This window comes from Dasypus novemcinctus, chromosome 1, assembly GCF_030445035.2.
Source record: "Dasypus novemcinctus isolate mDasNov1 chromosome 1, mDasNov1.1.hap2, whole genome shotgun sequence".
In the NCBI taxonomy this organism is placed as follows: Eukaryota; Metazoa; Chordata; class Mammalia; order Cingulata; family Dasypodidae; genus Dasypus; species Dasypus novemcinctus.
The window spans coordinates 103,111,344-103,255,522 of record NC_080673.1 but is presented as its reverse complement, the minus strand read 5'-3'; the positions used below and the strand labels follow the sequence as shown (position 1 = coordinate 103,255,522).

Sequence of the window (144,179 nt, the reverse complement as noted above, 5' to 3'; positions counted from 1 at the left end):
GCCCATGCCAAAAGTTGGCCATTCTAACTCACAAAGCATCCTAAGCTTTCCTGGCTGAAACCTTATGCCGTACATCTCTCCCTGGAATGCACGGGGGAAGTTTTCTAGCATACATCCTAACGGGGTTTTACTGTGTGTGTTTCCCATTTCCACCCTGTGCTGGCGGTGTACAACAGTCACTCAAGCCTTTCGCTTCGTCCATCTCCGGCCGCGTCCCTCGCGGGAACTTTCAGGCGCCTCTTAACTTTAGCGGATCGGTATAAGCCCCCGATATGGAAGAGGGTCCCTTTGCAGGGACCCCCCAGACCGCCCTTGATCGTATGAGGTCGCCACGGAACCGCGGATCGGGACTCCGCACTCGCGCCGCAGAAGCAATTTTCCGCGTCTCACTCAGTCGCCACAAGCACACGCACACAACCACCCCCCTTTCCTTTCCTTTCCTCGGACCTGGAGAGGAGACGGCTTCCTCCTGTATTCTCAGGAGTACTAGGGCCTCCTCTATGAGAGTTGATCAGACTCCCTCCTAATTTCAGAATTAGGCCTTCCCTGCACTATGCCCCCGGGGGTCTTACCAATCCGACGTGTGGAGCTCCTTGCTTCGTTCTCAGGGTCTCTCAAACCTCCCGGTGTCCCCGGCTCCTCCGGAAGGGCTCCAGCGAAAACCACAACCTCTTTCTGGACTCAAATGGGGTGTCCAGAGGCGCCCAGGGCTGGGCTTTGCCCGGGCCCTCCCGGCCTCCCCGGAGACGTCCGGTAGGGGCAAACAACTGTTGCCGCCTCTGACCTTCTCAGTGCCCTCCTGGCTGGCTCGCCAGAAATGTAGTGGAGAAATTCGGATAGGCGCAGTTTCGAAGGACAGGACACGAGAGTACCGAGAAGGAAGTTGGTTTATTTCGACCGGCCGGGCTCGGCCGACTCTTGTCCTAATAAAAACCGAGCCCCGAACAGCCTTTTACAGACCCTTTAATACAGAGGATATAGGATTAGGAAGACTAACAGTGATGGTAAACAGACCTTTGGTTAGGTTCTTCAGATCTTAGTATCAGATAGGTTATTTCCTCCCGGTGAGTTACATATTCTCCACATCCAAGCCAGTTTGGATTAGCATATCTTCCACATCGTCTGGAGGCAGCCCTGAATACACATTCAGTCTCACATCCCTTCTGAACATTCAAAGACTGTAGGGCCTAAATTACTTATTTGACCATCTTGGAGACTAGGTACTCTTGGAAATAATTTTGTTTTAATGCACAGGCTATATCACTATAATCAGATTTTTATATGACCTTTTCATTGTGCTTAGTTTAATTTGGGCTCCAAGAATATTTATTCACATATATAACTGCATATTTAATTTTTAGCAATTTGAATAGAGCTCTTTTAGGAATTTTCACTTGTTAATTTGATATTATCATTCTGATGTATGAAGACATACACTGAGCAAATGGGCAGACACAAAGAGTTAGACACAGAAACACAACTCATTGATGTTACTTGTAATTTGTATTATTTTATATACTGTTTAGTTTAATTTGGGGTCCAGAAATATATATTACTTATATGACTGCAGATTTAACCTCAACAATTTGAGCAAATAGGCAGATATGAATAGTTTGACACAAAAACATAACTTTAGTTACTTAAAACTTCCATTTTTTACAAAATGAGCATGACTGCAAAACATTTCAAAGACTCCTGAAACTTTTCTTAATTTGCACTATGACTGTGCAGTTTTACACTATGACCGTGCAGTTTTACACAAGAATTTTTATTTCTTAACTAATGGCTTGTAACCAAAATGTTCCCAATGTTTTAACACAATTTTCTTTTGTTTCAGAACTTTATATTTTACCTTGAATTTAGCAGAATTCTGATAAGCAACAAGATTAATTTTATGTATATTTACTGAGGCTATTGGAAGCCTCAGGGAGACAAACTGGTTTCTCTCATGAATTGCCACTCTTAGGAACACTGACAGTCAAGGCAGGAGACTCCTTTTATTCCCCCCAGTCCTTGGAGATAATGAAACTCCAGTGGTCATTTAAACCCAAGGGCTAAGAATTCCAACAGGCAGCAATTTAGTTTACACATGGATTCATGAGAGAAAGCAGGGTTAGTAAAACTAGTAGGACAGGAGCTGTTATGAAATAACCATAGGCAAAGGCAAGGGGTGAGGCTAGGTTTGAAGTAACCATAAATGAAGGTAAGGTTAGTTTAGAATTTACACTTAAATAGTAGTTTCAGGCTAAATTCACCCAGCTATAATTTCAGTTATTATCTTTCCACTGTTTTATAATATAAATGCATTTATAAATTATCTTAACTCAGTTACAGTTTTTATTGATTTTTTAAACCTTAAGGTGAATTGGATACCTTTACTAATTAAGCTACAAGAATTTTATTAATAACAATTCTTTGAAGTCCTGCTTTTTCTTAATAATGGAACAAATTCTCATCTGCAAGTTATGCATTTAATTGACCAGCAAGAGAGTATTGGCACTTAAAGATTCATTTTAAACTACCTTTTTACCTTTTTACTGTGAATTCTTAGGCATTAGCAACTGACAGAAGCCAAACATAGATTTTAAAGTGACATTTCTTTCCTTTTTTATCTTTTCCCTTTGTAGTTTCACAACTCTGAAGTTCCCAGCCAGACCATTGAAAAGGCTATCAAGTGATTAGCGGTCTATTGTTTCAAGTCATAGCCTCCTTTCTTCAGATGATTTTACAGTTCTAAAACATTCCAAAGTATTTCTACAGTCTTACAGAGAGAGAGAGAGAGATTTAGAACAGTAAAGAACCTGGGCAGAATGCAAATTGACACCCCAGGGAGGGAACTTTACTGTATTTATTTTGATCCTGCTTTTCATCCCCTTTACCTTTCCCCTTCCAGGCAGTCGAGTGCATAACAATCAAACAGGAATGAGGCTTATGAATAGAAGGTGTGGACTCACTGGAAAGGGGCAAGCCGCTCCTCCCTTTCCAGTTTTCTGCCAAAATGGGCAGACAGAACCTACTTAAATTAGGCACCCCTCCCGGGGACTCAGCCACCCTGACTGGGGCAGCCCCAACAAACTTGGGTACGTGGCGCGGACACAGATGGCCTCCAAGCCCCGGCAAAGGGCCAGACCAGAGACAAGACAGCAGAGCATGCACAAACATCTAGACTCCGCAAACATCCAGACTCTTCAGTTTTGCCCCATTATCATTTCACCCCCTTGCCAATGGCAAGGGAGGTTTCCAGCTCAACTGAATTCTACTTTACTTAACTATACAACTCTAACACTAGCATTGAACTGACACAGACAGAAGCACAAAGGTCACTAATCTGACCCACAAGTTCTATATATATATTTTTTTAGCATGGCTGCCCCCACAGCCATCACAAAACTTAGAACACTTAACATTTGGTATAAAGTGAATTCATTTACAATTCAGCACCATAACAAAAGATTCCAGCTAGACATTTTTCACTGTTTAACTTTATACCCAGACCAAGCTTCACTAAAAAATCTGATCCATTTTCCTGTAACCAACTTTTTTAAAAAAAATCCAGACCAATTTCAAGGACGTTAGGACTTGAATTTATAAACAGCCCTTCCTATTAAAATCAAGCCTCCACTCCTTCAGCGGATATAAGACTAGTACCAGATTCCAACATGCAGTTAGACAAACCAAAAACACCAGGCTTTTTCCTGTTTTTTTCGCTTTTCCAGACCTAGAGAGAACGGCTTCCCCCCCATTTTCTGGGGCTACTAGGGTTCTCTTGGGAGGTGATCAGCTTCCCCCTCCTAGCAATTAAAGCTAGGGCTTTCCAGACTGTGCTCACCTGGGGAGTCTTATCTGCTTCCATGTTCGGAGTTCTTTTTCGTTCCCAGAATCTTTCTCTTCAGACCTTCCACTGCCCTCGACTTTTGTTGGGAAGATTCTGGTGGAGCCCACATCTTTTCTGGATTAAATTTAATCCAGGGGCACCCAGATTTGGGGTTCACCTGAGTCCTCCTGGCTTTTTCAGGGATTTGGAAGCGGCAGCAAAATGCAACCGTCTCTGGCCTTCATTTGCAATCCCGGGAGAGCCCCCAAAAATGTTGTAGAATTTGAGAGAGGTTCAATTATTTGCGTATAGAAAGGCTAGGACTCAGAATGATTTTGAGAAGGAAAAATGGTTTATTGATGGCCGGCCAGACTCGGGAACTTTCTGTTTCAATCCCGAGCCCCGAACAAGACTACTGAGTCTCTTTTATACAGAGAAGAAAGGCCAAATAGTTCTTTTGTCTCAGTTCTCAATAGGCTTGAATTAGCATATATCTTCCACATCCTAGGTAAGTCCCCAGCATGGACTTCACACATTCCAGATAAGCCTCTAGCCCATTTGGTCTGCATTTTCCCTGAATATTTGAAGTTTATAGATTTTCATTGTTAAACCATTTCCTGGGACTGGAGTCGCTGCCATGGTCACCAAGGGCAAGACTGCAGCCTCTTATCGTCTCACACCCACAAGTCACAGACAGCTTAGGTTATCCACAAAGATCTGAAGAGCCCCCTACCCATAGCCCACATCAGCAATACTAAATACTTGTAATTTTCTAAACACAGTCTGCACTTTCTTTAGGAGCCCTCTGTTTGGATGACTTCCACCAATTTACCTTTTGTCAGATTGATCCTTAACCTATAAATTTAGGTGTAAATATCTGTCTTTAGGTAGCAATCAGCGTAATCACAGAATTCCAAGTAAAATATTTCTGATATCTCCTTTAGTTGTTACTTTGCATATAATTGTTAATTCCTTCTTGTACTTCCTCATTCCCTTTATTTTCCTCAAGCTATTGCAGAGCTGGAAACTCAGCTCAGGGAGCTACAAATCATTTTCAAGCTCACAAGTAAACATTTGTTTGAAAAATAAGGAGTCAAAGACTACTCTAAATGCTTTCTGTTACTCATTATTGTTTGAACATTTTGGAAAGGTAAAACCAAAAGCCTTGATATTTCCTTCAATGAGGGAATTTACTTCATTCCAGCTTTCTTTTGATAGGTGTTTCCCTAGAACGTGAATTCAGAAATACTTAGTACTGGTGTAATTTCCCTACTTCTCCTTCCCATTCACCCTGCAATATGGTGTCACCTAGGGCATATACAGATACTTTAACTTGGAATAAAATAAATTTATTTTGTTTTGAAACTGTAATTATATCCCTTAAGAAATTGGATACTTTCCAAAAAACTGTAAGTTACTGCTTCCTGGTGAGTGCAGTCTTCATACATAATAATTAAGAATTATTTGGTGATCTTCTGACATGTTTTCATTTATAATACATCTAGTGAGTTATTTTTTGACTTGCTACATACCTCAAAGAGCAAGCCTCTTAAGACGCTAGATATGTCTCTCTCTAGTTTTCTTTGTATGTGATTCAGTAAGCAACCTCTGGGTGTTCCTGATGTTTGCCACAGTGCTGTGCAAATGGTTTTCTGCACCTTGAGTCTGGAGTGAATGAATTGAGCAAGCCAAGTTCATATATATAATTATTAATCTTTTTTTTAAAAGATTTATTTTTTATTTATTTCTCTCCCCTACCCTTCCTCCCCCCATTGTCTTCTCTCTGTGTCCATTCGCTGTGTGTTCTTCTGTGTCTGCTTTCTTGTCAGGGGCACTGGGAATCTGTGTCTATTTTTGTTGCATCATCTTGCTGCATCAGCTATCTGTGTGTGTGGTGCCACTCCTGGGCAGGCTGCACTTTTTTCACATCAGGCAGCTCTCCTTACGGGGTGCACTCCTTGTGCGTGGGGCTCCCCTATACATGGGGGGACACCCCTGCGTGACATGGCACTCCTTGCGTACATTAGCACTGTGCGTGGGCCAGCTCATCACACAGGTCAGGAGGCCCTGGGTTTGAACCCTGGACCTCCTATGTGGTAGGCAGATGCTCTATCTATTGAGCCAAATCCATTTCCCAATTATTAATCTTAAGCAATAAGATTGGCCTTAGCTATAGAACTCTAATTATATTTCCATTTTATTTTTGTCCAACCAAATTTAGTTTCTCTTTTTATGCAAAGGCCCACTCCTAAATATTGTAAGGCATTTGATAAAAAAATAAAATTGAACATATTAAAAAAACTGTTATTTAAAAATTTTCAAAGGATACTCAGTAGAGATTATTTGTGAAATAATCATTTGTTAATGAACAAATGTTGGGTGTTTTGGTATGTACTTACCAAATATAGATTTTCCCTCACTTTCGTTCAATTTTTGAGTAATTTTTTTAAGTGATTCTTTCAAATTGACTATATTTATCATTTTAAAGCAGTTTATGATTTGTAAAGTAGTAAAAGGTAATCCAAAATTATTCTGTATTTTTGTTTTTAGTTTCTGCACTATTATTGGAGGTGTTAAGTCAGTGTGTCAGAGCAGTCAGTTAAGCTATAAACATGAGATTCTTTATTTTCAAACTGTGAAAATGTTCTTCCCTCTGGCTAAACTTTTTAAAGGCAGTTAAAAATGACTGTAAGCTGTATATACATTCCCAGAGTTACATATTTTTGGATAGACCAGTAAATATAAAATGTTTTGATTCTAGAATAAAATACAATTCTAAAATAAAAATAAAATTTCCATGAGTCACTAGGACACCCTGATTGTATAAAGCATTACAGGCCCATGTGGATATGAGCCAATCTAAGGTTCCTCTTTTACTTTGACTTTAACCAGCTTCCTTCCCCAACAATGCTAATGACAACAGAAAGCCCTGTTTAGGTACAGAAGGCCCACATGGACCCACCCTCCACACCTCATGGAAGCCATTGCAGTGTGTGAACACTGACAGTGCCCTTCTCATCCTCACTCTCCTATCACCTCCACAGTCTGGGAGGGAAGAAAGTTGGAGGCCAATGCAGGCCTCTGTGCAATCAGTGGTTTTTTATGCATACTCTCCTGCCATGTGCACTTAGAAAAACTGTTTTGTTTGGATCCCACGTCATCACCACCAATTTAAAAATCATGGAGAACACAACAACAGGCAGTGTACCACTATTTACTGCAGAGACATTCTGAAGGCTGCCTTGACCCTAAATGTCTCCTCATAATTACCAAATTTACATGGAGCTTCAGTTTCTACAACCCTTCCAGTGGCATCCTCTCTGTATTCTTCATAAATATGTAATTGATTGGCAGAGTAATTTTTTAAACCAATCAATTTTATTGATTCATATCAATAAACCATACAATTCATCCAAAGTGTATAATCAATGGTCTTTGGTATAATCACATGGTTGTGAATTCATCACTTCAATCATTATTAGAGCATTTTCATTATTTTAATAATAATAATAAACAAAAACCAGACAAACAAGAAAATTCCTCACCTCTCAATCTCTCTGCTTCCCCCACTGGTAGCTGGTGTTTCTAGCTATTTAATCCAAAGTGCATAATCAATGACTTTGAGTATAATCACAATGTTGTACATTCATATCTCAAAATTTTAGAATTTCATTACTCTAAAAAGAAAGACTCCACACCCCTTACTATTCTTTCCTCAGATCTACATAACTGCTAATCTCATTTCATCTTTATAAATTGATTTATATTTACATTTTATACAAATGGAATCATACAATAGGTAGTATTCTGTCTGGTGTCTTTCACCTAGTATACTGTTTTTTTTTTTTTTTGGTCTGATATTAACATTGTGTAGCATTAACTTACATTTGTTCAGCTTCAAAGAAAAATGGTCTTATATGTGCATTTCTACCCATCTTCATATTTCATGTAATATATTTATATTTCACATAATATATTTAGCTCATAATAGGACAATCATGCAGTATTTGTCCTTTTGTGTCTGTCTGCTTCACTCAGCATAATGTCCTCCAGGTTCATCCATGTTGTCATATGTTTCATGACTTCATTTCTTCTTATCGCTGTATAATATTCCATCATGTGTATACTTCACAATTTGCTTATCCATTCATCAGATGATAGACATCTGGGCTGTTTCCAACTTTTGGTTATCATGAATAATGCTGCCATGAACATCAGTATGCAGATATCTATTTGTATCACTGCTCTCAGTTCTTCTGGGTATTTACCTAGCAGTGGTATTGCTGGGTCCCAGGGCAAGTCTATATTCAACTTCCTTAGGAACTGCCAACTGTCCTCCACAGTGGCTGTACCATGCTACATTCCCACCAACAGTGAAAAAGTTTTCCTGTCTCTCAACATTCTCGGTGGAGTAATTTTAAAAAAAAAACAGGATAAAGGAGGCTCAGAATGGTTGAGTGACTTACTGATGGTCACACAGTAAGTAGTAGATAATTTTCTCTGAGTCTGAAATCCTCTCCACAATATCAAATAGGTAATAAATATAGCAACAAATAACACATTTGGAAATAAATGTATATTTATAAACTGTTCATGATACCCTAAAGATAAAGCTAACAGTGTGTATCTTCCCCTGAGAGGAAAAAAGCAATGTCAAATAAGCACCATAGGTTTTATATATTCACATTATTCCACTAATTCCAGGGTTATAGAATGATTTAAGGATGGTAGTTAATAGATTGAAAATCATCTTGTAAAAATGTATATATGTCTGTATGAAGTTATATGTTTGTTTTTTAAGTTCACAACTATTATACATTTATTGTTTATGTATGAGTGATATATTTCAATAAAAAGTTAAACAAATGTGTATCTGTATTTGTGTCTACATCTACAGGCTTTGGGTGTTTGTGCCATTTCTTAGAGATCCATTTTATGTGGTGAGTTCCCAATGGGTCCATTACTATCCCTGTACTTCAAGCATAACTTACTCTTTAATTCCCTTATACCTCAATTCTTAGTTGATTCTAATCAGGAAGACTATTTAGCAAATAAAGCACTTTAAGGAGTAAAAATTATAGATGCTTTGGATATGCTTATAAGAATAGTTCAGTTTTTCCATTAATATAAAAACTCATTTATCACATGTGGCAGGAAACCTGCTTTTATTTAAAAGGAAAGTTCTGTGTTCACTGCAAACAGTATAAACAATTAAAAACTTTCCTCTTACTTTATGAAAATGTCTGCAATTTCCCTTCAGTTAGCAAGAAATTCCCTGGATTTAGAAGATCTGAAACCTCCCAACTTTTTATAAATCTGAGTTTATACTGTCTCATGCTGAAGTTTTTACCCCAGGTCTCTGGAACATTTCATAGGAAGGGAAATAGAGATAGTGGAAACAGAAATAGAAGTCGAGGGCTTCAAGGATAATAGACCATCGTGCATGTCTTGAGGGCACAAAGAATGAGAGTTCCCTACACTTGGCTTCAAGGACTAAGGGAAGCAAAGGTACAATAAGGGCATGAAATCACAAGAAATTCCCTTGCCCACTGGGAAGTATAATATATATGGAATGATCAAGAAGAGAAGTTTACTGGTTTCAAGTTCCCACCTGATGTCCAACATTTTGTCTCTCTCTCTCCCACTTAGATTTCAAACATTTGCTTGAGAAGTGATTTCTGGAAGCACAGCACATTTTTTTTTTTTTTGGGCAGTGAAACTATTCTGTATGATTCTGTAATGATGAGTAGGTTAAATTATGCATTCATAAAAACTTACAGAATTGAAACACAAAGAGTGTTAATCCATAGTCTTTAGTTAATAGTAATATTATGTTTCAGCAATGGGTAATGAACTTTTGCAAATGCATCACAATAATGCAAGATATTATTAACAGGAGAAATTGTCTATAGGAATGAGGTGTGGATGAATGGAAACTACTTGTGCAATTTTTCTGTAAACCTGAAACGGTTCTAAGGAATAAATTTCTGTTTTGTTTGGAATGTTACCATTGTATTTATTGATAGCATCTCTGAAGAGAGAGCCCATGCTGGTTTTTGGCTGGTGTTCTAGGTGATGGGGGCCTGGAGCAGTCAGAATATGAGTTTGAGTGAAGGCGACTTCGCGGTCTCAAAATGTCAAGACAGTACAGATACTGAAATAGAAAATAAATGCATTAATTTTTAAAAAGATTTATTTTATTTATTTATTTCTCTCCCCTCCCTCATTGTTTCATTCACTGTCTGCTCCCTGTGTCTGTTTTTTGTGCGCTCATCTTCTTTTTAGGAGGTACTGGGAACTGAACCTGGCACTACCTGTGTGGGAAGGAGACATCCAAAGGCTTGAGCCACCTCCACTCCTGCTTGTTATGTCTATCTTGGTGTTTCCTCATTGTGTCTCTTTGTTGTGTCATCTTGTTACATCATGTTGTTGCATCAGCTTGCTGTGCAAGCTTGTCATGTCAGTTTGTTGTCTTGCTCATCTTCTTTAAGAGGAACCAGGGGCAGCGGACTTGGCCCAGTGGTTAGGGAGTCCGTCTACCACATGGGAGGTCCGCGGTTCAGACCCCGGGCTTCCTTGACCCGTGTGGAGCTAGCCCATATGCAGTGCTGATGCATGCAAGGAGTGCCGTGCCACGCAGGGGTGTCCCCCGTGTAAGGGAGCCCCACGCGCAAGGACTACGCCTGATAAGGAGAGCCGCCCAGTGCAAAAGAAAGTGCAGCCTGCCCAAGAATGGCCCCGCACAGATTCCTGTGCCGCTGACAACAGAAGCAGACAAAGAAGATGCAGCAAATAGGCACAGAGAACAACTGGGGTTGGGGGGGGAGGGGAGAGGAGAGAAATAAATAAATCTTAAAAAAAAAAAAAAGCGGCACCAGGAACCGAATCCCGGACCTCCCATGTGTTAGCCGGGTGGCCAACTGCTTGAGCCACATCTGCTTCCCTGTGTTAATTTTTAACAATGGATATTTGATACTCTTCCTTGCGAGAGTCCAAAGAGGATTTTAAAAAATATGTTCTTGTATTGAAATGTATCATTCATACACGAACATACATAAACAATAAGTGTATAGTAAAAGTTGTGAACTTACAAAGTAAACAGGCATAATCACCCTTCCATCAACACCTTGCATTGTTGTGAAACATTTGTAACAAACTATGCAAGAGCATCATCAAAATCTTACTACTAACTATAGTCCATATCTTACATTTGGTGTATTTCCCCCCAACCCACTCTATTAGTTTTATTTTTATTTATTTATTTTTAATTTTTCTCCCCTCCCCACCCCCCAGTTGTCTGTTCTCTGTGTCCATTTGCTGCGTGTTCTTCTTTGTCTGCTTCTGTTGTTGTTAGCAGCATGGGAATCTGTGTTTCTCTTTGTTGTGTCATCTTTTCGTTGTGTCAGCTCTCCGTGTGTGCGACACTGTTCCTAGGCAGGCTGAACTTTCTTTCCCACTGGGCGACTCTCCTTACAGGACACACTTCTTGTGGAGTGGGGCTCCCCTATGCAGAGACACCCCTGCATGGCAGGGTACTCCTTGCGCGCATCAGCACTGCACATGGGCCAGCTCCACATGGGTCAAGGAGGCCTGGGGTTTGAACCGCGGACCTCCCATGTGGTAGACGGATGCCCTATCCACTGGGCCAAGTCTGCTTCCCTATTAGTTTTAAATATATTTTTATTACAGAGGTTGTGAACTTACAAAACAATAATACACATGTATAGAATTCCCGTACAACACCCCTTCACCAACACACCACACTGTGGTGGAATATTTGTTACAGATTATCAGATAATATCAGATTATTACCACCAACCATGGTCCATAGTGTATATTTGGCACACTTTTTCCATACCCCCATTGTTAACACAATATATCTTTGGCATTGAGGTAAGAATATTACAATATTGCTGTTAACCACAGTCCACTGGTCACACCATTGTATTTTTTTCCCCATGATATGATGTGCCTCAGTGAATCCTGACTGTTTCCAGCCATTCCACTCCTATTCCATACATTCTAGTGCAAATGAGTGAAAGCAAAATTCATCTTTCATTGGTTCTCTCTCATGCTCTCTTCAGACTTAAGCTTACGCATCCTATCATATTATGACACCCCTGTAGACTTCATTCTACCTTAGTCTCTTCAAAAAATCATATTTTGAAATTCTGAATGCCTGGCATATTAATAAATATAAAACAACAATGGCTAATAACATGTAATAAATTCTTGCTATCTGTCATGCAGTTTATAGATGCATTATTTCATTTAAACCTCAACCTAAATAAAGATGCCAAAAGACAATGACTAAGATTTATAACTACTGTTTTCCACATTATTTATAAATATACATTTGTATGTTTGTATGAATTTATGAGTTCTTGTGAGTAGTGCAGTATAAGAGAAAATTAATTGACTTTGTTAAGAAATAGGTCTAACTTTGAATTCTGGCCCTCCTGCTTTCTTTCTTTCTTTTTTTAAAGACTTATTTTATTTATTTATTTATTTATTTATTTATTTATTTATTTCTCTCCCCTTACTCCCCCTTCCCCAGTTGTCTATTCTCTGTGTCTATTTGCTGCGTCTTCTTCTTTGTCTGCTTCTGTTGTTGTCAGCGGCACAGGAATCTGTGTTTCTTTTTGTTGTGTCATCTTGCTGTGTCAGCTCTCCATGTGTGTGGTGCCTTTCTTGGGCAGGCTGCACTTTCTTTTGTGCTGGTGGCTCTCCTCATGGGGTGCACTCCTTGTGCATGGGGCTCCTCTATGCGGGGACACCCCTGCGTGGCACGGCACTTCTTGCACGCATCAGCGCTGAGCATGGGCCAGCTCCACACAGATCAAGGAGGCCTGGGGTTTGAACTGCAGACCTCCCATGTGGTGGGCAGACACCTTAACCTCGGGCCAAGTCCGCTTCCCCCTTCTGCTTTTTAACTGTATGTCTCCCTCAGTCTCAGTTTTCTCCACACAAAAATAGTGAATTGGAGACCTGCATGTTGGTATTTGTTGGGAGTCACATACAGTAATGAAGATAAGATAATTAATAGAGTAGCTGGTGCTCTGTGGATGCAGTTTCTTAGCTTTCTCAAGAATATGCATAGGAATAGATTTTGTCAGATGCAGTGTCTAGTATAATATTATATGTGTGTAGCTGCCTAAGAAATACTATTTAGTTTGAAAACCATGAAAAGAAGAGTGAGTTTGCAGAAAAATCATGGACTGTAGAGCTAGATGGTGGAGGTTGAATAAAACTGCCTCTTACTAGTTTTGTCTCCTATAAGTGCAGGCAACAATATTTATTTTATTAGGTTGTTGTAGAAGTTGAGAGAGGTTCATTTATTTGCCTATAGAAAGGCCAGGACTCAGGAATGATTTTGAGAAGGAAAAATGATATTTGTTGATTGAAGCTAAGGTGTGGAAAGATAGCACTGGAGTGGGTAGGCAGAACTTACCTTTCTCAAAGAAAGAATAAAGGGAGGCCAAAAAGCTGTCTGAGGGAGATGCTTTGGGGATCTTCAGAAGAAAACAATGATGTGCAACCGCCAGGAGGGTCAGAGGCAGAGATACAAAGAAGCTGAAATGAAAACCATGATTACTAGCTGCTGTGGCTGGGAATGGTCTCCATCCCTCACCCTCAAGGTGAACAACCTGGATAAAATCTGTGGCTCACTGCAGCCAACTGAGAGGGGAACAGACATCTTTCCTGGGAAGAGGGAAGTGTGGCAGAGAGAAGAGTAGTTTTTATTCAATGCATTGGACCAGCACAACCTGCTTTCAAGCTCAGCTTTTGCTAGACCAGACTTGCAGGCAAGTGGAGGTTGAAAGAGACACCTCCATGGAAAGATTTTTCAACTAGAACCATCTGCTAGCAGTTTGAGAAAATGCAAAGAGAAAAAAAAAAAAACTCTTTTTGCAATCTCATATTCCAGACCTCTTAAAGCAGATCTGTACCCCATCAATGAACCCCTGCACCTATTTTGATAACTTAAGGTGGGAAATTTTAAAGACTTAGAATAAGTTGAACTCCAAATCAAAGAAGAGCCATGAAACAAACCACTGGACAAGAGTAAATCCACCAACATATTCAGATAACTAGACATCAGCAAAAAATTACAAGTCATAGTAAAAAAGAAGCAAGATATGGCCCAGTCAAAGGAAAAAAACCCAAATCCTGATGAGACAAAATATTTAAGACAACAAATCAATGATAAGAAAACAAAGCTCTTTAATCAATTCAAGGAGTTGAAGGAAAATATGATGAAAGAGATTACGAATATTAAGAAGACACTGGGTGAGTATAAAGAACAATTTGAAAACCTGCAAGGAAAAGTAACAGAAGTGTGGGAGTGAAAGACTCAAGGAATGAGATTAAAAATATGTTAGAGGCATATAACAGAAGATTTGAATTGGTGGAGGACAGAATTAGTGATTTGGAGGAGTAAGCATATTAACATGAAAAGACAGGAGATCAGAAAGAAAAGAATGGAAAACATGAAACAGGGTCTTGGGGATTGAATGAGAATATAAAAATGCACAAACATATCTGTCATAGGTGTTCTGGAAGAAGAGAATAGAAATGGGGCAGAAAAAATGTTTGAGGAAATTTCTCAGCCCTTATGAAATGCATAAATATCAATATCCAAGAAGGAAATCACATCTCAAACAGAATAAATCTGAATAGACCCACTCCAAAACACCTAATATTCAAAATGAAAAGTCAAGAGATAAAGAGAGGATTCTGAAAGCAGTAAGAGAAAAGCAATGCATCAAACACAAGGGAACCTCAATAAGACTAAGTGCATATCTCTCATCAGAAATCATGGAAGAGAGAAGAAAGTAGTATGATGGCTTTAAGGTATTGAAAGAGAAACAACAGAAATTATGATATGAAAGGCACAATAGTAGAAATTAAAAATACACAAAAGTCATACAAAAGCAGATTTGAACAGGCAGAAGAAAGAATCAGGAAAGAAGACAGGAAAATAGAACTCAAACAGAACAGAGAAGAGATTATAAAAATTTGATCAGTATCTCAAAGATTTGAGTGATAGCATGAAGCACACAAATATATAGGTCATGGGTTTTGCACAAGAAGAGAAGGGAAAGGGGGCCAGAAAGAATATTTGAGGAAATAATGGCTGAAAATATCCCAACTCTTATGAAAGACATAAATACATATGTCCAAGAACAGAAATGCACATCAAACAGAATAAATCCTAATAGCTTTTCTACAAGACATACAGTAATCAGCATGTCAAATCCACAACCTGAATAATCTCAGAGGTAAACTAATTTGTTTTTAAATTGTGAAGATTTGTTGTTAGCAAAAAACCTCGGAAACTCTTTAGAATCCCAATTTGAGGGAATTGGATAAAATAGCCACATGTGGAGCCCATATTCTCAATCTAATCACTCTCCATTTTCCCAGTAGATGGTGGCCACAGGGATCTGTCACTCAGATGACCATGTGGTTAGTGGACCCTTGTCACACCACTTCCCGTGATTGCAGCCTTGAGGGAGCTAGCAACATGGAAAGCCTTGGCGAGGGGGTGACCTCAGTCAAACCAGGTACAGGATTCACATTCAGAGCATGTGCCTCCATTCAGTACCCCAAGATCATCCAACCTGGATAAGGAAACTGAGGCAGAGAGAGATGAAAGACCTGACCGAGGTCACAGCAGGAGCAAATGACAGAACTGGGACCAGACAGGGACATCCTTGTTACCTCTCCCTGCCTGACATCCATGCTGTGTCCAGGCATGTCCACAGGCCATACCTCCTGATTCTCTTCTTCAACAGTGGCCTGTGGAGTTCCCACTAGATGTCAGGCTCCAGGTTAGATCCTGGGAACACTGGAGCAAAGGAGACAGAGTAACGGCCTCCTGGGGTTCACACTCTATCAACTGCCATTTTAGTATTCCTGAGTGCTTAATTAATATATAATGACCTTCTTCATCCCTTATAACAGTTTTGCATTTAAAATCTATTTTATCTGATATTAGCATCACTGTTGCAGATCTTTTTTGGTTATTATTTGTGTGGAATATTTTTTTCCAAACTTTCACTTTCAACCTGGTTGTGTTCTTATATCTGAGGTGAATCTCTTGTAGACAGCTTATCAGTGCCTCATGTTTTTTTCATCCGTTCTATGTCTTTTGATTGGGAGTTCAATATATTAATGTTCAACATTATAATGAAGAAGGTCATTGTATATTAATAAATTGGGCAATTCATCAAGAAGACAAAACTATATTACTTATATACCTAACCCGGATGCCACAAAATACATGAGACCCACACTGGCAAAACTGAAGGGAGAAATAGATGTCTTTAAGTAATAGTTGGCGATCTCAACACTGGATAGAATATTTGGGAAGAGGATAAAAAAGGATACAAAGAAGATGAATAATATGAAGAGTGAACTAGACCTAACAGGCATTGATAAAGCACTAAACCCCCAAACAAAAGGATAAATATTCTTCTCAAGTTCTCATGGATCCTTTTGGCTTTGTTGATTCTATTGTTTTTCAATAGACCAGGTTAGACCATATGTTGGGTTACAAGACAAGTCTCAGTAAATTAAAAATGATGGAAATTGTACAAAGCACTTTCTTTAATGATAATGGAATGAAACTGAAATCAATAACAGGCAAAAAAAGGAAAATTCATAAATACATGTAAATTAACTTGAATTATCAGTGGCTCAAAGAGGAAATTGCAAGAGAGATAGCAAATATATGATGAATGAAAACAAGAACACAACATATCAAATGTAAGATATTGGCTATAGTTAGTAGTACTGTTCTGATGATGCTTTTTGATAGTTTGTAACAAATGTTTCACAACAGTGCAAGGTGTTAGTGGTGGGGTAATGTATGGAAGTACCGGATGATGATATGCATGATTGTTCTGTAAGTCCACAACTTATAATATACACTTACTGTTTATGGATGTTCATGTATGAATGATAAACTTAAAAAATATTAAAAATTAAAAAAATAAAAGATTATCGAAACAAATATTTGAATAAATAAGATATCTGACTGAGCAGTAAATGATGGCTCAATGCAAAGTTCAAGATAAAATTTTGGTGGAATTAAAAAAACCAATGTGTTTCTATTGAAATAAAATTTTACTGAACTAGAATAAACCAAAAACCTACAGGATACAGCAACAGCAATGCTGAAATGGAAATTTGTAACCCTGTATGCTTATATTAAAAAAGAAGAAAGAACTAAAATCAAAGACTCAACTGCACAACTGGAGGAACTAGGAAAAAAAATAGCAAACAAATCCCAATCCAAGCTGAAAGAAAGAAATAGTAAAAATTAGAGCAGAAATAAATGAAATTGAGAACAACAACAACAAAAAACAATAGAATCGACAAAACCAAAAGTTGGTTCTTTGAGAAGATCAACAAAATTGACAAACCCTTAGTTAGACTGACAAAGAAAAAAAGAGAAAAGATACAAGTAAATAAAATCAGAAATGGGGGGGAGGGGGACACATTACTACAGACCTCACAGAAATAAAAAAAAGATCATTAAGAAGATACTATGAACAACTGTACATCAACAAACTAGACAACCTGGATGAAATGGGCACTTTCCTAGAAACACACAAACAACCTACACTGAAAAAAGTTAGAGGACTCACAGTACTGAACATTCAAGCATATTACAAAGCTACAATGGTCAAGAGAGCATGAAACTGACTTAAAGTTAGTTATACTGATCAATGGAATCAATTTGAGAGTTCAAAAATAAACCCTCATATCTATGGTCAATTGATTTTTGACAAGGCTACCAAAGCCATTCAACTTGGAAAGACAGTCTCTTCAACAAATGGTGCTGGGAGAACTGGATATCCATATTCAAGAGAATGAAAGAGGATTCCTCTATCACATCTAATACAAAAATCAACTCAAAATAGATGTAAAATGTAGATGTGTTCTTTAACCTCCATATATTTATGAATGTGCCAGTTCTCCACCTGTTCTTGATTTCCAGCTTTATTCCATTATGATAAAGTGCTATTTTCTAAACACAATCTGTCCCTTTTGAGGATCCCTACCCAATTTTCCTTCTGTCAGACTTATTCTTAATCTGTTAATTTAGGCATAAATATGTCTCTCTAGGTAGTAATAAACACAATCACAGAGTTCCAGTTTCTGATTTCTCCTTCAGTTGTTAAATTTGGATATAATTGTTATTTCATCTCCTGCTTTCTCATTCCCTTCTTTTTCCTCAGAATATTGGAATCATGCAGACTAAAATAGCTCAGTGTGCCAGAAATCACTCTCAACCTCACAAGTCAACTTTGATTTTAATGTCTACTCTCTTGGAATATTTCCAAAGGATGGGAATGGAATGAATGAAAAGAAAAGGTCAAAGACTACTCTAAACTCTTACTGCTACTCTTTACTGTTTGAAGATAGTGGAAAGAAAAAATAGGCTTCATTTCCTTTTATTAATAAAGGAATTTTCTTCCAGATTTACCTTGATATCCAGTTTCCTGGAACTTGTATTCAGAAATACTTAGGGCTTCAAGTTCTTACCCATCTCTCTCTCTTACTTACTCTGCAATGTACTGTTACCTAGGAGATAATATTATTTTATTTTTGAATAATCTATAATTTTTTGTTTTAAAATTGTAATTAGATCCCTTGAGAAAATTGGATACTTCCAAAACCATTGTACATTACAGCTTTCTTTCTGAATGCTAGTCTTCAAATGTCATCATAAGAAAAAAATTACTTGGTGATCTTCTGTCCTGTCTCTTTAAAAATATGTCTACTAAGTTTTTTGTTTACTGGATACCCACTTCAAAGAACAAGCCTGGAGAAGAATACTAGATATTTTCTCTTTCCAGGTATCTGTGTGTGAAAGTTAGTAAGCCTCTGGGTGTTTTTTTTTTTTTTAAAGATTTATTTATTTATTTCTCTCCCTTCCCCCCTTCCCCCCACCCCGGTTGTCTGTTCTCTGTGTCTATTTCCTGCGTCATCTTTGTCTGCTTCTGTTGTTGTCAGTGGCAGGGGAATCTGTGTTTCTTTTGGTTGTGTCATCCTGCTGTGTCAGCTCTCCGTGTGTACGACACCATTCCTGGGCAGGTTGCACTTTCTTTTGCACTGGGTGGCTCTCCTTACAGGGCTCACTCCCTGCGCGTGGGACTCCCCTACGCAGAGGACACCCTGCGTGGCAGGGCAGCCCTTGTGAGCATCAGCACTGTGCATAGGCCAGCTCCACACGGGTCAAGGAGGCCTCGGGTTTGAACCGAGGACCTCCCATGTAGTAGATGGACGCCCTAACCACTGGGCCAAGTCCGCCACCTGGGTGTTCTTAATGTTTGTGATATAGCTTTGCTGATGGTTTTCTGCACTCTAAACCCCTAGTGAATAAATTGAGCAAACCAGGTAGCTATATATGACCATTAATCTCAACAAAAGAGTATGTGGTGCCAGCTATAGAGCTCCCATTCTATTTCCATTTTATTTTGTCCCACTAATTTTAGTTTCTCTCCATATGCAATGGCCTACGTATAAGTATTGTGCAGTAATTGAGGAACAAATAGATTTAAGTACATTCAATAAAATTGTGACTTTAAAGTTTTCAGAGGATACTGAACAGAAGTCATTTGTACAATAATCATTTGCTAATGAACTAAATGCCAGATGATTTGGCATGTAATCATCAAATATAGATTTGTTCTCCTACTTTAATTCTGAGTAAATTTTTGCTCTTTCTCCAAAATTGACTTACTTTTTCATTGTAGAGCAGTTTGCATGATTTGTAAAGCAGCAAAGGATAGTTCAGAGTTCCTTTGTATTTGCACTATTCATTTATGTACTATTGTTGGAGGGATTTAGTCAGTGTATCAGAGCTGTTAGTTAAACCATCAACCTAAAATCTGTTGTCTTCAAACTTTGAACATTTTCTTCCTTCTGGTTAAGCATTCCAAATGTGACTAAGAGTGCAAGCTGATGTATATTTACAGGGTTACAGATGGCACATATGCCCCTCCCTCCACACACCACAGAAGCGTTTTCATTTCTGTGAGAACACCGACAGTGCCCTTCTACTTTTGTTGTGGAATTTAAGAGAAGTTCAATTATTTGAGAATAGAGAGGCCAGGACTCAGGAATGATTTTGAGAAGGAAAAATGGTTTATTGACGGCCGGCCGGACTCGGGAGCTTTCTGTTTGAATCCCGAGCCCGGAACAAGATTTTCAAACGTCTTTTATACAGAGAGGAAAGGCCAAATGGTCCCTTTGTTTCAGTTCTCAATAGGCTTCAATTAGCATATATCTCTTTCACATCTTAGGTAAGCTTTTAGCAAGGACTCCAGACATTTTAGATAAGCCTTGGTTTTTGCATTTCCCCTAAATACTTAAAGTTTATAGCCCTTGCTTTGTTAAACATTTCCTGGGACTGGAGCCTGCTGGTCCCTAAGAGCAGGACTGCAGCCTCTTACCGTTTCACACCCACAAGTCAAACAACTTAGTTATCTCTGAAGAGACAAAGAGCCTTCCACCCATAGCCCACATCATTCCCCCCCTTTGTCAAAGTTTACTTGCTAAGCTTTGGCATAATTATTGTTGTAGCTATGAGGTGGATGACTGTTTGTTGTTTTGATTGATTATTTATCAGTCTTTAGTACAGCATCAGGACTGTTTTTAGAAGTTTAGAGCTTTTCATTCTGGACAGCAGAATCTTGGGCAGGGGCCTCCTGCAGTTATTCTGCTGCCACTGGCACTCACGTGGATTTCCAGTCAGGTTCCAGATCCATCTATTACTTTTCTTTTACTCTTAAAGAGTTTACACCTTTAATTTAAAAGGGGTGCTGAAGGGAGACGATCTCTTTTCTGTAACTGCTTCCTGCTGGCCATGGGCTGTAGTCATTGCCTAATAAGGTGTAAAAACTCTTTAATTTATTCTAACTGGAGGAAGATGGATCTGGCATTCTGTACGAAGTTGGATGAAGTTTTCATATGGTTAATAAGATGTTCACTCTGAAAGAAACAAACTTAATTAAAAATTTGGAATACCCGTTTTTAAAAGAGGACACATTGGATTACAGAGATAGACAAGATTAGATGCCTATAAAGATGGCATTCCCCAAAAGCTGGTGGGAACAGCATATACGCTCTTTTTTAAGTTATCCATCTTTAGAGAGAAATTGCAACAGACACTTAGCTTTGTCTGAAGACACATTCCAAGCTGTTCAATGATCGACACTCATTTGCTTTGTCAGATGCTCCTGGTGAACTGGCACTCCTTGGGCAACTGGCTTCACTCAGGATTAGAACACTAATTTGGAAATACTCTTAGTTTTCACCTGTGGGAGTGATCAGAACTACAGAATAAAGATTTTTACACCTTGGTTTTCATTGTACAATTTCTAGCAATTTTGACTTGTTCAATAGGTGACTCACCATCAGCAAGCAAGCCTCACTTTTGCTAACTTGAGACTGGCTGAGACTGCCACCTTATTCTATAGACATGTTATTAACTGTTTAGAAAATGATTTTACCAGGAATTTAACATGTCTAATATACTTCTGCACTTGATCCAAAATAGAAAAGATAACATTACAATTATTAGGCATATATTTAGTACAGGATAAAAGTACAGCACTTAATATTAACTAATGTATTACTTAATGCATAAGGATTCAGAGTTGCCATTATTAGTTTTGAGTTTCAGGTTTGTAATACTTTACATGTTATCTCTCCACGAGAGCAGGCCATAATGCCAATTGTGCTCAAGTTTTACTTACAGTCTCCTGGTATCATGGCTCCACTTAGCATGTTCTTCAACGCAGTGAGCAAGTTGCAGCATCCTTCCAGTATTCCAGAGATTTTCCAGTATTCTACTAGCCTGGTGCATAGTGCTCTCTGGCACCATGGAACAGTGCCAGTCTGGAGGCGATATCCATTGTACACTTGGCTGTACCGAGTCATTATTGCTTGCAGGAGCTTGAAACTGCAATATAGTTTCCATCGACTTCAGGAGCAGAACCAGAGACTGATATATTTTTAATTGAGGGGTCAGTGACCAGCCTAGCCAATAACTCACATGGAGAGGCCACCTGTAATGTATACAAGGCCTGGTTCGAATGCACAAGAGTTTGACAATGTTAAAGTTTATTCCTTGTTTTATATATATTTTAAACAACTTAACGCAATACATATATCAAATGACTATTTACTTACACAATTTTACTATGAAGATAACAGTAGGTGCTTTACTTTAGTAATAGAGGAAAAATATTATTTTTCATTGTTAGAATGAAAACAATTTTTCCAATAGAATCAAGACAACTTTTTATTACCATTTACTTAAATGTGTATTTTGCAGTGGCCTTCAGACAGGTTTATTATCATGAAGTTATTTCTGCTACCAATACCAATCTAAGTTTCTTTAGTTAACAATAACTTCTACAACTAGAACTATTTAAACATTTTCAGTTTGGAAGATGTTTTACAAACTCTTTATAATTGACTATAACCACATTGACTAGCCACCTCATGTTTAAATAAACTTACTAAATTACAATTACCAATGAAAGAAATTTACTCTCTATTTAAGAGAGCATATCTACAATCTTTTCCCTTTAGCCTAATTTCACCAATGTGAACTTACAATTTTCACTTACAATTTTCATTACCGTAAAGATTTGTACATATGTTAATTTAGTTTATAAATTAACTATGGGAGATTACACTCAAGTTAAATAAAATTGAAACCATAATAGTTTATGCAAGGAATGTTCTCTTTTTCCCTTACAGGAAGCTAAAAACTTCTTTTCTTTAAGTTATGAAAATTATTAATTTAAAAGCATAACTGACTACCAGGTTTTAAAACACATGCATACTGACTTCCAGGTTTCAAAACACATTACACAATTACTTAATTTTTTAAAATCATAACCCAGGAAAGATCTCTCCATAGTTTTTATGGACTTTCCTTTTCTTACTGAAATTTGTTAATAGAGCCACTAATTACCTTATTTTGTTGGAAAGAAATCTTCTGGAAGAAAATAAGGCTCACCAGATTGTGGAGAAGAAAATACTTTATTCTCAATCTTGCAAGAAGGGGCGCAGAGCCAGATATGGCTGGTGCCCCGAACAAAGAAAAATGACACAATTTATACCCCTAAGCCTAGCATGCAAGCTCTTCCTGTTTTTCCATAGATTGGATACTTCAGAAGTTACAGCTTATCTGAGATTTAACTTTCCCACGCAAAAGTTTGATTTAACTGCTTCTTCTATCACATTCCAACCATTTTAGTTTTTACCTGCTCCCCCCCTTTGTCAAATAAGGAATAGAATTTAGTGCTGAAATGGCACCGACTTAGTTAGCTCCTTCTTGGGCATCCTTCCACTGCCCATAGGATTGGCCTAAACTGGTCTCCTCCACTGCTGTCCAACCCGGGAGTGGGAGACTGAGGCAGCAGGCCGCCGGGTTACATCAACATTTTTCTTCTGTGAAAATTAACCTAATCTTTGTTTTGTTTTTTTTTTTTTTTTTCAATTTATGGCTGACAAAGGTTTAAACTGGGAAATTACCAGGCAAACTGATTCTTAATTCCCTAGCCTAGTAGATAGGTTTAATCTGCCACACCTAGTCTTGCCTTAAAAGCTCTTGCAAAGAGGAGGCCCTTTCCCAATTGTTTCCATAATCAGATTTCTATGACTTTTTCATCCTGCTTAGTTCAATTTGGGCTTTAAGAATATTTATAAATATAACTGCATATTTTTTAACAATTTGAGCAAATAGGCAGACATGAATAGTTTGACACAACATGACTTTAGTTACTTTAAACTTTTCAAAGACTTTTGAAACTCTTCTTAATTTGCACTATGACCATGCAGTTTACCACAAGAATTTTCTTTCTTACTTAATGGATTGTAATAACCAAAATGTTCTCAATGCCTTAGCACCATTGTTTTAGAACTTTATATTTTACCTTGAAATTAGCAGAATTTTGGATAAGCAACAAGATTAGTTTTATATATATTTACTGAGGCTATTTGAAGCCTCAGGGAGACAGACTGCTTTCTCTCATGAATTGCCACTCTTAGGAACACTGACCGTCAAGGCAGGAGACTTCTCCCCCTCCACCCCCCTTTGTCTTTGGAGATAATAAAACTCCAGTGGCCATTTAACCTTATTCTATCAGGCAGCAATTTATTTAGTTTACACTTGAATTCATGAGAGAAAGGGTTACTAATACCAGGAGAGGAGACAGTGATGTCCCAGCTCTTCTCAATTATGAAATAACCATAGGCAAAGGCAAAGGGTGAGGTTAGGCTTTAAGTAACCATAAACAAAGGAAAGGTTAGTGTAGAATTTACACTTAAATAATAGTTTCAGGCTAAATTCACCCAGCTATAATCTCAGTTATTGTCTTTCCACTGTTTTACAATATAAATGCATTTATAAATGATTTTAACTCTTAGTTACAGTTTTTATTAATTTTTTAAAACCTATTAATTTTGTAACACCTTTAAATACCTTTCATTCAACTTATAACATATTAAATGAACTTAACCATTACTTTAATTTTTCCTTTAAAGTGAAAGAATAAATCTCTTGCAGTTAGTTTGAAATAAAAGGCTACTTTTCAGGATTTGATTTCTAGAACATAAAATGTTCTTTTAAAAGAGGTAAGACTCTTCATCAAACACTGAGGATATGATGAGGTTAAAGCACAAGAAGCTATTGATAAATGATTTTCTTTATATATTGATCTTACTCAATTTAATCATAAAAATTTCTCTTTCACAAACCTTCTACACTTTCAGTATTCATTCAGGTTCTGTCCCACACTCTACTCTTTCCAATAATCAATCATTTTATCTTAGGACAAAATCATCTTCTGTTTCCTTAACAATAAAAACACACTCCATATATCCCACATACTAAATTACCAGGCAAACGTCTTGCAACATATAATTGCCATTAATAATAACCAAGTTTGTTAAAATAATGAACTTTTCTTCACTTTATTTTTTTTTTTTTTAATTTTTTTATTTTTTATTGACTTTGTAATAATATTACATTAAAAATATATATGTGAGGTCCCATTCAACCCCACCCCCCCACCCCCCCTCTCCCCCCCCCCAACAACACTCATTCCCATCATCATGACACATCCATTGGATTTGGTAAGTACATCTTTGGGCACCTCTGCACCTCATATACATTGGTTCACATCATGGCCCATACTCTCCTCTATTCCATCATGTAGGCCCTGTGAGGATTTACAATGTCCGGTGATTACCTCTGAAGCACCATCCAGGGCAGCTCCATGTCCCGAAGATGCCTCCACCTCTCATCTCTTCCTGCCTTTCCCCATACCCTTTGTCCATTATGTCCACTTTTCCCAATCCAATGCCACCTCTTCTATGTGGACACTGGATTGGTTGTGTCCATTGCACCTTTATGTCAAGAGGAGGCTCAGATTCCACCTGGATGCTGGATGCAATCCTCCCATTTTCAGTTGTAATCACTCTAGGCTCCATGGTGTGGTGGTTGTCCTTCTTCACCTCCATCTTAGCTGAGTGTGGTAAGTCCAATAAATCAGATTGTAGGTGCTGGAGTCTGTTGAAGCTCAGGATCTGGCTATCACATTGTCAGTCCAGAGATTCAAATCCCCTAAATATATCTTAAACCCCAACATTAACTGCACCTCCAGCACATTAGCATGAAAGTCTTATGAAGGGAGATCCCATCTGAGTCCAGATTCATCACACATAAACACCATTTCCAAAGAGGGGCCATCTGCCCTGGTAGTTAACCCCATCAGCCATGACCATAACTCCCATGGGTCTCTTTAGCCCTCAAAGGAACCAATATCTGGGGGTTGTATCTGCTTTATCTGTCTCTCTGACTCTGCTCAGTTGTGCATGAGGGCAAACCTTCTGCCAGCCTCCAGACTCTTTTTTAGAAACTCGTAGCCATATAAACTCATTTCTCCTTTCCATTTCCCCCTTACTTTAGGTCAAACAGCATTTTAAAGTCATGGTATTTTATGTAGACATGGATATTCTGCTGATCCGCATTGAACCTTCCGTATAAGGTCATTTTCCAGTTGCATCATCAGTTGGTAGTTGATAGTGGTCCCTCGTTGCCAGGGAGGCTCATCCCCGGGTGTCATGTCCCACGCTGGGGGGAAGGCATTGCATTTACATGCTGAGTTTGGCTTCGAGACTGGCCACATTTGAGTAACATGAAGGCTGACAGAAGGAAATTCCCAGGCACAAAGTTGCTCTAGGCCTTGTTATTATTTTGGGTTTATCAGCTCACAAGCATAGTCATTAGTATCAGGGGCTCACTGTTGAACCCTCACTCCCTCCCGGTCCCCACCACTGTACCTGGGAGACTGTCGCTGCTCCCCTAGGGACCACGACAGAGCACCACTGGCCGGGAACCCAGTACCCCCCCTACTGTGGTTTTTAATTGTTGCCACTATGAGTATATCCAAACATTACCATGCACCCTGGACATATGTTCTGTACAGCTCCCTGTCAGTCATATATCATCTGTCATTGGTATCCCATACCAGTATCCCTCCATTGCCATTGTTGAAACACTCTGTGATCCAGAACTCCCCGAAATTTGAAGCCCAATATAATGTCATGGTCCCTTACTAGGGAATGGCATATAGCGATGAGTTTAAAGGATAGATAAAGAACTTGGATAAAGTTAGATAAAGAACTTAGATAAAGAATGTTGACTTGAAAAAATTCCACATCCTATTTTTTTCTTTTTTTTTTTTTTTTTTTTTTCCCCCCCCCCCTAATTATTCAGCTTTTCTTCACAGGAGTCCTAGACCACAGCAATGTATATATATAATATACAGCACTCCCACACATCCACCAGAAAACCTTTTCCCTTCCACAGTGATACTCTTACGCCCTATTCATATCATATTTACTTAAAGTGATGTACAGAGTCTGAGACATTAGCTTTCTAACAAGGTGACATCTGTATTTACATTATGGTGCATACTTTAGGATACACAGTTCTTTACATTTTTAGTTATCCTATGTTTTACATTATGGTTTACATTATCAGTCTGTCATCTCCTATATGTTATGGTGTAATATTACATGTTTTATATCCATCCTTGTGTACTCTCAAGAAACTCCTCTCTTACCCCCCATTTACTTTGGTTCCACACATTTAACGTCCATTTTCCCTTCCACCTTAGTGCCCTCAGTGATAGCCAACCTCCGTTTCCTGAGGAGCCACTTCCAGAGATAGATGGAATAGTGTTCAGGGCCTAACTTGCTCAACTGCCCCAATGCCCTGGGAGCCACCCTTTCTCTCAAGGGATACAGTTCCCTCTATTGGATGGCATTAGTCCTCCCCAGGATGTGGGTCCACCCCCACTCTCACTACTTGGGTTTCTACCCCATGGTGTCACCCACTCTGGCAGAATGAGCATTTAGACATTCCCCAGGAGCCCGTCCTGCATCAGACCCTCCCCTCCGAGCATTCTAAACAGGTAACCCTCTTTATTATATTTTGATATGATTTTCTCGGCATTTTACTCTCCACCAACACCTGACCCTCTCCTGGTTCGTATGCTACCCCTCCCTCCCCCCACTTTTGGGCAACGTTACCCACCCGTCCCTCCCCAGCCACCCTCAAGCCCGCAAAGCCCCAAGCAAAGGCAACCCCTTGCCCCCCTTTTATCTCTTCTTTGTGTTCATACTTACCACCATCTCGTCTTAAATTCCACCCCTGCAGACATCGGCTCATATCCTTCCTCCACCCTCCGATTTCCTGCCAGCCTATCGTTCAGTCTCTTGCTATCTAGGGCAGCTTGTTTATTTCATATCATTGAGGTCATGTAGTATTTGTCCTTCAATGTCTGGGTTGCTTCACTCAACATAAGGTTCTCAAGATTCATCCATGTTATCACATGTGTTTGTAGTGTGTTTGTTCTTACAGCCGAGTAGTATTCCATTGTGTGTATATACCACATTTTATTGATCCACTCGTCTGTTGATGGGCATTTGGGTTGATTCCAACTTTTGGCAATAGTGAACAATGCTGCTATGAACATTGGTGTACATATATTGGTTTGTGTTCTTGTTTTCAGTTCTGCTGGGTATATTCCCAGCAGTGGTATTGCTGGGTCATATGGCAAATCTATGGCTAGTTTTTTGAGAAACCGCCATACTGTTCTCCAGAATGGTTGGATCCTTCTGCATTCCCACCAGCAGTGGATGAGTGTTCCCCTTCCTTCACATCCTCTCCAGCACTTGTATTCTTCTGTTTTTTTCATAGCTGCCAATCTTATGGGTGTAAGATGGTATCTCATTGTGGTTTTGATTTGCATTTCCCTGATAGCTAGAGATTTGGAACATTTTTTCATGTGCTTTCTTGCCATTTGTATTTCTTCTTCGGAGAAGTGTCTGTTTAAGTCTTTTTCCCATTTTTTAAATGGATTGTTTATCTTTTTATTTTCAAGATGTAGGAGTTCTTTATATATGCAAGTTATAAGTTTCTTATCAGATATATGATTGCCAAATATTTTCTCCCACTGTGTGGGCTCCCTTTTTACTTTCTTGACAAACTCCTTTGAGGTGCAGAAGGCTTTAATTTTGAGGAAGTCCCATTTATCTATTAGTTCTTTTGCTGCTCGTGCTTTTGGTGAGATATTCATAAATCCATTACCTATTACAAGGTCCTGTAGATGTTTCCCTACACTGCTTTCTAAGGTTTTTATGGTCTTGGCTCTTATATTTAGGTCTTTGATCCATCTTGAGTTGATCTTTGTATAAGGTGTGAGATGGTAATCCTCTTTCATTCTTCTACATATGGCTATCCAGTTCTCCAGACACCATTTGTTGAATAGGCCACTCTCTCCCAGTTGAGAGGGTTTGGTGGCTTTATCGAATATTATGTGGTTGTATATGTGAGGTTCTATATCAGAGCTTTCAATTCGATTCCATTGGTCTATATGTCTCTCCTTATGCCAATACCATGCTGTTTTCACCACCGTAGCTTTATAGTATGTTTTGAAGTCAGGTAGTGTGATTCCTCCAATTTCGTTTTTCTTTTTCAGTATGTCTTTGGCTATTCGGGGTCTCTTTCCTTTCCAAATAAATTTCATAGTTAGTTTTTCTAGTTCCTTAAAGAAGGCTGCATTGATTTTTATTGGGATTGCATTGAATGTGTAGATCAATTTTGGTAGGATAGACATCTTAATAATGTTCAGTCTTCCTATCCATGAACAAGGAATAGTCTTCCATTTATTTAGGTCTTCTTTGATTTCCTTGAACAATCTTGTATAGTTCTCAGTGTATAAGTTCTTTACCTCTTTAGTTAAATTTATTCCTAAGTATTTGATTTTTTTATTTACTATTGTGAATGGTATTTGTTTCTTGATTTCCTCCTGATCTTGCTCATTATTGGTGTACAGAAATGCTACTGATTTTTGCGCATTGATCTTATAACCTGCGACTTTACTAAACTCATTTATGAGTTCTAGAATCTTCGTTGTAGATCTCTCAGGGTTTTCTATGTATAGGATCATGTCATCTGCAAATAATGAAATTTTGACTTCTTCCTTTCCAATTTGAATGCCTTTTATTTCTGGTTCTTGCCTCAGTGCTCGAGCAAGTACTTCTAAGACAATGTTAAATAGGAGCGGCGACAGTGGGCATCCTTGTCTTGTTCCTGAGTTTAGAGGGAAGGAGTCTAGGATTTCTCCATTGTAAACAATATTGGCTTTAGGTTTTTCATATATACTCTTTATCATGTTCAAAAAATTTCCTTGTATTCCAATCATTTGGAGTGTTTTTATCAAGAAAGGGTGCTGTATTTTGTCAAATGCTTTTTCTGCATCAATAGATATAATCATGTGATTTTTTTCCTTCAATCTGTTTATATGGTGTATTACGTTGATTGATTTTCTTATGTTGAACCATCCTTGCATACCTGGGATGAATCCCACTTGGTCGTGGTGTATAATTCGTTTAATGTGTTGTTGAATACGATTAGCAAGTATTTTGTTAAGTATTTTTGCGTCTAGGTTCATTAGAGAAATTGGTCTGTAATTTTCCTTTCTTGTGATGTCTTTGTTTGGCTTTGGTACTAGGGTAATGTTGGCATCATAGAAGGAGTTGGGTAATGTTCTTTCTGTTTCGATGGTTTGGAATAGTTTCAGCAGGATTGGTGTCAGTTCTTTCCGGAATGTTTTATAGAATTCACCTGTGAAGCCATCTGGCCCTGGGCTCTTCTTAGTTGGGAGATTTTTAATAACTGATTCTATCTCTCTGCTTGTGATTGGTTTGTTAAGATCATCAATTTCTTCTTTTGTCAATATGGGCTGTTTATGTGTTTCTAGGAATTTGTCCATTTCCTCTAGATTGTCATTTTTGTTGGAATATAGTTTTTCAAAATATCCTCTTATGATAGTCTTTATTTCTGTGGGGTCAGTGGTGATATCGCCTTTCTCATTTCTTATTTTGTGTATTTGCATCTTCTCTCTTTTTTTCTTTGTTAGTGTTGCTAAAGGTTTGTCAATTTTGTTAATCTTCTCAAAAAACCAGCTCTTGGTCTTGTTTATCTGTTCAAGTGCTTTCTTATTTTCTATTTCATTTAGTTCTGCTCTTATCTTTGTTATTTCCTTCCTTCTTCTTCCTGTTGGGTTACTTTGTTGTTGTTTTTCTAATTCCTTCAAATGTGCAGTTAGTTCTTCAATTTTTGCTCTTTCTTCTTTTTTGATATATGAATTTATGGCTATAAACTTCCCTCTCAGTACTGCTTTTGCTGCATCCCATAAATTTTGGTATGTTGTGTTATCATTATCATTTGTTTCAAGGTAGTCATTGATTTCTTTTGAGATTTCCTCTTTGACCCACTGTTTTTCTAAGAGTGTGTTGTTTAATTTCCAAATCGTGGTGTGAAATCTGGGCTTCTTTCCCTTGCAAATCTCCAGCTTGACTCCACTGTGGTCAGAGATAATGTTTTGTATGATTTCAATCTTTCTGAATTCGTTCAGCCTTTCTTTGTGGCCTAGCATATGATCTATCTTGGAGAATGATCCATGTGCGCTTGAGAAAAATGTATATCCTGCTGTGTTTGGGTGTAGCGATCTATATATGTCTATTAGATCGAGCTCCTCTAATATACTATTCAGATGTTTTGTGTCTTTGGTGATTCTCTTTTGAGATGTTCTGTCCAGAATTGATAGTGGTGTATTAAAATCCCCCACTATAATTGTAGATGTATCTATTCTTTCACTTAGTTTTTCCAGCGTTTGCCTGATGTATTTAGAGGCACCCTTGTTAGGGGCATAGATATTTATGATTGTTCGATCTTCTTGACAGATTTTCCCTTTCACTAAAATGTAGTATCCTTCTTTGTCTCTCACAATTGTTTCACATTTAAAGTCTATTTTGTCTGATATTAATATAGCTACTCCTGCCTTTTTTTGGTTATTGTTAGCTTGTATGATTGTTTTCCAGCCTTTCACTTTCAATCTCCATGCGTCTCTGGGTCTAAGATGTGTCTCTTGTAGAGAGCATATGGATGGGTCATATTTCCTTATCCAGTGTCCCAGTCTGAATCTTTTGATAGGTGAGTTTAATCCATTGACATTCAGTGTTATTACTATCAAGGAATTATTTGTGTTAGCCATATTTTGATTGGATTTGTGTTTGTCATATTTTGTTTGTATTTTTTTTTTTTGTCTTTTTTGTTGTTGTTGTTGGTCTTATACTCTCCTCCAACTTTGCCTTTCCTGTTTTTTCCTTTCTTCCTGCAGAACTCCCTTTAGAATTTCTTGAAGGGGAGGTTTCTTGTTGGTATACTCTTTCAGTTTCTGTTTGTCTGCGAATATTTTGAACTCTCCATCATGTTTGAATGCTAGTTTAGCTGGATAGAGTATTCTTGGTTGGAAATTTTTTTCCTTTAGTACCTTGACTATATCATACCACTGTCTTCTTGCCTCCATGGTTTCAGAAGAGAAATCAGCACTTAATCTAATTGAGCTTCCCTTGTATGTGATGGTTTTCTTTTCTCTTGCTGCTTTTAGGATCTTCTCTTTGTCTTGAGCATTGGATAATTTGACAAGTATATGTCTTGGGGTGGGCCTGTTGGGGTTTATGACTTGTGGAGTGCGCTGTGCTTCTTGGATATGTACATCTGTATCTTTCATTAGATTTGGGAAGTTTTCAGTCATTATTTCCTGCAACACTCTTTCTGACCCCTTTCCCTTCTCTTCACCTTCTGGAATGCCTATAATACGTATGTTTGAGCGTTTTGCATTGTCATACAGGTCCCTAAATCCTAATTGGATTTTTTCTATCTTCTTATTGACCCCTTCTACTATCTCTTTGATTTCTGATGTACTGTCTTCCACATCACTAATTCTCTGCTCTGTCTCTTCTAGTCTGCTGATATTTGCTGCAAGTGTATTTTTGATTTCTTGAACTGTGGTGTTCATTCCCATCATATCTGTTATGTTTTTGCGTATGTCTGCAATTTCCCCTCCAAGTGATGTCTTCATGTTGTTAACCTCTTTCATTACTGCATCAAATTTGTCGGTGATAAATGTTCTGAGATCTTTCATTGCTTGTGCCAAGTTTTGCTCCCCTTCGTGATTATTGGTTTGTTGATTGGATTCAGCCATGTTTTCCTGATTATTGGTTTGGTTCATAGATTTTTGTTGCTTTCTGGTCATCTCTTTATTTTGACGAATTTAATCAGTTCCTTAGCTTCTTTGTCTGCTCTTGGAGGTTAATTAGTTGTTATTTTTGCACAGGTGTTATATCTTCTCTTTGTCACTTTTTTCTTCTTATTCTAGTTACTTGTTGTTGGTTAAGTTCACTTTAGAGGAAAGTATTAGTGTTGGGGAAAGGCAATTGTGTAAGCAAGGGAAAAGTGTAAAGTTGTATTGGTGATGTATGTTAATAAAGCAGGAATATGAGATCTGGAAGGATGGAGGTTAGATTCATGTAGATTGTATAGAGTTATAGCTGTAGGTAGAGTACCTTTTATGAAGTTGATGACTGAATTTGGGAGGAATATGGTATGAACTACACAGCTATTGTTTTCATGAGAGAGGGAAAAAGAAAAGAAAGGTAATAGTTTCAAGAGTGGATAATAGACAGAAAACAGAACAAAGGTATTAGAAATTAAGAGTTAGACACTTTGTGGATCAAAGAACGGGAGGTGGGGGGTGGAATATAGGAGAGACAGTAGATGATAGTGGATATCAAGATGCAGGGGAAGGGGGATAGTGTAGGTAGCCTAAATCAGTTCACACAGAAATGAGGCAGTGGAGGATGGGAAAACCCAGCAAATGTGAGGTGTTCCCTGTAGCACCTATTGTATACTTGAATTAAAGTAAAAATAAGTGGAAGATGAGGGACAAGAGGGAAAGAGAAAACCGAAAAAAAAAACAAACAAAAAAAAAACCAAACTAATTATAATAGAGAAAAAAGAAAGGCAAGAAGAAAGGAAGAAAGAAAAAGAGGATGGGCAAACGGTGGGGAACGGATAGGGAGAAGAGAGATACAGGTACACACGTGTCACAATTGCAACACTATCTAAAACAACAACTTCCCCCCGCTTTGCCCTAAAACCCCCCCGTCTGTCTGCCCAAATGGGTCTGCAAGCACCTCCCTTCCCACAAACCCCCAATAGGCCGCCCAGGGCCCACGAACTCCCCAGTACTGCAGATGCTCAAAAAAAAAAAAAAAAAAAAAAAAAAAAAATTTAAGTAAAATTAAAAACAAACAAACAAACAAACAAACAAACAAAAAAAAACAAAAAAAAAACAGAAACCCCTCCGCAGGCCCGGCTCCGCCCGCCGCGGAGGCTTGGACCGGCTCTGCCCAGCTCCTCACGCCGCCTTGGCCTGGCCTGGCTCCGCCCAACTCCGCTCGCTACAGCGGCCCAGCCGGCTCCGGCATCCACCTCCCGCCACCGCGGCCTGGACCGGCCCTGCCCGGCTCCGTACCCGCCGCGGCCTGACCCGGGCCCGCCCGGCTCCAAACGCTACCGCGGCCCGCAGCCGGGGCCTGAACCGGCCCCGCCCGGCTCCAAGCGCTACCGCGGCCCGCAGCCGGGGCCTGCACCGGCCCCGCCCGGCTCCAAGCGCTACCGCGGCCCGCAGCCGGGGCCTGCACCGGCCCCGCCCGGCTCCAAGCGCTACCGCGGCCCGCAGCCGGGGCCTGCACCGGCCCCGCCCGGCTCCAAGCGCTACCGCGGCCCGCAGCCGGGGCCTGCACCGGCCCCGCCCGGCTCCAAGCGCTACGGCGGCCCGCAGCCGGGGCCTGCACCGGCCCCGCCCGGCTCCAAGCGCTACCGCGGCCCGCAGCCGGGGCCTGCACCGGCCCCGCCCGGCTCCAAGCGCTACCTCGGCCCGCAGCCGGGGCCTGCACCGGCCCCGCCCGGCTCCAAGCGCTACAGCGGCCCGCAGCCGGGGCCTGCACCGGCGCTACCTCGGCCCGCAGCCGGGGCCTGCACCGGCCCCGCCCGGCTCCAAGCGCTACCGCGGCCCGCAGCCGGGGCCTGCACCGGCCCCGCCCGGCTCCAAACGCTACCGCGGCCCGCAGCCGGGGCCTGCACCGGCCCCGCCCGGCTCCAAACGCTACCGCGGCCCGGCCCGGCCTGGCTCAGCCCCACCGAGCGGGGCTAGATGCCTCGTCTCCGCCTACCCAAGAAGGGAATCCTCTGCAGGTAGCTGGGATCTCCGTGTATATTTCACAGACGAATCCTCTCTGTTACCTTCCCTCCAAATCGATGTCCAGACACCTCCGGACCAGCAAAAATCCCGAAACAATCCGGTCCCAAAGAGTCTCCAACGCCGCCCAGCCGATTCCCTGCAGAAGACTCTAACAGGGATGTTCACTCAGCCGCCATCTTGCCCCCTCCCTCTTCTTCACTTTAAATACTTAGTAGCATATAATACCAGAAACAGTTTTTTTTTGGAAGTAAGTTGGCAGGGGAGATTGGCTGCCGAATAAGTTTGTTATAAAATTGCCTTTTATTATTATTATTATCAATTCAGTTTTGTTAAATAATGACTTTCTGCAATTAGCCACTTAAATACCTTAAACAATGCTTTGTAAAACTTTTATAATTATTTATACCCTTAAGACAAAAATTTTACCTTCACAGAACACATTCTCTTACTTAAGGTTACTACAATACCTTCTAAGAACCTGAGCAGAATGCAAACGTATTTTGGCTTTGACACCCTAAGGAGGGAACTTTACTGCATTTATTCTGATTCTGCTTTTCACCTCCTTCACTTCCCCCCCTTCCAGGCAGTCGGGTGCACAACAAACAGGAATGCGGCTTATGAATAGAAGGGTGGACTCACTGGAAAGGGGCAAGCCGCTCCCCCCTTTCCAGCTTTCAGCCAAAATGGGCAGACAGAACCTACTCAAATTTGGCAACTCTCCCAGGAACCCAGCCGCCCTGACTGGGACATTCCCAACAGACTTGGGTGCTTGGCGCGGACACAGATGGCCTCCAAGCCCCGGCAAAGGGCCAGACCAGAGACAAGACACCAGAACATGCACAAACATCTAGACTCCTCAGCTTTTGCCCCAGAATCATTTCACCCCCTTGCCAATGGCAAGGGAGGGCTCCAGCTCAGCTGTAATTCTACTTCATGTAAGGACACAACTCTAACACTAACATTGAGCTGACACAGACAGAAGCACAAAGGTCACTAATCTGACTCACAAGTTTATATATTTATTTTCACCACGGCTGCCCCCACAGCCATCACAAACCTCAGAACACTTAACATTTGGTATAAAGCAAATTCATTCACAAATTAGCACCATAACAAAAGATTTCAGCTAGACTTTTCCACTGTTTAAACTTTACACCCAGACCAAGCTCCACAAGCCGATCCATTTTCCTGTAACCAAGTTTTGTTTTCCTTAATCTAGACCAATTTCCAGGATATTAGGACTCGAACCTATAAATACCCTTCCTATTAAAATCGAGACTCCACTCCTTTAGTGGATATAAGACCAGTACCAGATTCTAACATGCAGTTAGACAAACCCAAAACACCAGGGCTTTTCCCCGGTTTTCCTCCTTTTCCCAAGCCTAGAGAGAACGGCTTCCCCCCAGCCTTCTGGGGCTACTAGGGTTCTCTCGGGAGGTGATCAGCCTCCCCTTCCTAGCAATTAAAGCTAGGGCCTTCCAGACTGTGCTCACCCGGGGAGTCTTACCTTCTTCCGTGTTCGGAGTTCTTTTTCGTTCCCAGAATCTTTCTCTTCAGACCTTCCATTGCCCTCGATTTTGTCGGGAAGATTCTGGTGGAGCCCACATCTTTTCTGGATTAAATTTAATCCAGGGGCGCCCAGATTTGGGGTTCACCCGAGTCCTCCCGGCTTCCTCGGGGATTTGGAAGGGGCAGCAAAATGCTACCGTCTCTGGCCTTCATTTATTATCCCTTCGTGGTCGCCATTAATGTTGTGGAATTTAAGAGAAGTTCAATTATTTGAGAATAGAGAGGCCAGGACTCAGGAATGATTTTGAGAAGGAAAAATGGTTTATTGACGGCCGGCCGGACTCGGGAGCTTTCTGTTTGAATCCCGAGCCCGGAACAAGATTTTCAAACGTCTTTTATACAGAGAGGAAAGGCCAAATGGTCCCTTTGTTTCAGTTCTCAATAGGCTTCAATTAGCATATATCTCTTTCACATCTTAGGTAAGCTTTTAGCAAGGACTCCAGACATTTTAGATAAGCCTTGGTTTTTGCATTTCCCCTAAATACTTAAAGTTTATAGCCCTTGCTTTGTTAAACATTTCCTGGGACTGGAGCCTGCTGGTCCCTAAGAGCAGGACTGCAGCCTCTTACCGTTTCACACCCACAAGTCAAACAACTTAGTTATCTCTGAAGAGACAAAGAGCCTTCCACCCATAGCCCACATCACTTTCAACTCTGTACATCCCACAATATGTGAGGGAGGTTGGTTGGAGCTGGATGTACCTTTTGTACAACCGGTGGGATTTTATGCCCACTCTTTAGTCATGTGCATTTAGAACACCCTCTACTTTTTCTGGATTCCAATCATCACCACGAATATAAAAATCAGGGAGAACCTAGCAACAGGTGGTATCCCATGGTTTATTTCGGGGACATTCTGAAGGCGCAATATTCGCAATATTCCCTTTACTTTCTTATCACATAATTAAATTACTCCCAATTTTACATGGTCCTTCATAATTATAAAACCATTCTGCTAGTATCATCTCTGCAATATTACAATTCATAAAAATGTAATGGGTTAGTGGAGTAATTTTTTAAAAAATGTGCCTAGTTTACTTTATTTTTTATTTATTTTTAAAATTTATCTCCACCCTCTACCCCTCACCCTGGTTGTCTGTTCTCTGTGTCTATTGGCTGCGTCTTCTTTTGTCCGCTTCTTTTGTTGTCAGCGGCACGGGAATCTGTGTTTCTTTTTGTTGCGTCATCTTGTTGTGTCAGCTCTCCATGTGTGTGGCACCATTCCTGGGCAGGCTGCACTTTCTTTCACGCTGGGTGGCTCTCCTTATGGGGCACACTCCTTGCGCGTGGGGCTCCCCTACGTGGGGGACACCCCTGCGTGGGAGGGCACTCCTTGTGTGCATCAGCACTGCATGTGGGCCAGCTCCACACGGGTCAAGGAGGCCCGCGGTTTGAACCGCGGAGCTCCCATGTGGTAGATGGACACCCTAACCACTGGGCCAAGTCCGCTGCCCCGGGAGTAATTTTTTAAAACAAAATATGAAAGTCTCAGGATGTTTGAGTGACTTATTGGATGTAACACCATAAATAGTAGATTATTTTATGTAAGTCTGGAGTATGCTCCACCTTGTCAAGTCGGTTGTAGATATTGCAACAAGTAGCACATTTAGAAATAAATATAAAACTATAGTTAAACTTTTCATGACACCTTAAAGATAAAGCAAAAATTGCAATTTTTTCCCCTGTTAGTGGCAAAGCAATATCAAACAGATGCCATGGGTTTCATATATTCACTTTATTCAACTAATTCAAAGGTTATTGAATAATTTAAATCATGGTAGTAAATAGATGAAAATACTCTTGTAAAAATGTACCTCTGTGTATGTGTATCTTTATGCCTGGAAGCTTGTCTTAGTAACCCACTTTACATGCTGAGTTCACAATAGCTTTATTACTATCCCTGTTCTTCAACTATATTAGTTTTTAATTACCTAATACCACAATTCTTAGTCAGTTGTAATCAGGAATATTATTTACCCAATTAAGTACTTTACTGAGTAAAAGTTACAGATATTTTGCATATAGTTATAGAAATAGTTCACTTTTCCCTTTAATACCCAACCTCACTTCACATGCAGCAGGAAACCTACCTTTATTTCAAAGGAAAATTCAGTATTTTCTGCAAACAGTATAAACAATAAAAACCAATCCCTTTATTTATTAAAATGGGTGGCATTTCCCTTTACATAGTAAGAAATTCCATGGATTTATAGATCTGGATCTTTCCTACCTTGCTCATTTCATAAGTAGGCAAATACAGGCAATGGGAATAGAGGTAGATTTCCCATGGCTTTAAGCACAATAATCTGTTGTGTGTATTTTGGGCAAGACTAATGAAAGTTCCCTCCATTGGATTTCAGTGACTAAAGGAAACAAAGGTACAAAAAGAGTATGAAGTCACAAGAAATACGTTTGTTCAATGTGAAAGACAACACATGTATAATGACCAGGAAGGAAAGTTTACTGGCCTCAAATACCCAGCTGACATTCACATTTTCATCTGTCTCTCACTTGGAGTTCAGACATTTGCTTGTGAAGATATTTCAAGGAGCACAGGGCATTTTTAGGGCAGTGAAACAATTCTGTATTATACTGTAATGGTGGATATATGAAATTATGCATTTGTAAAAACCCATAGAATGATGCAACACAAAAACTGAACCTAAAGTGACCCATGGACTTTAGTTAATAATGATAATAATAAGGTATCAATATTAGGTCATGAATTTACAAACATATCACACTAATGAAGATGTTATTAAAAGAATAAATTACCCATGGGGATAGGAGAGTGTGTATATGGAGAGTACTTTCTATGCAAATTTTCTGTAAATCTGAAAGTTCTTAAGCAATAGGTATATTTAAACAACTCAAAAAAATTCCACAGCAATTTCTTTTTCTTTTGGAATGCTCCCACATGCATTTATTGATAGCGTCTCCGAACAGCAGAGTAAATGCTGTTGTTTGTCTGGTATTCTAGATGATAGGACATGGGGTAGTCAGAAGGCAGGTTTAGGTGAAGGCGCTTACATGGCTTTAATATGTCAGGATGGTACAAATACTGAAATAGAAAATAAAATTTATAAACGTTGTTTGCCATAAAATCAGCCACAAGTTTGGGGACAGAACATGCTAAAAAGAAGAAGATATCATTTAATATATTTATTTAGCAGGGAATTTGAACCTTAGACTAAGCAGGTTGATAGTGAACAAGATTTACTTTTGATTACATCAACAAAATTTGTCTTGTATCCACATGATGATCTCCCTTTTTAATGCATCCTTACATTACGGTCCATATCTAAGATGGACATGTTGTAACTCCAAAAACGTGCATTAATTTTACTTTAAACTACACTCATTATTCTTGACTCTCATAAGGCATTTCAGAGAGCATTCTCCCTCCAGTGTGAACACGTACTGTAGTAGAAAAATGGCTTAGGATTCCACAGGAATATATAATTATTAATCCTTTGGTTTTTAAAATTTTAAAATTAAAAAAAAAATTATTCATATATCATACAATTCATCCAAAGCATATAATCATTGGCTCTCAGTATAATCACAGAATTGTGCATTCATCACTCCAATCAATTTTAGAACTTTTTCATTACTCCAAAAAGAAAATTACCATATCCCTTACATGCCCCAATTGTTACCTCTTAGAATTGGTATAGTGTTTTTCTTACAATTGATGAAAAATTATTATAATATTACCATTAACTATATTTCATAGTTTGCATTAATTGTATTTTTCATATATACCACCCTATTACTAACACTTTGTAATAGTGACATACATTTGTTCTAGTTCATGGAACAACATTCTTGTGTTCGTACCATTAACTACAGTCATCATCCACAAGTAGGATCACTATGTTTTACAGTCTAAAGTTTACTCTCTAGCTTTCTTTCTATTGCCATATATGACACTAAACATCCCCTTCCATCCACAATCACAACCATAAATCAGTGCTGTTAGTTATACTCATTTATTGTGCTGTCACCTCTAACCACTTTCAAACATTTACAATCAACCTTATTACACATTTTGTTCATATTAAGCATCAGCTTCCCCTTCTCTACCCTCATTCTATCCTCGGGTGACCAATGTTCTAGATAATAACTCCATGAATTTTTAAACTATATTTAGTTTTAATATGTGATCACAAAATATTTTTCCTTTGGTGTCTGACTTGTTTCACTCAACATAATAACCTCAAAGTTCATCCATGTTGTCATATACATCCCCATTTCTTTTCTTCTTACAGTTGAATAGTATTGCACTGTGTGTGTATAAGTATACACACACACACACACCATGTTTTGTTTATCCATTCAACAGTTGTTGGACACTTGAGTTGTTTCCATGTTTTAGCAATTGTGAATAATGCTGCTATGAACATCCTTGTGCAAATGACGGTTCATGACCCTGTTTTCAGTTCTTCTGTGTTGTAGCAGTTTGATATGGTTATGAATTCCAAAAATAGATACTGGATTATGTTTGTAACCAGATCTGTAACCTGGGCATGACTGAGCTATGATTAGGACGTTGAGTTTCCACCCCTTGGTGGGTGGGGACTCACAGATAAAAGACATGGCAAAGAACAGAGTTGAGGGTTTCTGATGCTGGAGTTTTGATGTTGGAGTTTGCTGAAGCTGGAGCCCCAGGGAAAGAGACAGAGCTATTCACCTGATAGTCTACAGCTGACCTTGTGGAGGAAACAGGCACTGAGCCCAGAGGAACCCAGGAAGCCTGAACCTTCACAGATGTCAGCAGCCATCCTGCTCCAACGTGTGGAAATAGACTTTGGTGAGGGAAATAACTTGTGCTTTATGGACTGCTAACTGTAAGCTCCTACCTACCCCAAATAAATACCTTTTATAAAACCAACCAATTTCTGGTATTTTGCATCAGCACTCCTTTGATTGACTAATACATGCATATATACCTAGCAGTGTGAGGAACTGCCAAATAGTCTTCCACAGCAGCTATACCATTCTACATTCCTACTAATAGTTAATAATGTTCCTATTTCTCCACATTCTCTCCAACACTTGTGATTTTCTGTTTTTTCAATAGTGGCCAATAGTAGGTGTAGAATGATGTCTCATTGTAGCTTTGATTTGCCGTTCCCTAATAGCTACTGATGCTGAACATCTTTTCATGTGCTTTTAGCCATTTGTATTTCCTCTTTGAGAAAATGTCCATTTAAATCTTTTGCCTATTTTTAAATTGTTGATTGTCTTTTTATTGCAGAGTTGTAGGATCTCTTTATATATCCTGTATATTAAACACTTATCAGATATGCGGTCTCCAAGTATTATCTTCCATTCAATAGGCTGCCTTTTCACCTTCTTGACAAAGTCCTTTGAAGTGAAAAGAACTTAATTTTTTTTACTTTAAAAAGTTTTTTAAAATTTTATTTTATTTCTTAATTATCTTTCTTTAAAGTTAATAGAGAACACAAAATGTTACATTAAAAAACATAAGATGTTCCCATATACCCATTCCCCACCCCCCACTCCATCTTTTTTTAATTGTATTTTTTTGAAGATACATAGATCACAAAAAATGTTACATTAAAAAATATGAGGTTCCCATGTTCCCAACCCCCCACCCTATCCTCCCACATCAACAACCTCTTTCATCATTGTGGCACATTCATTGTATTTGGTGAATACATTTTGGAGCACTGCTGTACCACATGGATAAGAGTTTACATTGTAGTTTACACTCTCCTCCAGTCAAAAGTACTTAATTTTGAGGAGGTCCCATTTATCTATTTTTTTCTTTTGTTGCTCATGCTTTAGGTGTGAGTCTAAGAAATCACCTCCTACCACAAGATCTTGAAGATGCTTTCCTACTTCTAGGAGTTTTATGGCCTTGACTCTTTTGTTTAGGCCTTAGATCCATTTTGAGTTAATTTTTGTATTAGATGTGAGATAGGGGTCCTCTTTCATTATTTTGAATATAGATATCAAGTTCTCCCAGCACCAATTGTTGAATAGACTGCTCTGTCCCAGTGGACAGCCTTAGCAGCCTTGTCAAAATCAATTGAACATAGATGTAAGGGTCTATTTCTGAACTTGCAATTAGATTCCACTTGCTAAATATGTCTATCCTTGTGTCAATGCCATGCTATTTTAAACACTGTAGTTTTGTTATGTGCTTTAAAGTCAGGAAGAGTTCTCCAACTTTGTTCTTCTTTTTCAAGAGGTTTTCAGTCATTCAGGGTCTTTACCCTTCCAAATAAATTTGATAATTGGCTTTTCCATATCTTCAAGGAAACCTGTTGCATTTTTCATTGGGATTGTGTTGAGTCTAAATTAATATGGTTATAACTGACATCTTAACAAAATTTAGTCTTGTAATTCATGGACATGGAATATCCTTCTATCTTATTTGATACCTTTTAGTGATTTTTTTTTTTTTTTGCATCCTTTACATCCTTGGTTAAGTTCATTCCTACATATTTGATTCTTTCAGTTGCTATTACAAGTGGAATTTTTTTCTTGATGTCTTCCTCAGATTGCTCATTACTAGTCTATAGAAACGCCACTGATATTTTCATGTTGATGTTGCAGCCTGCCTCCTTGCTGAAGTCATTTACTAGCTCTAGTAGAATTTTTGGGACTTTCTAGGTATAGGATCATGTCATTTGCAAACAGTGGAAGTTTTACGTCTTCCTTTCTGATTTGGATGTCTTTTATTTTATTTTTTGCTCTATCTAGAACTTCTAGCACAATGTTGAATAATAGTGGTGACAGTGGACATCCTTGTCTTGTTCCTGATCTTAGTGGAAAGCATTCAATCTTTCACCATTGAGTTGATATTAGCTATGGATTTTTCATATATGCCATTTATCATTATGAGAAATCTTCCTTCTATTCCTGTCTTTTGAAGTGTTTTTATTAAGAAAGGAAGCTGGAGTTTTTCAAATTCCTTTTCTGCATCAATTGAGATGGTCATGATTTTTCTCCTTCTATTTGTTAATGTGGTGTCTCACATTAATTCATTCTCCTTTACTGATTATCTTCATTCCTACACTCTACTCCATGCCTGTCTTCTGGCTTTTCCTTTCAGCCTACAGGACTCCCTTTAGTATTTCTTGTAGGATAGGTCTCTTGTTAACATACTATTTCACTTTGTTTATCTGTGAATATATTAAACTCTCTCATTTTTGAAGGACGCTTTTGTAGGATAGAGAATCTTTGGTGGTAGTTTTACTCTTTCAGTATCTTGAACATATCATATCCCTGCCTTCTTGTCTCCATGGTTTCTGATGAGAAATCGGCACTTAGCCTTCTTGTATGTAATGAGGAATTTTTTCTATTGATGCTTCCAGAATTCTTTTTATCTTTGGCATTTGACATTCTGATTAGTATGCACACTGGAGTAGGTACATTTAAATTTATTTGGAGTACACTGCACTTCTTGTACAATTATATTAATGTCTTTCATAAGACTTGGCAAATTTTCAGCCATTATTTCCTCACATCTTTTTAATCTTTTTCCCTTCTTTTCTTCTTCTGGGACAACCATGACACATATATTTGTTGCTTCATGCTGCCATTCAATCCCTGACTCCCTGCTCAATTTTTCCATTATATTCCCTACCTGTTCTTTTTTCTGTTTGGTTTTGGATTCCCTGTCTTTTAGCATGCTGATTGAAGCAGAAAAAGTAGAGTATACAGAAAACTGGGCCTATTCCTGCAATCTGAAAATCGGACATACATCCGGATTCACACCCCCTTGGGGTAAACACCCTAACTCCCTATAGCTCGACTAACTGCTAATGTTTCATTTCTGTAACTTGCTTGACTTGCTTGCTTGTTCAGCATTACAAAGCAAAAATTAACCAATAAAATTCCTTCTAAGCATGTGAAAACTACACCTCCCCTCTGTATAGACCCCTATAAAACCCAAATTCCCCTGAGTTGGGGGCTTCCTCACCTACTTATGATGGAGTATGCCCGGCAGTAAATAAAGGTTCTCTAAATTTATACCTCCTGGGTGTCTAAGTGTCTGACTTATGAAGTGATCCCACTTCACTGATCTTTTTTTTCTGCCTCTTCTAATCTGCTGTTGTTTGCCACTAGTGTATTTTTAATTTCATCTTTCATGCCTTTCATTCCCCTAAGGTCTATTCTTTTTCTTTGCATGGTTTCAAATTCTTTATTCTCACTATAGTGTTAATACCCTTTGTCTCTTAAGCTATCTCCTTGAATTGATTTAGGAGCTTTCTTTGAACATCTTTGATTAGTTGTTCCAAATGTTATCTCTCTTCTGACTTTTTAAATTGTTCCTTTGACTGGGCCTTATTTTCTTGCTTCTTAGTATGGCTCGTAATTTTTTTGGGTATCTGATTACCTTGATGAGTTTACTTTGAAGGTTGGATTCTCTCTCTTCTCTGACATTTTGTTGTTGATTGGATTTGTATTAATGCTCTTCTTTAACACTGGTTTGTCAATATTCACCCAACAAAAAACATGGCCAGGGACCCTCAAGAGATTGCAAAACAGTCTTAATGGGACCTGGGTAGAGGGTCACTGTAAGACACTCAAAAGCCTTTAATTCTGCTTCCTAAGGCTGCATGTTCCTGATCCGCCCAGCAGATGGCACTGTTCAGCAACTATTCCAGGCAGCCCACAGAAGGCAGGGTATGTTTAGTTCTTAGCGCCTCCTGATGCAGGTCGAAACAATGGCATTATCAGTGCTTGGCTGGATTGTGTTGAAACCGCCGGAACCAACAGTCTACATTTGCTAGCCAAAAGCAGGATCAGTACTAGGGCTCGTCCCTCCCTATTCTTCGGGAAGTAGATTTCTGTGGTCCTCAATCTGCAGACTGGGACAAGACCCACTCCAAGCTGCTTGCTCCAAGGGTGGGAGACGGGCACTAGGAGCGGCAGGAGCTAGTTACTCAGAGTCTCCTACAGAAGTTTCTCCATCTCTTTGTCCTGTTCTTTCCTGGATGTGCCACAGCATTCCCATTATCTCCGAAGTCCTAGAGCAGTTGTTATGGACAGTTTCTGCCTGTCCACCAACTGTTTTTCTGAGAGAAAAGTGAGTCCTGTAACTTCCTAATCCACCTTCTCCCCAGAAGTCCTGCAATCTTTTTTCCCTCCTTTTGTTTTGCTTCTTTCCTCCCCTCCCCTTCCCTCCCTTCCCCTCCCCTCCCCTCCCCTCCTCTACCCTCCCCTCCCCCTCCCCTCCCCTTCCCTCCCCTTCTTAGAAGACACCAGGAACCAAACCAGGGTTCTCCCAAGTGGGAAGTAAGCTTCAACTGCCTGAGCCACACCCACTCTTCTTTTTTGGGTTTTGAGTATAAAGTTTGGAAGACCAGGTATCCATAGTACATGGGGATATCAGACATTTGGTATTATAACATAGAGTGACATTGTTGTCTGTGAAGAAAATGGGAGAAAGATATACAAAAAATAAGGAGAAGTACTGTCATATTGCAAAATGTCAGATTCCCCTGAATTTTCAGTTGTTTGTGGCATATTGTCCCAGATCAAGGATGCAACGTTCATTACTCTAAGGGTGCTGCTGCATAGCACTAATGCTGTTTGAGCTTATTGGGAAATATCAACAATGGGGGTTGCTTGATCTGGGGACCTTGTCAGTAGGTTCTAGAGAATTCTGGTTAGGTGGGATGTAGTCGGAGATATGTTACTGTTCCCAACTGATGATACCTTTATTTATTTGAAAGTAATATGGACATTCCAAAGATGATATAAGTAGTTCAAGATTGTAAATAGTGTTTTGTTTTTACACCATCTAAAATTAACTAAGCCCTTACCACTTACCAGGTGGCACTATGCTAAGTATTTTAAATGCATGTGATGGTCTGTAATAATGCTATGGCTGCTTGAACCCAGCAATGGGGATTGAATGAATTATGGGTATTTTCTTGTTCAGGCTTGAGAGAATTCTGGTTAGGAAGAATGTAGCTAGAGATACGTTACCTATATTTTATGAATATATAAAAGATATATTCATTTGAAAGGAATTTCTTGAATATTCTAGAGATGTTATAAGCACTTGATGTAAATAGCATTTTACTATAATACCAGTTAACATTTATTGAGTGCTTACTATTAGCCAGAATGCACTATGCTATGTGTTTTTCATGCATGTAATGGTATATAATATTATTTTATGCTTGTAATGAGATATGTATGGTCTTTAAATGCTATGTTACATGCTTGTAATACAATGAAATACATATCGCTTATTTTGTTTGGTAGAATAAACTCTCATCCTTTGTAGGTTTGAGTCCCACACAGTTATTGGGTACCTAGTAAGTGCCAGGCACTGTTCTGTCTGATGTGGGGATATCTAGATTCTTTAGTGCATATTTTTACTAAAGGAATGATTTTTTTTACCTAACATTGGATATTATTATTTTTTGTTCAAAGTATGACATGTGAAAACAAATCTGAATTGGTTAACCATAGAAAAATTTCTTAAAACATTTTTTGTTAAGAATGTGAGGAAATTCAAATGTTATAAATTTGAGTAGAGAATTTGTATTTATATTTCCTTCAGTTTGTAGTATTTTTATCACGAGTAACTAAGATAAATTTAAGGCTTAATATGAAACAATTTCTAAAGGGGAACTATTACTTGAGATGTGTTTGCTTAGTCGAAGAATGAAAGTTTCCTTATAATAATGAATAAAATAATCGTAGGTAAGAAACAGGAGATAGAATGTTGCAATTCATAATTTAAAAATTGTCCTTATACATAATATTTATATTCTGCTGTTTAAATTCATACTCTTGATTAAAGAAGCAGGAATCAAAGTATGTCATGTACGATGTATGTACCACAGTCTCTATCTGACCAATGGCTTCAAACGACAAGTCCCTCCCATGCATGTCCTCCCCCAGCCCCCTCTCCTTCAGCACCTCATGGATGGGTTTCTTGAAGTCCTGAGGACTGATGCCCTCAGTGACCCCCGACTCTGTGGTTGCCAATTGCCTTTGTTGATATCCACCCCAATGATCCTGGCTGCTCCAGCTGCCTTACAGCTGATGATGGCAGAGAAGCGGACTCCGCCCAATTAACGTGTCCGATTCCCTGAAGTCAGGCTCCTAAAAATTTTCCAAGTATTTGCTAATACCTACTGTTGCCAAAAAAAAAACAACATTAAGATTACCCCTGAGATTAATCAGTCTAAATCGTTCAGTACTTTCCTCTCCTGAATTAGATGATCGAGAATAATCTACAAAATAATTGTTTCTATAACATATCTTATATGATGCTTAAGAATGCATGCTCACTATAGAAGTAGAAATTGCACAAGAAAATAGCCCTTTATAGTCTACCATCAACTGCTAATTGATTTTGAATCTTGATATATATCATTTGCACTGTATTTCTATACAAACAAATTTTAAAAAATATTTTACTGAGATTTTACTGGGAGTACTTTGATCATTAAAAAAAATAACGATATATGTCTTTTATATCTTTCAACAACTCATGTAATTCTATCATCCTAATTACCATAATTTATATAAAAAGCCCCTTTTAATGGCCTCTTTCTAATATTCTCTGATTTTCATAAACCTAAAATTTAATAGCAGCAGCAGAAGTTTCACTTTACTATGAACTTCATTGTCCGTGGTGGGTGCTACCTCCGCCTCCTCAGTGGAAAGGCTTTGTAGCTCCCAAGGAACCTCTGCTTGGCATTTTATCACCTGGAAAATCGAACACAAGATAATCTTAGTAGTCTTCTAATCTCGAAGACGGGGATCATACCTTTTCACCTTTGTGTGTTGTTCAATATTTAGCCTCATATTCAGTAAGAACAACTACTATACAGATATGAAAAATCTTTGGTTGTGAAAAGAATAAAAATCCTTTTTTTCCCCCCCAAACAACCTATCAGGCAATAAATTAAGGGAATAGAAACCTTATTAGGTATAAGGAGACACTGAGATAAATATATTTTTCTAGGTCATTTTTACATGTCTTCTTTCTCCAAGGACATGTATTCATGATGTATTCTAATACTGTCCTGAAATAGGTTATTTACCCAAACTTCTGGTTTCTTCATGAAGTTTTATGTCAGTGTTATTTCATTGACTTTTAAAGAAAGGTTAAGTGTATATTCACGTAAAATCTACTCCCCTCCTGCTCAATTTTTTGCATAGGCCAAAAAAGTATAAATTTATGATAGGTGCTATTTGCCTTCTGCCTAGGAAAACTTTTCTTTGTCTCCCTGTTTTCCTGCTTGCCTCTTTCTTTGATATTTCCCTTCCCACCACTTCTGTTGTGCTTTTTGTTTGTGTTACTAATATGAAACATTGCTTTCGCATATCTGTTTATTGCCTGATTTATATGTAGGAACTCCTTCTAGAGTACATTTGAACCAAAAATGCACAGGTTAAAGCTAGAAAGTGAAAATATAAACACACAATCCCATATGAATACATATAATTTAAAATCCAGAGAACTGTGGTTGTGTTTGAATGTCTAGCTCAGAGAGCTTAATCATAGATGCTCTTCAAAATATGACATAAATACGTGTTTTCAATGTTTGAGAAGGTCTTTAAAACCTGATTTCAAGGCAGCAAAGTTTGTATTGTAAAGAGTAATTTTTTAAAATAGAGAATTGACATCCTGCAGATATGATGAAAACAATTTTATTGAAATTTATTCCATGGAAATTCATTTCCATTATTTTTCAAATCCTTCCAATTTCCAAGTTTTTCACTATGGGCAATGCCGCAATAAATATGTGAGGACTTGGAAAATATGCACTGAGGGCGGTAGGTCCTGAGTGTTGGTGCCTCTGAGGTGACAGGCTTCCTTTGGCCTATTTGGGGACATTCCATGATTTTTAACCTTTCAGGGATGTTACCAGGAACATTTGAATTCAAGACTTATTTTACAGATAAAAATATTGAGGCTTATTGTCTGAGTAGTTCTCCCAAAGTCACAAATCTGGCTGTTCCAAGAATTCAGATCCATCTATCATTATCTTTTCATTATCATATAACTCATTTAAATTGTGTTTTTTGAATATGAAGATAATTTCTTGATTAAAAACATTTCTAATTAGGTTTACAAATTAACCATGATAGATGCATAAACTATCACTCTAATTAATGAGCATTTATATAACAGAAGGAAAGAAAACTTAATAAATATAGATGATATGTACTTGGGAATAGAATAGTTCCACTGAAGGTTAGGATGCATTGTTTATTGTATTATAATTGTGTATTGTATTTCACTGTACATAGGTTCTAATTTAGACCAAGAAATTTAAATTATTCATTAAAAACGTTGTACTTTATTTACTATACAATAAATATAGGCTTATATTTATTAATATATAATGAAGAAAATATTTTTAAGGTTTATTTTTCTACTTACTTTTCCTGCTTTGTGCATGTTGTTTCTGTCTTCTCTGCAGGCTGGGGCACTGGTGAATTCTTGTGAACTTCTTCCCTTTTTGAAGACCCAGAGCAGATACTGCCAGATATATTTGAGTAATGCCCAATTCTACACTTGAGATCAGGGGTCTTAAAACCATACCAAACAGTTTATTCTCAAACCACATTTTTGAATCTGTTAGTCAAGGACACTGAAACAGTTTTCAAAACAGGACTTTGTTTGCAATATACCAAATTCAGATATGTTGATTTCATTAGTTTAATTATTTCCTACAAATAAGTTTTAATCACTTTCTCTTTTTTTTTTGCTATTTCATATTTATTCCTTTCTCAATCACACTAAGGTAGTGCAGAGTTCTGTTTTCTCTTTGTCTTTCCTAAACTCAAACTTCCAAACTATTTGTTGAAGTTTGGTAGGAGGAGTAGAGAAGCAGAACAGATGAGGTAGGACAGAGAAAGCTATGAGCCAAAGGAATGTATTTTATTCAGCACTGTCTTCTTCAGAGCAGAAAAATCAGGCACAGTCCCTCGTATTTCTGCTCCAATCAATAACAGTCTATGTCATTTGAGCACCGCCTTGTGTCAGGCTATTCTAGAGACTGTGGGGGTGGCAGAGGAAATTAAGAGATGTCCTTGACCCATACCAGGAGCCAATATGGGGCAGTGGCTATGCTGTAGTCTTTGGTTCTAGGTGGACCTTATGTCTTACTAACTGTGTGAATGATGCCATATTATATAACTGTTCCTTGACTTAGTTTCTTTATAGTAAGACAAGCATAAAAAATAGTACCCACCTCATAGGGTAGTTTGGTGACAAATGAAAAAATCCATAAAGCATAACAGCCCAACTCTGTAACTATCTGGTGTTCTCCTTGACCTTCCATGAAGAACAAAATCCCTCTTCTCACAGGAAATTCCAACGATGTGGAGGCATCTTCTCTGGGAACTGGGGACAAAGACCAGTCGAGATTCTCATTACACCAGCAGACAGGAAAACTTTCAATTAATATAGGCTACAAATATTATTCAAGAAAAAAAGTTACAAACTATGAGCAGTTGTAACAGACATTTATCAGCTCATTTAAACTTCACTATAAGAAATAAGTACTGCTATTATCCCTTTTATAGATGGATGCTTATCAACAGTGTCTCTGTTGTCTTTAAAGCTACTTTATGGGTTTTTTAGTAATGCTTCCAGACCATGTCATCTTTTTTTCCAACTATGGTGCCTAAAGCACAGTTTGTTTTCAATCAAGAGTTGATAGAATCTTTGGAAATTTTATACCCAGCCACACATATTCCTGGAATTTCTGACTTGCTACAGTATTGCCTGGGAATGCTCTCCTTCTGGTAACCCATTCTGTCCTGGGAACTCTCCCACCCTCTTCTTCGGTAATCTCAATATGCTCTTCAGGGTGAGTAGAATCTTCCCAGATAGTTGGTTTTCTAGTGTGGTCAGTCCCCACCCCAAGACTGCAGGTTTGGCTGGCCCATCTCTGTCACTATCTGATGTTCTCCTTGGCCCTCCATGAAGAACAAAAGTTCCTTTTCTCACAGGAAATTCCAATGATGTAGAGGTATCTTCCCCAGGAACTGGGGACAAAGACCAGCCAAGTTTTTCATGATGCAACAAGTAGATATCTGTTCTATCCACCTCTGAAGACTATTAGTTAATTACAGAAAACATTATAATAATCTCATGTTTAATAGCTTTAAATGTTTTCTTCTAAAATCTGTGAACATTTTCATATATCTTGTCTCATATATCTGCCGTAGATAACCTCAGTTTCTTAATAAGAAAATAAACATATCTATAAATCTCTAAGTAATATGAAATATGGACAAAGAAGTTTTGGAAATCTTATCAAGGCTTTAGAGGAAGCTGATATCAGTTTATCTTATTTGGACAATTTTTTGGTCAGATGGTATTTTTAATTTTATTATTTTAAATATTGAAACAAGAAACACAGTACCTTTAAGTAATTTCACAATTACGTATGAATATTATATAACTTAAATCTTTATTTTATTTCTTTACTGTTTGTAAAAGTAACAAGGTAATAAATTGAAAACTAAAGCTCATTTTGACAATGAAACAAATTAGTTGTAGTTAAAAAGTTAACCTTGCTTCTGCAACTCCTTTCAGTTCTAGATGCCTGAGGCAGACAGCCTATTTTGTGCATTTCTCAACATTTCTCCCACTCTTATACAGTCTTATATATGAAATAAATGGTGGTTTTAATTTGTTTTGTCTTTTATAAAAATTAGATCTTAACTTTCACATTATTCTGGACCTTATCTTCATTCAGTGATACATCAAAAACGTCCCTCTTTATTAATATAATGTGCTATTTTAAAAATATCTACTTAACATTCCAGAATAGGAATGTCTGATTATCAATTCAGTATGTTGTGTGTCAGTTAACAGGTACGTTAAAGGTTTTTTTTTCCTCTCTCCAAACAAGACCGAATCTAATAAACTTCTTACCTTTGTAGCTTGCACAGAAATATTTTTATTTGTATGGATTTGATTCCCAAGTGTAATATTACCAAGGAAAAGGACACGTAAGTTTTAAAAACTTTAATAAATAAGTCAATATATATTTTAAAGTCAGTCTGAGTTTCTCAGATAATGAGGTAAATCCTTGAATGTCCTTGTCAGATTCTCTATGGGTTCTTGTCCCCTCCTAAGAATATGGCTCAAAGACATTTGAAAACATGAGCATTTCAGTTCTTCCTAATCCCTCTGGTGTAGTTAGTTTTCCTGAAGTAAATCTTTTATTAAGGCAGCTGTGTTGCCCATGCTGGAATGTCCACCTGCTTCCCTTGTCCTCTCATGTCTCATGAGAAGTAAAAGAGTCAAAGCAATGCATTTCATACAACATATACATTTTCTCACCTATCCCTTCACTCCTGTCTCTTTGTTCCAAATCTTATTGATATCTGCCAGCCTTTGCCTTAGGCAGTGGAAATATTTCCTTATAGACCTAACAAATAGTTTTTGTGCAGTAATAGCTTTATATATAGATGTACACTTAAATATTCAAACAATTTGCCCCATACTGCTTGTCTAATATAACAGTCTTTGGGTAAGGAGCTACATAGACTCATTTTAAGGAGTTGGCTTAGGCAATTTTGAGGGCTAGAAAGTTTAAAATGTGTAGAGTAGATCAGCAGGTTGGAAACTCTTAGGAAACCTCAGCTTTGCCTGTAAGACCTTGTGACTAACTGAATGTAGGCAATGCACGTTACTGATATAATCTCCTTTTCATAAAGACAACTTGTTGCAGATGTAAACCACATCTATACCCCTTTGACTGATTCATACAACTACTCACCTACTAGTATACTGGTGGAGATGTGAATTATTATAGGCTTCTGTAGTAGTTTGATATTGTATATGAATTCCAAGAATAGATATTGGATTGTGTTTTAAACTGGAGTTCCTCTGGGCATATTAAATTGTATTAGATTCAGAGGTTTCACTTTTATCTTATTAAATCAAGATTAGGGATTTTATTTGACCACATCATTAGCACATGCAGGGTTGAGTCCTCATCCCTTTGGTGGTGATTAAACAGACTCTCACACAGAAGAAAATACACAGAGAAGATGCACAGAGGATCCTACAGCTCTGGGGAAAAGATGAGTCTGATAGTCCACAGCTGACCTTGTGAAGAGAGCAGAGCAGCTGAGCTGAAAAAGAAATGAGCCTGGGAAAGAGAGATGAGCCCTATGACAGCCTACAGCTGAGGTGCAAAGAAGATGGATATATGGAGCCCTAAGAGGAAGAGGAAGCCCGAACCCTTGCAGATGCTGGCAGCCATCTTGCTCCAACACGTGGCAACAGACCTTGGTGAGGGAGGTAACTTATGCTTTATGGCCTTGTGACTGTAAACTTCTACCCCAAATAAATACAAAAGACCTTCACAGAAACACCTCGGTTTATGTTTGGCTGCATAACTGTGTACTATAGACTACCCAGGTTGGCACATAAAAATAATCATCAAACCAGATATCCCTTAAAGTAAAGACAGGTTTGTCAATCTAATTGCTATCAGTTTCATGCATTAATACATTATCAGATCTCGCCTCACAGATTACGGGTATGAATTGCATTGTCATGGTGTTTGAGGCAAAATTCTAAGAGGGCTCCCAAGTGTTCCGCACCCTGGTGTACATGTCTTGTATCCTTTACAGTTAAATGTGGATGGACACTGAGAAGATGATGGAATATCCATGCCCATGATAGGTTCTATTATATGGTAAATAAATGGTGATGGCAGGTTCACTCTCAGAGCATGTTTCCTTATATAGACTCTATATTAGCATTGTAGGATGATTAGAAGTCAGGAGATTCAAAATGTGAAAGGGTGAAAGAGTGGGCCACACAACAAGGAACTGTGGGCAGCCTCCAGGACCCAAGTATAGCCCTTTGACACAATTAAGCAAAAGATGAAGATTCTGTGCTACAAAATCAGGGAACTGGATTCTGCCGACAACCACGAGTGCTTGAAAGAGAATTCAAAGTTCCAGAGGGGAATACAGAGCAGTTGTCACCTTGGTTTCCACCTTGGGAGACATTGAAAAAATTAAGCCATGCCTGTTGTAACTGTCTGATAATAAGTGTGTATTGTTTTGTGGTGCTAATTTTGGAATAATTTGTTATACAGCAATAGAAAACTTATGCCTGTAAAGATATGTTTCATAATTTTAATAACTTACGCTTTTTATTTTTTTATAGGAGGTCCTGGGGATTGAACCTGGGACCTTGTACATATGAAGCAGGTGCTCAACCACTGAGCTATACCCACTCTGCTATGCTGTGTTTTTAAAATATATTTTTACAAATTTTGAGTAAAATTTTACATGTAATCAAAGGACATGGCATTTAGGAAGTGAAGAAATGCCTCAAAGAGGGGAGTAAAATTTTGGACTTCCTGAGGAATGTGAGGGAAAATATTGACTATTAATATAAGAAGATAATTCTTATATAAGTAGAGAATTAAGCCAACTATTTTTACAGCTCTGGAAATGTAACAAAGAGACTTTAAGGATTCTATTATCAATCAAGACTATAGGTTCCCTTACAAAGTACTAAACCACCTGACCCTCTCATTCCCCTTATATATCTGAAAAACTGGGAAGGGGAAAGAGATAATTATTGAAGTGTTGAGTTTTTGTGCCAGTGGGGATTGTTGTGGCTCTTCACTCCTCTTTCCTTTCTCTCCCTGTGTGTGTGGCGGAAGCTCCCATAGAGTTGCACTTCTGCAAGCAATGTCCATTGTATATTGAAGGTGTTACAAATGCTCCAGTTTTATAAGTCTACTATATAATTTTCCCTCCCCCAAAAAGGCAGGGAAATAACTGAAAATATTTAGTGAATTATTTCAGACTCTATGATTTACTTCTCATTTAATGCTTAATTGTGACACTGGCTAGGACATTCTTGTTTCTTATTTGCCCAGAAGGTGGACTAGTTGGTCCTATGCAATAAAATAATATCCATTGTTATTATCTCTTTCTTTACATAAAATGAATTTTTATCAGTAAACTAATTAATTAGAACTTTTAATGTTTTTCAGCAATTGCCAAACTAAAAAGCAATATAATTTTCCCTTTGCAAGATGTTTTGTGGGGAATAAAATTTTATGGCTATTTCACAGGAATGGTAGTGTCTTTAGTGATGTGCAGACAGCAACAAAGTTGAATGGAAGTAAGGTTGCTAGGTAGGCAGTAAGGCTCATTCAAGGCCTGAGTAACTTGTCCTTCACTTTGACTCTCATGGCTTAGAATTCAAATTCATGCTTCAGCTACATTGAAAACACTACTTGTTCTGGACCTCCACAGCTTTCTTTGATCATCAAAACTTAACATACTAAATATGCTAATGTCAAGGTTCTAGAGCATGTGTAACAATTGCACTATAACTTGACCACTTTCAGGTATTATATGTTTACATTTTAAATTTATGTTGAATTAACACTCAAAATAGAGCTTATCTCTTTGATAAGTATTTAGGAAATCAATTCTATATTCTTTTTGGGATTTCTGTTTGCTGGGTCACCACCATTTTAGTTCTGGTTCTTTGCATTAACGCTTATTACCTATTCCAAGTGAGGAGACTATTTCCATCATCACTTTTAGCCTGACTACTTTTCTTGTCTTAGTTTTCCTCATAATTTTTGCCTAGGTGTGATAGACATAATGAAATCTGACTACTCCATAGAAATAGGTGACTCGTCAACTGCAGCATTAAACTGGCAAAAGATTAAGTAAATTAATTTATTTGTTGCCTCCTACTCCATGTTTTGTACTATAGTTGTAGAATTTGAGAGAGGTTCAATTATTTGCGCATAGAGAGGCCAGGACTCAGGAATGATTTTGAGAAGGAAAAATAGTTTATTGATGGCTGGCCAGACTCAGGAGCTTTCTGTTCCAGTCCCGAACCCCGAATAAGATTTTTGAATCCTTTTTATACAGAGAGGAAAGGCCAAATGGTCCCTTTGTTTCAATTCTTAATAGGCTTTAATTAGCATGTATATTTTTCACATTTTAGGTAAGCTTTTAGCATAGACTTCATACATTTTAGATAAGCTTTTAGCATATTTGGTTTGCATTTCCCTAAATACTTAAAGTTTATAGACTTTGCATTGTTAAACTGTTTCCTGGGACTGAAGTCGTTGCCATTGTTACCAAGGGCAGGACTGCCGCCTTTTACCGTCACACTCACAAGTTAGAGAGCTTAGGTTATCTCTGAAGAGACAAAGAGCTTCCCACCCATAGCCCACATCACTATGTTAGGTACTGGGGTATTAAAAATATAGAATAACTCAGTTTTTGCAATGCAAAACAAAAGTCCTTGAAATACTATCTAGGAGTAACAGTTCAAGACAATATTAGAGGTGATGTATAAGAAAACTGATGGATTGAAGTTGTATATACCCCAGCAAAGTTTGTTCTGAAAATTAATCCATGTTTGTTAGTATGGACCTTTTCTAAGTAGGATCTTTTGATGAGTAGGATCGTAAGTTAAGATGTGACGCTTCTCATTCAGGATGGGTCTTAATACTCTTACTGCAGTCCTTTATAAGCAAATGAAATTCAGATAAAGCGAAAACCATGGGAACAAGGGACTGAAAGCAAGGAATCCTGGGAGAGAAGGGAAAGACCAGCAGATGCTACCATGTGCCTTGCCATGTGACAGAGGATCCAGGCTCACCAATAGAGAACATACGTAAATACAAAATTTTCAGGAAGAAAGCATTGTCTGAATGATGCCTAGATTTGCACATTTTCATGGCTTCAAAACTGTAAGCGTTTAAGCTAATAAACCCCCATAGTTAAAGCATTTTATAGTATCTGCTTTCAGCAACAATGCAAACTAGAACAACAATGCATGAACACCTGACATATGAACTGTAAAGTCTGAATAAGAGCTCAGAGAGAAGGAATCTCACCATGCTGCTTTGTCTTGTGGTGTCATGTTCCCATTGTGAGGTATCCTTTGTCACAATAAAGCAGCTTTGTCTTCTGTTGGTGAAATATTTTAGCAGCTCTTTGATTTTTTAATTTTTAAAATTTCTACATGAAAGAATATGGACAGTAAAAAGAATAACTAACATTATCATTAACTTATTATGTGTAGGCAGTGTGCTGTGGTGGGGGTATTGGGTAGCACTTTATGTCAGACAGCTCATATCAGGGAGGACTAGTCCAGGTAATGGTGCTCAAGTTCAAACTGAGGCATGGGAATTATGAAGACTAAATGTTAACGGGAGTTTATGTTAAAAAGCTTTCAAGGACATTCTTGAAAGAAAGCTTTCTTTTACCCCCAATTTTTGGACATTTTCTGATCTTTTTCTCTGAGATACACTTTTTGTTTTCATGCCTTCTGCTGTTGCATCTGCCTGTATTGTCCACCACATCTCCTGTGACATCTCAAACTTGAAGTCCCATGGCTCCTTGTTGGATATTTTTAAAAAATTATCTTTTTAAAAAAAAGATACATAGATCACACAAAATGTTACATTAAAAAAAATAAGAGGTTCCCATATCCTTCCACTCCCCATCCCCCCACTCCTCCCATATCGGCAACCTCTTTCATTCGTGTGGCACATTCATTGCATTTGGTGAATACATTTTGGAGCACTGCTACACAGCATGGATTATAGTTTACATTGTAGTCTACACTCTTTCCCAGTCCATTCAGTGGGCTATGGCAGGATATATAAAGTCCTGCATCTGTCCCTGCAATATCATCCAGGGCAACTCCAAGTCCTGAAAATGTCCCCATATCACACCTCTGCTTCCCTCTCCCTGCCCTCAGCAGCTCCCATGGCCACTGTCTCCACATCAATGATACAATTTCTTCCATTGCTAAAGCCACAATAATTCTATAGCAGAATAACAGTAAGTCCACTCTAATCCATATTTTATTCCTCCATCCCGAGGACCCTGGTATGGTGATGTCCACTCCACCTCTAAACTGAGAGGTGGCTTAGATCCCACATGACTGATGGATGGAATTCTCTTGCTTGCAGCTGTAGACGCTCTTGGTTCCCTGCTGTGGTGGTTGACCATCCTCTCCTCCCTGTCAGCTGACCTGGATAAGTCCATCGAACTGGAGAGTAGGTTTTGCAACTCTGCTGAGGCTGAGGACCCTGCTGGCACATAGACAGTCCAGAGATTCAAGTCTCCTGAGCATACACCAACCCCAGTGCCAACCACAGATTCAGTAAAAGTGACAGAAGAGGCATGTATAGAGAGGTCACATCTGAGTCCAACTCCATCATACTCAGGAGCACAAATTCCAAAAATAGGGCCCACTGGCAAGGCACCAAACTTCAGGGTCATCTGTCATGACCACTACCTGGGATTGTATCTACTTTGGCTGTCTCTGAGTTCCTGCTTAGATGTGCGTAAGTGTGACCCCTCTGATGACCTCCTAACTCATTTTGAAGTCTCATAGCCATATAAACTCATTTGTCTTTACCATTTCCCCCTTTTATTCAGGGTCTTTTTCTAGTTGCATCACCAGTTGTAAAACAATTTTCTTTTGATGTCCTGCATGTGTCAATAGGTTTATTTTCTCCACCTCTGCCTTGGCCTGCAGAGCTATGGTCATCTTTGAATATTCTTGTGGTGGACACCAATCCTGATGATTCTTATCTGATAGTTTTTTGCACCCAACTTTTGTGGTCTTATCTCTGTCATGTTTATAACTGAAGTCTCATGGTAATTTTCTCCTAGTTGGTCTCCTTATCCAGCCTGTGTCTATCTACCACGACTGTATCTTAACTTTCTAGAATGGCACACATGCTACAACTTCAATGGCTCTTAAGTGCAGTAAAGAACAAATCCTGAACTGAGGGTCTCCCAAGTCTGGCTACTCTCCCTGTTCAATCTTATCTCCTATTTCTCAGTCAACTAATGCAGTCAAGGTTCCACAGATAACAGTGTGAATATATCTTCCCTTGGCCCATAAGCATTTCCTTCTCACTGACTGAAACGCCTCTTCTGGTTCTCCTTTAACTATAGTTAACCTTTCATCATAGTCCAGTCACATTTTCCCCCCTCCGTATCATCACCTCAGACCACATAGTGAGTCTTCTTCCCTAAAGACCCACATTCCTATTCTGACCACTGATATAGACCTTGGTTGGTTGTTTTTCCTGTAGATTGTAAACTCCTTGAAAGCATAAACCTTGCCATAAATCTATTCTTCAGACATGTGAAATGTGCTTTGTATATATGGCCATTCAATAAATACTTACCAATGGCCATTAAATTATTAAAAAGGTGTGAGTGAAAATAGTAGACAATAATCTTATTTCAAATATCCTGTCTGTTTGATGGATTGGACACATTTTCTGGACTATTGTGACACTCTCAGCATCACTTTAGACTATTTAATGGGAAAGAACAATCCAGTAGGAGGAAAACAATACTTTCAACATGCTTCCATCTGGAATGACACCTAAAAATGCCATGTATATTGTTCTTGCTAAGGTCACCAATAATACCTTGTTGCCACACTAAGTGGATCCTTTCTTTTCCTATCTTACTTATTGCCCCTGGTGATGATTCCATCTTGAAAGTTATTTTTCCTTGACAGTCATCTCTCTTGGTTACTCCCTTACTTTTCGAGTCACTTGTATTTCCTTGGTCTCTTTTGCAGCCTCCTTTATTTATAGGATGCCCTATATGTATTATGGTCCCTCAGGGACCTATCTTCAGAATTCTTCCTTTGATTTCCTATACTCTTTCCTTGGTCAATTTTATCAGTGCCCAGGAGTACAGGGAATACTTTGTACTGGTCAAAGTTCATTATGATTGCCACCAGATTCCTTCAAGCTGGTTTATCCATTTGTTGAGGCATATATGTAGTTCAAAGAATCCTTGAGAAGGTTGGCAAACACTAAGCTGAGCTTTCAAAAATAAATGTCAGCACCTTGTTTGCCAAGATTGCTGTGCCTCTGAATTGATCTGTAGACTTTCAACCAGAGAACTGTAAGGACAGATACTGACACCAGATCTCACTGCCTTTGCTGTTATCTGCCTTAGCAGAAAAGATGCTCCATTTCTAGCTTTTTCTTGGAAAAAACAATTCTGGTTCATGGTCTCTCATGAGTGTAAGTGATTGGCAGAACTTAAATTATGCTTCTGCAGCAGGCAGTTTTTAAAAATTTAATATACTTTTTGGTAATCTGTTAGGAAAGGATTTTCACTGTACAGAACATCAAATACCTATGTATTTTGCTCAAAACATACTGCTTGACTCTAGACTTCATATAGGCCGCTCAGCTGAATATCCTAGGGTCATTAGAAACTTGTCAAGTTCAAAGCCAAAATTAACATAACTGTCACAAAAACATGTGATGGTGTCGGGAGCCCAAGTTGGTAAATAGGCCTATCATCCACGCCCAGTCGTTAGAACAACTATATGAGAAATACCTTCGATTCCTCTAGCTCCATCTTTTGCAACTCACTTTTGCAGTCTTGATGCCGAGTCCTAATTTGTGTACATCCTAGATTGTCTCAGTGATCTGATGGTCTTCTTTTTTTATATAATTATTTTTATTTAAAAAAAGCTTTAGATTACATAAATGTTACATAAAAAATATTAGGGATTCCTATATGCACCACTCCCTCACTCTCTTACACTTTCCCACATTAACAACATCCTTCATTAGTGTGCTAATTTGTTAAAATTGATGAACCTATACTGAAGCACTGCTACTAACCATGGACTACAGTTTATGTTATAGTTTATACTTGTCCCCCACAATTTTATGTTATGAAAAAATATACAATGTCCCTGCATCTGTCACTTCATTGTAGTACACAATCTCTAGAGCTGCAAAAATGCAAATTACAATGACGGAATCTGATCCCATCACAAATTGGCTCAAAAAACATTTTAACGGAGTTGTCATTGCACAGAGAATAAAATCTAAATCTCATGGAAAGATCTGAAAATTCAGTGTTATCTTAGCACAGACATTTCCCATCATGGAATTTATAGGACAGCTATACTGAATGCTTGCAATTTTCTAAACATGATATGCCCCTCCTGAGGAGCTCTCTGTTTGAGCAGCACTCCCAGCCTACATAATTATAGATTCTACATAAAACATTTCTGATTTCTCCTTTAGTTGTAATAATTTGGTGTAATAGTCATACCACCTAATGCCATTCTTTTTAATTCTCAGAATATTGGAAAAATGGAGAGTAAGATAGCTCAGAGTGCTTCAAATCACTCTCAACCTCACAAATTAATCCTCATTTGAATGTCCTCTATCTCAGAATGTTCCAAAGGGAGGGAATGGGATTGAAAAGAAATGGCCAAGATTCCTCTAAACCCTTTCTGATACTCTTTACTGTTAGAAGATTTTGGGAAGATAAAAAGTATACCTCCATATTTCCTTTTATAAATAAAAGAATTTTCTTCATTTAAGCTTTCCCTTGATATCCAGTTTCCTGAAACTAATATTCAGAAATACTATTAGTATTAGTGCTGCAAGCTCTTCCTCATCTGTCTCTCCCACCCACCCTTCAATATAGTGTTAACTAGGAGATGTTTACTATTTTAATTTAGAATAAACTGTAATTTTTTGTCTTGAAACTGTAATTATATCCCTGAAGATATTGGGTACTTCCAAATTCATTGTGAATTACTGCTTTCTTGGTGAATGTTAGTCTTCAAACATCAGTATAAGATAAAAATTATTTGGTAACCTTCTACCCTGCTTTAATTATAATCTAGTGAGTAATTTGTTGTCTTGTTACATACGTCAAAGAGCAAGCCAGGGGAGGAATGTTGGAGATGTTCTCTTTCCAGTTATCTTTGTGTGCAAGTTAATAAGCAAACTCTGGGTGTTCTTGATATTTGTCATATCACTGTGCAGATGTTTTTCTGCACCCTGAGTCCAAAGTGAATGAATTGAGCAAACCAAGTCCATATATATGACCATTCATCTTAACAAAAGAGTGTTTGGCCCCAACTATAGTGCTCCCATTCTATTTCCATATTATTTTGTCCCATCAATTTTAGTTTCTCTTCTTATGCAATGGCCCACTTCTAAATATTGTGAGGCACTTGATAGACACATAGAATTTAAACCACTTCTATTAATTTTGTGACTTTAAAGTTTTCAGAGGACACTGAACAGAGGTTATTTGTGCAATAATTATTTCCTAATGAACTAAATGTCAGTTGTTTTTGTGTTTAATCATCAAATATAGATTTTCCCTCCTTCTACTTCAATTCCAAATAATTTTTTACAGATTCTTCCAAATTAACTTTCTAATCCTATTAAGTTTACATGATTTATAAAGTAGCAAAGGATAATTCAGTGTTCCCCTGTGTTTGTATTACTTGTTTATGTACTATTGCTGGAGGGATTTAGTCAGCATATCAGAGCTGTTAAACTGTCAACATGAAATTCTTTATCCTCAGACTTTAAACAGTTTCTTCCCTCTGGCTAAGTGTTCCCAAATGGCTAAGAGTTCAAGCTAATGTGCATTCAGAGAGTTAGAGGTGGAACCTCTGCTCCTTCCTTCTCACACAGTGGAGGCCTTTGCCAGTCTGTGAGAACACTGACAGTGCCCTTCTACTCCCAACTCTTCTATACTCACCACAATCCAAGACGAGGTGGGTCAGAGCTGGAAGTATCCTCTGTACAACCAGTGGGGTTTTATGCCCACTCTCTTGTCATGTGCATTTAAAACACCCTCTACTTTCTATAGATCCTACACCCTCACTTCTAATATAAAAATCACAGAAGCAGATGTGGCTCACGCGGTTGAGTGCCTGCTTCCCACATGGGTGGTCCTGGGTTCAGTTACCGGTGCCTCCTAAAAGAAAACAAAAACAACAAGTAAAACAAACAAACAAAAAACTCAGGGGAGCTGATGTGGCTCAATGGTTGAGTGCCTGTTTCCCACATACGAGGTCCTGGGTTTAATCCCCGGCCCCTCAATGAAACAAAACAGAACAAAACAAGTAAAACAAAACAAAAAACCCACAGAGAATCCAACAACAGGCTGTTCCCCATGATTTATTTCATGGATATTCTGAAGGCTGCCATGACCTTTAATATCTTCTTTAGCATATTTGTCAATATAGTTAAATTATTTCAATTTTACTTGGTCCTTGACATTTACACAACCTTTCTATGAGAATCATCTCTGTAATCTTCTTAAAGATGTATTGGATTGGTGGAGTAATTTTTTTTTTTTTTTAATAAAGGGTAAAACAGGTTCAGAATGTTTGAGTGACTTGTTGACTGTAACACAGTAAGTAGTAGATCCTTTTCTTTAAGTCTGGGTTCCTCTCAACAATATCAGGTAAATAGTAGATATAGCAACAAAGAATTAATTTGGAGATAAATATATAACTATTAATATGACTAAACTTTCCATGATACCTTAAAGACAAAGAAAAAATTGCAAATCTTCCTGTGCAAGTGACAAAGCACTATCAAATAGTCCAAATAGTGTGGCAAATATGATTTTGCATATTCTACCCCAACCCATCTATTTTTTCCGTGCCTGTGAGCTCCTTGCCTCCTGGATCAAGTGAGTGATTGTGGGATAGTGGGGTTGATGGGATTAGTCTAACTGCTGAAGAAATGGAAAAGTTGAATAATATCACCACCATTCCTGCCTTAAGGTAAAAAATCGCTAGTTTCCAGCACATATCTGACACCCATTCTCTTATGGATTGGCTTATCCTAGCATGTAGAGATATATGGATATCACCAGCAGAACTTCCCAACCCACTGGGTGGAGACTGATTGAAGAGAATAGTCTCTTCAATCATGAGAAATTCCATTTATGACCAAACTTTTACAGGGTCTGATCATACAATGTTTACCAGAGAAATGAGAAAAAAACTCATAAATTCAGGACTGAGAGAATGGTATGGCACCCTAGCTGCTCTCCTAAGCACCTTACACATGAGCTATATGCTGTAGGAGAGGATATGGCAGAGCTCAGTGACCTTGACAGAAACAGAAATAGTGTGCAGAAAATATTACAGGGGCAGAAGGTAAGAGGAATGAAAGGAGAGCATGCTCCTAGAAACCCAAATGCCCAACAGCTAAAAGTCCTGCAGGAGTAACCCACAAACAAATGTGGACAAACTTGTTGAAAGCAGACATTACCCAAAAGAGCATTGATAAAAAACCAAATGTGGTCTTAGTTGGCTTGTGGGAAGCACTAAAACCCAAATAACAGCTTACCAAAGTTCCAGTGTTTGATGATGAGATTACTGTAGTGCCTATGGTCCTCCAAGAGAAGGATCTGGTCAGGTGGACTTCTCCCCACCCCCAATGGGAAGGCCATGGTTGCCCACATGTTGAAGCTTTCTGCTGGGAGTTTGCAATTTATTGGACTCCCTGTAATTAGTAAAGAATGTGGGCACTAGAATATATTGGAGCAGAAGGCACTTTAACATATGGGGATCCTGAAAAATATCAAGGGCAATGGGTCATGGCAGATGGCTACAGTAACTCTACCACAAGAGTAAGATGGTCCACCAGTACATGCAGCAGTTCCCAATATAGCTGAGTTACTTTATCAGCTAGCAGCTAAGCTGGGAACTGTGCATGTGGTATTAGATCTTGCAAATGCTATTGCCAGCATTCCTTTAGACTCATAGTCCCAAGATAATTTGCTTTCACATGGGGAGGTCAGTGATAGATCTTCACCATTTCACCTTAAGGGTATTTACATAGTCCCACCAGCTGCCATGAGATAGTGGCCCAGTATTTTTCAACAATTGTCTTGCTATCAGTTGTTAACTTATTTCATTACATTGATGGAATTATGTCAGCCTCTGAGTCTTTTGAAGTCTTAGAAACAGCTTTGACTATTGTGCTTGATGGGTTAAAAGCCAGAGGATGGGAAGTTAATCCCAATATGATTCAAAGACTTGGAGTAGCAGTAAAATTCTTGGGCATCACCTCGTCAGGTAAGACCCGTAATATTCCAGGTAAAGTAATAGAGAAAAATAACAACCTTTTTCTACCACAGTTAAACAGCTGTAAATTTTCATATGACTCCTAGGTTACTAGAAGATAATTAGAAAATATGTTGACTGCAAGAAAGGCATATCAACAGGAGCAATAATTGCCAGAGTAATGTGGGTAGAACATAAAGAAACACAATTGGCATTATGGCCTGCTCCTATGGAGGGTCATCATGTGTGGTATTGTAAGCTCGGATTTTGCCCACTCTCAGCAAATGTCCTAAGGCCTATGGGAGAAGGTTCCACTGTTATTTTACTCACTGGAGAAGACTTCGCCTTCCAGGTACCTGCTTAACATTTGTGCTTGTGTCTTAGGCTTCTCTTCCTGATGCACATAACATCTTCCTTGACTGACCCACCACTGTGACAATAACCCACAATCAACTGGATTGTTGGGTGTGTGGATAGGTCCCAGCATCTGGCAACTCCAGGCTTCCCTGGGATATCCTTCCCTTATTTTTGACAAATTGAAGTAATTGCTAAAGACTACAGATAAAAGCCACCTTTCTAGGTGGCAACTTCCAGAGCCCATAAACTCCTATAATTACTAGCAATCATTTGCTTGTCTTGTTGATATTTTGACTGTGGCCTTATATCACAAGACCACCATTTATAAACCCCTGTTATATGCTTAGGGCTTCATATGGAAGAGGTGGCAGAAAGAGTGTAAGAGTTTGGGGTGGGTTAGATTGTGCTCTACATGACTTTGCATTTTTCCCCCCAACCTGTCCAGTTCTTTCCCCTTCTAGTTGCAGCAACATTCCATTCCTAAATAGTTAAAAAGTAAGACCCAGAAACTGGTTGTGAACTCATGACTGATTAGTACATCTTGTATCACTACTTTCTGTAAAAGTTACACTCCCCTCACATGCTTTCCCCATCTGCACATAGACATGTGCTATAAAAGAACCCTCTCATTTTGTGGCAAATGCAGATGACTCTCCTCCTACTGCCAAGGATAAGGATCCCACACAAGCCCCTTAATAAATGCCCATTTACTTGCCAAGCTGGACTTCAGTTCTTTGCTCTGAAATATCCCTCTCAGTTCAGTGGGAAGCTGTCATTTTATACAGCTACTTGCTATGTTCAGAACACATGGGTTTTATATATTCACTTTATTCAGATAGTTGCAGTGTTATTGAATGATTTAAAAGAAGGTAGTTAATAGATGTTTTAGTTTCTTATGTTACTCCAATAAATATCATGAAAAGGAGTTGACTTAGACTGTGGGAATATATGTATTAGCTTACACATTTGATACTAATGTCTTAATCTAGGCATCTCGTGGCAGTGCTTTCCTCCGGAAGAGTGGCTTGTGACAATCTTTGGCTTCTCTGTCACATGTGCATCTGATGATTTCTTCCTTCTCTTCCAACTTCTGTAGATTTTAGCTTTTTGCTTTTGTGGCTTTCTCTCTGTGTTTGAATTTCTTTCTCTTATAAAAGACTCCAAAAAGAAGATTAAGACCCATGCTAATTGAGATGGGTCACACCTTAACTGAAATAGCCGTATCGAAAGTCCCTACTTACCACAGGAACGGATTAAATTTAAGAACATATTTTTCTGGGATACATATAGCTTTAAACCACTACAGATGAAAATAATCTTGTAAAATTGAACATCTGTATACATGTATATATCTTCATGCCTGGAAGCTTGTGCCATTACTTAGTAACCCAGTTTATACGCTGAGTTCACAATGGTTTCATTATCCCTGTATTTCAAGCCACCTTATTAGTTTTTAATTACCTTCTATCTCAATTTTTGATTAATTCTGATCAGGAAGACTATTTCACCAATTAAGCACTTTAATGAGTAAAAAGTTATAGATATTTTGAGTACGGTTCTAGAAATAATTCAATTTTCCCTTTAATACCCACCTTACTTTATCACATGTAGCAGGAAACCTGCTTTTATTTCAAAGGAAAACTCTATATTCACTGCAAGCAAACAGTATAAACAATAGAAATTAATCTCTTTACTACATTAAAATAAGTGGCATTTCCCTTATGTTACTAAGAAATTCCCTAGATTTAGGAATCTGGATCTTTTCCAGGTTGCTCGTCTCATGAGTAAGCAAGTACAGGCAGTGGGAATAGAGGGAGAAGACCATGGCTTCAAGCACAATAGCCTGTCACGTGTGTATTTGGGACAAGACTAATGAAAGTTCCCTCCACTGGGCTTTAAGGACTAAGGGAAACAAAGGTAAGTGAAGAGTATGAAGTCACAAGAAATATCTTCGCTCAATGTGAGAGATAACACATGTGGAATGATCAAAAAGGAAAGTTTATTGACCTCAGATACCCAGCTGATGTTCACCATTTCATATCTCTCACTTGGAGTACATTTGTTTGTGAAGATATTTCAAGGGTACAATGCATTTTAGGGAAATAAGACTATTCTATATGACACTTTAATGGTGTGTACATGAAATTATGCACTGATAATATTGTATCAATATTGAATCAGAATTTTACATATATATCAAACTAATGCAAGACGTTATTAAAGGAGAAATTTCCCATAGGTGTGGGCGACAGTGAGTATACAAGAATACTTTATGTGTAAATTTTTGGTAAACCTGAAACTGCTCTAAGAAATGTTATTTTTACAAAACTCAAAAATTTTTTCTAGAACAATTTCTGTTTTGCAGTTCTCCCATGTGTATTTATTGATAGCATCCCAGAAGAGCAGAGTCAATGCTATTGTTTGGCTGGTGTTCTAGATGAGCGCACAGGGCAGTCAGAGGATGGGTATGAGTGAAGGCATCCAGCTTCATGGTCTCAAAATGTCAGGACAGTACGGATACTGAAACACAAAATGAAATATATTAATTGCTTAAACTCTAGAAATTTTGTCCTCATCCCTGTGAGAGTGCCCGGAAGAGTTGATGTGTCTCAGTGGAAACGTCACTGTGTTTCTAGCTACTGCATCCCTATACATTCCACATTCAAGTGCAAACGAGTGAAAAGGAAGCTCATCTTTTACTGGTTCTGTTTCATGTTTTCTTCAAACTTAAGCTCACTCATCACACTGTAAAATGACTTCTCTTTAGAATTCATTCTATGGCAACATCTTCAAAAATTATTGTCGAAATTCTGAATGCCAGGCATATTAATGAATACAAAACTGCAATGGCTAATCACATGTAATAAGTTCTTCCTTTCTGCCATGCACTTTGTAAATGCTCTTCATGCCTGATCTCATTCAATCCTCAACTTAAAAATATGCATGACACAATCACTGGAATTTTTAAACTACTATATTCCACTATATATATGTATATTTATGTATATATATGTATGCCTGTATGCACGTATGAGCTCTTGTGAGTCAATGCAGTTAATTGAAAATAAATCGGTGTTGCTAACAAACAGGTCTAACTTTGAATACTGGCTCCTCACTCTTCCTTCAGTCTATTTCCTCCACCTTTCAGTACTGATATCAGGAGCAGATATCAGTACAGTACAAAGTGCAAACCATAATGTTAACTATAAACTCTGGCCAGTAGCAATGCTTCAAAATTGGTATATCAACCCTGACATATGTACCACACTAATCTAGGAGGTCTGGAATAGGGGTAACCATGTATGTGGGTGCAGGAGGTGGGGATTATATTGGGATTCCCTATACTTTCAGTGTAATTTTTCCGTGAGTAAAAATCTAAAACTTCTCTAAAAATAAAGTAAAAAAAAAATAACAAAGAGTAGAGAACAGCATTCATTGGGAATCACATAAGTTAATGCAGAAAAGACACTTTGTATAGTAATCAGTGTTCTGTGGATGTTTTTTAAAAAATATACATGCACTTATTTAAATTTTTTGTTAGATGTAGTGTCTAGTACAATTGTACATGCTTGTGGTTGCCTAAGATATACTAAATTGGAAACCTTATGAAAAGAGAGTGAATTTGTAGAAAGTGCATATACTATGGAGGGAGATGGTGGGTGTAGTGGAATAAAACAGGCTATTCCTAGTTGTGCCTCATATCAATTTAGGTAAAAAATTCGTCTTATTAGGTGATTGTAAAAGTTAAATGTTAGAGGTTGAAAATGGTATTGGCTTATATTCCTAAACTATTTATATATTATTAAACAGTGTTTTATACCCTACCCTTTATAACTTTATTTGTGAAAAATCTTTGAACTGCAAAAAGAAATTACAGTAATAGTGTGTGTGTGTTTTTTTGAATGAAATTCTACTAAGATTGTAGAGAAACAACACCGGTGTAGCTCCACCTACACATTTAATGAAATTCTGGGCATCCTGATCATAATCTAAATCTCCATCCATTAAAGGTCAGCCTACATTAGGGGCCAGGCAGAGGCTGCGGGGGCTCCGTGGTCTGAGGGTGACTGGGTGAGTCTGATCCGCTTTCCTTTTAAGGGTGAGTGTCCTCCTATCAAGAGGCTGGATTGCTCTGACATTCAGATTTGTGACAAGCCACAAAATCTGGCTTTAGCAGAATTGAAATGCAAAGCAACTGTTCTCACATCTTATACTAAAATATAAAATGTTCTACATGGAAATGAACTGGTAAGGGAAAAGCAAGTGCTCCACTGTTTTTCTCATCCTTCTACCTTCTCATAGATATGTCAAATCTTTGAGCAAATGAAATTTTCTCTGTAAGCCTACTCCCCACCCCCGTAAAGAGAGAGAGATAATAATCTACCTCTTTCCAGAGCGAAGCAGGTCAAATCCTTCATTTATTTTTTCAAAAGGTAAAACATGGGTTATTAATGGATCCAGTGGAAACTTGTTGTCCATAAAATCAGCCACAATTTTGGGGACAGAATCTTTGCTCTTAAAGCCTAAAAAGAAGAAGACATCATTGATAGATTTAGATAGTGATAAGTAGAACTAGAGAGGATACTATTAAAATAGAATTAAAATCGAAGAGTATAAAATGAGTTGCATTCCACAGAGTGCTTTTACTTTGGTTAATAAGAAATTGTGCGCTTAATATCCTTTTGCAGCATTTTTTTTTCCTGTTGTTTACTCCCCTATAACTATGGCCCTTCATTATCAGCTCTTTCATAGAAAAATTATAGTACAGATGTCGATGCCCAAAATCAAAGAGCCAATGTAGCAGTTATCTAAATTTGGGCAAAGAGTGCAGATGTGAACTATTGCTATGGATTGCTTGGGTACTATAGGATATTTCAGTTCCTTACCCAGTGACCAGGATCAAAAGGAGTTTTGCTATAAGTCTAGCTAGTTTCCTGGGACATCAGTAAATTTGTCTTGGGATCTTCAGTCTGCATTAGTTCCAAATCAGGTGAATTTGGAGCTTAAAGATATACCAGGACTTTTAACTTATCTTTGACCATATTACTTTTCAAACCCGGCTTTTTAATTGTAAAATGGAGCACTTCCTATGGTGAATAAGAATTTGCCCCCTTAAGCTTAGCTACATACCACCAAAAATTGCCCCTTTCCAGGTGCGCCCAGTCAACAGCAACAGGGGGTCCATGGAGAGGTTTTGGGAACCTGGAGGCACCCCGACAATGACACTTTTGCCATATGCTTCGTGACAGCATGATAATGCCTCCACCTGGAATAAAATTAAGAATGCGCAATGTGAAAATAGATTCTCCAAAAGTTCTTTCTCATGGCACACTCTAAGAAATCATGTGATATCAGTTTAGATTGTATGTGGAGGGCAGTTCTTGTCTTTTGCTTCTTTGTTTTCCTTTGTGTGTACATTAGTGCTGTGGCATTAGGGAATCCACAGAAAAGATTTTGGATGAAAGTATGGTTGGGTGTATCTGAGTGCATATAGTTTTTTCTTATAAAGTATAAAGAGGTTGTTTTAGTATCCTAAGCTGTTTAATCAAATACAATGAAGTGGTTTGGCTTAAACAATGAGAATATATTTGCTCATGGTTTTGAGAACATGACAATGTCCAAATCAAGGCATTATCAAGGTGATGCCTTCTACTGGAAGACTGTGGCACTCTGGCTCTTCTGTCACATGGCAAGGCACATATCTGTTGATTTTTAGTATTTTCTTTCACTTCCAGGTTCTGTTTCAGCTTCTTGCTTTCTGTGGGTTTTTCTTTGTCTGAGTTTCATTTTCTTATAAAGGACTCCCCTAATAGGATTAAGACCCATCTTTATTGTGGTAGGTTATCCCTCAACTGAAGTAGCCTTATCAAAAGGTCCTACTTACAATGGGTTCAAGCCCACAGGAATGGATTAAATTTAAGAACAAGTCTTTTCTTGTGTACATATAGCTTCAAATAACCACAAAGCAATCATTATTACAAAACTATAAAGACATAGTTTATAATATATCTTTATTAAATATAGTTCCTCAAAAAAGCATAATGTTTCAGCATCATATGAATCTTAGGCGATCTATGAGGTGTTTAATCATTTCTCATTTATTTATTTGGTGGCCTTTTTGAACCTTATACTTAGACCAGGTATTTTGATGGCGAACAACATGTAGTGTGAATTTTTTAAAAAAAGATTTACTTATTTATTTCTCTCCCCTCCCCCCACCCCAGTTGTCTGTTCTCTGTGTCTATTTGCTATGTGTTCTTCTTTGTCTGCCTCGGTTGTTGTCAGTGGCATGGGAATCTGTGTTTCTTTTTTGTTGCGTCATCTTGCTATGTCACTTCTCTGTGTGTGTGGTGCCATTCCAGGGCAGGTTGCACTTTCTTTCAAGCTGGGTGGCTCTCCTTATGGGGTACACTCCTTGCATGTGGGGCTCCCTTATGTGGGGGACACCCCTGCATGGCAGGGCACTCATTGTGCACATCAGCACTGCATGTGGGCCAGCTCCACATGGGTCAAGGAGGCCCGGGGTTTGAACCGCGGACCTCCCATGTGGTAGACGGATGCCCTAACCACTGGGCCAAGTCTGCTTCCCTGTAATGTGAATTATATCATAAAAATTTTCCTCTTGGCACTTATGCTTCCTTTTTTAATGGAGTCGTATTTTATTGTCAATCTCTGAGTCATGTTGTAAATATTACATTTATCTCCAGTAATGTATATCGGTTTTACTTTAAACTTCACCTAGTACTCTGAATCTTGAAAGACAGACCAGAAGGCCTTTAATTTTAGTTTTTTTTTTTTTTTAAGTACCAGGGCCAGAGATTGAACCTGGGACCTTGTACTTGAGAAGCCAGTGCTCAACCACTGAGCCACATAAGCTCCCCTAAGTTGGTGTTTTCATTTTGTTCACTTTTTTTTTTAAGGAGGAACCAGGGATCCCCATGTGGGAAGAAGGCATTCAACCCTTTAGCCATATTTACATCCTTCTTTAAGGTTTTTGAACACATTCTGCAGTAAGAAAATTGTTTAGGATTTCCCAGGAATATATACTTATTAATTCTTGGGGTTTGTTGTATGGTTTGGTTTTTTATTTTAAATATTTTTTTTTTATTTTTTAAAAAGATATTTAGATTACACAAAATGTTATACAAAAATAAAGGATTCTGATATGCCCCACTCTCCACACCTCCCACCTCTCCCTACATTTACAACTTTTTTCTTTAGTGTGGTACATTCATTGCAATTAATAAAGACCAGATATCCAAAGAAATGGTGGTTATCAGACATTTGGTATCATCAAATAAATAACAATCCAGTCTATGTAAGCATATGAGAGAAAAACTAAAAAAGAACCAACAGAGGAAAACTGGCATCTTGAAAAAAATTGGGTTCTTTTGGAACTTCAGTTGTCTGTGGCATATTGTCTCACATCAAGGCTGCACAGATCATTACTCTCAGTGTATTTCTCCATGTTACTAACACAGCTTGAGCTTACTGGGCAATTTCAACCATGGAGATTTATTGATCTAGAGACTTTTTAGCAGGTCTCTAGAAAATCTGATTGGTGGAATGTAGATGGAGATATATAATCCATCACAATTGATACTTGTATTTATTTGAACATAGTATCTTGGGTATTCCAAGGATGATATTAGCACTTCAAAACTGGAAATAGTTTTGTATTATAATAACACTAGCTAACATTCCTTGAGTGCTTATCACCAACCAGGTGGTGTTTTGCTAAGTATTTTATATGCATGTAATGGTATGTAATGCTTTTTTATGCTGGTAATGCTATGAGATATGTTTGCCTTAAATTATTTTGGTAGTAAAATCTGCCAGTCCTTTATAGGTTTGAGTCCCACACATTGAAATTGGGTTCCTATTAAGTGCCAGGCTCTGTACTTTCTGCCATAGGGATATCTATTGATATATTAAAACAGTAAATTTTTTATGGTATATTTTTTGTTAAAAATGATTTTTTGGCCTAAAATTGATCATTTCTCTTTTTGTCAAAATTTGACATATGAAAATACTCTGACTTCATAAACATAAAAAATGTTGAAACATTTTTGTAAAGAATGTAGGGAAAAGAAAACGATCTGTTTTACAATAGAATTCATATTATATATGTCTTTAAGGTTAAAATTTTAAATTAGAATTTAGTGTAATACATTTTAATGGCTTTTAATATAAAACAGCCTCTAAATGGAAATTTTGACTTGAGGCATGTTTGTTTAGCTGATGGAATGAAAGATTCCTTATAGTAATGAAAAAAATAACCATTGGTAAGAAACAGGAGAGAAAATATTGTAATTCACAATTTAATAATAGTACTCATATATAATATTTATGTTCTGCTATTCAAAAGCATACCCTTGATTCCAGAAGAATGAATCAAGTCATGTCTCGTACATACCATGGTGTCGAGCCGACCAATGACTTCAAATGAAAAGTCCACACCGCCTCCGGTCATTTCCTTCAGCACCTCGTGGATGGGTTTCTTGAAGTCCTGAGGGTTGATGCACTCAGTGGCCCCCAGCTCTTTGGCCTTTGCAAATTTGCCTATGTTGATATCCACCCCAATGATCCTGGCTGCTCCAGCTGCCTTACAGCCGACGATGGTAGACAAGCCAACTCCTCCAAGGCCAAACACGGCACAGGTGGAGCCAGGGGTGACCTGTATTTTCAGAAAGGAGAAGAATGAAATTTAGTAATGTTTGTTAGGAGAGCCTCATTGTATGGTGTGCCATTCTTTGTCCATTGTGAGAATCTTTTTGGATTTTTATGTCCAACCTACTGTCAAAAGCTTTATTTTCTTTAATTACCTTATGATTATTTGAGGAGGTTGAACTAGATCAGTGGTGCTCAAAATGTACTGCACTTTGATTCACCTAGTGAGCATTAAAAAAAAAAAAAAAATCCCAATACCCAGCAAAGAAGGCAAACAATTAAATCGGAATCTTTAGTTTGGCAACCCAGTTTGGGAACCATGGATTAGATGATCTTTGCTCTACATGTCGGAGAATCCAGTCTTGAAGAGGATCTTAGTGGCTCAAATCCAGTGATATCCAACTTAATTTTATCACATATACAGACAGGCAAATTAGGGAAATGAAATAGATGAAAACGTTATTCAAGGAGACTGCAAAAATTCAGTATAATTCTCACAAATTAACTCTTTGTTTCATTAACTGTGAATAGTGAGTTGCATTATGATAGTAGAAATCAACTACTATATATAGAGGATTTATCCTCAGCCCAAAGTAAAACCTAACAACTGGGAAATATATCAGCATCTTTAAGGTAATTCGTCTTGAGGTCTATGTGATATTAGTGTTTTTTGCCTAGTATTAAAAAATACACTGGTGAACATTCATGGAGGGAAAAGATTACTATGATTGACCTCAGCTCCTCCTTTGCATTAGACTCACTTATATTAGATAGTGTTCTTGGAGAAGGGTCTTAGTGCTGGAGGCACAGTAATTTGGAAAATACAGTCTGCTCTCAAAAGGTGAAATTGTCTATGGACTGTTTAATGAAGCGAATCTTCCATAGTCTACCTTCAGACAAAAATTCTCCTTTGTCATCAGAATCTCATAGGGGTGATTATTGGCCCAATTATTATTCACCAAATGTTATTAAAAGATATGGGGCTACATGACTACTGTCTAACTTACTTAGGAAAATACTAAGTTTGTGATTGTGATTTCAAAGTGCTCATAACTGAGGACAATGATTTAAGATTCAATAAGAGTTCTAAGGTATATGTTCTAGTCTCTACTCTCTTGCTAACCAGCTATGAGATATTGAGAAAAGAGTTTTATGTCTTTGGACCTCTGTTTTTCTTATCAATAAAATGATGGGGTACTCTTAGCCTGGAGTTCCCAACTTTTTTGGAAATACATGTTTTGGAGTGGTATCGGGCAAAGCTTTGGAATCTACTCTTGATTCTAATTGGCAGTAGAATGATCCATGGTATAGATGTTCCAAAGGCAAACCCTCATTCTGTTTACTTTGGTTCCTCAGAACCTAGCAAAACTTCCTGTAGCTCATGCTACACATGCTCTCTAATTGTAGAATGGATGACTAAATGAACTCCCGCTTTAAAATGTAATCATTCCAAAAGATCAATGATAGAAGAATAAATATAAAAAAATGAAATACATTTCTTACCAAATATCAACATCTTGTTCATCTGTGATAAGCAGGTGGATTTTTTAAAGAATATGCTCTCAATTCCTTCTTCTACCCATAATCACAACCAACATTCTATGGAGTTTATCAATGCTATTATGGTATTAGGGGGAAAGCTGTCACTTAATTTAAAGGAATGATCTAATATAATTCCTATGGAAAATGTTTCTGACAGTCCAAGTATATCTGGAATTATCTCCTGTGGTCATTCTTACTTTGGCAACTTTTACTGCAGACCCATAACCAGTAGAAAATCCACAGCCAATGAGGCAGACTTTCTCCAGAGGGGCAGCTGCATCGATCTTGACCACCGAGATCTCATCCACCACTGTGTACTCAGAGAAGGTGCTGGTGGTGATGAAGTGGTGGATGGGCTTCCCTCTGCAGGTGAACCTGGTGGTGCCGTCCTGCACGGTCCCCCGAGGGTTGAGCAGACTGGTCAGTGTAACACAGAAACAGAAGAAGGGTATGAGACAGCAGCTTACCTGACGTCCAAACTCATAGACTCTACATGTAAAGTATCAGAAACCTACTCGTTTTTCATGCAGAAGTTGGCTTCTGGGTGCTTACAAACAGCACATTTTCCACACTGGGGAGTAAACAATGGAATGACTTTATCACCTGGAAAAGGAAAAAAGTTCTTTTTTAATTTCTACCTAAGAATTAATAGAACAATAACTTAAATCTTAGCAGTATATATTAGAGGTATATGTCTTCGAAATATCTCCCAAAAATAGGGCTCAGTCATCACTATGTCATTGGTGATTGTCTGTCGGCATTGTTCTCAGTTTAATATTATATGGCCTGAGGATTCCCAATGAAAAAAAAGCAAATATGGAGCACAGCATGAACTTTTATTATTTCCATTGTATTATTAAATATCTCTTATTGGGTGTCCAGATTCCTACTGGGGTTTTAGGAAGTCATCCCATTTGATCCTCAGTCAGTTATACCTTCAATATTTTAATTGTAAATGTACATTAAAGTTTTGTTGCAATTGACTATCATAGCTTCACTAGATTGGGGAGATCTAATAATTTGCATAGTTTGAGTTAAAATAAAATTGAGAGTTTTGATAATGATATTCACAAGAATTTCTTGATTGTGTGCTTATTTTTACTGTGAAGTAAAGTTTATTTTATCATTTCCCACCCCCCTTGCAGCTTTTTGCGGGCTGTCTGCTCTCTGCGTCCATTCGCTGCAGGCTCTGCTGTGTTCTCACTTGTCTCCCTTCTTTTTTGTTGCATCACCTTGCTGAGACAGCACTCTACAGCATCTATGGGCTGGGCGGAGCTCCCCAGTGTACAGGCGAGCCTGCCTTCACAAGGAGGCCCCGGGACGCAAACCAGGGCCTCCCGTATGGTAGATGGGAGCGCATCTGACTGCGCCACAGCTGCCTCCCATTAATGTTTACTTTTAAAAAAAATCTTAGCAGTGATGGAAAGTAAAGGTGTAATTTTATTATTTATTTATTTTGAACTGAAGGAACTACTAAAAGCTGATACTCAAACAAGACAACATGATTTTTTCCCTTCTTTTCAGAGTTCAGTTAAATATTTGGCTTTAGGATGGGAGGGTTGAATCTCTAAAATAATTTTTAGAATTAAATCTAATTTTTCTTTTAATTATCCATATTACCTCTCCCAGAACACCAAGAAAAATTGTTAGATATCATATTTAATAGGTAAACTTTATGTAGAAATTATAGCATAGAAGTTTTTTGTATGTGTTCCTGGCTACCTATAAAAATCTTGTCTATATATAATACACAATAAAATTACAGTGATACATATATAAAAATAAAATGACTAATTATTAATTTGTAATCAGAAATATTTAGCCATGGTTAAGGTAATAAATACTATTTATGGCAGGATGCCTTCTTCCAGTGTTCCCTCTTTCTTTTCTTTTTATCTGTTTCAGTTTTCATATTTAAGGATATTTAAAGATGTTGATGTAGGCTTTATAGAACAAAAAAAACAGTGAACAGACTCTACTTCCCACCTAAAAGGGGTCATGTTGATTCAGCTGTAGTATCACGGCCACATCATGTAAACTGTGCCAAGCAAAATTACCATACACTGATCCAGTTGCTTGGGACATAGACATATATTTATTCCCTTGTCTCATCTGTCTTGGGCCCTGAAGGTAGACAGTGCTCAGGAAAGGCAGTTGTTAGAGTGTGAACCCCAGGAGGCAGTTACTCTGTCTCCTTTGCTCCAGTATCCCTAGGATCTAGCCTGACATCTAGTGGGAACTCCACAGCCATATTTAAGGAGAGAATCCAGAGGTCAGTCCTGCGGATGTGCCTGGACACAGGAAGCACGTCAGGCAGGGAGAGGAACAAGGACGTCCATGCCTGGTCCTGGCTCCACCATTTGTTGCTGCTGGGACCTCGGGCAGGTCTTTCATGTCTCCCTGCCTCTGTTTCCTCATCCAGACAGCACGATCCTGGGAGGCCTGATCCGAGACACATTCCCTGAGTGTGAGTCCTATACCTGGTTTGACTGTAGTCACCCCCTCGCCAATGCTCTCCACGATGCCTGCTCCCTCGTGGCCTAAGATCACAGGAAGTGGTACGAAAAGGGACCCATTAACTGCATGGTCATCTGAGCGACAGATCCCTGTGGCCACCATCTGCCAGGGAAAGGGAAAATAATTAGATTCAGAAAAATTGGTGCCTCCATATGGATTTAATGCATCCAATGCCCTGAGGTCAGGTTCCTCAAGGGTTTTAAAAATTTTTGCTAGTTCCTACTCTTTCTAAACACAAAAAATTTTAGTTTACCCATGCTATTGTACTGCCTAAAACCCCCCACCGTCTTCCTTTCCTCCATTAAAAGTATGGAATCATCTGTGAAATAATTTGTGACTCTTATATAATACATACTATACAGAAATGTATACTTTTTATTGAAATAAAAATTTAAGATTAGCACCAAGAAAATGGTTCTTTGTATTATATAATCAAATGCTATTTCATTTTTCTTTTTGAGGTACCAGGAATTGAACTAAAGATTTTGTACATGGGAAGCAGGCACTCAACCGCTTGAGCTACATATGTTCCCCATATTTAATTTTGAATCTTGATATGATATGGGCTATGTGTGGGGGCTATGTGTCTCTTCATGAATAACCTGGGCTGTGTGTATCAAACAATAAAACCTGCAGCCCCACCTTTCGTAACCATGCCAACCACCCCAGTCCTGAAAAGGCAGTTAAGCTATATAGGCTCTATAGACTTTGGATATGCAGGGAGAATACAAACTAAATATATTAATTCAAGCTTACTGGGAATATGGGGAATATATGTTAATTCAAGCTTATCTAGTACTCAAACAAAGCACCATTTGACTCCTCACTCCTACATCCTTTGTATAAAAAGAATCCAAATATCCTATTCAGGGCTCAGTTTTTATTAGGACAAGAGTCCGCAGAGTCTGGCCGGTTGTTGTAAGAAATAAAGATTAGTTTAGTTTTCATGTAGAGGAAGAAAATATTAATTAATGTAACCTGGCAGCCTACTGCCTCGGTCTCCCACTCCCAGGTTAAGCAGGAACATAGGAAACGAGCTAAACCCAGTCCTATAGGCAATAAAAAAGATGCCCAAGAAAGAGCCAAGTCAATATCAATTCAGCATTAAATTCCATTTCTTATTTGACAAAGGGAAGCATGTAAAAACTAAAATGGTTGGAATGTGATGGGGGAAGTGGTTAATCACAAACTTTTGCATGAGAAAGCTAGATCTTCTTGGATAGGCTGTAACATCTGAAGTATCCAATCTATGGAGAAACAGAGGAAGGGCTTGCGTGCTAGGTTTAGGGGTATAAATTGTGTCATTCTTCTTTGTTAGGAGCACCAGCCATGTTTTCTGGTTGTGCACCCCTTCCTGCAAGATTGAGAATAAATTTTTTTCTTCTCCACAATCGGGTGAGACTTATTTTCTTCCAGAAGGAAGAAGATTTCTTTCTTACAGTCATTAGATAATTTTCCTTTCCAAAATTATTACTGAGTCCTGGTCTTCCATACACAATCAATGAATCTCTCTGCTTCCAAAACAGATATATATCCTTTTGCACCTTTTTTCTGAAGAAACACAAACTCTTTATTTTGTTAGAGTGATATAGTCATACTCTTTGAACATTTACAGAAGGGACATAGATACCAGTTATATCTTCCCTTGACAAGCAATGTAATCCCATTATTCCTGATCACCAAAATTTATATAAGGAACTTCTCTTAATAGATTTTTCCCATTTTTATAATCTCTTATATTTTAGAAAAACCTCAATTATATAGAAGAAGAAAAAAGTTTCACCTTAATACGAACTTCATACGCTTTGGGAGGTGCAACCTCCACTTCCTCAATGGTAAAGGGTTTCTTTAGCTCCCAAAGCACAGCAGCTTTGCATTTTATTACCTGGGAAATCAAACAGAATGATGAGTCTAGTTTTCTCCTCTTCTTGAAGCCAGGGATTTTTCCTTTTCATATTTGTATTGCAACATGCAGCCCCAGGTCTATACAATCAGTTGCTGTTTACAAATGCATAACCTCTTTGGCATAAGAATAAAAATCCTTTTTTAAGAAACAAAGCATAAGGAAAAGAGAAATAGAATCAGCCATAACAAGACATTAAGATAAAATGGAATATATTCTTTCAGATCATTTTTAGATGGCATTTTTCTCCAAGGATGTTTATTTCTTCTCTTTCTAAAGCTCTCCAGAAAGTGGTTGTTTATTCATAACTGTCGGCTTGTGTATGAAGTTTTGGGTCACCATTATTTCTTGGGCAGAAAGATTCAGTGTCAGTTTACATAAAACCTACGGCACTCTTGCTTAATTCCTCATGAAGCCAAAACAATCTGAATTTATGAAAACCGCTATTTGTTTCTTTGCCTAGGATGTCTTTTAATTGTCTCTGTTTGCCAGCTGTCCTCTATCTTTGGTTTTCCTTTCCCCCCACCCTATGCTTTTTCTGGCATAATTCATTTGGCACTCAGCTTTAGAATACTTTATTTTCAGATTTATGTGTAGGAACTCCATTTATATTACATTTGATCCTAATAGTGCAGGGGTTAGTGCTAGAGAGTAAAAATTACAGATATTCCCAAATGTATACATAAAGATTTTAAAATAGAACTGTACTTGTGCTTGAATTTCTATCTAGGAGAGCTAAACCAGAGATACCTTTCAAAATAAAAGTTGAACCTGCATTTAGAGTGCTTGAGAATGTACTTTAAACTTTGCTTTCATTGTTGTAAAACGTGTACAGTTAATACTGCTTTTTAAATGGCAAATTAAGATACCAGTAGATATGATAAAAACAATTAGATTGAAATGCATTCATTTGAAACTCATGATCATTATTATTTTTCAAATTCTTCCAACTTTTTAGCTTTTCGCTATGGCCAATGCCATAATAAATATTAACGGATTTGGGAAATGTACACACATCGCAGTAGGTCCTGAGTGTTGGTGCCCAAGAGGGGACAGACTCACTGTGTCCCCTTCTGGGGATCTTCCATGCTTCTTCTTTAACCCTTAAGGGATGCTATCAGGAAAGTGCTGTTGGAATACTAGTATTTTTTATTATTTTTAAGATGCAAACTTTAATGCTTTAATTGACTAATTTTCCCAAACTCCCTAAGCTGCCATCCAGATAATTAAGATAAATAGATCATTATCTTTTTCTTACCCCCATGGTGTCCAAATACTTTAACAGAACATTAAATAACATCATCAACAACAGTAATAGCATTGGCTAACATTTATTGAGAGCCTTCTGTGTAGCAGGCACTATTCTATGTGCTTTATAGTATTAAATCATTAAATACTCAAAATCACTTTAGGAGGTAGGCATTATTACTATCCTTATTTAATATTTGGGGTAAATAAAATGCAGAAGTGTAAACATACATAAAGTGTTATAATAGAGCTAAAAGTTTACTGATGTTGCATTATAGGCAACATATGAAATATGTGACTGATCACATATTTCATCATTTATCATTTTCATTAATTTACCAGTTTACTCTTTTGCTCTATGAACTCTTTCTTATTATTTCTTTCAGGTTGATTTTTGGTATATTTATTCTTTCCTTTTCCTAACTATTTTTCATTTGGAATGTACCATTGTAGGTGCTAATCAGTAATGAATGATGGGAACCCATGTGGCTCACTGGTTGAGCGCCAGCTTCCCACATCTGAGGTCCTGAGCTCAATCCCCCAGCCCCAGTACTGCAAAGCAAAAGAAAGCAAAACAAAACAAAGCAAACAAATAAAATCAGTAATGAATGAAAGCAGAGAGTTGACGTAAGAAAACAGACAATTGGCAACTCATAGTTGGTCTACCCATCTTATGGCAATAGGCCTTATGATACACAGTATCTGGGAAGAAGCCTCAGGAACTTTAAAAATTGAGTTATCATAGCAGGACATTATATTACGTGATCCACTCGCAACACAGGAAATGTGCTGGAAAGACTTGTACAGGTTTTTGCAAATATAAAAGAAACTGATTATAATGAATGAATACATGCATTTCTCTCCCCTTGTAAACAGAACACATAGGAGCCTCAGAACCAAATATTTCTGTTTCCAGTTCTAATAGGTAGTTCGAATTGTAGCAGCTTTAATTTTCTGAAACTTATTGATTTTTGTATTGACAAGATACTGTTCTATAGGATTTCTAAGTAAACTTTTGAATTGTGCAGTAATGGAACTCATACAGTTTGTGTGTTGATGTTGACTGCTTAACGTTGATGATTTTAATACTTTGAAATCAAGTTGCCTTTTGTAAGAGGCTTTGTGGTAAAGTTCAAAGGACATTTCAGAGTCCTGGGAATCAAAGTCCTCTCATAAAACTTTTATCAAATTGAATATTCATAGAAAGAATATGATTATAAAGAATAATCATTTAAGTTATAAAATTATGTTTTCTTAATATGAAGACAACTTCCTAATTTAAGCATTTCTAGATTTAGATTTATAAGTTAGTCAAGATTTGCTTGGCTAAACTATCACAGTAAATAGTACATATTAATATAATGGTAGGAAAGCAGACTTAAGTAGATGCTACACATTCTGGTAAAGTTCAATGGGAATAGTCTATTTCCAAGCAGTTTAAAACATTTTATATTGTGGTATAATTTTATATTATATTTTACAATATATTCTTTCTAATTTACATAGGAAATTTAAATTATCCATTAAAACCTGGACCCCTTTACTTCTTAAACAATAAATGCAGTGTTTTATATTTAATTATTATATAAAAAAGAAATTAACTCCAAATCTTTCCTTACTTTTCCTGCAGTGCTCATGTTGTTTCTGTCTTCTCTGCAGTCTTGGTAAATTCTTGCAGACTATTTCCCTGTTCAAGAACACAGAGCAGATATATTGCCAGATATTTTGTTGGCTTATGTCATAGCCATTCAACACATGTGATCTCAAGTCTTTAAAACACAGCACTCAGTTTCTTTTCAGACCAACCCAAATCAGTAAGGAAAGATCCTTGAACCGGTGTTCAAAACTGGACTTGGTTTGCAATATACCCAACTCAGATAGCATATTGGTTACATTAGGTTAATATTTCCATACCTACATGTGGGAAGCTGCCTCTGGCACAGGTGTTGTATTGGCCATCTTGTTGCTAAGCGCTATTTTTAGCTACTAACGGTTTAAGTTTCTGTTTCCCCACCCTCACTGAAGCAATTAAGTTTCTATTCTTACGACACTCCCCCGGGCTCCAATTGGGCATTCCCTAAAGAGCACGGAAGTCTTTCCGCGGACGTTGCCAAATAACCATCTGCACATGCGTGTGGCACGAGAATCAAAATCTAGTTAACCAATCATTTACTGACACATGTGTTGCCAGTATGTACCACCTCATTCATCCCTGGCTATAAAAACCCCTGATTGATACTCAATAAATGAGACTTGATCAGAATCCTGTCTTGTCTCCATTCTTCGTGTCTCTTGTCCCTTTTTCATTCCCACTCCCTCCCTCAGGTCTCGGTTCGACTGATCCGTGGGTCGGGACACCTACAAATTTTAATCACACACTCTTTCTTCTATTTCCTATTTCTCCGTCTTCAATCCCACAAAGGAACTTCTGTTTTCCCTTTGTCTGCACTAAACTCCAACTTTCAATCCATTTGTTGCAGTTTGGTAGGAGGTAGAAGCAGGCCAGATGAGGCAGGGCAGAGAGAGCTCCTAATCTGAGGAAGGTACTTGGCCTAGCAGTCTTCTTTCCAGAGCAGAGAAGGTAGACACCCAAAAGGTCATGGCAAAGATTGTCACTGTCCCTGATATTTCTGTACCACTCAATGACAGTCAACCAGTCAGCATTGACTGAGCACGTCCCTGTGCCAGGTGCGAAGGGATGACAAAGATGAATAAGGGATGGTTTCTCCCCAGGGTAAGGGGCAGTCTGGGCAGTTACTTGATCACAGTCCCTGGGTCCAGTCAATGCTGACTGGCTGACTGGTATTGACTAGCTATGCGAATGTGGAAACATTATATACCTATTTTTGTGTTAGTTTCCTCATCTTTAAGATGAGGATGAATAACAGTACAAAACTCATAGTAATATAGCCTGTGCATGAATTCAAACTTATCTAATTCTGTATCCAAGTGTGCCTAGTTTCTAGAAAGCCAATTAAGTGATATAGGCCCTATAGGCTTTGCATAGTCAGAAAGGGTGTAGACTGAATATGTATTCAAAGTTACATCCAGACGGAATGTGGGTGATATGTTAATTCAAGCTTAGCTGATATTCAAACAAACCCCTAAACCCTAAAAACCTAACAAAGAAAGTCTTTTTGACTCCTAAAGCTCTCCTGGACCCACTTAGTGTGTCTCTTGTATAAAAATAACTTAAAGCCCCTACTCTGGGCTCAGCTTTTTGGACAGGAGTCCACCGGCCTGGCCGGTCGTAATAAATCTTCCTTTTCAGAGAATTCCTGCATCCTAGCCTTCAATACACAGTCACTGAATCCTCTCTGCTTCCACTACAATAGGACTATGGTGAATAAATGATAAAATCCATTTAAAGCATTCTTCATGGGGCCCAGCAGAAATGAAAACTCTCTGTAAATGTAGTCTACAATTACTATTTATGAAAGAAGATAACAATCTATGGGCAAATAAGACAGACAGGCAACCAAGTCTTTTTCACGTCAGTTTATCTGGGAAGTACTGTATATTAGGTATAAGATAGTGCTTTGGGAGCAAAGAGGGTGGGGTATGGGCAGATAGAGCGTTGTGCCCAGAATAAAAGAATCTGAATCTAAAAAGGAGAATTTTTAGAATTTCTAGGGGAGCAGACATTTTGAAATAGACTTTACCTTATCTTGGAAAACAGAGGAAACTCCTCACTTTGGTCTTTCTGTTGTCTTTGATTCATTGTAACTAGTATGTGTAGTGTTTCCAGAGAATGGGAGTTTGATTTTTCTTTTATCTGCACTTGGAAATTATGTAATTCACAGTGCATATAGCTTTTTGTTTAGATGTAATCTGTCCCAAGAAAATTAAAACATAGAGGATATGTCTCTCTAGAATTGCCAGGGAAAATTTTATGACTAGTTCACAGCAGTGTGAACAATGTTTTCTGAGGTAGTTCTGGTGGGTCACTCCAGGGCTGGAAAGCATTTCCCCAGCAGAGACGCAAGAGGTCCTATGATTTCAGAGTGCTTCTAGTAGGAACAGTTTGAGTAGAGAAGAAAGTCTTAAATCTTTGGTCAGGAACCAAGGCACTTCATTATCCCCAATTGTGTCTGCCTCCTAATCCTGTTGTAGCCCGATGATATTGATCACACTCAAACTCAGGATTGGAAGCCAATTAGAGTGCTTTTATTAGCCGCGCGGCGACGCCTCTACCTGCGCAGAGGAGAGAGCAGCCCGGAGTTTAAGGGAAGGGGTGGTTTTATAGCTTTTTAGGAAGGGGGGTCTACTAGTAAGTGAGTAAGCAAGCAGGCCCAGAAGTGGAACACTGCAGTTAGTTGAAGATGGCGTATCTATTTTTTTTTCTTTTTTTTAAAGCCCTTTCTTGTGAGCAGCCCCATGTTATTTATTATTGGCACTCTTCTTGGGAGCAGCCCTAAGTTATTTATTTATCTGAAGGCACTTGCAATTCCTATTTCTTAAGGTAGTTCTATTCTTATTTACCAATGTGGCCTTACCCTTGTATTTCTCCCTTTCCTTTATGGTAATTCAAATCTTTGAATTTCTTCGTGGGTAGGCACTAACTGGTAGGGGGCATTTAAAACTATAAGTTTAACAGTTTGGAATTTTTCTTGTACTAATTTTTAAAAATTACTGATTATATATGGGCCGCAGGTAAGCAGTATGAGGAGGATAAACAGGGGCCTTGCTAACGCAGTGATGAGGGTTGTGGGCCAAGGAGACTAGTTAAAAAGGCTGTGATACCAGTTGGTGGGCATTTCCTGGGCTTTGTCACGCTCTTCCAATTGCCTGCGAATTAAGGCTAGGCTTTCTTTAATAATTCCCGAATGGTTAGTATAAAAACAGCAGGTTTCGCCTAGGGCTATACACAGACCTTCCTGCCCGAGGAACAGTAAATCTAATCCTTGCCTATTCTGGAGAACTACTTCAGCGAGGGAGTCTAAGGCTTGTTTCAGGTGGCCTATATGATATTCAAGGTTTTTAATGTCCTGGATAACTGAGGAGGACAGGGTGTTTAAGTTATTGTTTTTTTTCAGTAGGGCTGCTGATCTTACTGCGACAGAGCCTGCTACCCCTAGTCCCACCAGCAGCGGAACAAGAAAGCAGGCCCTCATATATTCGGTGACCTGGTTTTGGTACTTCTAGCAAGTCGAAGAGTTCCCTGCCCCTAAGCCCTGGATAGTAATAAACCTGGGGGATTATATTTATTAGGATGCATAGGTCGTTGGAGTTGGGGAGACTACAAGGGGTTAGTCCTGAGACGCAGGCAAACCAAGTTCCCGGAAGGGGGGTGGGCAACCAACACCCAGGATTTGTCTGAATTTGTCCGGTGTATAGTCGCCTGGTGTCCACAGGAGGCAGCATACAGGGAAGAAGTTAGGGAATAATTTTTAATTATGAGGCACAATCCTTGCCCTTGCAGATCTTCTAGGGTTGCTCGGGGGGTGGGGTGGTCATGGCAACTGCTGTTGTTGAGTGAATCCTTTCCTGAACACTCAAAGCTTACAGAGTTTGCACGGCTAAACCGCTTCTCGGAACCAGAGTTGTTGCCACGGCCACTAAGGGTGGGGCTGCAGCTTTTCACTATTCCACACCTACAAGTTAGGACAGACAGCATAGGTGAAGGTTATTTTTGAAGAGACAAAGAGCCTTCCACTCATAGCTTACATTATTTTTACTTTTTATGCAGAAGCTTAACTTGCTAAGCTTTGGCATAATTATTGTTGGAGCTATGAGGTGGATGGCTGTTTGTTGTTTTGACTGATTTACTTTACTTATTAATTCTCAGTGTAGCATCCAGGAGTCTGTTCTGAGAAGTTTAGAAGTTTTTACTCTGGACAGCAGAATCCTGGGGCAGGGGCCCTCCTGCAGTCATCCCAGGGCCACCAGTGCTCACGTAGATCTCCAGCCAGGCTCCAGATCTATCTATTAATCCTGTTTCACCCTTAAAGAGTACACACTTTTAATCTTAAAAGGGATGCTGAAGGGAGATGATCTCTATTCTGTAACTGCTTCCTGCTGGCCATGGGCTGTAGTTATTGCCTAACAAGGTGTAAAACTATTTTATTTTAACTGGAGGAAGATGGATCTGGCTTTCTGTACGAAGTTGGATGAAGTTTTCATATGGGTAATAAGATGTTCATTCTGAAAGAAACAAACTTAATTAAAATTTTGGAATACCCAGTTTTAAAAGAGGACATTGGATTACAGAGGTAGGCAAGGTTAGGTGCCTATAAAGATGGCACCCCTTTTTAAAAGCTGGTGGGAACAGTATATATATATGTATTTTTTTCTTAAGTTATTTATTTTCAGAGAGAAATTGCAATAGATACTTAGCTTTGTTTGAAGACACATTTCAAGCTGTTCAATGATTGGCACTCACGTTCTCTGTCAGATGCTCCTGGTCAACTGGCACCCTTTGGGCAATTGGTTTCATTCAGGATTAGTACAACAAGTTGGAAATTTTCTTAGTTTTTAGCTGTGGGAGTGATCAGCACTACAGAATAAAGGTTTTTTCCATTTTGGTTTTAATTGTACAATTTCTGGTAATTTTGACTGTTCAGTAGGAGACTCATTATTAGCAAGCAAGCCTCATTTTTGCTACACAGTAGAGTACAGTAGAACAGTAAGCTGGCTGAGCCTGGCTGAGACTGCCACCTTATTCTCTAGACATGTTTATTAACTGTTTAGAAAATGAATTTACTAGGAATCTAATATATCTAATATACTTTTGTACTTGATCCAAAATAGAAAAGATAACATTACAATTATTAGGTATATATTTAGTTCAGGATAAAAGTACAGCACTTAATATTAACTAATGTATTATTTAATGCATAAGGATTCAGAGTTGCAATTATTAGTTTTAAGTTTCAGGTTTGTAATACTTTACATGTTATCTCTCCATGAGAGCAGGCCATAATGCCAATTGTGTTTAAGTTTTACTTACAGTATTCTGGTATCATGGCTCCACTTAGCATGTTTTTTACACAGTGAGCAAGTTGCAGCATCGTTGATGTTAGAGAGAGTTTCCAGTATTGTACCAGCCAGGTGCATAGTGCTCTCTGGCACTATGGAACAGTGCCAGTTTGGAGGTGCTATCCATTGTACACTTGGCTACACTGAGTCATCATTGGCTGCTGCGGGAGCTTGAAACTGCAACATAACTTCCATCGACTTGAGGAGCAGAACCAGAGGCTGATATAGCAAGTATTTCTAATTAAGGGGTCAGTGACCAGCCCAGCCAGTAGCTCACATGGAGAGGCAACTTGTAATGCATTCAAGGCCTGGTTTGAATGCACAAGAGAGTTTGACAATGTTAAAGTTTATTCCTTGTTTTTATATATATTTTAAATAATTTAATGTGACACATCATATATTAAATGACTGTTTAATTATACAATTTTACCATGAAGATAAGAGTAGGTATTTTACTTTAATAATAGAGGGAAAAAACTATTTTTCATTGTTAAAATGAAAACAGAAGATTCCCAGTTGAATCAAGATAATTTTTTATTACCATTTACTTAAATATGCACCTTGAGGTGGCCTTCAGACAGGTTTTATTATCACTAAGTTATTCTCTGCCACCAATACCAATCTACGTTTCTAGTTAACAATAACTTCTAGAACTAGAACTATTTAAACGTTTTCAGTTTGGAAGATGTTTTACAAATTCTTTGTAATTGACTACAACCACGCTGACTAGTTATTTATGTTTAAATAAACTTATTAAATAGTAATTACTAACTAAAGAAATTTATATATTTAAGAGAGTATATCTACAGTCTTTCTTCTTTAGCTTAATTTTATCAATGTAAATTTATAATTTTTATTACTTAAAAGACCCTGTACATACAATGCCAATTTATTTAATGGGCACTTCATAAACCGAGGGAGATTACCCCCGAGCTAAACAAAATTGAAACCACTATAGTTTATGCAAGGAATGTTCTTTTTTCTTTACAGGAAGCTAAAACTTCTTTTCTTTGTTTAAGTTATGAAAATGAATAATTTTTTTAAAACCAGTTTATTTTATTTATTTATTTCTCTCCCTCCCCCGCCCCGGTTGTCTGTTCTCTGTGTCTATTTGCTGCGTCTTCTTTGTCCGCTTCTGTTGTTGTCAGCAGCACGGGAATGTGTGTTTCTTCTAGTTGTGTCATCTTGCTGTGTCAGTTTTCCACGTGGGCGGTGCCATTCCTGGGCAGGCTGCACTTTCTTTCGCGTGGGGCAGCTCTCCTTATGGAGCGCACTCCTTGTGTGTGGGGCTCCCCTACATGGGAGCTAAGAATTCCACCAGGCAGCAATTTAGTTTACACTTGGATTCATGAGAGAAAGCAGGGTTACTAATACCAGGACAGGGGACAGGGATGTTCCAGCTCTTTTCTGGACTGTAGGGGCAGAAGCTATCATTAAATAACTATAGGCAAAGACAAGGGGTGAGGTCAGGCTTGAAGCAACCATAAACGAAGGAAAGGTTAGTTTAGAATTTATACTTATAGTAATAGTTTCAGGCTAAATTACTCAGTTATAATTTCAGTTATTATTTTTCTGCTGTTCTATAATATAAATGCATTCATAAATGATTTTAACTCTTAGTTACAGTTTTTATTAATTTTTTTAAACCTGTTAATTTTATAACACCTTTAAACACCTTTCATTTAATTTATAACATATTAAATGAACTTAACTAAACTATTACTTTAATTTTTCTTTTAAGGTAAAAGAACAAATTTCTTGCAGTTAGTTTGAAATAAAAAGCTACTTTTCAGGATTTGATTTCCAGAACCTTATGTTCTTTTAAAAGAGAAAAGACACTTTCTTCTTCAAACAGTGAGGAAATGTTTAGGTTAAAACACAAGAAGCTATTTTGATAAAACAGACTTTCTTTGTATATTGAATATTTAGGAAACTTTTACTGAAAGAGACTCATGACTTGAGAGACTTTGAGAAAGAACAACATTTTAACTTTGCATCTGTGTACTACTTGATATTAAACCTTTTAAAACTTTATAGACAGACCCATCAAATCTTACTCAATTTTAATCATAAAAATTTCTCTTATACAAACCTTCCACACTTTCAGCACTCATTCAGGTTTTGTCTCACACTCTACTGTTCTCAATAATCAATCATTTTATCTTAGGACAAAATCTTCTTCTGTTTCCCTAACAATTTAAAAACACATTCTATACATCCCACATACGTAAGTTACCAGGCAAACCTCTTACAACGTATAATTACCATCAGCATTAAACTTTTCTTACTCTAAACTTAGTAGCATGACAATACCAAAAACAGTCTCCTAGGAGCAAGTTGGCAGGGGAGGCTGACCGCTGACAAGTTTTCCTATTATAAAATTACTTTTTATTATTGTTATTATTAATTCAGGTTTTGTTTAATAATGACTTTTTGGAATTAGCCATTTAAACATTTTAATTTAAACAATGCTTCGTTAAACTTCATATAATTATTTATAACCATATAGACTATAATTATACTATTTTAAGACAAATTTTATTTTCACAGAACACGTTTTCTTACTTAAAATTACCACAATATCTTCAACAATTCACCACATGCATTTAAGTTTTATGAGTTTATGAAAATTAGCCATCATATTTTAGGGCAATACACACCTTTTTGAAAAACTTATTAAATTTCAGTTAGTATTCCCACAAAGTTTTAACTTTCTTTAATATTCATTTAAGTTTTACATCTTTCATTTTATTCTGTAAGGAAAAATAAACTATTTTTTCATTTCAATTTAGGCAAAAACTATTTTTTAAATGAAAAGACAGTAATTTTGTTTTTCATTTTTTTTTCTGTGTTGATTTCATTTTATTTATTTACTTATTTATTTATTTTTCCAAATTCTACTCAATTTATTCATTTTTTTAAAAGATATTACATTAAAAAAATATGCGGTCCCCATTTGCCCCAATGCCCCCACCCCACCACTCCCCCCACAATAACACTCTCCCCCATCATATGTCACATCCATTGCATCTGGTGAGTACATCTCCAGGCATCGCTGTACCCCATGTCCCGTGTTCCACACCATAGCCCACACTTTCCCACGTTCCTTCAAGTGGGCCATGGGAGGACATACAACATCCGGCAATTGTCCCTGGGGCACCACCCAGGACAACTCCAAGTCCTGAGAATGTCTCCACATCTCTTCTCTTCCTCCCCTTCCCTGCACCCAGCAGCCACCATGGCCACTTTTTCCACATCAATGCCATATTTTCTCGATTATTAACCACAATAGTTCATGAATAGAATATCATTAAGTCCACTCTCCTCCTTACTGTATTCCTCCTTCCTGTGGACCTTGGCTTGGTTGTGTCCATTCCACATCTATGTCAAGAGAGGGTTTAGATTCCACATGGATATTGGATGCAATCCTCCTATTTTCAGTTGTAGGCACTCTAGGCTCCATGGTGTGGTGGTTGACATTCTTCAACTCCATGTTAGCTGAGTGGAGTAAGTCCAATAAATCAGAGTGTAGGAGCTGAAGTCTGTTGAAGTCAGGGCCTGGCTATCATATTGTCAGTCCAGAGATTCAAATCCCCTAGATATATCTTAAACCCCAGCACCAACTACAATTCCAGTAAAGTAGCATGAAAGTCTTGTGAAAAGAGATCCCATCTGAGTCCAGCTCCATCACACAGAAACAACAGCTCCAAAGAAGGACCAACTCACATGGCAGTGAACCCCATCTGCCATGACCATAGAACTTGTGGGTCTCTTTAGCCCTCAAAAGGACCAATACCTGGGGTTGTATCTACTTTATCTGTCTCTGAGACTCTGCTCAGGTATGCATAAGGGCAATCCTTCTGACAACCTCCAGACTCTTTTTTAGAGACTCATAGCCATATAAACTCATTTGTCCTTTCCATTTCCCCCTTACTTTAGGTCAAACAGCATTTTTAACTCCTGTTATTATATGTAGACAGGGATATTCTGCTGGTCCGCGTTGAACCATTAATTCAAGGTCATTTTCTAGTTGCATCTTCAGCTGGTGCTTGGTAGTGATCCCTCGGTGCCAGGGAGGCTCATCCCCGGGTGTCATATCCCATGCTGGGGGGAAGGTATTGCATTTACATGCTGAGTTTGGCTTCAAGACTGGCCACATTTGAGTAACACGGAGACTGTCAGGAGGGAACTCTTAGGCACAGTGCTGCTCTAGGCCTTGTTCTTATTTCAGGCGTATAGGCTCACAAGCATAGTCATTAGTATCAGGGGCTCACTGTTGGACCCTCATTCCTTCCTGATCCTTACCGTTGCACCTGGGGGACTGCTGCTGCTCCCCTAAGGACCATGACAGAGCCCCCCCCGGCCAGTAACCCAGTACTCCCCCAGCTGTTGTTTTTAATTGTTTCCACTATGAGTATATCCAAACATTTCCATGTACCCTGGACACATGCCCTGTATAACTCCCTGTCAACCATATATCGCCTGTCCATAAGATCCCATACCAGTATTCCTCCGCTGCCATTGTTGAACCACTCTGTGATCCAAAACTTCCTGAAAAGTGAAGCCCAATATAATGTCAGGTTCCCTTACTAGTAAAATGGAATATAGCAGTGAGCTTAAAGGTTAGATATAGAATACATATTGATTTGGAAAAATTCTACATCCTATCTTTTTCTTTTCTTTTTTCCTTAATTATTGAGCTTCTCTTCACAAGAGCCTTAGGTCACAGTAATTCATATATACAATATACAGTACTCCCACACATCCACCATAAAACCTTTTCCCTTCCACAGCGATAATCTCTTAACTTGTTCATATCATATTTACTGAAACTGATGTACAGACTCTGAGACAATAGCTTTCAAACAAGGTGACATCTGTGCTTACATTGTGGTCCATATTTTAGGATATACAGTTTTCTAATTTTTTTAGTTATCCTATGTTTTACATTATGGATTACATAATTAGCCTGTCGTCCCCTATATGCTTTTGGTGTAATATTACATGTTTTATATCCATCCTTGTGTACTCTTGTGAAACTCCTCTCTTGCTCCCACATTTACCTTGGTTCCATCCATTCAACATCCATTTTTCCCTCCCCTTGGGGCCCACAGCGACAGCCAATCTCCATTTCCCGAGGAGCCATGTCCAGAGATACTTGCAACAGTGTTCAGGGCCTGACTTGCTTGACTGCCCTAATGCCCTGGGAGCCACCCTTTCTCTTGAGAAATACAGTTCCCTCTATTTGATGGCATTAGTCCTCCCCAGGATGTGGGTCCACCCCAACTCTCACTACTTGGGTCTCTACACAATGGTACAACCCACCAAGGCAAAATGAGCATTCAGACATTCCCCAGGAATCCGTCCTGTGTCAGATCATCCCCTCTGAGCATCCTAAACAGGTAACCCTCCTAATTATATTTTGATATGGTTTTCTCAGCATTTTACTCTCAACCAACACCTGACACTCTCCTATGTTCGTATGTTGCCCCTCTCTTCCCCCAATTTTTTGGGCAATATTACCCATCTGCCCATCCCTAGCCCCCCTCAAATCCACAAAGCTCCACCCAAAGGCAACCCTTTGCCCCCATTTTATCTCTTCTTTGTGCTCATACTTACCGCCAGCTCATCATAGATTCCACCCCTGCAGACGTCGGCTCACATCCTTCCTCCACCCGCTGATTTCCTGTAAGCCTATCTTCCAGTCTCTCGCCCTCTGAGGCAGCTTGCTTATTTCATATCATTGAGGTCATGTAGTATTTGTCCTTCAATGCCTGGGTTGCTTCACTCAACATAAGGTTCTCAAGATTCATCCATGTTATCACATGTGTTTGTAGTGTGTTTGTTCTTACAGCCGAGTAGTATTCCATTGCGTGTATATACCACATTTTATTGATCCACTCATCTATTGATGGGCATTTGGGTTGATTCCAACTTTTGGCGATAGTGAACAATGCTGCTATGTACATTGGTGTACATATGTCGGTTTGTGTCCTTGTTTTCAGTTCTGCTGTGTATATACCCAGCAGTGGTATTGCTGGGTCATATGGCAAATCTATGGTTAGTTTTTTGAGAAACCACTAAACTGTCCTCCAGAATGGGTGGATCCTTCCGCATTCCCACCAGCAGTGGATGAGTGTTCCCCTTTCTTCACATCCTCTCTAGCATTTGTATTCTTCTGTTTTTTTTCATAGCTGCCAATCTTATGGGAGTAAGATGGTATCTCATCGTAGTTTTGATTTGCATTTCCCTGATAGCTAGAGATTTGAAGCATTTTTTCATGTGCTTTTTAGCCATTTGTATTTCTTCTTTGGAGAAGTGTCTGTTTAAATCTTGTTCCCATTTTTTAAATGGGTTGTTTAATCTTTTTATTTTCAAGATAAGGGAGTTATTTATATATGCAAGTTATAAGTCTCTTATCAGATATATGGTTGCCAAATATTTTCTCCCATTGTGTGGGTTCCCTTTTTACTTTCTTGACAAACTCCTTTGAGGTGCAGAAGGCTTTAATTCTGAGGAAGTCCCATTTATCTATTTGTTCTTTTGCTGTTCGTGCTTTTGGTGTGATGTTCATGAAGCCATTTCCTATTACAAGTTCCTGTAGATGTTTCCCTACACTGCTTTCCAAGGTCTTTATGGTCTTGGCTCTTATATTAAGGTCTTTGATCCATCTTGAGTTGATCTTTGTATAAGGTGTGAGATGGTAATCCTCTTTTATTCTTCTACATATGGATATCCAGTTCTCCAGGCACCACTTGTTGAATAGGCCATTCTCTCCCAGTTGAGAGGGTTTGGTGGCTTTATTGAATATTATATGGCTATATATATGTGGTTCTATATCAGAACTTTCAATTTGATTCCATTGGTCTGTGTGTCTCTCCTTATGCCAATATCATGCTGTTTACACTACTGTGGCTTTGTAGTATGTTTTGAATTCAGGTAGTGTGATTCCTCCAATTTCGTTTTTCTTTTTCAATATGTCTTTGGCTATTTGGGGCCTCTTTCCTTTCCAAATAAATTTCATAGTTAGTTTTTCTAGTTCTTTAAAGAAGGCTGTGTTGATTTTTATTGGGATTGCATTGAATGTGTAGATCAGTTTTGGTAGGATAGACATCTTAATAATATTTAGTCTTCCTATCCATGAACAGGGAATATTCTTCCATTTATTTAGGTCTTCTTTGATTTCCTTGAAGAGTCTTGTATAGTTCTCAGTATATAAGTTTTTTACATCTTTAGTTAAATTGATTCCTAAATACTTGATTTTTTAATTTACTATTTTGATTGTATTTGTTTATTGATTTCCTTCTGATCTTGCTTATTATTGGTGTACAGAAATGCTACTGATTTTTGCACAATGATCTTATAACCTGCGACTTTACTAAACTCATTTATGAGTTCTAGAAGCTTTGTTGTAGATCTCTCAGGGTTTTCTATGTATAGGATCATGTCATCTGCAAATAATGAAATTTTGACTTCTTCCTTTCCAATATGAATGCCTTTATATCTGGTTCTTTCCTCAGTGCTCGAGCAAGTACTTCTAAGGCAATGTTAAATAGAAGGGGAGACAGTGGGCATACTTATATTGTTCCTGATTTTAGAGGGAAGGATTTTAGGATTTCTCCATTGTAAACAATGTTGGCTGTAGGTTTTTCATATATACTCTTTATCATGTTCAAAAAATTTCCTTGTATTCTGATCTTTTGGAGTGTTTTTATCAAGAAAGGGTGCTGTATTTTGTTAAATGCTTTTTCTGCATCTATAGATACAATCATGTGATTTTTTTCCTTCAATCTGTTTATATGGTGTATTACATTGATCGATTTTCTTATGTTGAACCATCCTTGTATACCTGGAATGAATCCCACTTGGTCGTGGTGTGTAATTCATTTAATGTATTGTTGAATACGATTAGCAAGTATTTTGTTAAGTATTTTTGCATCTAGGTTCATTAGAGAAATTGGTCTGTAATTTTCTTTCTTGTGGTGTCTTTGTTTGGCTTTGGTACTAGGGTAATGTTGGCATCATAGAAGGAGTTCAGCAATGTTCCTTCTGTTTCGATTTTTTGGAATAGTTTCAGCAGGATTGGTGTTAGTTCTTTCCGGAATGTTTTGTAGAATTCACCTGTGAAGCCATCTGGCCCTGGGCTCTTCTTAGGTGGGAGGTTTTTAATGACTGATTCTATCTCTTTACTTGTGATTGGTTTGTTGAGATCATCAATTTCTTCTTTCATCAATATGGGCTGCTTATGTGTTTCTAGGAATTTGCCCATTTCCTCTAAATTGTCATTTTTGTTGGAATATAGTTTTTCAAAGTATCCTCTTATGATAGTCTTTATTTCTGTGGGGTCAGTGGTGATATCTCCTTTCTCATTTCTTATTTTGTGTATTTGCATCTTCTCTCTTTTTTTCTTTGTTAGTCTCGCTAAAGGTTTGTCAATTTTATTGATCTTCTCAAAAAACCAGCTCTTGGTCTTGTTTATCTTTTCAAGTGCTTTCTTATTTTCTATTTCATTTAGTTCTGCTCTTATCTTTGTTATTTCCTTCCTTCTTTTTCCTGTTGGATTACTTTGTTGTTTTTTTCCTAATTCCTCCAAATGTGCAGTTAGTTCTTCAATTTTTGCTCATTCTTCTTTTTTGATATATGAATTTATGGCTATAAATTTCCCTCTCAGTACTGCTTTCACTGCATCCCATAAATTTTGGTATGTTGTGTTATCATTATCATTTGTTTCAAGGTAGTCATTGATTTCTTTTGAGATTTCCTCTTTGACCCACTGTTTTTCTAAGAGTGTGCTGTTTAATTTCCAAATCATGGTGTGAAATCTGGGCCTCTGGCCCTTGCAAATTTCCAGCTTCACTCCACTGTGGTCAGAGATACTATTTTGTATGATTTTGATCTTTCTGAATTCATTAAGCCTTTCTTTGTGGCCTAGGATATGGTCTATCTTGGAGAATGATCCATGTGCACTTGAGAAAAATGTATAGCCTGCTGTGTTTGGTAATGATCTATATATGTCTATTAGATCCAGGTCCTCTAATATTCTGTTCAAATATTTTGTTTCTTTAGTGATCCTCTTTTGAGATGTTCTGTCCAGAGTTGATAGTGGTGTATTAAAATCCCCCACTACAATTGTAGATGCATCTATTCTTTCACATAGGTTTTCCAGCATTTGCCTCACATATTTAGAGGTGCTCTTGTTAGGAGCATAAATATTTATGATTGTTCGATCTTCTTGACAGATTGTCCCTTTCACTAATATGTAGTATCCTTCTTTGTCTCTCACAATTGTTTCACATTTAAAGTCTATTTTGTCTGATATTAATATAGCTACTCCTGCCTTTTTTTGGTTATTGTTAGCTTGTATGATTGTTTTCCAACCATTCACTTTCAGCCTCCATGAGTCTCTGGGTCTAAGATGTGTCTCTTGTAGACAGCATATAGATTGGTCATATTTCCTTATCCAATGTCCCAGTCTGAATCTTTTGATAGGTGAGTTTAATCCATTGACATTCAGTGTTATTACTTTCAAAGAATTATTTATGTTAGCCATATTTTGATTGGACTTGTGTTCGTCATATTTTGTTTTTTTCTCTTCTCTTTTTGTCTTTTTTGTTGCTCTTACACTCTCCTCCAACTCTGCCTGTCCTGTTTTTTCCTTTCTTCCTGCAGAACTCCCTTTAGAATTTCTTGAAGGGGAGGATTCTTGTTGGCATATTCTTTCAGCTTCTGTTTATCTGTGAATATTTTGAACTCTCCATCATTTTTCAATGCTAGTTCAGCTGGATAGAGTATTCTTGGTAGGGAATTTTTTTCTTTTAGTACCTTGAGTATATCATACCACTGCCTTCTTGCCTCCATGGTTTTAGATGAGAAATCAGCACTTAATCTTATGGAGCTTTCCTTGTATGTGATGGTTTTCTTTTCTCTTGCTGCTTTTAGCATTTTCTCTTTGTCTTGAGCATTGGATAATTTGACAAGTATATGTCTTGGGGTGGGCCTGTTGGGGTTTATGACAATTGGGGTGTGCTGTGCTTCTTGGATATGTACATCTGTCTCTTCCAGTAGATTTGGGAAATTTTCAGCCATTATTTCCTGCAACACTCCTTCTGACCCCTTTCCCTCTCTTCTCCTTCTGGGATGCCTATAATATGTATGTTTCAGCATTTTGCATTGCCATTCAGGTCCCTAAGTCCTAGCTGTATTTTTTTCTATCTTTTTATCGATCAATTGTACTATCTGTTTGATTTCCGATCTACTGTCTTCCACATCACTAATTCTCTGCTCTGGTTCTTCTAGTCTGCTGATACTTGCTGCAAGTGTATTTTTGATTTCTTGAACTGTGGTGTTCATTCCCAGCATAATTGTTATCTTTTTGCGTATGTCCGCAATTTCCCCTCCAAGTGTTGTCTTCATGTTGTTAACCTCTTCCTTTACTTCATTAAAATTGTCGGTGATAAATGTTCTGAGATCTTTAATTACTTGTGCGAAGTTCTGCTCCCCTTCCTGGTTTTTAGTTTATTCATTGGATTCAGCCATGTTTTCCTGATTACTGGTTTGGTTTGTAGATTTTTGTTGCTGTCTGGTCATCATTTTATCTTGACGGGTTTAATCAGTTCCTTAGCTTCTTTGTCTAGTCTTGGGGATTAATTGGCTGTTGTTTTTGCGTAAGTGTTATATCTTCTCTTTGTCACTTTGTTCTTCTTATTCTGATTTCTTATTTCTGGTTGAGTTCACTTTAAAGGAAAGTATTAGGGCCAGGGAAAGGCAATTGTGTAAGCAAGGAAAAAGTGTAGACTAGTATTGGTGATAAATGTTAATGGAGCAACAATATGAGATCTGGAAGGTTGGATATTAGATTCATGTAAGTTGTGTAGAGTTATAGCAGTAGGTAGAGTACCTATAATGGGATAGTCGACTGAATATGGGAGGAATTTTGTATGAATTAAAAAGCTAGTGTTTTCGTGAGAGAGGGAAAGAGAAAAGAAAGGCAATAGTTTCAAGAGTGGATAAAAGACAGAAAACAAAACAACGGTATTAGAAATTAAGAGTTAGACACTTTGGGGATCAAAGACTTTGCAGAGGTTTTCCAGAAAACAGACTCACCTAGGGATATCCCATTTGCTGATGCTGGGCCCAGGAACTCCTGATGCTCTCCATATAGAATTTAGGTGGAGACAAGTTCCAGGGCCCGACGGTGTCCAGGGCAGAGGAACATCTCTCCAAGGCCTTCCCCTAGACCAATGGTTGTCCCCGGAACATACCCATCTCCCTGAGTCTGAGGAGATCAACCCTGCTGGAGTCGGGGATGTCGTTGATCAATCTCACTGGGGCCTCCAAATGTTGTAGTCTGATGATATTGGACTACAAACTCAGGATTGGACTCAAACTCAGGATTGGAAGCCAAATAGAGTGCTTTTATTAGCTGTGCGGCGACTGCCTCTACCTGTGCAGAGGAGAGAGCAGCCCCGAGTCTAAGGGAATGGGTGGTTTTATAGCTTTTTAGGAAGGGGGGCGTCTACTAATAAGTGAGTAAGCAAGCAGGCACAGAAGTGGAACACTGCGGTTAGTTGAAGATAGCATATTTATATTTTTTCTTTTTTTAAAAGCCCTTGCTTGTGAGCAGCCCCATGTTATTTATTGGCACTTTTCTTGGGAGCAGCCCTAAGTTACTTATTGGCACTTTTCTTGGGAGCAGCCCCAAGTTATTTATTGGCACTCTCCTTGGGAGCAGCCCTAAGTTATTTATTTATCTGAAGGCACTTGCAATTCCTATTTCCTAATGTAGTTCTATACTTATTTTCCCAATGTGGCCTTAACCTTACAATCCCTGGAAGCTGTGAGTTTGTCACCGTACATGGAAAAAGCTGTACATGGAAATAGCAATTTTATAGATAAGATTAAGTTAAGAACTACCCAGGTGAACCCAATCTCATTACAATGGCCTCAAAATTGGAGGACCATTCCAGGCTGTGTTTGGAGAGGCAGATGTGACTTAGTTGGCTGTGTTTGCTTCATTCATTGTTCTATTGTTCCTGGGACAAATTACCACACCCTTTCTCAGTAGGTTAGCAAGAAGGCATGAATTGCCATCCAGTATTGTCTCAGCTATTTCAATACATAGAACTAATTTATGAGATAGATACCAACACCATGAACCTTTTACAGATTAAAACACTGAGGATTACAGAATTTCCCTAAATTTCTCAAAGTAACACAGCTAATGGAGAAGCCAAAATTCCCAGAGGCCTAACTCCAGCAGCTATGCCATCATCATCACCATAGATAACTAAAGTCATATCACCCTTACTACTGTTATGCACCATGGTAATTGCTTTACATTAACAACTCATTTACATTTCACTAAATGAGGTAAGTACTACTGTTGTAGAATTTGAGAGAGGTTCAATTATGTTCGTATAGAGAGGCCAGGACTCGGGAATGATTTTGAGAAGGAAAAATGGTTTCTTGACGTCCGGCTGGACTCGGGAGCTTTCTGTTTCAATCCCGAGCCTGAACAAGATTTTTGAGTCCCTTTTATACAGAGAGGAAAGGCCAAATGGTCCTTTTGTTTCAGTTCTCAATAGGCTTGAATTATCATATATATCGTCCACATCTTAGGTAAGCTTTTAGCATGGACCTTAGGTATTCTAGGTAAGCTTTTAGCATATTTTGTTTGCATTTCCCCTGAATACTTAAAGTTTATAGACCTTGCATTGCTAAACTGTTTCCTGGGACTGGAGTCCTTGCCATGGTTACCAAGGGCAGGACTGCAGCCTTTTATTACCCCACACCCACAAGTCACAGATAGTTTAGGTTATCTCTGAAGAGACAAAGAGCCTCCCACCCACAGCCCACATTACTATTATTATCACTTTAAAAAGATGAATGTTTATCAGTAGTGTCCTTGTTATTAAAACCACTTTTTGTGTCTTCTAGCACAGTTTTCCAGAACATGCCAACTTTCCTTTCATCTATATTGCTTAAGACACAACACATTTTATATGTTACTGGAATAAAAATCTGCTATTCATTACTGTTTGAAGATGTTGGAAAGATAAAACTCAATAAAACCAAATGTGTTATTATTTCCTGCCATTAATAAAATTTCCTTCATTCCAGCTTTCCCTTGATATCTAGTTCCCAGTAACTTGAATTCAGAAATACTTAGTTTTGTAGGTTCTTCTCTACTTTTCCCTCCCACGCACTCTGCTATATGGTGTTAATATAGCCTGTGCATAAATTCAAACTTATTTTATATCCAAATATGCCTAGAAAGCCAATTGAGAAGTATAAACTCTATAGGCTTTGGATATTCAGGGAGAATGCAAGCCAAATGTGTCAAGCCCACTGGGAATGTGGGGGGTTCATGCTAAAAGCTGACTTGGAATATAAGGAATATATGTTAACTTCAAGCCTACCTGGAATGTGGGGAATATGTGTTAAATCAAGCTTACCTGGAGGAAATAACCTAATACTCAGAACACTTGAGGAAACTAACAAAAAGTCTTTTTGCATACAGCACTGTTTGACTCCCCACTCTATTTCCTCTGTATAAAAGGGATCCAAAAATCCTATTCGGGGCTTGGTTTTTATTAGGACAGGAGTCTGCAGAGTCTGGCAGGTCAAAATAAACCATCTTCCTTAGAGTTCTTCTGTCCTGGCCTTCGATACCGTGTACACCCCACTTCTCTGCTACTACAGTGTCACCTAATGAGATATTTATTATTTCTATTTAGAATAAATTAAAATTTTTTGTTTTGAAACTATAGCTATATTCCTTAAGACAGCGGAATACTTCCAAAAAAAAAAAAAAACGCTGTAAATGATTGCTTTCTTGGCGAGTGGGTGTCTTCAAACATAATTAGGTTAAGAATTATTTGGTGATGCTATGACTTTATAATAAATCTCAGTTATTGTTGACTGGCTACATACCTCAAAGAGAAAGCCAAAAAAAGGAGACTTTTTCTTCATTTAGTCTTTTTTGTATGTGAGTTAGTAAGCAACCTCTGGGTGTTTTTGATGTTTGTGACATTGCTGTGCAGATGGTTTTCTGTACCCAAGTCCTGAGTGAATGAATTCAACACTGATTGTGCCCTCCCACTACCCACCATCTGAGAGGGAGGTGGGTTGGAGTAGTAGTAGCCTTAGTGCAAGAAGGATTTTTTTTGCCCATGTCCTGACATGTGCATTTAGAAAACCCTCTCCTTTTCTGTATCTGTCATTACCACCAATATAAAAATCTCAGAGAACCCAGCAACAGGCAGAGTCCCTTGATTCATTTCAGGGACATCCTAAGACTGCCACAGCCCTGGATGTTTCTTTCAGCATCTTAGACAACATAACTAAACTATTCCTAAATTCATATGGTGTTTTACACTTAAACAACACTTCCACAAGCATCAACTCTGTACTGCCTAAACATATAATGGATAGGTAGAGAAATTTTTTAAAACAGAAGATAAAACAGGCTCAAAATGTTTGCGTGAATTACTGAGGGTAACACAGAAAATGGAATGTCATTTTCTTTAAGTCTGGAATCCTTTCAACAATATAAAATAGATAGTGGATTTGGTAACAAGTAACACTTTGGAAATAAATATATTTCTCTAAACTTTTCAAGAGAACTTAAAAATAAAGTTCAAAATGCTAATCTTCCCCTGCAAATGGGAAAGCAATGTCAAATAAGTAGTTTAGGTTTTTAAATATTCTCATCATTTAATTCCAGGGTTAGAAAATGATTTAAGACATGGTAGTTAATAGATTGAAAATAACCTTATAAAAATGTACATCTGTGTATGTGTATATATCTACATGCTTTGGATGCTTGTTCCATTTCTTAATATTCCAGACTGCATGCTGAGTTCATATTGGCTTCATTACTATCCCTGTATATCAAGCAACCCTGTTACTTTTTAACGATCTTATACCTTAATTCATAGTTCTAATCTGGGGGAATTTTTAATCAATAAAGCACTTTAATGAATAAAAATTACCAATATTTGAGTATGGTTCTACAAATAGTTCAGTTTCCATTTTCATATCTGAAACTCACTTTATGACATGTAGCAGGAAATCTGCTTTTATTTCAAAGGAGAATTCTATATTCACTGCAAGCAAACATCATGAACAATAAAAAATAACTCCCTGTGCTTTATGAAAAGAAGGACATTTCCCTTGAGTTACTAAATATTTCTCTGGTTTCAGAAAATCTGGAATCTCTCTCCTTATACATCTGAGTCTACACCATGTCATGCTATAGTTTTTACCCTAGAACTTTCGAATATTTCCTATGTAGGGAAATAAGCAGGCAGTGGGAATAGAGGTAGAAGTTGATGACTTCACTCACAATAGCCTTGTCACCTGTGTGTTGGGTGCAGAAATAACGAGAGTTCCCTCCAGTGTGTTTTAATGACTAAGGCAAACAAAGATACCCAAAGGGTATAAAGTCCCAAGAAATACCTTTGCTCAATGGGAAAGGCAAGATATATGCAGTGATTACGAAGGAAAATTTACTGATCTCAATTACCCAGCTAATGTTCACCATTTCATTCTGTTTCTCACTTGCATTTCAGAGATTTGCTGGAGAAGTGATTTCAGGTATTTTTAGGGCAGTGAAACTATCCTGTATGAAATTATGCATTTGTAAAAACACATAGAACTATGTGACACAAAGAGTGAGCCTGAAGTAAACCATGGACTTCAGTTAATAATAATAATAATAATGTATTATTATTCGGTCATGGATTTTTATAAATGAATCACTCTAATGTAAGATGTTATTAATAGGAGAAATTGTCCATAAGGACAGGAGAGGATGAGTATATGGAAAGTATGTCCTGTGCAATTTCTCTGTAAATTCGAAAGTGCTCTAGTAATTATTTATGTCTTAAAAACTCAAAAAACCCCACAAAAACCCCACATGTTTTTCCAGCAATTTCTGCTTCTCTGGGAATGCTCCCACATGTATTTATTGACAGCATCTCTGAAGGGCAGAGTCGTAGGGCCGTCAGAAGGTGGGTGTAAGGGAAGGCGTCCACGTGGATCAGAACTTCAGCACCGTTCGGATACTGAAATAGAAAATAAAGCATATTAATTATTTTCCCACAAGATATTTGATACCCTTCCTTGTGAAGGTCCAAGGAGGATTTGATGTGTCTCAGTGGTAACCTGGCTGTGTTTCTAGCCACTCCATTCCATCCCTATGCATTTGAGTACAAACTTAAAAGGAAGCTCATTTCTTACTGCTTTTTATGTCATGTTTTCCTCAGACTTAAGCTCACTGATCACCCTATAATATGACATCCCCTTAGACTTCATTCTATATTTGCATTTTCAAAAACTTATTTTTGAAATTCTGACTGCCTAGCATATAAAACGACAATGGATAATAATATGTAGTTAATTCTTGCTATTTGCCATGCATTCTGTAGATGTTTTTCATCCATTATTAGCTCATTTAAACCTCAAACTAAAAAAAAGACCATCATAGGACAATGACTAAGATTTGTTAACTATTGTGTTCAGTATTATTTATATATATGTAAGCATGTATATATGTAAGCTCTTGTGAGTCAGCACGGTGTAATAGAAAATATTTGGCTTTGCTAAGAAACAGGTCGAACTTCAAATTCTGGCTCCCATCTCCCATGCTTACTAAGTGCATGTCCTCTCTGAGTCCCATTTTCTCCATTCTTGAATAGTGAAATTAAGACCAGATATCAACATTCGTGGGGGAATCACATGAGGTAATGAAGATGAGACCCTTTGTATGGTAACTAGTGATGTCTATACCAGCTTCTTAACTTTCTCAAGAATATACGTGTACCTATGTATATTTTTGTCAGAAACAGTGTCTAGTGTATTATATTATATGCACATGGTTGCCAGGAGATATAGTATTTAAATTGAAATCCTCATGAGAACAAATGTCAGGTTGTAGAAAAGGCATGGACTGTGGAAGATGAAGGTTGGGCTTGAATTAAACTGCCCATTACTAGTTCTGCCTCATGTCAATCCAAGCGACAAAATTCATCTTATTAGGTGATGGTGAAAGTTAAATGTTAAAGGTTGAAAATGGTATTGGCTTATAGTCCTAAACTATTTTACTAAAATAGCACTTTGGACCCTACCCCTTTACAGTAACTTTTTATGAAAAATACATTGAAAAAAACTGAAGAAAGAAGTAACAGTAATCATCAGTGTTTTGGGGTCATATTTCCTTAACAATTCTGCCAATCTGTGTGTCTTGACTGGTGAGTTTAATTCATTAACATTCAATGTTATTACTGTCAAGGAATTACTTACGTTAGCCATTTTTCTTTAGGTTTATGTATGCTGTATGTTCTTTTTATAGCTCTTTTTATCTTTTTAGTCGTTCTTATACTCTCTTCCAACTCTCTCCTGTTTTTCCCTTTCAACTGTCATCAGTGCTTTTTCTGTGTGAAAAATTACTAAGATTTGCCTGGGGACCAATCCCAGTGTAGCTCCAGCTACTCCTATAGGGAAAGTTCTGGGCGTCCTGATCATAATCTAAATCTCCATCCATTGAAGGTCAGCCTGCATTAGGGGCCAGGCAGAGGCCGCAGAGGCTCCGTGGTCTGAGGGTGACTGGGAGAGTCTGATCCTCTCTCCTTTCAAGGGCGAATGCCTGCAGTCAAGAGGCTGGAGTGCTCTGCTGATTTCAAATTTATGGAAAACCACAAATAGGAGATCCAAAGCAACTGCACTTGGAGTCTCACAATAAATGTAAAATATTCTACATGGAAATGAACTGGTAAGGGAAAACCAAACATGCTACCGTTTTTTCTGTCCTTCAGCTTCTCATAGATATGTCAAATCTCTGAGCAAAATAAGTTTTTCTCTGTTAGCTTATTTCCCACCAGAAAGAGAGAGAGAGAGAAAAATATACCTTTTTCCAGAGCGAAGCAGATCAAATCCCTCATTTACTTTTTCGAAAGGTAAAACGTGGGTTATTAATGGATCCAGTGGAAACTTGTTGGTCAGAAAATCAGCCACAAGTTTGGGGATAGAATCTTTACTCTTAAACCCTAGAAAGAGGAAGACATCATTGGTAGATTCAGTATGTAGGAGAATTGGGGAGGATAATTTTCAAATAGAATTATATAAAATAAGTTGCATACTACAGAACACTATCACTTTGGTTAATAAGAAATAGTGTGCTTTGATATCTTTTTGCAGCAATTTTACCTTTTTTCTGTTGTTTATCTCCCTTTAACTAGGGCCCTTCGTTATCAGCTCTTTCATAAAGAAATTACAGAACAGATGCTGATGTCCAAATTCAGGGAGCCAATTTAGCAGCTGTCTAAATTTGGGCATAGAGTGCAGTTGTGAACTATTGCTATGGCTTGCCTGAGTACTACAGGGTATTTCAGTTCCTTACACAATCACCAGTATCAAAACGGGTTTTGCTATAAGTCCTAGTTAGTTTCCTGTGACATCAGAGCATGTGTCTTGAGAGCTTCAGCCTGCATTAGTTTCACATCCAGTGAATTTGGAGCCTACAGATACATCAGAACTTCTAATAATAACTTATCTTTGACCATATTGCTTTCAAAACCTGGACTTACTGAATGAAAAATGAAACACAGTAAGAATTTGCCCTCTTAAGCTTAACTACATACCACCAAAAATTGCCCCTTTCCAGGTGCGTCCAGTCAACAGCAACATGGGGTGCACAGAGAGGTTTTCGGAACCTGGAGGCACTCCTACAATGACACTTGTGCCATAAGCCTCATGACAGCACGACAGGGCCTCCGCCTGAGTGAAATTAAGATCAAGCATTGTAAAAATAGGTTTTCTGAAATTTCCCACCCATGAGACACTCTAACAATACTTGTAATATCAGTCTAGATTGTGAGTAGGTGGAGGGTAGTAATTTTGTGTTGACTTCTTTGTTTTCCTTGTGTGTACTTAGGTAACATATTTTTGAAGAACATATTTTTAAAGAACGGGAAGAACATATTTTTGAATAAGAGAATTAAAGGATATATCTGTACATAGTTTTTTTCTCATAAATTATAAAATAGGCAAATATTATTACAAACATAGGTAAAGTTGGTTCCCCCCAAAAAGGGTAATGTTTCATCATCATATGAATCTTAGGCCATCTATGAGGTGGTTAATCATTTCTTATTTATTTATTTAGCAGTACTTTGAACCTCATACCTAGCCCTAGCATTTTGATGGTGAACAAGATATACTGTCAAATACACCATCAAATTTCTGTCTTGATGCACTTTTTTTAATGGATCCCTATTTTATTAACCTTTTCTAAATTAGACATATTTTAAATGTTGCATCTATTCCCAATATGTATATTGGTTTTATTTTAAACTTCACCTATTATTCTGGAATAATAAACTCCACAAGGTCTTGTCCTCCATTAAAATTTTTGAACACTGTATAATAAGAAAATTGTTTAGGATTCTTCAGGAAGGTATACTTATTAATCCTTTGGGTTTTTAGTATGCTTTGGAAGACCACATTTCCATAGAATCTGATCTGTGGTTATTAGACACTTGCTATCATCAGATAAAATAATATCCAGTCCTTGTGAGAATATGGGAGAGACCCATTACAAAAAGGACCTAAGGAAACAAACTGCCATCTTACAAAAGTTGGATTTTCTTGGAAGTTCAGTTGTCAGTGGGATATTGTCCCAGATCAAGGCTGCAAAAATCATTCCTCTCAGGAATGTGCTCCTCCACAGCAAGAATGCTCCTAGAGCTTACTGGGGATCAATAAAGGAGATTGATTGATCTAGGGACCTTGTCAGTAGATTCTAGAGAATTCTGGTTAGGTGGGATACAGCTGGCAGGACGGTAGTCATTGCAATAGATGATATTTGCATTTATTTGAAAGTAGTTTTATAAGCATTCCAAAGATGATGTAAGCACTTCAAGAATGAAAATAGTGTTTTATTATAACATCAGCTAAAATTAACTGAGTGCTTACCCTTAGCCAAGGGGTACTATGCTAAGAATTTTATGTGAATGTAATTGTATGTAATGCGATTTTATGCTTGTAATGCATAAATGAGATACATAGGGCTTATATTATTACATTTTTTGGTTATAAGATCTGTCAGTCCTTTGTACCTTTTAATCCCACACATAGGAATTGCAAGCCTATTAACTGCCAAGCTCTGTGTTGTCTGCTGAGGGGATATCCAGTGATGTATTAAAAGAGTCACTTTCTTTAGGACATATTTTTGCTAATAAAGTGAGTTTTAGGTCTAAAAGTGATCATTATTCATTTTGGTCAGTGTATGACATACTAAAAGAAATCAAAATTATAAAATTAACTTTTTAAAAAGAATATGAAGAAATATCTAATTTCCTTTATTTGAGAATAGATTATTTCCTTCATTTTGTGATTTTTACCAGAATTTAATATAACAAATTTATAATATGTTTATATTAAATAAGACATAATATTTTATAAACAATATGATACATTTATAATGGAATAAATTATAAATAATATAATAAATTTATATTAAATTAAAATATTAAACAACTTTTAAATGTTAACTTTAACCTGAGACATGTTTGCTTAGCTAATGGAATGAAAGATTCCTTATCCATAATTTTAATGGACAAAATAATCATAGGTAAGAAACAGGAGATAGAATACTATAATTCATAATTTAATAATAGTATTATAAATAATATTTATATTCTGCTGTTCAAAATCATACCCTTGATTCCAGAAGAATGAATCAAGTCATGTCACGTACATACCATGGTGTCGAGTCGACCGATAACTTCGAACGAAAAGTCCACACCGCCCCCGGTCATTTCCTTCAGCACCTCATGGATGGGTTTCTTGAAATCCTGAGGGCTGATGCACTCAGTGGCCCCCAGCTCTTTAGCTTTTGCAAATTTGTCTTTGTTGATATCCACCCCAATGATCCTGGCTGCTCCAGCTGCCTTACAGCCGATGATGGTAGACAAGCCGACTCCTCCAAGGCCAAACACAGCACAGGTGGAACCCGGCTTGACCTGAATTTTTAGAAATGACAAGAATGGATTAAGAAATGATTGTTAGTTAGTAGTGATACTTTGATGATGCACTTCCACAGTTTTAACAATTGTTTCACAACAATGCAAGGTGTTGGTGATGGGGTAATGTAAGGGAGCCCTGTACAATGCTATGCATGTTTGTTTGCAAAGTTCCCAAATTTTGTGTGAATGATAAACTTCAATTAAAAAAAGAAAAACAAAAGGAAATGATTTTTAGGAACAGTCTAAGCTGTATAAGGTACCACCATTAACTCTTATCAGGAATTACTTTGACTTTTATTTCCAACTTGCCAAAATATTAACAGCTTGTTCTTTTATGATAAGCAGGTGATGTTTTTTGGACATGCTCTCAATTCCTTCTGGGCCCATATTCTACCCATAATTGCACACCAAACTCTAAGGATTGTATGAATGTTATAATGTAGCAGGAGGAAACTGATCACTTAATTTAAAAGAATGATCATGATTCCTGGAAAAAAAATGTTTCTGATCATTTGAGTATATGTGGAGTTGTCGTCTATTGACATCCTACTTTGGCAACTTTGACTGCAGACCCATAACCAGTAGAAAATCCACAGCCAATGAGGCAGACTTTCTCCAGCGGTGCAGCTGCATCAATCTTGACCACTGAGATCTCATCCACCACTGTGTACTCAGAGAAGGTGCTGGTGGTGATGAAGTGGTGGATGGGCTTCCCTCTGCAGGTGAACCTGGTGGTGCCGTCCTGCACGGTCCCCCGAGGGTTGAACAGACTGGTCAGTATAACAGAGTCAGGAGAAGAAGGGCATGAGACAGGGCTTATCTGATGTGCAAACTCATAGACTCTACATGCAAAGTATCAGAAACCTACTCATTTTTCATGCAGAAGTTGGCTTCTGGGTGCTTACAAACAGCACATTTTCCACACTGGGGAGTAAACAATGGGATAACTTTATCACCTGGAAGAGGAAAAGAAAATTCTTTTAAAATCTATATCCCGGAATGAACAGAACAATAACTTAAATCTTAGCTGTATATTTTGAAATCTTATGTCTTGGAAAGGTCTTACAAGAAATAGAGTACAATACCACATATCATTGCCTGTCAGCCATTTTTATCACTTGGTTTTTTATGGGCCTGAGAATTCCCAAAGAAGAAACGTGGGTTGGAAAACAACATGAATTGTATTATTTCTGCTCTATGAATAATTATCTTTTATCCTGTCTAGATTTCTACTGGGACTTTAAACATATAGTCTCATTTAATTTTAGTTAATTATTTCTAAAGGTTTCTCACTGTAAACTTTAATATAAAGTTTAGTTGCAAGCATGCTATATCTGATATTTTGTAATAGTTTGGGTTACAATAATATTGAGTGATTTATAGACATGTTTTACAAAATCTCTTGCTTATATTTACTTTCAAGAAAAAGATCATTTTTAATTTAGCTCTTTTCCTGGAAAACTAGTAAGAATGGGATAAATTATAGGAATTTGAGAAATTTCTCAGAATATTTCAATCATTCCTGAGTCAAGTAATTTTCTTGTGAAATAAGAAATCTGACTGAAATGGACTTAAACAGTTATCTTAATTTGTGAATTAACTTTTTTTGCCCTATGGTGGAAGGAGTAGATGTATAAAGTAAGAGTGTCATGTTATTACTTACATTTTGATAAAAAGGAAATATTAAATGTTCAAACTCAAACTAGGCAAGTTACTTTTTTCTGTTCACATGAAAGTTTAATATATCTGTCAAAGGGAGAGATTGTGTCCATTGGCTAAAAAATTTTGCAGAATTAAACAAATTTTTAATTTTTAATTATCCGTGTGCCTGTTGCATATGATCAAAGTAATGATTCGAACCTATATTTAATATATACTCTTTAATATTCATCTATATTAATACACAAGGTCATTAGGATATATTCAACACTAAATGTGAAATATAGTCAATAATTCATAATCTGACACTTTAAGCTATGGTTCAAGGTAATAAAATAGATACTTTTCTGGAAGATTCTTTCTGCCCTGTCTCCTCCCTCTGGTCTGTTTCATTTGTTCCATGTTCAAGAAGGGAGGCCATGTAGGAAGAGGAATCAGTGGACAGGCTCCAGTGCTGGTCATAAAAGATACCATGATGATTCTACCAGAGCCTCACAGCCCCATCCTGTGAACTCAGTGAACCACAGTTACCACAAACTAATCCCGAGTCTTGGGACATTGACAAATTTTTGTTCCTTGACTCATGTAGTGTCCCCTTGTCCCATCTGTGGTTCTGTCTTGGGCCCTAAAGGTAGACAGTGCTCAGGAATATTAAGATGGCAGTTGTTAGAGTGTGAACCCCAGGATGCAGTTACTCTGTCTCCTTTGCTCCAGTATCCCCAGGATCTAACCTGGAACCTGACATCTAGTGGGAACTACACAAGCCACGTTTAAGGAGAGAATCAGGAGGTCAGTCCTGCAGATGTGCCTGGACACAGGAAGCACGTCAGGCAGGGAGAGGAACAAGGACATCCCTGCCTGGTCCTGGCTCCACCATTTGTTGCTGCTGGGACCTTGGGCAGGTCTTTCATCTCTCCCTGCCTCTGTTTCCTCATCCAGACAGGATGATCCTGGGAGGCCTGAACTGAGACATATTCCTTGAGTGTGACTCCTGTACCTGGTTTGACTGTAGTCACCCCCTCGCCAATGCTCTCCACGATGCCTGCTCCCTCGTGGCCTAAGATCACAGGAAGTGGTACGAAAATGGACCCATTAACCACATGGTCATCTGAGCGACAGATCCCTGTGGCCACCATCTGCCAGGGAAAGGGAAAATAATTAGATTCAGAAAAAGCAATGCATCTAATTGCCTAAAGTTGGGCTTCTAAAGTGCTTTCAATAATTTTGCTAATTTTTCTTCTAATCAGGTGAAAAATTCAGTTAACCCCTGAGGTTACTCAGTCTATAATTATCCTATAGTTTCCTTTCCTGCATGAGGAAATGTAGAATAATCTGCAAAATAATTGTTTCTGTAACATGTAAGTCTTTATATATGATACATTAACGCATGCTCTCTTTAGAAGTGCAAATTGCTTATTAATTTGGAGAAAATAGGCCTTTATATTCAATCATCAACTGCTAATTGATATTGAAATTTTGACACATATCCTTTTGCAGTGTATTTCTGTATAAACACATAAATTCTTTTCATATTTCTCGGGTTTATGCTGTCCATTTTCACTAGTGTTATTTTGATCACTTAAAATGTTTAACATTGTATACCATGTATATCTTTTCTTGACAACCAATGTAATTCCATTGTACTGATGACGATAATTTACATATAACCTCTTAATGGATTTTATGTTATTTTCATTTTTTAATGTTCTTTGATTTTTATAAGCCTAAATTAAATAGCGGCAGTAAAGGATTTTACCTTAATGCGAACTTCAGAGGCCTTGGGGGGAGCTACCTCCACCTCCTCAATGGAAAACGGTTTCTTTAGCTCCCAAAGCACAGCTGCTTTGCATTTTATTACCTGAAAAATCAAACACAAGATAATTCTTTTTTCTCCCAATCTTGAAATCAGGAATTTTGTCTTTTCAATTTTGTATTGCAATATTTAGCCCCACCTATAATCCAAACAACTGCTATATTGAAATGGACAAGCTCTGGTTAGGAAAATAAGAAAAATCATTTAAAAAACACAAAAAAGAATTATAAGGATATAGTAGGAGAATCACACTCCTATTAATGAGTCATATTGAGACATTGACATAAATTGTATATATTTTCTCTAGGTGATTTTTACCTATCTTCTTTTCTCCAAGGGTATTTATTCTTGATATATTCTAAATTAGCCTGCAGTGGGTGGTTGACCCACAATTGTTGGCTTATACATGAAGTTCTGTGTCACTGTTATTTCATTGATTTTGACAGATGGATTGTCTATTAATGTAAAACCTACTGGTCTCTTGTTTAATTTTTTGCTTTAGTCAAAAGAATCTGAATTTATGATAACAGGTATTATTTGCCTTCCTTTTAGGAAAAAATTCTTTTTCTTGCCATTTCCCTGCTTGCCTCTTTCTTTGCTTTTTTCCTTTTCCACTACTTTTGTGTGCTTCTTGTATGTATTACTCATTTGGAACACAGTCTTTGCAAAACTGTTTTGTTATCAGATTTATGCATAAGAACACCTTTAAGAATACATTTGGACCAAATGCACAAGTTTGGCTAGAAACTAATAAATACATATACTGCCATATGAACACATATACAGTTTAAAACCAGGAGAACTGTGCTTGTGTTTGAACTTCAAGCACAGAAAGCTTAACCACAGATTTTTTTTCAAAATAAGAGTTAAACACATATTTTCAAACTTTGAGATGGTCCTTAAATCCTGTTTTCAAGCTGCCAAAATTTGTACAGTAAATTTTTAAATAGAGAATTTACATATGTGCAAATAGTGTTAAAAACATTTTGATTGAAATTTGTTCCTTTGAAATTAATATCTATTGTTAATTTTTCAATTCTTTCTAGTTTTCAGGTTTTTTGCCAATGCCCCAATAGATATGAGAGGACTTGGAAAATGTGCTTGGCAGTAGGTCCTGAATGTTGGTGGCAAAGTCAGGCTTACTGTGGTGGTGTTTGGGGACTTCCATGCTTGATCTTTAACCCTTACAGGGATGCTACCAGGGTGGAACCTTTGCATTCTGGTCTTATATTATAGTGCAAATTTTATTTTACAGATGCAAGTATTGAGTAGTTTTCCCAAACTCACAAACATGTGTGTTCCAAGAATTAAAATCAATCCATTGTTACTTTTTCTTTAGCACATATCTTGTTATGTTTTCTTAATATGAAGATAGTTTCCTGATTAAAAACATTTTTAATTTAGGTTTACAAATTAGTCATGATACGATTGGATAAAACTCTCTTTTTAACTAGTGCACATTTATTTTATGGAAGGAGAGAAAACTTTATAAATACAGATGATATATATTTTAACAAAGATCTAGGAAAAGCCTATTTGCATTGTAATGTGGGATGCACTGTGTATTTTAGCATAGTTGCATATTGTATTTCAGTATATATTTTTCTAACTTAGATGGGAAATTTTAATTATTTATTAAAAACCTTATCCCTTCATTTATTATACAATAAATATGATACATTTGTAATTATCAATTATATAACAGACAAAATATTTCTAAGGAAGAATTTTTTTCTCACCTTTCCTGCTGTGCTCATGTTGTTTCTGTCTTCTCTGCAGATGTGGTGAATTCTTGTGGACTTCCTTGCTTTTTGAGGACACAGAGCAGATATATTGTCAGATTTGCTTGAGTCATGCCCAATTCTCCACATGCAATCTATGGTCTTAAAACCACACCCACCAGTTTATTCTCAGACCACATCCAATCAGTTAGGAAAGGACATTGAACCCGTATTGAAAACTGGACTTTGTTTTCACTGTGCCAAGGCAAGATGTCTTGATTTGCTTAGGTTAACTATTTCCCTGCATGCTAATGTTGATTATTCTCTCCCTTTTTGTTATTTCGTATTTATCCCTTCCTCAGTCCCACAAAGGTAGCTCTGAGTTCTGTTTTCTCTTTGTTTGCACTGCATGCTAACTTCCAATCTATTTGTTACATTTTGGTAGGAGGAGTAGAGGAGCAGGACAGATTAGGTAGGATGCAGAAAGCTATGAGCCAGAGGAAGGTGCTTGATTGAGCACTCCCTTCTTCACTGTAGAGAAATGGGGCACATACCAGGTGCTAATCTGTTTACAATAGGGTTGACAAAGAGCAACAGGAGATGGCCTCTTCCCAGGTTTAGGGTCACAAAGGGGACTATGTTATGGTCTTTGTGTCTAGGTAGACCCCATGTCTTACTAGCTTTGTGAATGTGGACACTTTATTTAGGTTTCATTTGCTTTAGTTCCCTTACCTGTTGAGACAAGGGCGAATAATAGTACCTAACTCACAGGGCTGTTTTGCGAATAAAGGAAAAAATTCATAAAGTGCTTTTCATGGAGCCCAGTAGATAGGAAAATCCTCAATAAATATAGGCTACAATTACTATTCATTAAAGAGAGTCTCAGTTTATGGGCAAATGGATCAGACAGGCAACCAAGTTTTTTTCATGCCAGCCTATCCGGAAGTACTGTGTATATTATGTACATGATAGTGCTTTGGGAGCAAGAAGGGGGAAGGGGTATTGTGTCCAGAATCAAAGACACTGAGTCTAAACAGGGCGCCACTAGTGGAGATACGTCACTCCATCTCACAGTCTTCCTTTCCTCCTGCATCCCTTTAGCACTAACATCCCTTCTCTGCATTGCAACCCATTCCCTTCTGTTGCTTATTGTGTTTAGTGTGGCGATCAATCTCCCAAACTCTACTGGTCAGATGCTTTTTAAGTTTCATTTATATGCTCAGTTGCACCTAGTACAATATTATATATGCAACAGGTATTTAATGATTGTATTCATTTAACTCAGGGAAGGAATTCTATAGGACTCTCATAATGAATAGGATCCAATACCTTCTTGCTAGGCCTTGAAGATTAGCAGTGGCTCAGCAGATGTCAGGTAGACCAGACAGAGTACTCTCCTGTGAAGGACTGTTGGAAACTGAGGCACAGTGGTCTCCCAAGGAGAGATGTTCTATTTCCATGGCTACGCTTGCAACCTAAGAAATGCGGTAATTAAGAGTTCCTGGCAACAGGATGAAGCTGTTAAAGGCTGAAAGAAAACATGAGCAGATAACAATTTGTAGTAAATAGAATACTTAGACTTTGTACCTTGAGATAAGATTTTTTGAATTCCTTAGACTATGAGTAATGCTGATGGTTAACTGCATGCATCATGTTGCTGCTTGTTCTCACGTGGACTGGGGTGTATATAGAGCCCCTTGTGAACATTAAAAGTTGTCTGAGGAGTCTCTACTTGCAGACCCCCTGATCCCAGCTCTCTCTTTCTTTCTCTGTTTCACTCTCTCTTTCTCTCTTTCTTTCATTCCCGATACCCTTCAGGCCCAAATCTCCAACAAGGGATGACAAAGTGATCAGTACCAGGAGAGAGTTGTGAAGTTCAGTTCAGAGGAGGAGAACAGCAGCCTGTCTTTTATTTTTTTTAATCATCAATTTTATTGAAATATATTCATAAACCATACATTCCATCTAAAGTGTACAATCAATGGCATTTGGTGTAATCACAGATTGGTGTGCTTATCACTTCAATCAATATCTGAACATTTTTAGTACTTAAAAAAATCCCAAAAAAACAGAAGACAAAAACCACAAATGAACCCAAAAAACCAAAACCAAACAAACAATAATCCTACTCTTTAGTAGTCACCTCTCAATTTCTCTGTCCCTCCTTTGCCAAACATAACTACTAATCTGTCTTTTCATTTGAGCTTTCTCAGCATGTGGCTCCATGCCTGGCCCCCAGTGTGTGCTCAGATATTTATTGACTAAATTGAAGGAGCAGCTTCTACTTATAGTCAGGGAAGCCTGGAAAGAGTAAAATATTTCATAAGAATTGTGTGAAATTGTGAGTTGGAAATGAGAGATATAGATGGGATCAGCAGCATGGACAAAGAACCCTGAACAAATCATTTTCTTTTAATCCCTTCTTTTACTTGTTTTAATTTTTACTCCTCTCCCATGACCACCTTACTTTCAGGGTTCTAATGATATTGGAGCTCTGATATCATTCATGAGCTTCTGTAACTCCAGGAACATATCACCTCCTGATGTTCTTCAGATACAATGAAACAATTTTCCTCCTGTCAGGTGACTTCTGTTGGTACCATCTGGTAATTATCTTCTCAACTGTTGTTCTTCCTTCAAGAGGTGTAGATAGGCAGGTGGGGGAAACAGAGGGCACAGGGAAAGGTATCAGTGCTCCTCTGCCAGGAAGACTGTAACAGGCCTGGAACATCACGTGGAATGACCAAAGTTAATTCTATAAAACTCTCAAGGTTCACAAAGCATCACTCTCCTCTACTTTTCTCTCTCTTTCTCTAACCCATTCCCAGTTTTTTATATAACATTTTGAATCAAGCATCTATCCCTTCCTAAATGCAGGTTCTCAGGAGTGAGGATGTGAATGACTCAGCTTGGTCAGCAAATCCCCATGTGTGGGCAGATAATGGTCACCAAGTGGGTCTGTGTCCCCATCCCTGAATCTGTGAATTTGTCACCTTACACACCAAAAGGGATTTTGTAGATGTGACTAAGTTGAGGATTTAAAAATATACAGATTATCCTGTACCATTCAAGTGACCCAAATCTAATTAAATGATTTCATAATTGGGAAACAATTCCATACTGTGATTGGAGGGGCAGATGTACTTGGGGATTCGTGTTTGCTTCATTTGTTTTCTGTTATTCCTGGGACAAATTGCCACACATTCTCTCAGTGGGTTAGCAGAAAGGCAAGAAATGGCATCCAACATTATCTCATCTAATTCATTTCTTAGAATTATCTTATGAGATAGATATCAATACTGCATATATTTTACAGATGAAAACATTGCGTTTCCCTAAATATCCCAGAGTAACATAGCCAATGGAAGAGTCAGAGTTTTCAGAGGCCTAATTCCAGGGTCTATGCACCTACCACTAATCATAATCATCAATATCACTAGCATCATAGCCAATACTGTTGTCACTCTTACTATTATTAGGTATCTTTCTAATTGCTTTACATTTAGCAACTCATTTTTACTTCACTATATGAGGTAAATACTGCTGTTACCCTTTTGTACAGGTGGCTGTTTATCAATTGTGTCTTTGCCATCATTAAAGCTACTTTTTGGAACTTCTAGCACAGGTTTCCAGACCATGTCAACTTTCCTTCCAATACAGTGCTTAAGATAGAATTCAATTTCAATCAAGAGTTGATACAATCATTGGAGATTTTATACCTAGCCACATACCTTCCTTGAATCTATTACTTGCTACAGAACTGCCTGGGTGTGTGCTACTTCTGGGCACATGTGCTGTCCTGGGAGCTTTCCTGCCTTCTTCTTTGTTAATCTCTACACTTTCTCCAGGGTGAGACTCTTCCGAGATCCCATTCTTTCTCTTTCCTGAATTAATTGATCAGTTTTGACCTACTTTGTCAGGAAGTGTCCTAAGAAACAGTGCACTGGGATAGAAATTTTTTTGATGTTTTTAAGTTTCTATAGGATTTTAATCCCTGTTAGGTAATTTTTAATATTCATGAGATTTTTTATATTGTACACTAATTTTTATGGCAAACTCTTCAAATTTCATCACTCCAATTGTATCCTTGTCTCTTTGAGAATATAAATAATAGGTTACATAAAAATATTTTCTTTGGGAGAGAGTGTAAACTACAATGTAAGCTATAATCCATGCTGTGTTAGCAGTGCTCCAAAATGTATTCATCAAATGCAGTGAATGTGCCACAATGATGAAAGAGTTCAGTGATGTGGGAGGAGTGGGGGTGGTGGGAAGTGGGGTATATGGGAACCTTTTATATTTTTTAATGTAAAACTTTGTATGATCTATATATCATTAAAAAATAAAAAAATATAAAAAAATATTTTTTTCATTTTATGGACTGTTTCCTCCAATTTCCTTTTTCTTTATGTTTGCTTTATTCTCTAACTTTCATATTAGAAAATTAGAATTACCTTAGATATCAGGTGAATTTCATTTTCTGCTTTTGTTGAAACACTAAAACAACCTGTCTGTAAGCTCTGAACACATGAGTGGAATTGCCAGCAGTGGGATTCATCATAGAGTCTCCAGATGGATTTTGTTGTTGGGGAATCTGCAGTGTGAAGAGGTTTAGATCTTTTCTCTTGGACTGGTAAGATTTTTTTTTAATTCCCCCCCGCCACACACACACACACACATTTCTTCATGGATTGCTTGTTGTCTGCTCTCTGTGTCCATTCACTGTGTGTTCTTCTGTGTGTATTTATTTTTTTATTTAGGTCCCCTCCTCTGCTTGCAGCTTGCTTGTCTGCTCTGTGTCCATTTGCTGTGCTCTCTTCTGTGTTTTTTTTTACTTGTCCCCCTTTTTTTGTTGCATCACTTTGCTGAGTCAGCTCTCTGCAGTGCTTGTGGGCTGGTGGCACTCTGTGGTGTGCAGGTGAGCCTGCCTTCACAAGCAGGCCCCGGGATGTGAATCTAGGACCTCCCATATGGTAGATGGGAGCCCAACTGATAGAGCCACAGCCACTTCCCGGGACTGGTAAGATTTTTTTAGAGATAGTTCTCATATCCAGTAAGAAGGATACATGCTCAGCCCCCAATACTCTGAGGTCCACCTGGGGTGTGGTGACAATGCAGGTTACAGAAACTTCTACAACTTCTGCGATATCTGGAAAGACAATTTCTGACACCAACTACAAACATTGGAGTAACACAATATAATTTTGTCTGTACCCAGAATTAAGCCAGACTACACAGGTTAAGGTCAATACTCTACAAGATGCTGTTCAGATCCCAGTTACAAAGTACAGGGGCCCAAGCCATCCTCACTTCTGACCAACTAGCCACAAATAAGGGGTTCCTAATATCCTTTCATGTTTGAAAATTCATTAGTATGACTCACAGAATTCATTGAAAGGACTATACTTATAATTATAGTTTATTATATTAAAAGGATACAAATAAGAAGTCAAAAGAAGAAACACATAGGGAAAGGATTAGGAGGGCCTCAAACGCAAGTTCTGGGTTCTCCCCACATGGAATCAGAGCTCATTACCTTCTTGACACAGAGATGTATTTTATCATTCATGGAAGCTCTTGTGGGCTCCTAGTGTCCCACATTGTATGGGGTCTCATTACAAAGGCATTCTTGTAGAATCAATGACCAGGTGATTGTACTAAATCACCAGACCCTCCCCTCCAAAAGGTGTGGGATGTGGGCTGATATGACCTGGATCAAAGCCCCAGTCCCCTAATCACATGACTTGTTCTTTCTCATGTGCCCGGTTCCCACCCCAAGACTACAGGTTTGGATGGCCTCATTTTGTAACTATCTGGTTTTCTCCTTGTCACCCATTGATGAACAAAAGACCTTCTGAAGTCAGGGGAAGTTGGGGGATGATGGATTCCTCTAGGTTCTTGGCTATGTTACAAAAAAGCATTTAAGAACATTTTGGTTTAGTTAGGCCAGTAGTTCACAGAGAAAATGGGAGAAGAGAACAGAAATGGGAGAAGATAACAAACTATGCATCCCCATATGTAGGTGCAGGTTCCTCCAGGCAGAGAGAGCGATTTGGCTTGTGTGGTTACCTTTATAAAGCTAATAATTACTCCTTCCCTTGCTCATGTTAAGGAAGGGGCCCCAGCTGTTATTGGTTACCTCACCAATGGTGGGGGCCAATGGTGAGGACTTTTGTGTGGAATTATCTGAGACCAATGGTGAAGCCTGTTTGAAATAACCCAGGGCCTCCCCTTGGCCCTGGAAAGAGTCCCAATTGGGATCTCATGGTCAATGTCTCAGTGGGATCTCACAGCCATGTTGTATATCAGTCATGTTATCTGTCAGTCATGTTGTGGCTTGTCTTCTCTTTGTTTCCCTGTATGAACCCACCTCAACATCCCCCTCAGAGAGTTCACACCCCTGTTGTTAAGGAGGTGCTGAAGGATGATGGTCATTCTTCTGTAGCTACTTTCTGCTGAATAGAGCAGTAGTCCCTGTCTGACAGGGTGTAAACCTCTCTGGCTATTCCATTGAGGATGAGGAAAGATGGGCCTGACACCATGACTGGAACTAGATGAAATCCCTGTATGACTGATATCTTGTTCTGGAAGGTGTTGATTCTGGTAGAAACAAACTTAGTTAGAATTTTGAAGATACATGGCCCCACTAAAATGATAAAGAAAATGGGTGGTAAGCGGATCAAGAAAATGAGCCAGCCATGAGAGCTGCACCCTCCTGAGGTTGGTGGGCTTCATCTTGCATGTTTTGAATGGTGTCTAAGAGTGATTTACATAGAAACAGCACTCTTCCTTGAGAAGACTGTGAGTGGTTGCCCCCAGATTAATTTGGGGTTTGCTCAATTAAAAGGGCTCTTGTGCCCACTGCTCTCAGGTAAGTTGACCATCCCTGCACTGTTATCCAGAGATTTGGAGAAAAAAGCTACTGGCTAAGGTATCTCAACCAGTTTCTAGACCAACACTCTTAGAGCCATGCCCATCTTCTCAGTTACATACAGAAAAAGAGGCTTGTTTAGGTTAGGAATTCTTAAGGCTGGAGGGCTTACTAAGCCTGTTTTAAGGCATGGGAGGCAGTTTCCTGGCCTGTTCCCCATCCTTACGAATGATTATCAGCCCATGCAATAGCACTATACAGTGGCTGGGCTATTTCACCAAACCTGAGTATCTGCAGTCTACAGTAACCAGTCATCCCTAGGAAAGTCTGTAGTTGTTTCTTTGTTGTGGGTGGGAAATACTAGTGATAGCTTAAACTCTTTCTGGGGAAACCGACCTTGCCGTAGGGAATTAGAAGAAACCCTTAGTAGGAGACTTTCTACTGAGAGATTTTTGCCTTGGATGCTGACACTCTGTAGCCCCTCTTGGCTAGGAAATTAAGGGCTAAATGGTGTTGGCATCGAAAATTTCCTTTGTTGGACTATAAACCAACAGATCATTTCCTGTAAAAGGGAGTGCTGAGGCAGGTGAAGATCAGCTAGATCCTGAACTAAGGCATTCCCAAAAATATGGAAGCTGTCTTGGAACCCTTGGGGCAACATGGTCCATGTAAGCTGAACTGGAGCTCTAAATCTGGACTCTTGCCATTCAAAGGCAAAAAGGAATTGGGAGTCCAGGTGCAGATGAATGTAGAAAAAGACATCTTTTAAGTCAAGAACAGTAAACTAAGCTGCAGTTTCTGGGACCTGGTTTAGCAGTCTAAGGGTTGGGCACAACTGGATGAATAGCTATGACAAAGCTATTGACTGCTCTTAAGTCTTGAACCAGTTGGTGTTTTGGGGCTTTTTAATAGGAAGAATGGGCATGTTGCAAGGAATTTGGCAGGAGGTTAGAAGGTCATTTTTCAAGAACTTCTTAATCATGGGTTGGGGGACTTTAACAGTTTCTTCCATAAGGGGATACTGCTTTCTATGAGGATAGGGCTGATTGATATTATACATGAGGGAAAGTGGGGGAACCCAGAGCACCCAACCGGGAACTGCTGTATCCCATACCAAAGGATTTATGTGGTTGCCTACTTCTTGAGAGTTCGCTTAGTGGGGTCCTTGGGTCTGATGCTAACACTACAGTTAGACAGTTTCAAGCCCAGGCTCATCCACTCTCATTTCCAAGGCATTATATACCTAGGAGTTCAGGCTGGGGTCTACTAATCGAATGCTAGCCCCTAGGGAATGGAGAAGGTATTGCTGTAGAATTAGAGAGAGGTTCAATTATTTGCGTATAGAAAGGCCAGGACTCAGGAATGATTTTGAGAAGGAAATGCTAATGACTATGCTTGTGAGCTGATAAACCTAAAATAAGAACAAGGCCTAGAGCAACATTGTGCCTGGGAATTTCCTCCTGTCAGCCTTCATGTTACTCAAATGTGGCCAGTCTCGAAGCCAAACTCAGCATGTAAATGCAATGCCTTCCCTCCAGCGTGGGACATGACACCTGGGGATGAGCCTCCCTGGCAACGAGGGACCACTATCAAATACCAACTGATGATGCAACTGGAAAAGGACCTTATATGGAAGGTTCAATGCGGATCAGCAGAATATCCATGTCTACATAAAATAACATGACTTTAAAATGCTGTTTGACCTAAAGTAAGGGGGAAATGGAAAGGAGAAATGAGTTTATATGGCTACGAGTTTCTAAAAAAGAGTCTGGAGGCTGGCAGAAGGATTGCCCTTATGCACAACTGAGCAGAGTCAGAGAGACAGATAAAGCAGATACAACCCCCAGATATTGGTTCCTATGAAGGCTAAAGAGACCCATGAGAGTTATGGTCATGGCCGATGGGGTTTACTACCAGGGCAGATGGCCCCTCTCTGGAAATGGTGTTTATGTGTGATGAATCTGGACTCAGATGGGATCTCCCTTCATAAGACTTTCATACTAATCTGCTGGAGGTGCAGTTAACGTTGGGGTTTAAGATATAGTTAGGGGATTTGAATCTCTGGACTGATAATGTGATAGCCAGGTCCTGAGCCTCAACAGACTCCAGCACCTACAATCTGATTTATTGGACTTACCACACTCAGCTAAGATGGAGTTGAAGAAGGACAATCACCACACCATGGAGCCTAGAGTGATTACAACTGAAAATGGGAGGATGGCAGCCAGCATCCATGTGGAATCTGAGCCTCCTCTTGACATAGAGGTGCAATGGACACAACCAATCCAATGTCCACATAGAAGAGGTGGCATTGGATTGGGAAAAGTGGACATGGTGGACGATGGGTATGGGGAAGGGCAGGAAGAGATGAGAGGTGGGGGCGTATTTGGGACATGGAGCTGCCCTGGATGGCGCCTCGGGGGTGATCACCAGACATCGTGGATCCTCACAGGGCCCACTGGATGGAATGGAGGAGAGTATGGGCCATGATGTGGACCATTGTCTATGAGGTGCAGAGGTGCCCAAAGATGTACTTACCAAATCCAATGGATGTGTCATGATGATGGGAACGAGTGTTGTTGGGGGGGGAGAGGGGGAGTGGGGGGGTGGGGTTGAATGGGACCTCACATATATATTTTTAATGTAATATTATTACAAAGTCAATAAAAAAAAAAAAAAAATTGGTTTACTGATGGCCGGCCAGACTCAGGAGATTTCTGTTTCAAACCCGAGCCTCGAACAAGGTTTTCAAGTGCTTTTTATACAGGGTGGGGAATCAAGTGGTGCCTTTATCAAAGAAAACTACTTTCTTTGTTAGTTGTTTGCCTGAGTACCAGATAGGTTTTGAATTAACATATCGCCCACATTTCAGGTGAGCTTGAATTAGCCTCTTGCCTACATTCCATCTGGATGCAACCTTGAATACACATTTAGTCTTACATCCTTTCTGAACATTCAAGCCCGTATCACTTAACTGGATTTCCAGAGACTAAGCACACTTGGATACAGAATTAGATGATTTTGAATTTATGCACAGGCTATATTATATTTCCCATTCGAGGCCAAGTCTAAGTTCCCTTAAGTTTTGGCATCACCACCATCAGAGTTTCCCTGGGCTGACTGGTATGTATATATAGTTTGCATTGCTAAATGGCCTCCCAGGACTGGAGTCATTGCCATGGTTACCACGGGCAGGGCTGCAGCCTCTCACCTTTCCACACCCACAAGTCAGGACAGACAGCTTAGGTTAAGGTTATCTCCGAAGAGACAAAGAGCCTCCCACCCACAGCCCACATTAGTATCATCCCATTAATTGGGCTGGACACTCTGGAATAACTAGAAAGTGATGACGTATTAAGAGGTGTCCTAGTCTACAGGGGAGAGATTTAGTAAACAATCTAGATTTTGATTTTCCATCAACTCCCATTATAACACACAACCAAGATGAAGAGGTCTGGAGTGGCAGGTTAGGATGAAACAAGTGTCTCCCATATCAATTAAGAAATTAACAACCGTGGCTGCCATGTCAAGGGTCACCTGAGCTTCCTCCTCCTCGCTTATGGTTCACATGTTGTCCAGGGAGCCATGCTTAGCCTCAGGCCTCCTCAATCCCCCTCAGAAGCAGGGAGCAGGGCTCACAGGGGAGCCCCACTCCTTCTTTGAGGAGTCGTGCACTCCCGGGCCCAATGCCTGACCTTTCTGCACCTGGGGTAAGGTTCTGGTGGCTGTCAGTGATGAGGCGGCTCAAGGCAGCCACATTTCCAGTGGCAAGTCTCTCCACACTTGAAACAGGTTCCTGCTGACATGGAGCCTGAACTCGGTGGCCCTGAAGCGAGGCACTGCCTTTAACGGTGACTATAAAAAGGTGAGCCTGTTCTCCTGCCTCCACCCTACTGCTCCTTACCTTTTCCACCTTGGCAATATGGTATCGATTGTTGAAGACTGAGAAAGGTGTATCTAAAAGGGTATTCATAGGAGTTTGGGGACACATAGAAAACTTTTGCAGCTTCTTATGGCTATCCAAAGCAGACTGGTTGATGAAGTAAGTTGCCGTGAGGCTCTGTCCTTCATTAGAGTTAGGATCTGTTAGAATATATTTCTTCATTATCTTTACCAACCTTCCCTGAAATAAGGCTGGGTTCTTGTTTTGCTCCTGAATAATGCCCTGAACTACTGTAATTGACAGCTTCGGTAGTGCACCAACTCATCCCTTCGAGGAGACACGTGACCATATGATCTCTAGCCTTCAGATCTGCCTGTCCTCTTTGATAGTTCCACCTGGGGTCTTTATTAGGAACTGCTGTTGCTCCTACCCCATACTGGTTAGGCTGTTGGACAGCCAGTTTATCAGCCTGTCCTTGGGTCTCAGTCCAGATGCAGTGCTTTTCTTCTGGGGTGTAGCAAATTGAGATAATAATGTGAATAATGTGCATGTCCCCCCATGTTCATTCAAAGATCATTGTGGAGTTCTGGAACCACTCAGTAGGTTTGGTTGGGTCCTCAGAGAACCGACCTAACTTCTCTTAGCACTGTGCCAGGTTTGCCATAGAGGTGGGTGCATGCACCTTAATGGTTTCTGCAGCCTCATTAGCTACTTGCCTTAAAGGATAGAGATCCTCAGTGGAATGAGGATCCACTTTGGGTATGACCCACTGGAATGGGTCTTGGGCATACAAGGGAGGAGCTGAAGCCCCTACTGGAGGTGAGTTTAAAGGGGCTTCTGAGTCTAGAGCCTAGTCATAGCAAGGTGGGCCACTAAGAACGGGGTCATCTAAGACATCTTCTTCCTTCTTGGAATGGGGCTTACTCTGCTCTCTGAGGATTCTTTCTGCACAGCACAGCCTATGGGAACCCCTTAGTCTATTAGGACACAGGGCTATAAAAAGCTGTATATAGGAAAAGTCTAGCTATTTTTCTTCCATCTTACACAGTAGGGCTATCTGAAGTACAGGGTTATCTCTTTTAGATAACTACAGTTCTTCAAATGATCTAGTAAGAAAATAAACATATGTCCTTGCCAGGTTTTCTATGGGCTTTTGTCCCCTCCTAAGACTACAGTACAGAGAAGTTTGAAAAGATGAGCATTTCAGTTGTAATCCCTCTGGTGAACAAAGTTTTCCTGAAGTAAAACATTTTTTAAAGCAGCCATGCTGTCCATACCAGGACATGCCGCTCCCCTCTCTGTCCACGCCGCTCCCCTCTCTTCTCAGCTTGTTTGTTGGGACTAAACCTTTCTGTGGTTTCTGCTATTCCTGAGATTCTACAGTTGTTGAGGAGGCAAAAGTTTGTTGCTTCAAATGGGCAGAGAATTATTTAATCAGGAGACAGTGCTGAGAAACAGTGGTGATGGTGGACATCCTAGTCAAGGAAAAATCCCCACTGTTTAATCTGACTCATTTCATATTGTTGGCTTTATTTTATTATTATTACTTTTTTAGCAATTTTTTATTGTCTTCTTTTTAAAGATACATAGGTCACCCACACTGAAACAGACTGTCACCTAGGTGATGTTTATTATTTTAATTTAGCATAAAGTAAAGTTTTTTGGTTTGAAACTATAATTACATCCTGTAAGACAACTGGAAATCTCCCCAAACACTCAAAATTACTCAGTGAATGATAGTTTTCAATCCTTATAATTAGATGCAAATTATATGGTGATTTTCTGACCCGCTTTCATTTATCATAAGTCTACTGAGTTATTTTATGACTGGTTACCTAGCTCAAGAGGTTGATTTGGAGAAGGCACCAGACAATTTTGTCTCCTGTTAATTTTGAGTGCAAGGTAGTAAGCGAATGCTGGGCATTCTTGATCTTTGTAATAGCACTGAGCAGATGTTTCTCTTCACCCTGCCTTGCAAGTCAATGAACTGAGCAAAATCCATGTGTATAATCTCGTCGTAAAATGGTTTAGTCCCAAGTATAGAACCTCCATTCTATTTGGATTTTATTTTTCTCCCACCAGTTTTCATTTCTTTCCTTATACAATAGCCCCTTCTTAAATATTGTGAGGTATTCGGTAGATAAATAGAGTTTAACCCACTTCAATACAATTGTTTCTGTTAAATTTTCAGAGGACAGTGAACAGAGTTAATCTGTGCAATAATCATTTGTTAAAGAACTGAATGTCAGGAGTTATGGTATGTCATGACCAAACATATTTTCCTTCACTCTACCTAATTTCTAATTTTTTACTGATTCTCCCAAATTGACTTTCTTTCTAATCCTAGATCAATTCATGTGATTTGTAAAGTAGCAAAGGATAATCCAGAGTTGCCCTGTATAGTATGTTACTTTTTTTATGTACTATTGTTTGAGAGATTTAGTCAGTGTATCTGAGCTGCTAGTTAAACCATCAACATGTAGTTCTTTACCTTCCAATGAAAAATTCTTCCCTTTGCCTAAGCACTCCATGGCGACTAGGACTATAAACTGTATGTACATTCATAGAGGTACATATTTTTGGGTAGACAGTGGATATGAAATATGTAAGTTCTTGATTCCAGAATGAAATAAAATTCTAAAATAAAACTAAAATATCTGGGAGTCACTAGGATACCTTGACTGTTAGAGGCCCAATGGATTTGAACAACTCTAGGGTCCCCCGTTAGTTCAACTTTAACTGTGTTCTTACTTAACAATATTAATGACAACAGAAAGTCATGTTTGGGTGTGGAATGGACCTATGATCCCACTCTCCACATTCACAGAGGCCTTTGCCAGTCTGTTAGAACACTGACCTTTCTACTCTACCGCCTTATCTACTCTCCATCTTTTCTGAGGGAGGTGGGTTGGAACTGGATATAACTTATGTACAAGCAGGAGGATTTTATGCCCATTGTCTCCTCCTGTGCATTTAGAAAATTCTCCACTTCATCACCAACAATATAAAAGTCATGGAGAACCAAGCAACAGGCTGTGTTCCATGATTTATTTCAGGAATATTCTGAAGGATGCCGTTCCCTCAATATCTCCTTCATTATCTTTGGCAACATAATTACACTATTCCCACATTTACATGATGCTTCACTTTTACACAATCCTACCAGCATCTTCTCCATAATCTTCATAATGATGCCATAGATTGTACTGTATTTTTTTAAAAGAAATGATAAAATAGGCTCACAGTTGTGTGACTTACTGAAGATCACACAGTAAGTAGTAGGTCATTTTCTCTAAATCTGGAGTACTCTTCACTTTATCAAGTAGGTAGTAGAATGGCAACAAATAGCAACTTTTGCAATAAATATATAACTACAGCTAAACTTTTCATGACACCTTAAAGATAAAGCAAAAATTGTAAATCTTTCACTGTGAGTGGCATAGCAATATCAAACAGGTGTCATGGGTTTCCTATATTCACTTTATTCAACTAATTCCAATATTATTGAATTATTCATGACATGGTAGTTAATAGATGAAAATATTCTTGTAAAAATGTACCTCTGTATATGTGTGTATATATCCTTATGCCTGGAAGCTTGTGCCATTTCTTTCTTTTTTTATTAACATATCAATTTTATTGATACATATTGATAAAGCATAATCCATCCAAAATGTATAATCACTGGTATTTGGTTTAATCAAAGTGATGTGCATTCATCATTTCAATCATTATTAGACTCTTTTCATTATTCCAATAATAATAATAATAATAAAAAACAGACATAAGAGCTCATGATCTCAATCTCTTTATGTTTCCCCTGATGTACATAGTGGCTATTCTGCTGCCATCTCTCTAGTTTGTGTTTCTATTTTGTAAAAACAACCTTATGTATGCAATATTATCCATATTTGTATTTTACATGAGGTCTGACTGTTATACGTTTACATGTTATATTTTTTAGCTTTATTGTAATAGTCTTTTTTTTAAAAAAAAGATTTATTTATTTATTTATTTTTCTCCCCTCCCCACCCCGCCCACCCCAGTTGTCTGTTCTCTGTGTCTATTTGCTGAGTCTTCTTCTTTGTCCACTTCTGTTGTTGTCAGCGGCACAGGAATCTGTGTTTCTTTTTATTGAATCATCTTGTTGTGTCAGGTGTCAGCTCTCCCTGTGTGTGGCCCCATTCTTAGGCAGGCTGCACTTTCTTTCACGCTGGGCGGCTCTCCCTATGGGGCGCACTCCCTGAGAGTGGGGCTCCCCTATGCGGGGGACACCCCTGCAGGGCACTCCTTGCATGCATCAGCACTGTGGGTGGACCAGCTCCACACAGGTCAAGGAGGTCTGGGGTTTGAACCGCCGACCTCCCATGTAGTAGGCAGATGCCCTAAGCACTGGGCCAAGTCTGCTTCCCATGTAATAGTCTTATATATGCAAAATATTACCCATATTTGTATTTTACATGAGGTTTCATTATTTTATGCATTTACTTGTTACAGTTTTAAGTTTTCCTTCTAGTCATATATATGACTTTAGACTTTCCCTTTCAACCACATAGTCCATTCTTTTTTTTTTTTGATGACCAATGCATGAGTTTATTTTTTTAAATATACTTATATTACATATATGTTAAATAAAAAATGTAGGGGATTCCCATATGCCCCCCTCCCTACCTCTCCCACACTCTCCCACATTAACAACCTCCTTCAGTAGTATGGTACGTTTGTTATAATTAATGAGTACATATTGGAACATTGCCACTCAGCATGGATTATAGTTTACATTATAGTTTAAACTCTCTTCTGCACAATTTTGTAAGTTATAAGAAGATATATAATGGCTAGTATTGGTCTTTACAGTGTCACTCAGGACAATTCCAATGTCCCAAAAATACCCCCATATTACACCTATTTTTCCCCTCTTCCTCCCCTTGGGACCTTCGATGGCCACTGCCTCCACATCAATGATAAAAGTTCTCCCATTGCTAGAATCACAATAAGTCTAAAGTAGAATACCAATAAGCCTATTCTACGCCATTGTTCATTTCCCAATATTGAGGATTCTGGGATGGTGATGACCACTCTGCCTCTAATTGAGAGGAGGCTTAGATTCCGTGGGGCAGATTGATAGGACTATCTTGCTTGCAGTTGTAGACTTTCTGTTCCCTGGGATGGTTGTTGTCCAATGTCATCTCCTTGTTAGTTGTCCAGGGTGTGTTCAGTAAGCTGGAAAGTAGGTATTGCAAATCTGTTGAGATTCAGTGCCCAAATGGCATATGGAAACTCCAAAGATTTAAGTCTTTTTGCATAAACCTATCAACTCTACTACTAAATATAGGTTCAAATATAAGGGGCAGAAGATCCATGTGTAGGGAAACCACAACTGAGTCCAATTCTGTCCTACTGGGAAGCATAAATTACAAAGTAGGGCTCACTGGCAGGGCATCAAACGCCTTAACTGTCTATAGTGTCTGAATGTCTCCAGAGCCCTCAGGAGTCCTGCCATTTGAGGCAATATTTACTGTGGCAGTCAATGAGATCCTGTTGAGACATGCATAATCATAACTTCTGAAATGACCCCCCCCCACTCACTTTGAAACCTCTTAGCCATATAAACTTATTTGTCTTTACCCTTTCTCCCTTTTGGCCAAGGTCTCTTTCCAGTTGTGCCATTTCTTAATAATTCAGTTTACATACTGAGTTCACAATGGCTTCATTACTATCCCTGTTCTTGAAACCATTATATTAGTTTTCAATTATCTTCTATTTCAATTCTTAACCAGTTGTAATTAGGAAGACTGTTTAATTGAGTAAAGATTACAGATATTTTGAGTGTAGTCCTAGAAATAGGTCAGTTTTCCCTTTAATATCCAACATTGCTTCCCATTTGTCAGGTAACCTGCCTTTATTTCAAGTGAATATCCTACAATCACTGTAAGTAAACAGTATAAACAGTAAAAACCAATTCCATTTATTTTATGAAAATGGGTACAACTCCCAGGATTTAGATCTGGATCTTCTCCACTTTTAAATCTGGACCTTACAGTCTCATGCTGCAATTTTTACCCCAGAACTTTTGAGTATTTCATAAGATGCAAAACACAGGCAGAGGTTATAGAATTAGAAGTCGGTGGCTACAAGCACAATAGCCCATCAGGTGTATGTTGGGGGCACAAATAAGGAGTGATCCCATCCCTGGGCTTCAATGACCAAGGGAAGTGAAGGTGCATATAGGCTTTGAAGTCACAAGAAATATCTTGGCTTTTTGAAAAATAAAAAGCATAATCTTGTAGAAAAATATCTAATGAGTCACTCCTGCCCCCACATCTGTAAAAATCAGCCCATGAGAAGATGGCCTTGCAGGAGAATATCAAACGAATGACTCCTGTCCCCACCCCGATTCTCTAATCTAACAAACTACTCCAGCCCCCCCACTTCTGTAAATCAGCCCATGCTCTTGCACCTGCATTTTGCTTCTGTTACCCTGTTTGCAAAATTTCCTCTAGCAACTTGTTAGCCAATGAGCATAAATCATGCTGATCCCACATAAAATCCTATTTAAACCTATGAAAACTGAATAATAGGGCTCAGAATTTGGAGATTTGACTCCTCTGGGCCTGTGTGTAATAAATCTGTTCCTCTGCATCTCTGAGTGCTACCATGGCTTTCTCTGCTGTTCAAAACTCCTGGCTTTGCTGCAACATGCTCAATGGAAGAAACACATATAGAATGATCAAGAAGGAAATTTTACTTGCCTCCATTGCTCAACTTATTTTCACTTCATCTGTTTCTCACTTGGAGTTCAGAAAATTGCTTGAGAAGTGACTTCAGGTAACTCAGGGCCTTTTTCGGGCAGTGAAGAAATTCTGTATGATACCTTAGTGGTAGATATATGAGATCATGCATTTGTGAAAACCCATAGAACTGTGCAACACAAAGAAGGAACCTAAACTAAACTATGGGGGAAGCAGTTGTGGCTCAAACAATTGAGCTCCCTTTCACCATTTGGAGGAACTGGTTCAATCAGGATCTCCTGGTAATAAAAGAAAAAAATATTCCCAACCTGTGAGGAGGGGAAATGATGAACCAAAAAGACAATGACACAACCAGACTAAAAAAAAAAATAAAGGAACCAATGGTACATTATAATAATGATAATGTATCAATATTGTGTGAAATGTAAATCATTAATGCAAATGATAGAAATAGGAGAAATTGCCCATAGATGTGGTGGAGTTTAAGTATATGGAGACAACTTTCTGTGCAAATTTTCTGTAAAATTAAAAGTGCTCTAAAAATCATTTGTATTTAAAAAAAATACATACACACAAAAAAGTTTTCCCAGCAATTTCTGTTTCTCTGGGAATGCTCCCACATGTATTTATTGATAGTGTTTCTGGAGGGCAGGGTCAATGCTGTTTGGCTGGTGTCCTAGGTGAGGAGGGCCTGGGGCCGTCAGAAGGCGGGTGTAAGCCAAGGCCGAGTGGATCAGAACGTCAGCACCGTATGGATACCAAACTAGATAAGAAAATTATTTTCCCACAAGATATTTGATACTCTTCTTTAAGAGAGTCCAAGGACTATTTGAGGTTTTGCTTGTGGAAACCTGGCTGTGCTTCCAGTCACTCTGTTCTCATTTCTATACATTCAAGTGCAAACATGCAAATAGGAAGCTCAGCTTTTAATCCTTCTGTCTGAATTTTCTTATACATAAGCTCCCACTCATAACATTGTAACCTGCCTTCCTTTAGACTTCATTCTAAAGTAATACCTTCAAAAATCATTTTTGAAATCCCTAGTGACTTGCATGTTAATGAATATAAAATGGTATTCATAGTAACTTGCAATGGTTTCTTGCTCTCTGGTATGCAGTTTGTAGATGCTTTTCATGGGATATCTCATTTAACCATCAGCCTAAACAAAAATGCCAAGAAAACAATGATAAAATTTGCTGACTATGATGTGACACTATATATATATATATATATACACACACACACCCACATACATGTATCTGTACATATATATGTATTTATGTATGCATGTCTGAGTTCTTGTGAGTCAGTGCAGTGTAATAGAAAATAAGTTGGCTTTGTGAAGAACAGGTCTAACTTTGAATTTCATCTCCCTTATTTACTAACTGCATGCCCTCTCTGAGGCTTGTTTTCTCCATTCTTAAATAGTAAAATTAAGACTGGATACCAATGTTCATTGGGAATAACATGAGGTAATGCAGACAAGACACTTTATGTATTGGCTAGTTCTTAGTTGATGCATGTTTTTTTGCTTTCTCAAGATTACATTACATATATATTATTGGATGTAGTGTTTAGTACAATATTATATGGCTTTGGTTGCCTAAGATATAGTATTTAAATGGAAACCCTAATCAGTGTCAGGTTGCAGAAAGATATGGGCTGTCGAGCTAGATGGTGAAGTTTGAGAAAACTGCCTATTACTAGTTGGGCCTCTTATCAATCCAGGCAACAAAGTTCATCTTATTAGCTGTTGGTAAAATTTAAATATTAAAAGTATAAAATGGTATTGGCTTATATTCCTAAGCAACTTTAAAAAATAGGATTTTGAATGATACCCCTTTTCAGTAACATTCATTTGTGAGAATATCTTTGAATACTTAAAAAAGAAATAACAGAAAAATTACGAAGATTTGTAGTGACAACAATCCCAGTGTAGCTCCACCTCCTCCTATAATGAATGTTCTGGGCATCCTGATCATAATCTAAATTGTCATGCATTGAAGGTCAGCCTGCATTAGGGAGCAGGCGGAGGCTGTGGGGGCTCCATGGTCTGAGGATGACTGTGAGTCTGATCCTCTCTCCTCTCAAGGCTGAGTATCCTCCCGTCAAGAGGCTGGATTGCTCTGATCATTCAGGTTTGTGGAAAGCCACAGAATTTAGCTTTAGCAGAATAGGAAAAGCAAAGCAACTGTGCTGGAATTTCACAATAAGATATAAAATGTTTTACAGGCAAATGAACGGGTAAGGGAAAAGCTTACTTTCCACCTTCTCACAGCTATGTCAAATCTCTGAGCAAATTTTTTTTCCATGTTACTCTAACCCCACCATATATATACAGAGAGAGAGAGAGGAAAAAAAATCTACCTCTTTCTAGAGTGAAGAAGGTCAAATCCTTCATTTATTTTTTCAAAAGGTAAAACACAGGTTATTAATGGATCCAGTGGAAACTTCTTGGCCAAAAATCAGCTACAAATTAGGGGACAGAATCTTTACTCTTAAAGCCTAGAAAGAAGAAGACATCATTGGTAGATTCAGACAGTGTTAAATAATAGAGTTGGAGGGAGACATTTCAAATAGAATTAAAATTAAAGTGTATAGGGAGGAGACAAGATGGTCGCTGAGTGAACTTGCCTGTGCGGTCGGTCCCGGGAAGAGATGGTTGGGCGCGGCTACAGGCTCTCCAAGGCCAGGCTTTTTTGGGATTTTTGCAGGGCAGAAGTGCCTGGACATAGATTGGGTGGAAAGTGAACTTAACCAACAACAAGAAACTAGAATAAGAAGAAAAAAGTGACAAAGAGAAGATATAACACCTATGCAAAAATAACAGCTAATTAACCTCCAAGAGCAGACAAAGAAGCTAAGGAAATGATTAAATCCGTCAAGATAAAGAGATGACCAGAAAGCAACAAAAATCTACAAACCAAACCAGTAATCAGGAAAACATGGCTGAATCCAATCAACAAACCAATAATCATGAAAGGGAGCAAAACTTGGCGCAAGCAATGAAAGATCTCAGAACATTTATCACCGACAAATTTGACAAAGTAATGAAAGAGGTTAACAACATGAAGACATCACTTGGAGGGGAAATTGCAGACATATGCAAAAACATAACAGATATGATGGGAATGAACACCACAGTTCAAGAAATCAAAAATACACTTGCAGCAAATATCAGCAGACTAGAAGAGACAGAGCAGAGAATTAGTGATGTGGAAGACAGTACATCAGAAATCAAACAGATAGTAGAAGGGGTCAATAAGAAGATAGAAAAAATCCAATTAGGATATAGGGACCTGAATGACAATGCAAAACTCTCAAACATATGTATTATAGGCATTCCAGAAGGTGAAGAGAAGGGAAAGGGGTCAGAAGGAGTGTTGCAGGAAATAATGGCTGAAAACTTCCCAAATCTACTGAAAGAGACAGATGTACATATCCAAGAAGCACAGCGCACTCCACTAGTAATAAACCCCAACAGGCCCACCCCAAGACATATACTTGTCAAATTATCCAATGCTCAAGACAAAGAGAAAATCCTAAAAGCAGCAAGAGAAAAGAAAACCATCACATACAAGGGAAGCTCAATTAGATTAAGTGCTGATTTCTCATCTGAAACCATGGAAGCAAGAAGGCAGTGGTATGATATAGTCAAGGTACTAAAGGAAAACAATTTCCAACCAAGAATACTCTATCCAGCTAAACTAGCATTCAAACATGATGGAGAGTTCAAAATATTCGCAGACAAACAGAAACTGAAAGAGTATACCAACAAGAAACCTCCCCTTCAAGAAATTCTAAAGGGAGTTCTGCAGGAAGAAAGGAAAAAACAGGAAAGGCAGAGTTGGAGGAGAGTATAAGACCAACAACAACAACAAAAAAGACAAAAAATATATATATATACAAACAAAATATGACAAACACAAATCCAATCAAAATATGGCTAACACAAATAATTCCTTAATAGTAATAACACTGAATGTCAACGGATTAAACTCACCTATCAAAAGATTCAGACTGGGACATTGGATAAGGAAATATGACCCATCCGTATGCAGTCTACAAGAGACACATCTTAGACCCAGAGACGCATGGAGATTGAAAGTGAATGGCTGGAAAACAATCATACAAGCTAACAATAACCAAAAAAAGGCAGGAGTAGCTATATTAATATCAGACAAAATAGACTTTAAATGTGAAACAATTGTGAGAGACAAAGAAGGATACTACATTTTAGTGAAAGGGAAAATCTGTCAAGAAGATTGAACAATCACAAATATTTATGCCCCTAACAAGGGTGCCTCTAAATATGTCAGGCAAACGCTGAAAAAACTAAGTGAAACAATAGATACATCTACAATTATAGTGGGGGATTTTAATACACCACTATCAACTCTGGACAGAACATCTCAAAAGAGAATCACCAAAGAAACAAAACATCTGAATAGTATATTAGAGGAGCTGGATCTAATAGACATATATAGATCGCTACACCCAAACACAGCAGGATATACATTTTTCTCAAGTGCACATGGATCATTCTCCAAGATAGATCATATGCTAGGCCACAAAGAAAGGCTGAACGAGTTCAGAAAGATTGAAATCATACAAAACATTATCTCTGACCACAGTGGAGTCAAGCTGGAAATTTGCAAGGGACAGAAGCCCAGATTTCACACTACGATTTGGAAATTAAACAGCACACTCTTAGAAAAACAGTGGGTCAAAGAGGAAATCTCAAAAGAAATCAATGACTACCTTGAAACAAATGATAAAGATAACACAACATACCAAAATTTATGGGATGCAGCAAAAGCAGTACTGAGAGGAAAGTTTATAGCCATAAATTCATATATCAAAAAAGAAGAGCAAAAATTGAAGAGCTAACTGCACATTTGGAGGAATTAGAAAAACAACAACAAAGTAACCCAACAGGAAGAAGAAGGAAGGAAATAACAAAGATAAGAGCAGAACTAAATGAAATAGAAAATAAGAAAGCACTTGAACAGATAAACAAGACCAAGAGCTGGTTTTTTGAGAAGATTAACAAAATTGACAAACCTTTAGCGACACTAACAAAGAAAAAAAGAGAGAAGATGCAAATACACAAAATAAGAAATGAGAAAGGCAATATCACCACTGACCCCACAGAAATAAAGACTATCATAAGAGGATATTTTGAAAAACTATATTCCAACAAAAATGACAATCTAGAGGAAATGGACAAATTCCTAGAAACACATAAGCAGCCCATATTGACAAAAGAAGAAATTGATGATCTTAACAAACCAATCACAAGCAGAGAGATAGAATCAGTTATTAAAAATCTCCCAACTAAGAAGAGCCCAGGGCCAGATGGCTTCACAGGTGAATTCTACAAAACATTCCGGAAAGAACTGACACCAATCCTGCTGAAACTATTCCAAAAAATCAAAACAGAAAGAACATTACCCAACTCCTTCTATGATGCCAACATTACCCTAGTACCAAAGCCAAACAAAGACATCACAAGAAAGGAAAATTACAGACCAATTTCTCTAATGAACCTAGACGCAAAAATACTTAACAAAATACTTGCTAATCGTATTCAACAACACATTAAACGAATTATACACCACGACCAAGTGGGATTCATCCCAGGTATGCAAGGATGGTTCAACATAAGAAAATCAATCAACGTAATACACCATATAAACAGATTGAAGGAAAAAAATCACATGATTATATCTATTGATGCAGAAAAAGCATTTGACAAAATACAGCACCCTTTCTTGATAAAAACACTCCAAAAGATTGGAATACAAAGAAATTTTTTGAACATGATAAAGAGTATATATGAAAAACCTAAAGCCAATATTGTGTACAATGGAGAAATTCTAGACTCCTTCCCTCTAAACTCAGGAACAAGACAAGGATGCCCACTGTCTCCGCTCCTATTTAACATTGTCTTAGAAGTACTTGCTCGAGCACTGAGGCAAGAACCAGAAATAAAAGGCATTCAAATTGGAAAGGAAGAAGTCAAAATGTCATTATTTGCAGATGACATGATCCTATACATAGAAAACCCTGAGAGGTCTACAACAAAGATTCTAGAACTCATAAATGAGTTTAGTAAAGTTGCAGGTTATAAGATCAATGCGCAAAAATCAGTAGCATTTCTGTACACCAATAATGAGCAAGATCAGGAGGAAATCAAGAAACAAATACCATTCACAATATTAAATAAAAAAATCAAATACTTAGGAATAAATTTAACTAAAGAGGTAAAGAACTTATACACCGAGAACTATACAAGATTGTTCAAGGAAATCAAAGAAGACCTAAATAAATGGAAGAATATTCCTTGTTCATGGATAGGAAGACTGAACATTATTAAGATGTCTATCCTACCAAAACTGATATACACATTCAATGCAATCCCAATAAAAATCAACACAGCCTTCTTTAAGGAACTAGGAAAACTAACTATGAAATTTATTTGGAAAGGAAAGAGACCCTGAATAGCCAAAGACATACTGAAAAAGAAAAACAAAATTGGAGGAATCACACTACCTGACTTCAAAACATACTACAAAGCTACGGTGGTGAAAACAGCATGGTATTGGCATAAGGAGAGACACATAGACCAATGGAATCGAATTGAAAGCTCTGATATAGAACCTCACATATATAGCGACATAATATTCGATAAAGCCACCAAACCCTCTCAACTGGGAGAGAGTGGCCTATTCAACAAATGGTGTCTGGAGAACTGGATAGCCATATGTAGAAGAATGAAAGAGGATTACCATCTCACACCTTATACAAAGATCAACTCAAGATGGATCAAAGACCTAAATATAAGAGCCAAGACCATAAAAACCTTAGAAAGCAGTGTAGGGAAACATTTACAGGACCTTGTAATAGGAAATGGATTTATGAATATCTCACCAAAAGCACGAGCAGCAAAAGAACTATAGATAAATGGGACTTCCTCAAAATTAAAGCCTTTTGCACCTCAAAGGAGTTTGTCAAGAAAGTAAAAAGGGAGCCCACACAGTGGGAGAAAATATTTGGCAACCATATATCTGATAAGAAACTTATAACTTGCATATATAAAGAACTCCTATATCTTGAAAATAAAAAGATAAACAACCCATTTAAAAAATGGGAAAAAGACTTAAACAGACTCTTCTCCAAAGAAGAAATACAAATGGCAAAAAAGCACATGAAAAAATGTTCCAAATCTCTAGCTATCAGGGAAATGCAAATCAAAACCACAATGAGATACCATCTTACACCCATAAGATTGGCAGCTATGAAAAAAACAGAAGAATACAAGTGCTGGAGAGGATGTGAAGAAAGGGGAACACTCATCCACTGCTGGTGGGAATGCAGAAGGATCCAACCATTCTGGAGGACAGTATGGCGGTTTCTCAAAAAACTAGCCATAGATTTGCCATATGACCCAGCAATACCACTGCTGGGTATATACCCAGCAGAACTGAAAACAAGGACGCAAACAGATATATGTACACCAATGTTCATAGCAGCAATTTTCACTATAGCCAAAAGTTGGAATCAACCCAAATGCCCATCAACAGATGAGTGGATCAATAAAATGTCGTATATACACACAATGGAATACTACTCGGCTGTAAGAACAAACACACTACAAACACATGTGATAACATGAATGAATCTTGAGAACCTTATGTTGAGTGAAGCAACTCAGACATTGAAGGACAAATACTACATGACCTCAATGATTTGAAATAACCAAGCTGCCCTAGATAGCAAGAGACTGAACGATAGGCTTACAGGAAATCGGAGGGTGGAGGAAGGATGTGAGCCGATGTCTGCAGGGGTGGAATTTAAGACGAGATGGTGGTAAGTATGAACACAAAGAAGAGATAAAAGGGGGGCAAGGGGTTGCCTTTGGTTGGGGCTTTGCGGGTTTGAGGGAGGCTGGGGATGGGCGGATGGGTAACATTGCCCAAAAGTGGGGGGAGGGAGGGGTAGCATATGAACACAGGAGAGGGTCAGGTGTCGGTGGAGAGTAAAATGCCGAGAAAATCATATCAAAATATAATAAAGAGGGTTACCTGTTTAGAATGCTCGGAGGGGAGGGTCTGATGCAGGACGGGCTCCTGGGGAATGTCTAAATGCTCATTCTGCCAGAGTGGGTGACACCATGGGGTAGAAACCCAAGTAGTGAGAGTGGGGGTGGACCCACATCCTGGGGAGGACCAATGCCATCAAATAGAGGGAACTGTATCCCTCGAAAGAAAGGGTGGCTCCTAGGGCATTGGGGTAGTTGAGCAAGTTAGACCCTGAACACTATTCCATCTATATCTGGAAGTGGCTCCTCGGGAAACGGAGGTTGGCTGTCACTGTGGGCACCAAGGTGGAAGGGAAAATGGACGTTAAATGTGTGTAACCAAGGTAAATGGGGGGTAAGAGAGGAGTTTCGTGAGAGTACACAAGGATGGATATAAAACATGTAATATTACACCATAACATATAGGAGATGACAGACTGATAATGTAAACCATAATGTAAAACATAGGATAACTAAAAATGTAAAAAACTGTGTATCCTAAAGTATGCACCACAATGTAAGCACAGATGTCACCTTGTTTGAAAGCTATTGTCTCAGACTCTGTACATCACATTAAGTAAATATGATGTGAATAGGGTGTAAGAATATCGCTGTGGAAGGGAAAAGGTTTTGTGGTGGATGTATGGGAGTGCTGTATACTATATATATGCATTGCTGTGGTCTAGGGCTCCTGTGAAGAGAAGCTCAATAATTAGGGGGGGGGGGAAGATAGGATGTAGAATTTTTTCCAAGTCAACACGTATTCTTTATCTAACCTTTAAACCCATCGCTATATGCCATTTCCTAGTAAGGGACCCTGACATTATATTGGGCTTCAAATTTCAGGGAGTTCTGGATCACAGAGTGGTTCAACAAAGGCAATGGAGGAATACTGGTATGGGATACCATTGACAGGGGATATATGGCTGACAGGGAGCTGTACAGAACATATGTCCAGGGTGCATGGCAATGTTTGGATACACTCATAGTGGCAACAATTAAAAACCACAGCAGGGGGGGTACTGGGTTCCTGGCCAGTGGTGCTCTGTCGTGGTCCCTAGGGGAGCAGCGAGTCTCCCAGGTGCAGCGGCGGGGACCGGGAGGGAGTGAGGTTTCAACAGTGAGCCCCTGATGCTAATGACTATGCTTGTGAGCTGATAAGCCTAAAATAAGAACAAGGCCTAGAGCAGCATTGTGCCTGGGAATTTCCTCCTGTCAGCCTTCATGTTACTCAAATGTGGCCAGTCTCGAAGCCAAACTCAGCATGTAAATGCAATGCCTTCCCCCCAGCATGGGACATGACACCCGGGGATGAGCCTCCCTGGCACCGAGGGACCACTATCAACTACCAACTGATGATGCAACTGGAAAATGACCTTATACGGAAGGTTCAACGCGGATCAGCGGAATATCCCTGTCTACATAAAATAACATGACTTTAAAATGCTGTTTGACCTCATGTAAGGGGGAAATGGAAAGGAGAAATGAGTTTATATGGCTACGAGTCTCTAAAAAAGAGTCTGGAGGCTGTCAGAAGGATTGCCCTTATGCACAACTGAGCAGAGTCTGAGAGACAGATAAAGCAGATACAACCCCCAGATATCGATTCCTTCAAGGGCTAAAGAGACCCATGGGAGTTATGGTCATGGCCGATGGGGTTAACTACCAAGTCAGATGGCCCCTCTTTGGAACTGGTGTTTATGTGTGATGAATCTGGACTCAGATGGGATCTCTCTTCATAAGACTTTCATGCTAATGTGCTGGAGGTGCAGTTAGTGTTGGGGTTTAAGATATATTTAGGGGATTTGAATCTCTGGACTGACAATGTGATAGCCAGGTCCTGAGCCTCAACAGACTCCAGCACCTACAATCTGACTTATTGGGCTCACCACAGTCAGCTAAGATGGAGTTGAAGAAGGACAACCACCACACCATGGAGCCTAGAGTGATTACAACTGAAAGTGGGAGGATTGCATCCAGCATCCATGTGGAATCTGAGCCTCCTCTTGACATAGAGGTGCAATGGACACAACCAATCCAATGTCCACATAGAAAAGGTGGCATTGGATTGAGAAAAGTGGACATGATGGCTGATGTGTATGGGGAAAGGCAGGAAGAGATGAGAGGTGGAAGCGTCTTTGGGACATGGAGCTGCCCTGGATGGTGCTTCAGGGGCAATCACCGGACATTGTAAATCCTCACAGGGCCCACTGGATGGAATGGGAGAGAGTATGGGTCATGATGTGGACCATTGACCATGAGGTGCAGAGGTGCCCAAAGATATACTTGCCAAATGCAATGGATGTGTCATGATGATGGGAAGGAGTGTTGCTGGGGGGAGGGGAGAGGTGGGGTGGGGGTGGTAGGGTTGAATGGGACCTCATATATATATATTTTTAATGTAATATTATTACAAAGTCAATAAAAAAAAAAGAGAAAAAAAAAATTAAAGTGTATAAAATGAGCTATATTCCCTAGGCTGCTATTACTGGGGTTAATTAGAGATCGTGTGCTTTAATCTCCTTTTGCAACAATTTTCCTTTTTTTGTTGTTGCTTAATCCCCTTAAATTAGGGCCCGTAATTGTCAGCTCTCTCACAGAGAAATTCTAGTACAGATGATTATGCTCAAATGCAGGGGGCCAATTTATCAGTTGTCTAAATTTGGGCAAAGTGTGCGGAAATGGACTATTGCTACGGATTTTGTCAGTCCCGTGGGATATTTCAGTACATATCACAGCCACCAGTATCTAAAGAAGTTCTGCTATAGTTTCTAGCTAGTTAATTGGGATATCAGAAATTGTGTCTTGCGATGTTCAGTCTGCACTAGTTCCACATCTATTGGCTAGGAGACCGATAATACATCAGGACTTTTTACCTTATCTTTGACCACATTGTTTTTCAAAACCTGACCTTGTCATTTGTAAAACAGAACAAAACCTGAGGTTAATAATAATTAATAACAATTAAGCTTAACTACATATCACCAAAAAGTGCCCCTTCCAGGCACATCCAGTCAACAGCAAAACAGGGTTCATGGAGAGGTTTGGGGAAGCTGGAGGCCCCCCTATAATGACACTTACACCAAATGCCTCGTGACAGCATGACAGGGCCTCAAGCTGGAATGAAATTAATTTTAGCATTGTGAAAATAGGTTCTCTGATAGTTTATATTCATGATACACTACAAAAATTCATATAGTATCAGCCTAGATTTTGAGTGCATTAAGGACAGATTTTATTTTTGGTCTCTGTTCACCTTTTTGCCTATGTTAGTAGCTGTGACCATAGGGAATACACAGAAAATATTTTTGGGTGAGAGACTTATGGATATAATTGTGTGTGCACACTTTTTTTCTTAAAATGTATTAAGGAGGCAAACTTCATTTAAAAATAGATGAAGTCAGTTCCTCAAAAAGTGTAATGTTTCATCATCATATGAGTCTTAGGCCATCCATGAGGTGGTTAATCATTTCCTATTTATTAATCTATTAGGTACTTTGGACCTTGTACTTAGATTAGGTATTTTGATGATATACAAGATGTTTCATTAATTGCATCATTAAAATTTGCCTCTAGTCCAATTGATGCACTTCTTTTTAGTGGATCCTTACTTCATTGTCATTCTAAATTGTATATTTTGTACATGTTATTTTTATCTCCCAAAAATGTATATTGGTTTTACTTTAATCTTCACTTATTATTGTAAAATCTCAAAAGACAATCCAGAAGGTCTTGTCCTCCAGTCAAGTTTTGAGTACATTCTTTAGAGAGAAAATGGTTTAGGATTCCACAGGAATGTGGACTTCTTGATCTTTGGGCTTAGAGTATGATTTAGAAGATCAAAGATCCACAGAATCGGTGATTATCAGACATTTGGTATCATCAAATAAAGTCATGGATCTAAGACCATGTGAGAATACAGAAGAAAACAATAGAAAAAGATCCCAAGGAAACAAATAGCCATCTTACAAAAGCTGGATTCTCTTGGAAGTTCAGTTGTCAGTGGGATATTGTGGGATATTACAAAGATCCTTACTCCCAGGGTGCTGCTCCAGAGCAAGAATGCTGCTGGAGCCTCCTAGGGAACGTCAACTTTGTCAATAGGTTCTAGAGAATTCTGGTTAGGTGGAATGTAGCTGGAGAGATGGAGCCATCACTATAGATGATATTTATATT

General features: G+C 38.3%; 2 protein-coding genes and 1 pseudogene across 3 annotated transcripts; all 3 read right to left on the bottom strand.

Moving 5' to 3' along the window:
- Positions 1-67,316: 67,316 nt before the first annotated feature.
- On the bottom strand, positions 67,317-83,228 carry LOC101421477 (alcohol dehydrogenase E chain). 2 transcript variants are annotated; one of them, XM_004453701.4, is made up of 10 exons: positions 83,132-83,228; positions 82,837-82,904; positions 79,850-79,951; positions 78,030-78,168; positions 76,065-76,152; positions 75,747-75,966; positions 73,754-74,014; positions 70,468-70,603; positions 69,722-69,860; positions 67,317-67,857 (listed from the first exon to the last, which is right to left on the bottom strand). In XM_004453701.4, exons 2-10 carry the CDS (start codon positions 82,852-82,854, stop codon positions 67,833-67,835), a joined length of 1,128 nt encoding a protein of 375 aa, XP_004453758.2. In that variant the 5' UTR covers positions 82,855-82,904; positions 83,132-83,228; the 3' UTR covers positions 67,317-67,832. The 2 variants fall into 2 exon arrangements, with proteins under 2 accessions (XP_004453758.2, XP_012378840.2); XM_012523386.3 differs by having other exon boundaries at positions 83,136-83,165.
- Positions 83,229-103,243: 20,015 nt separating this feature from the next.
- On the bottom strand, positions 103,244-114,583 carry LOC101420754 (alcohol dehydrogenase E chain-like). The gene is made up of 9 exons (XM_004453698.5): positions 114,433-114,583; positions 112,637-112,738; positions 111,878-112,016; positions 110,090-110,177; positions 109,772-109,991; positions 108,958-109,218; positions 106,837-106,972; positions 106,104-106,242; positions 103,244-104,262 (listed from the first exon to the last, which is right to left on the bottom strand). Exons 1-9 carry the CDS (start codon positions 114,562-114,564, stop codon positions 104,238-104,240), a joined length of 1,242 nt encoding a protein of 413 aa, XP_004453755.2. The 5' UTR covers positions 114,565-114,583; the 3' UTR covers positions 103,244-104,237.
- An 18,070-nt stretch (positions 114,584-132,653) lies between these two features.
- Positions 132,654-144,179, bottom strand: part of LOC101420314 (all-trans-retinol dehydrogenase [NAD(+)] ADH1B-like) — a 28,591-nt pseudogene continuing 17,065 nt past the window's right edge.

What these genes read in the sequence shown, in the direction of transcription:
- LOC101421477 (XM_004453701.4), bottom strand. An exon ending in CTGCAGTAAAAGTTGCCAAA is followed by an intron (nt 74,015 to 75,746) that starts GTAAGAATGACC and finishes CTGAAAATACAG; the next exon opens with GTCACCCCTGGCTCCACCTG. An exon ending in CTGCTTCGCTCTGGAAAGAG is followed by an intron (nt 67,858 to 69,721) that starts GTAGATTATTAT and finishes TTTGTGTTTCAG; the next exon opens with TATCCGTACTGTCCTGACAT.
- LOC101420754 (XM_004453698.5), bottom strand. Translation starts at nt 114,564, where the DNA reads ATGTGGAGAATTGGGCATGACTCAAGCAAATCTGACAATATATCTGCT. An exon ending in AACTTCTGCATGAAAAATGA is followed by an intron (nt 109,992 to 110,089) that starts GTAGGTTTCTGA and finishes TATACTGACCAG; the next exon opens with TCTGTTCAACCCTCGGGGGA. An exon ending in CTGCTTCGCTCTGGAAAAAG is followed by an intron (nt 104,263 to 106,103) that starts GTATATTTTTCT and finishes TTTCTATTTCAG; the next exon opens with TATCCGAACGGTGCTGAAGT.